General features: G+C 41.2%; 2 protein-coding genes across 2 annotated transcripts; both read left to right on the top strand.

Moving 5' to 3' along the window:
- The first annotated feature begins 60,140 nt into the window (after positions 1-60,140).
- Positions 60,141-107,869, top strand: Obi1 (ORC ubiquitin ligase 1). Its single transcript, XM_027393976.2, has 6 exons — positions 60,141-60,297; positions 74,654-74,789; positions 76,827-76,918; positions 80,301-80,549; positions 83,880-83,968; positions 105,008-107,869. The coding sequence occupies exons 1-6, from the start codon at positions 60,226-60,228 to the stop codon at positions 106,545-106,547; spliced, it is 2,178 nt and encodes a 725-aa protein (XP_027249777.1). The 5' UTR covers positions 60,141-60,225; the 3' UTR covers positions 106,548-107,869.
- A 9,543-nt stretch (positions 107,870-117,412) lies between these two features.
- Positions 117,413-119,429, top strand: LOC113833242 (POU domain, class 4, transcription factor 1-like). Its single transcript, XM_027393898.1, is given in 5 exon segments — positions 117,413-117,535; positions 118,287-118,624; positions 118,626-118,665; positions 118,667-118,882; positions 118,884-119,429. Coding segments are annotated over 5 exon segments (1,263 nt in total).
- Positions 119,430-144,179: the final 24,750 nt, after the last annotated feature.

The raw sequence follows: 144,179 nt of genomic DNA, 5'->3' as shown, positions 1-144,179 counted from the left end.
AGAAACTACAATATGTTTCTATCATATCCCCACATTTATTTCACGGTCTTCATTCACTCTTGTCATACGGTCATTTTCATCATTTTCCCCAAGATGAAATATCACTTCTTGGAGAGAAGCTCCTTAAGACACAGGATGTTCTAAAAGAAGGTATAATGTTCTATCCTGCAGGGAAGCTTCCCAAAACTTTGGAGATAACCAAGCCATTAACTTCAGGAAGTCCCTGAAACTGACTAGATTCGTTAGAGCCCCCTCCCTCTCCCAAAACATATAAGCTGTAATGACAAAGACTGCCTAGAGAGACTCTCAGACATATAGGGCTGCCTAGGAGAGGCTCAAACCAGCTGCCCAGAAGAGGCAGCAGAGACATACTAAGCTGACTGGAGGAGACACTCTCCAAACTGTTGAGTTGCCTGCAAGTCATGCAGTTCCAGGTTTGCAGCTTTCATTAGCTGTCACCCATTGATGGAGTGACATTTGGTGATACAGCTGTCTTTGAATTATCTCTGGTCCTTTAAGTTATTCATTGAATGTTGGTGGCTGATGGTATCCATACTTGGCCTGTGATTGATTATCTATCTTGGGTGTGTAGACATTTCTTCTTGTCTTCCTAAAACAGTGTCATTTAACAATACCATCCCAGAAGTCAAAAGTTCTATCCAGCTGGCTCTTCTATCTGAAACTCAGTTAGTTTTGCTCACAGTGAGTTCACAATGTGTGAAGCTCAGTCATTATATAGCATTTTTACCCTACACTTTATACTTTAATGAATATTTATCTTTCTAATGAAATCATATGCTCTTCTGAGGGTAGAAACTCGTATCTTCAATTTCACTGGAACCCTGATAATAGCTAGTCATGCACCCACAAGAAAATGAAAATAAAGCTATACATTCCAAATTTTATGATTCTCCTCTAACATACAATGTTGTTCTTGAAAACTACCATGCATTAAGTGGTGGCCCACATAGCTGTCATCCCTTTTGCTAACACCCAGAGCTACTGTGAATCTGTCCATTGCCATCTAGGTTCTGGATGCCATCTTAGCTCTATGGGACTTTCATCTTTGGTGTGACAGAAACCCAAACTTGGGCTTGGACATATTTTAATCAATATCCCTCTAAGTAATGGAGGAAATAGAAAAAAATCCCATAGCCATTGCTGGTCCTTGATTGCTACAGACTTTCTCCTAGTAGGTCCAGGATGGTAGTACCAATAAGCAAGCAGAAGATACATCTATTTTCAACAATGGAAAATAAACATCAAGAAAATGTTCAGTGTTACCAAAAATTCAAAGCTAGAATAAGGATTGATTATTTAACTCAGTAGTAATTAGTAAAATACACATTAGTTGTACAATTTCAGAATAAGTATATCCTAAGGAAACAGGGGAACAAGGCTTAGTCATTTCATGCCGTCACATACTTACATTCTCCATCTACTAGGATGGAGAATCTAATGTACTTACTACATTGTGATATTATGTGTAGAAAATTGAAGCATTTTAAAATAAACAGTTGGTTACCTAATAAGCTAAGCAAGTTTACTATAAAATTATTTTGTCAAACAAGTCTCTTATATGCCAAGAAAATAAAGGCAGAAATTTAAGAAGAGTGTCTATTTTATAAAATCGAATGTTGTCTTTTGTTAGGTCTGTCAGCCTTTCAAAGAAGTAAACTTGGCAAGAAAAAGAATTTAAAATATAATAATGTGGACCTATCCTATAACCATACAGTAAAGTCTTGAAACAGAAAAGTTTTCTGGAGACATCATTCAAGTTGAGCTTTTTTTTTTCTTTTTTTTTTTTCAAAACTAAACACTGAGACAATGTTTGAAACAAAGAGAAACAATGCTGAAAACAATAGCAAATTTCTGTATGTCTGCCATTTCACCACTTTTAAAAGATAGCTATAAGTCAGTAAAATATCTTGGAGGGTAGCATTTATACTGAACACCACTACTTACTAGGCTTTTATATACTAAGTTCCTCCTCAACGAATATCTAACTGAGGGGAGTAAATTGTCTGTGGATATTCTTATCAATATCAAGCTAAAATATATTGGCATGATATCAAATAAATAGAGTCAATAAATATATTAGCTTGTCACAAGATTGCTCATGGTGAGCTGTTTTATAGGTTTGTAGTACAAGAGTAGAAGTGTTACAAATAAATGTACTGTACTTAGATTATTGTCTTATGTGAGAAAGCTCAAGCTTGCTTAAAAAAAAAAAGAGGAAGAAGAAGAATTTCAGGAAAGTATTTGAGCCATACTCCTAAATTTAAAATCGAAATGTAGTTCCCTTCGTATGGGTTCAGGATGTCGTATGTCAGTGAAGAGTTTAATACTGGATAAAATAGTGAAAGCTGAATGCCAAAGAATGAGTTGTGGACTCTTGATTGAGAGAGACATGGAAGTGTTTGCTGATGAATAAATTTAAATTCATTATTGCAAACTAAAATAGCACAGCATTTGTTAAAATTCACCTACAGTTTTCAATTTGGGGAGAGAAAAATTATCAATTTGTGAATTATTGAGACATTAACTTCCTCTTATACCACATGTCCCCAAAATTCTCAGTAGAAATCTAACTCTTGTTTAGTTATTAATATTTTTAGAGGGAAGACCAGACAGAAGGACAAAATTTTTCCTCAATTAAGAAGGCTTTTAAGTCTTTTTGCCTGGGTTTCAGGGATGCCTCATTTGGCTAAATCAATCATGTTCTTCTACTATTGTATTAAAATGTATTTTAATGACAAATGTTTGAAATCAGAAGTGACATTTTTTTCTTAAGATGCATTACTAATAAAGTAACACGCATTTGCATCCCGTGTGAAACAGCTGGACCATGACGAGATCACATTAGCACTAATTAAAATGATATTTTTTGTGCAGTTTTTGCTAACCCAGCTTCATTGGACTCAAAAGGATTTTTGAAATCCATAATAAAGGCTATTATGTAATCTTACCATGATTCTCTTGAATCAGGCTACTGTCTAATTTCTCTGTAATGATATTTTCTTAAAATTCTCACTCAATAAAATCAATATTAAGTTTTTACTCTTATAGCTCTTTTTCAATATATGATCCTCATTTAATTTTTAAAAAATTAAAGCTTTAATTTATTTTGCTTGATGAACAAGAAAAATATAATATTAAAGGCAACATTTTGCAATGTTTCTCTTTTTCCTCACTTTACTGGGTCCCTGTTGTTCCCAACGTATAATTTGCAAAACATATTGCTTCAATACTTACAATGAGAGAGGCGGCCCAGCTGGGGGAGGGAGAGGACAACAGCCTCCAATATTACCATAATAATCTGCCGAGAGTCCCATGAGCCCCCTGGTATATACAATTCTCTGTACTGCAGGCCCCAGCTGGAGAACATTCTCTTGACATGTATGCCAACCTTTGCCTGCAGGCAAAAAAAAAAAATAAGGCAGAGAAGTAATCATGAAAATAAAAAATCTTGTCAACGGTATTAGGATGCAGTTCCCATGTTTTTGCTCACGTAGGCAGGCATTGTGCTAACAAAATGATATGAGACTTTGAAGACTGCAGCTGGTACGTACTCAGAGCTTTAAAAATCTTATATGCAAATTATAAAGTTTGGGGGAGGGAGGGGGCCTGTGGGTAGTGGTAGTTCACTTATTACTGTCAGTATATATGACAACTTTATTTACCAACTGCCACTTGGACGATGGCTTATTGTAGGAACTGAACTGTGAGAAGTGGTATCATTGCACTGAGTTTAACCAAGGATGAAACTTTCAGTCAAATATTGTTTGTATTCCTTGGCAAATGGACATAAGAAGAAAATGCACAATTGTTGTCCAACATGCAATTCCACACACATGAAAAATGTTTGCCCCATCCCTAAAACATTGAACCTTAACACTGAAAATACTTTTTGAGTAAAATGTGTGAACCCGAAACTAAATGTTCAGGTTAGGCTGTATTTTACTTCAAAATACAATAAAAATCAATAGGCTTAGATAATTCACATTGATGCAGAAAAATCTGATATATGTGTCATGGAATTAAAAGTTTCCAAACTTCATTTTTGTTGAAATAAACACCACCACACTGAAAACAAATTGGTTGAGTGTGTATCTGGAATTCCACACATTTTAACCACTCTAATCTGAATAGTGTCCCCACTGAATAAAAATTCTAAACAGCAAAAAAAATGGCATTATTAGCTTAGGACATTAACTTTTTACATCACAATTTCAGATGCTAGGCAGATTAGAAGAGGGCAGGGTATTGTTCTTTTATTCTTAAACATTAACAAGAAATGTTCAGGTTTACTGAATCATAAATCTAGTGATAATAAATCCCCTCTGTGCCAATTGAAAACAGATTTGGGCAATTTAAAGTTCACAATGTGATGAGTCATTGGTAGTTATTGACTATTTACAGAAACAAAATGTACAAATATTATTCATAGTCACATCTTATAGGAGTATTTAATTATCAATATCTTCCACAAAATATAAAGTACATGAGTGCAAGACTGTTCAATTTTATTTTGCTTATGAGGCCAAGAAATTTTATTAAGTCTTTTTTAACTAATGCAAGCCATAGATCAAGCATTCATTTAAAAGAATGAATTTATTTGTATGCTCAATTATTCATTCATTCACCAAATATTAACTAAAGTTCCTGGGGAAAAAGCCATTACCAAAGCTTAGCCTCATGGCATAGAAGATAGATAATAGGAAAGAAAAAATAGGCATAGATAAGAAAAACAAGGGCAGCACACACTGTATTAAATGATAATACTTAAGCTTGTTAGAGAAAGGGGAAAGATGCTGTGTATGAAAGGAGGCTTCAATTCTGGAAAGAGTGGCCAGCAGAAACTTTCAAGCAATGAAACTAGGAAATGAATTAGTCTTCTCTACTCAATAAACTTGAACAGGGTCCCAGAAACCATCCAACAAAGAGTCAAAGACTCAAGAATCTAACCCTGCCCCAGTTATGTAAATAACCATATGTCTATAAAATTGTAAGACTCTGTAGAACAGACAGCTACATTTTTAGATATAATCTCTGACATTTAACACAGGGCCTTATACACCCAGTGTATAGATAGATGCTCTACCCTTATGATGAATTGACTCAGATTCATATTAGAATAAAGGCACCAGGAGGGAAACCTCTGCAACTAGTAGCTGAAATTGAAAAACATAACCTAGTCCATTCTGCATGACCAAGGGGAAGTATGGTGAGGTTCAAAACTTGCCATAAGACAGTACTGGACTTGATACTACCAGGAGCTCTAAACAAAGCTGCCTCTCCTAGAGAGGTCCACCTTGGATCCCAAAAGGAAACAAGTCAAGCCTGTAGAAAGGACTCTCTCTCTCTGTGTGTGTGTGTGTGTGTGTGTGTGTGTGTGTGTGTGTGTGTGTGTATGTGTGTGTGTGTGTCTCCGTCTCTGTCTGTCTCTGTCTCTGTCTCTCTGTTTGTGTGTATGTGTCTGCCTGTGTGTGTGTCTCTCTGTCTCTGTCTGTCTCTGTCTGTCTCTGTCTGTCTCTGTCTCTGTCTCTCTGTGTGTGTGTGTGTGTCTGTGTCTCTCCGTCTCTGTCTGTCTCTGTCACTGTCTGTCTCTGTCTCTCTCTCTTTCTCTGTCTGTCTCTGTGTGTGTGTCCATCTCTGTCTGTCTCTGTCTCTGTCTCTGTCTCTCTCTCTCTCTCTCTCTCTCTCTGTGTGTGTGTGTGTGTGTGTGTGTGTGTGTGTGTGTGTGTGTGTGTATCATTACAAGGAGGGCCCTTGCTGAGCATCTTCAGTAGCGAGTGAATGACATGTGGCAGTTAGGTAAATGTTGACTGGAGAAGTTATGTGGCTTAATGTTACACAGAATGAGCTAAAGGAACATAGCCCTTTCCATGTAACTAGGAAATAGTACACTGGACATGGGCACAGAGCTCTATAAAAAATAAATAGCTCTATTCATCAGAGGAAAGAGACATTGGCATAAAAATGAGGGGCCCAAATATTGACCAAAGTTGTAGAAGAGCATACAGACAGTGACACAAGGGTGCAATGCAAAGACAATGTATGAGTTCTAGATGTGGCTTTGAGAATCATGAACACACAGATCTGTGACCACCCCATAGGATTTGGAGGATAAAAAGGAGAGATGAAAGTAAAAGTGGAAAGAGTTGAGACAGGGTCAACGGTGTGGGATGAGGACTAAGAGAAGGTAATGGGGTATGTGATCATGATAGACCACATACAAAGAAGAAACTGACAAAGAAAATGTAACAAACACAACCCAATGGAAGATAGTTACAGTCTCAAAACTCTCTGACTTCTAGCTTCTTTATCCTAGCTAGCTTTATCTGTTTTCACGGTCCCCTGTTCTGCTGAAGGACCTGACATTCTTATCACCACCTCCGTGACAAGAAGGTCTCCATCGCTGAATTCTTGGGTCTTGGAAAGCATCTTGCAAATATGCATTTCGTGCTGGGAGCAAAGTCATCAATTACATTGGGCATTAATTTAAATCTTTATTAATTTACAGCATTCACATTTTAACATTTTTATTAAATAGTCTAATATATACACTAGGCATGGAGGTACACGTCTTTAATCTCAGCATCCAGAAGACAGAGGTAGGCACATTTCTGTGAGTTAGCGGCTAGCCTGGTCTACATAGTGAGTTCCAGGCTAGCCAGAGATACACAGTGTGACCCTGTATCAGAAAAAAATATATATATTTATGGCACACAATATTTAGAGATATGCACTGTGTATATATTATGAAATGATCACTGTAATCATATTAGCTATACAGCTGTCATGTCACAGTTATCATCTCTCTCTCTCTCTCTCTCTCTCTCTGTGTGTGTGTGTGTGTGTGTGTGTGTGTGTGTGTGTAGCTACAATCACAATGTTAGACATAGAACTCCTAGAATTGATGGATCCTATGTCACTTCACTTAGTATTCTTTAAAATGTGATACCCATTTCCTCTCCCGTCAAACTTTGACAATCACCTTTCTACTCTCTAATTCTGTAAGTCTGTTTTAGACTCTACACATGAGTGAGAACATGAAGTATTTGCCTTTCTGTGTCTAACTTACTAAACTTAACGTAATGTTCTCCAGATTCATCATATTCTCCTTTGTTTTAAAGTCAGATAATTTTCTATTCTGTGTGTGTTGCATGCATGTATATTCATACACAATGTATATATCACATTTCTATGTATGTCACAATAAATATTTATAATTATGTACATAGACATGGGCAGAATGCTCACAATTTGTTTGTTTTGAGACAGCTTCTCACTCTCCCTGGCACCTGTTGTGTAGTTCACATTAGCTTTGAACCCATAGAAACTCCTATGCCTTGGTGTTCTGGGTGTTGGGATTACAGGCATGAGCTACTATGCCTTGCACGATGTTTACTTCTGTACGAGAATGCAATGTGTGTATATAGTATGTATATGAATGCACAATAAGTGTGCGCATATGTGGAGCCAGGAAATCAATGTCCAACATCTTGCCATTCTCCACCCTTTTTGGTTTTTTTTCCTTAGTTTATTTTATGTGTGTGGATATTTGAATATTTTGTCCACATGTATGTATGCACATCATGCTGGATCCTCTGTAACTAAGGTTATGGATGAAACTGGAGTTATGGATAGAGTTATTGGCATCAGCCACCATGTGGTATTGAATGTAGGTCCAACAGAGCAACAAGTGAGCATTACTGCCAACCCGTATCTTATATAAGTGATCCAGATTATTCTTTATTTCCTGAAACAGTCGCTTTTCTAGGTTCGCTTGCTGAACCTAGAGCCCACCAATTTGGCTAAGCTGGAAGACTATCAATGCCCAGGTGTCTCTTGTTTCTGCCTTCCTAGAGCTGAGATCACCATCATGTGCCCCCAGATCCAGCTTTGTACACAAGCATGGGAATCTAAATGCAGATCCATGTGATTGCTCCGTGTGCTCTTTCCCCACTGAGCCATCTCCCTTCCCTAATAGGTCAAATATGGACATGATAAACTACGTGATACTCACGAGCTAAAATTTTACTCTGTGTAGCTTCCTTTCACCTTCTCTGAACAGTGAACATTTGGGTTGATTTTGTTTGTTTCTCTTGTTTTGCCTTTTAAGTAGGAAAAAAAAAGGCTAGCATTTATTATCACTTTTCTTGTGACCACTTTACTAAGAAATCTTCAGGAAATTACTGCCTTAATTCACTAGGAATTTTTATGTTTATTTTCATTTGATTAAAAAATCTGAGACCCTTCCCCCAATATTTCTAGAAAGAAAACATCACCAGTAGAGTTGGCAACAAAAGAATAACCACTTAAACAAAGATGTGGGTGGAGTGACCTCTTATTTGAAAGTTTAATATTTGAGTTACTTTTGGGGTATTTGGTGGTTATCATCTCATGACTTCAGCCCAGCAACTTGGAAAGACACGTACAAACCCAATAAAGAGAAAGGAAGAGAAGATTATTTTATTTCCATAGAACAGTCTCAGGTTTCTACCTACATATTTTTAAAGATTTGTCACCTATAATTTTGTTGTGTTCTTTGGTGTGTACTTGTGGCTGGGAAAAGGGCTTATATTTAGTTTTGTTTCAATATTTATTTTATTAAATGAGTCATCTGCATTTCATCACCCATAAAATGGTGGATGAATTTGTGTGGGATTGACCAAAATGGACCCTTATCCTGCTGGGCCTGAATTACAATGGATTGAAGAGTGAACTTGACCTGAAATAGGCTAATGCATCCATGCTAGTCTTTTATGCAAGTGGACAGTTTATATTACTTTTGAGCTAGAATAAAATACTATATCAGTGTTTCCTACATTCGTTCAGTTTCTACAAAACAAAAGATTTGAAATGAAGGCAGGGAAAACATATAGGCTCTACAATCATGAGAAGCCTTAAGGGAAGCTCATGGCTGTGCTTGCATATGTGTGGTCTCCTTCCTTACCCCAACTCTTCAGTGTCCCTTAATCTCAAAATTCCTTCACAAAACATTTTGAAATATTTATCTTTTATATTCCAATAACATCATGTTTTTATAACATGACCATCTGGTTGAATATTGAGTGCAAAGTATCTGTAAATTACTGAAGCCAGCCCCATAATTAACAATCAATCATTCGTTCGTTCTACAAACAGATCACGAGTGTCAAGAGTGTGGGGATATGCTCAGTACAATTTTGAACAAGACAGAGAAGGCTTGCAGTCCGCTTGAGGACATCAGCAGTGAAACAAGCAACTTAAAACACAAGCTACCATGAGCATAAAATAGGCCCTCCCAAACAAGCAGGAAAGAGAATAAACAATATTATCATGAGAGAGAACACAAAACAAAAAACTCCTTCCTGACAGTTCCAAAATCTATTTCAAAAAGAAAGAGGGGATAAGAGCCTTGTAAGAAACCCTTCATTCAAACCTCCATCTGCTGTCAATATTCTTTTACAGGAAATGGTGATACAGCAAGTACATGTAAATCAGCTGAGAAAAATGGAGTACAGAGGCTGTGTCTGAAATTCTATGTGTAGAGTTGTTCTTATAGTGACCTCCCCAGGAAAAGCAAACATTTCTGTCTCCAAGAAGTAGCAACACACATACCAAAAGTAAGGCATGCTACTGTAGCTTTTTTTTTTCTTGATCAGGGAAAAACCTTTGAGTGGAATAGATTATACAGTAAATTTTGATGTCAGAAAGCCAAAATAGCAGTGTAATAGGTCCAACAAAGTGTTATACAGACTGTGTAAACCCTCCCACTCATTCTAAGTTAAACAAAATGCTTCATTCTATAATGAGGAAACTCCATGAAAGTGGGTGACTAGCCAATTTTGTGTTTTTTCAAAGATTGACTTTTCCAGGGACCCAAAGCTAGTTTTTTATTATAATGTTATGTCTCATATCACTTTTGTATCTTTAATTAAATTCTGATGCCTCTCTAATAGTTAAAGAAAACAAAGCCCTCTTTTCGTTCCTCTGATATAATGGCCAGCACATCTTACAAAGCCCTAGCCAATGTATAAATCAAGAAAAGCACTGAAAGAAAGGGATTTGTACTTTTATGTGGTTGGAAGTCAAGTTATCCTACTTACTGCTGTGTGGACTGTCATATGTTTACATGGTGCAGTAGAAAACGACTACCAATATACCAATAACCTGAATTAAATGAGATAATACAGCTCATAAACCAAGCACATACCAGGCATTCAGTGTGCAGTAGCAGCCATGCTCTTGCTGGTTCTCCCAGAATTCCTTCTTGAATCATTTTGATTCGTTCCCAGTTTTCTCCTTTTAAGGACACTCTTACTCGCCCTGTTATTACACTGGGTTTTTAAATGTCAGAACACAGACTGCCTTTCCTCTTAAAAAGGAGCTGAGAACTCCTAACATAATATCAAATTTACCACTTAAAATTCCAGGTTTGTTAGGAATAAGGATAAGACATTATCAACTGAAAGACTAAATTTAAATTTGGATTCCTTCCAACTATAATAAAATGCGAAAATAGCAGAGATTTTCTGGAGAATACACCACACACACACACACACACACACACACACACCACATGGCCATCTGGTCCAGGAATTAATCACTTATTCTCAGCTCAGAGCTTGTCTTTTCCATCAGTAACTGGTTTGTGAGCCCATGTTACAAATAGGTTTTATCAGGCCCCTTGGCTAAAGAACAAACTAAATGAGAGATGATCTGAGTTTGGCAGCAAAGAGATATTGTGAGGCTCTGGTTAATCCCACAATTTCCTGACAAGACATGAAGGAGGAATTCAGATAATATGATTGACATTTAACTAGGCAACCTAGAATATATTCCTACAAATGAATTTTGACCTTACCAAAAGCAAGGTCATGAATTATAAGCCAATGAGGCTTCCATTGTGTTAACTCCCCAGTAATGAAAGCCATTTCAAAATCCAAATAAAAAATCAATTTCAAGCAGGGCATGATACACATGCCTATAAGCACAGCACAGGCACAGTGTAGACGGAGGTATGAGGATCATCACTGGAGGCAATCCTGTTACATGGCCAGACCACCTCTCACAAAACCAGAGGAGGAGTACAAAAAGAAGAAAAGGGAGGGGAAGGCAAGGAGAGAAGGAGGAGGAAGAAGAGGAGAAGGAAGAGAGAGAAGAGCAGGACAAGAAGGAGGGAGAAGGGAAGGAGGGAGTAGGGAGGGTGAGAACTATGGCAGTTTTCTTTTGTAGCTTTATCTTTGGGGGAGGAGTGGTGTTGGTAAAGGGTTTCTCTGTGTAGCTCTGTCTGTCCTGGAACTCACTCTATAGACCAGCCTGGCCTCAAACTCAGACATCTGCCTGGCTCTACCTCCTGAGCACTGGGATTAAAGGTGTGTGCCACCATACCTGACTTCCATTTCTTTTTTAAGAAATTTAATTTTAACCAGTGGATTTTGCTTCAAACTTTCAGAAATAAAAGCTGCCTTAAAAGGAACAAGACTGGGCTCCACTGAAAATGTGTAAAGTCATGTATTGAAAGTAAGTCCTGAAAAATGAAGGGCTGGAGAGGTCATAGGGCCTAAGAGAAAACTCCCTATAGTTTGGGGAAACTGACAGTGTCAAACGGCCTTCTAAATGCTATGTTTAAACCCATAAATAAATGTTATTCTCATCCTTAGTTCTAGTTGATCTCTTTGCAGTAGGCTGCAGTGAATGCACAGAGACATGATTGTTCAAGGGAATAAGAATAACTTGAGTGCTTTGCCTAAAAAGGAGATTTATACTACAATGTAAGAGCCATGGAGCTGAATAGATGGTTCAGTGGTTAAGAGTTCCTATAGACAAGACACACACAGCGCAGCTCACAAAGACTGAACCTCCAGAGAGACCCAATGCCAATTGCCTCCAGGGGCATATCTACTCCTGTGCACATACAGTGTTCTCTCTCTCTCTCTCTCTCTCTCTCTCTCTCTCTCTCTCTTTCTCTCTCTCTCTCTCTCTCTCTCTCTCTCTCTCTCACACACACACACACACACACACACACACACACACACACATGCACCCCACAGAGAGAGAGGAAGAGGGAGAGAGAGAATGATTTGGGAATACAGGCTGGGAAATGCTGTTTTCAGGGCATGATATAGCCATTGAACAGCTGCAGTTGCCTGTACAGGGTTCTGCACAAGACTGAACCTGGATCAGGAAAGGCTCATGGGGCCCCTCCTCTCCCTGAACTATCAGGGAACTGTTGAATTCTACTGGTGGATTCTGGGGGAAGGTCAGACATTTTCTTCAGGTGTGTAACCACTGGTGAGCCTGCCAAGCTCCAGCCATTATTTTCTAACCTGCAGTTACACAGACAGCCCTGGTTAAATCTCAGTGGATCACAAAACAAAAAGACGTAAATGTAGGAAGGGACTTGGTAGGGATGAGAAGGAGCAGGATGACATTGGTGAAAGGAGACAGGAGAGGTGGGGTTGAGAACATATATATATATATATATATATATATATATATATATATATATATATATATATCATTGTCAAGGGATGAATTTAGTCAATAAAATATCTGAAAACAAAAGTCAGAAAATCGTGTAGCTTCTGGACATGGCTGTAGATACTCACAAATAGACTCTTGGTGGCATATGTTGCAATGTGTGTATTTTTAAAGGTAATGAAGCTGCCATCTGAACTTTGCTTGTGACATTATCCTGCATTTCCCGCCTACACCTACAGATGGGAAGAAATTATGTCCTGTGATGAATGACTCCCTTTCTGTACCGCTTCAGGCTTGCTCTTCATCAGCATCCTGGTTAGACTGTTGTTTCCATGGCTGTGGAGCCAAGTCAGCTTTCTGAGGGAACAGCAGCCAGCTGAGGAGCAGAGGTAGCCATCTGCAAAAGCTTCCCTGTCTGGGGGAATGACTATTTATTGTCATTAAATTGGGAATGAATCACAACATACATCAGTGGTGGTAGCAACGTGATTCATATAATATTTAATAAGTTTATGTAATTGGACCAACTTTCATTAGTACTTGTTGCAATAAAATCACAGACATTTCTCAAAAAGCAGGGCATCCAGCTGGAGGATGTAGACGGTTTATTTAACTCAGTGAATACATAGCCACAGGCATCTAGAAGCCAGAATAAAAATAAGCAGGAGTGGTAAGAAGTGCGGCAGCCAAAAAAGAGGCTGGGTAGGCAACATCAGATGGGAAGCCTAGGGTAGCTCATCTTGCATTCAGTCCTATTCACTCCACAGAGGTCTGTGAGGAGCCATGACTGCAAAATAATTGAGCTGATTTTTTATTGTCTTTTAATTAATAGCATGTGTCTTAGAGTTGATTTTTTTTACTGGCTTTAAATGCGCCTTGAATGCAAAAATAATATTTTTATGGTATCTGATTCTGCATTCTAGCTTCCATTGGTACCTTTTAGACTCATAGGTGGGCTACAGAATGAAATATCACAATATATCTTCAGTATAAGGTGTTATTTCAGTATAAAAAATATATGGCTGTGGCCTGGGAGATGGCTCAGTCTATACAATAGCTTCACACAAATGTGAGAGCCTGAGTTAGGATCCCCAGCATCTCTGCAAAGATCCTGTCATGGTTGAGGCATATCTGTAACCCTATCACTGGATGAGAGAGGACAGGGAAGAGACGGGTGGTTCCCTAAGGCTTGCTGGACAGCTGCTCGAGCTAATCAATGAGTCCTGGGCTCAGTGAGAGAACCTATCTCAAAAGTTATGATGGGTTATATTTCAATTTCAAAACACAATGTTTTCAATTAGGATGGATAACGGATAACAGTGGAGGAAAAACCTGATGTTGAGTCATGGCCTCCATATCCATATGTACACATGTCCATGTACAGTCACATGTTCAAACACAAGCATGTATCACAGATACATAGGATGCACAATAAGTAAAGAAAATTACTGGGTGACATGTACTCATATTTCATCATTTAATTTAAACATAGTACCTAAACACTCCAGCATAAATCCAATGTAAAAAAGAACAAAAGGCAGCAGCAACAATCACTTTGATGCAATGAGAAAAAATAAGAATTTTAAATCATCATTAAATACCCTTATTATAATCCAACTCAAATTACTTAGGATATTTCTGGATTTAAAAAAAATGGAAAGACTATTGAGACATATAAAGAGGACCTAAGACAATGCATTCTAGTTGAAAACATCAATTCTTTGTAGATTATTCTATGATCCAACACAATTCAAAGAGCTTCTTCATTAATTTACGTAAGAAGTTAATAAAATGATTTTAAAGTTCATTTGAAAGACATATAAATAAGTGGATCTTTCAGAAAATGTTGTGACAGTTGTCCTATCATTAGCACAATAGTATAGAAAAAAATCACTAAAAATACTTTGTACCAATACACATATTTAAAAGTTAATAATTATTCATTCTACACAGTAGAAGAAAGGAGGACAGTTATATTATGTCTTCTTTATATTTATACCCATTTAGATATGTTAAGAGGACTAATAAAACTGAGTAGCCTCTTCTTAAAGAATAATATATATAGCCTATAAAAGTTATCCTGTGATTTATCGACTGAACATTTGTGTCCTCCCCAAATTTATATTCTGAGTCATCACCCACATATGAGGTAGTAAAAAGGTCCTAATGAATGGAATCCTTCTATACCCCTGTAAGGGCACAATGAGAAATCAGTAGTCTGCAGCCTGCAAGAGGTCTCCTCTATATCCCATTGTGGTACCTGAACTCTAAATTCCCAGCTTTATAATTGTGAAAAAGAAATCTGTGTTTTTTTGTTTTGTTTTTTTGCTTTGTTCATTATTTTTTCCTCTTTACATTTAAATTAGAAATAAGCTTGCTTTACATGTCAATCCCAGTTCCCTCTCCCTCCCCTCCTCCTCTGCACCCCACCAGTCCTGTATCCGATCCCCTTTCTGCTCCCCAGGGGTGAGACCTTCCATGGGGAGTCTTCAAAGTCTGTTATATCATTTGGAGCAGGGCCTGGACCCTCCCCATTGTGTCTAGGCTGAGAGAGTATCCCCCTATGTGGAGTGGGCTCCCAAAGGGATCAGTATTTATCTCTAGAAGTCTGGTTTTTAAGCCAGAACACCTATGGCTATAGCAGCCCAAACTGACTTAAGACATACCTGAAGGCAAACAACATCAAATAATGAGGAAGGAATGAAATATTCAAATTCTTCACTGAGAGAAAAAAAGCTACATATTAGGAATAAGTCTTTCATACTATATGTTGAAATATGTTTCTGATTTCACTTGAAATTAATATCGGAAATAAAACAATGCTGGGGCTAGAGAGACAGCTTGGTGCTTAGGAGTACATACATCTCTTGCAGGAGACCCGATTTCAATTACCAGCACCCACACTGTGCAGTTAACAATCACCTGTAACTCCATTTCCATGGATCTGATACCTTTTCTAGCCTCTGTAGGAACACACACACACACACACACACACACACACACACACACACACACACACAGCACAAGTGCATGCACATATGCACACATGTGCTCATAGATACAATTTTTAAAGAAGCTAGCTATGGTGGCTTCCTTCCTATAATTCCAACACTTGGAGGACTTAACCAAGAAGGTTAACATTCACCTTAATCCAGCCTTGGCTGCAAGTGAGACCGTTTCAAAAACAAAATAAACAATAAGAAAAACAAAAACTTAGAAGCTTTGCTCTGTGAAGGGACACTTTTATTATAAAAGAATGAAAAGATAAGCATCCAGCAATGAGGATAACTTTGCAAAATACCAACTCTTTAACATAACTAGTACCTAGAATACATGAGGAACTCTCATGACTCAACATCAACATTAAATATGGTCAAAATTTATAAACAAACGTTTTAAGGAAAATACTACATGGTTTGCAAACAAACACAAAAAGTTCAATAGTGATGGATTTTTAGTTAAATCCAGAGGGATTACAACTGCTGGGATAGAGAAGTAAAGTTGATGACACCAAACGCTGATGAAGATGTGGACAGTCTGCAGGATTCTTATGAATGGGAAACCATAGAAGCAGTCAGGGGGACAGCTGAGTAGTTTCTTATGAAACTGAACAGCAATGCAATTACCACATGACGTGGAAATTTTCCTCTTGAGTATCTGACCCCAATTAATGAAAACCTGTGCTCACACTAAACCTATGCATATTGTTCAGATAATCCTTATTGATTGTGGCCTACATTGGAATCAACCCAGATGTCTTATGACTAGTGAATGGCTAAACAAATTACAGCACATCCATACCATAAAACACTACTCAACAAGTAAAAGCATGATGGTGGATATATACAAAAACTTTGATAAATATCCTGAAATCCATGGTAAGTGAAAATGAACTATCCCAGCAAATTATGGAAACTATGATTCCACCTAAATAACATTCCCACTGTGAACAAAACAGAGATGAAAATAAAATAGTAGTCCCAGGGGTTGGGGAGCAAGAATGTTGCTTATGTTTATAGCAGCTTCACTCATAATATCTGAAATCTAAAAACAAACACGCAAACAAAAACCCCTCAAGTATTCATTAACAGAAGAACATATTTAGTTTTGTTTTTGTCGACTTAGCACATGCTAGGATCATCTGGGAGGATTGTCTCAAATTGAGACAATGCCTTCATAAGATTGGCCTGTAAGCATGTCTGTGGGTCTTGCAGATTAATGATTGATGCGGGAGGATCCAGCCCACTGTGAGCAGTACCACCATTGGGCAACCTGTCCTGGGTTAAATAAAAGAGCAAGCCAGTAAGCAGTGCTCCTCCCTGACCTGTGTTTCAGTTCCTGCTTCCAGCACTTTTATAGGCTCATAGCTCTCTCCCTTGATATTTCAAAAGCAGTGAAACCTAGAGAAGGAAGTAGCTGAGGCACACGGCCCTCATGTGCTTTCTAACGCTGGGATGAACACTGTGACTGAAAAGCCACTCAGGAAAGGGGGCTTATGTGGCTTACACTTCCAGATCACAGCCCGTCATTGAGGGAGGCCAAGGCAGAAACGCAAAGCAGAAACTTGGAGGCAGGGACTGAAGTGGAGACCATGGAGAAGTGCTGCTTTCTGCCTTGTTACTCTTGCCTTCCCTTTTCCTTCACAACCCAGGACCTCCTGCCTTCCCATGTCCATCGTTAATCAAGAAAATGGCCCACAAGCCAATCTTACAGGGACATTTTCTTTCACTGAAGTTCCTCTCCTCAGGTAACTCTAGTTTGTGTCAAGTTGACAAAAAAAACCTACAAAACTAACCAACCACATAGTGTCCCTCCTGTCCTGACCACAGCATCCTCCCAGACAAAGAAAGGAAGAATACAGTGTCAAAAGGATAGAAATAGAACCTGGTAAGCACTAGGTACATTCCTCTTTGACCCAAGTTGTTAAGTATTTGCCACTGTCTGTAACATACAATAGCTTTCGGAGTGTTACAGTGCCTCAGCTAAGGTGCAGCCTGTTTCACCTGACCTGCAGAAGAATTTTGAAAACGCCAGCCAAACCACGGAAAGGCATGGCGAAGGTTGTGAAAGCCTTTTCTTCCCTTCCCTTGTTTTCTTTCTATCATTTTCATTTGATTTCTTTTATCCTTTCTGAAGCAAATGTGCTCCAAACTTCTCATTTCCTGACTCATACCCAACATATTTTAAATAAGATAAAATGAAATTTATTTGGGGTATAAAGCCCTTTGTAGGGCAAAGAGGAATAGGACAACTAATGACATTGCCAACAGTGAGTCACACTAAAACTGACACATCCCCAGTGTGGCAAAAGCTTGAAAAGTAGCAGTATTAGTTAACAACAACAACAAAAACTGCCAATGAAAATTATAGGGTAATATTATCCCTGTGTGAAGGGTACATGTGAAATCTGTTTTAATTAAAGTTTCAGGAAATGAACCCTGCCAGGACATCTCTAAAAGCAGTCATTTCTTACTACTTGGCTTACATATCTGGTAAGCATTCCCATAGTGGCTCCATGCCTTGGGGCCATAATAATGAGTTTTGATGATCTCGTAGTAACTGGTTTATGAATGAAATCTAGATTTTCCAGTTCCTAGATTAGTGGTCTGGCTCTAGATCAAAGAAATACACCTTGTCTTTAAAAAACACATTTGCATTTAAGAGTTCTCTAAACTACTTCCTAGGCCATCTTTTACTAACAGCAGCTTAGATAATGAACATTATTGTACCACATCTACCTAGCAGCCTTTCTAAGCAATAGACGCTGGATCTTTGTTGCTTGTTTCTCATTTCACTCAAAGATGATAATTTAGTGTTGAATTTTTAATATAATTTTGTGTTATGAATAGAGAGATAAATCCATGTCAAAGAAAAGCAATCAGAAGCTTAGCTTACAATATGTAAAATACAATAAAGTCATTCTCTTACCATAATATCAGCATTGATTTATGGATTAGTTGTTGTAGATAATCAGCCAAAGAGCTTAGAGACCCCAAAATCATTCTACAGGAGGCAAACTGTCAGTTTCTTTAGAATCAACTCATTCTCAACCAGCAGGAGACCATGCCCTAAATAGGGACAGAAAGCTTGCCTTAATAAACTCAATATTTCATATGAGCAGGACACAGCTATCACATGAAGGTGAAGCATCTTCTATGCTGCTGATTCTCACACCACTAAGAGAAGCCTGGTCTATAGTAAGCAGGACCAGCCTGAAACAGCAGCAGCAACATTCTGAAACTAACAACATAGGAGATCTTATCCAAGTGAACTTCAGCATTCACTAAAGGGGCTAATATTCTTTGTCTGTATTTTAAAAGTATCATCCAAATGTCAGTCTGTGAAAACACTTTGTGAAATCTACACAAAACAACAAAGTATATAAACCCATTAAATTTGCTGATTGAGGTAATCCAGGAAGAGACAAACTATAGTAATACAAAGTAAACTTATATCAATGGTATTAGATACAAGTTAGTATAATGCTAAACCATTTCCCCTTTGGAGTGGAAAATCTATTTTTCATTAATGGTTTTCTGCTTTAATGACCTGCATTTTTACGCTGTAATCAGAATGGGAAATTGTGGCTACATGGCAACTGCCAGAAACACCAGCTGCTTTTTCACAGATCTCTGTCATTTCAGGGAATGGCCAGGCTTGGGCTTTGTTAATAAATTAGCATGAAGATCTGCCTTGGTTACTCCTATTGCTGTAAGGATACACTACAACCAAGGCAACTTATAGAATAAAGAGATTGTAGGGTGCTTGCTTACAGCTTCAAGCATTTGAGTTCATGACCATGATGGAGAAGTCATGGCAGCAGGCAGGCATGGTGCTGATGCATTAGCTGAGATCTTACATGTTGAGATAGCAATCATGAAGCAGAGAGATAAGTGAGAATGGCCTGGAATTTGAAACTTCAAATAGATGACTCAGTGGTTCAGAGAACTTGGAGCTCTTTCAGAGGACCCAGGTTCAATACTCAGTACCCACATGACAGCTCACAACCATATCATTATAGTTATGTTAGTCAGGCTCTCCAGATGCATAAAGATATATTCTATACAGACAGGTAATCTTCAGATACTTCAAAGATTTATAGAATATGGCATTTAAATGTTTTAATGATTTAGAATTCTGTTGATGTGAGGTACAACTGCTCCTGGCAGCATTGATCTACTCTCTACCCCTGAGAGAATGATGGGCACCAAAGACACTGCATATGAAGCTTGTTTTCTTCTTGGCCTATTGGGCAATAACCGACCTTGCCTCAACTGCTGACATTAAGTACACTCTCCAATCCAGACAAGCAGGATACAAGTAAAAGTGACTGTTGAACCTTGCCTAGACAAAGTAGGACAGTCTTCCAAATTTTCCTGCTTCTGAAAATGGTCTGTCAGACATTCTAGTCCTATAGACAAAGCTGGTTGCCCCAGTGCTATAGAGAAACATTGAGTGACTGTCCAGGGAGCCAGCTGATTCTGTCATTTCTTGAATCTTTTGGAAGTCATTTGCTTGTTCTTCCTGCTTACTCAGGTAATATTATTTTCCTTCTCAGGTCTTTGATGGGGTTGAAGATTAGATAATTACATTACAATCCTCTCCTATCTTAGCAAAGGCATATTAGGTACAAGACTTAGATTTTTCAGGATTGGACAGCCATTGGAATAATCTCTGTCATTTGCCAATTACCTATGGCCTGACCATTTAGTATGTGTTTCGTGCTTGATGTTGTACTTGTTGGCTGTAGTTTCACTTTTGTTTAAATTATTACCCTTTCTTTATTCTGCACAATACTTGATAGTTGTTCTTATTGTGAATAGTTTCATGTTAGGATTAGAGTTGCCTTATTTAGGGAAAAAGGGAAGTATTGTAAGGTTTTGATCAATTTAGCCAATTACTTCTGGGGCAAGCACTAGACAGGGTCTTGTCTGACAACTTAAAAGCTGAGGGATAGGGTCTCTTGCTCTTGCTCTTGCTCTTCCTCCTGCTCTCTTTTCTGTGGAGCCACCATGTGATTCCTGGAAGTGGATACCAGTGGAAGGCATCCTTGATAAGATAAGTCTTATAAAATATAAATTTATAATAATTAAGACTGAGCTAGAATATAAGAAATCTTAGTCAATTGGCCAGCAGCATTGGAAACTAATATAAGTCTCTGTGTGTTATTTTGGGTGGTCACATGGCAGCGGGGCTCTGGAGGCTGTCGTAAAGATTTATTGTTACACAATTGCACTAAGTAAACCACAATTTCATAGGTCTATTCAAATTTCCTATCAGTTGATTAGCTTATTGATTAATGTAGAGCCTTCATCATCCAACCACCTCTCCCAAAGCCCCAATTCTAACATTGCTTGTATTGGAAAACCAAGTCTTCTCTATATGAACCTTTTGAAGGAAAATTTAATATCCAAACCATAACAGGCTGGAATTACATAGAACATCTAAATAATTGCTTTGGTTCTAATTGAAAGAGCAAGATATAAGGGAATCCTGAACTGGTTTTTAATAAACAGCATGATATTGAATGTCTGACATTTTTGAAGTTCAGTTTTCCTAATAGTAAACAAAATAGTGATATCTATTTCTAGGCTTGTTGTACACCTTGTTTGGGTTAAAATGAAAGTTACTAAGAGCTTATTGCAGTGCAGCTATCCTGCAGGTTTGGGATCAAGAGTTCTACACCTTTATGATCTCACCACAACTTAAGAATTTACAGACAATACTCAAGACTGAAAGACTACATTAAAATATCTTGATTAGATATAGAATATGTGGAGCTCACTGGGCTATTCCGGCCCCCACAGAGTACAGAGAGGACAGAGGTGAGCTGCTCCGGCCCCTGCCTTGGTCCCAACTTCCTCCTGCCCACTCTGGGAACTCCTACCCAAGGGTCTGCAGACAGGACGACTCAAACCCTGAGGACCAAGCAATGCAGAGTCTGCTGGCATCTCTGTGCCAGTCCTGCTCTCACCCTCCTGGAGAGTGAGTGCCTCAGATCTACCTGCACCCAACTTGAGACCCATCAGGGTATCAGAGCCAATTGCACCCACCTGAAGAGAACAACGGACCCATACACACCAGGAAAGGAAGTGACACCACTGGAAGAAGAGATGGGAAGACAACACTATAAGAACACATACAACAACAGGAAAACCAATATGACACCACCAGAGTCTAGGGACTCTACACCAGCAAGACATGAACATCCCAACACAGAAGAAGCAGAAGTGAGCCACCTTAAAAACAACTTCATGCAGATGCTAGATACCTAAGAGAGTAAATCAGAAAATCCTTCAGAGAAATGGAAGAAAAGACAAACCAAAAGATGCAAGAAATCAAGGAAAGCCAAGAAAATACAATTAAACAGCTGAATGAAACAGTTCAGGACCTAAAAACTGAATTAGAGACAATAAAGAAAACACAAACTGAGGGAATGCTGGAAATGGAAAAGCTGAGTAAACAATCAGGAACCACAGATGCAAGCATAACCAACAGAATACAAGAGATGGAAGATAAAATCTCAGATGCTGAAGATAAACTAGAGGAAATAAACTCATCAAGCAAAGAAAATCTGAAGTCCAACTAATCCATAACACAAAATATCCAGGAAATATGGGACACTGTGAACATACTGAACCTAAGGATAATAGGTATAGAAGAAGGTAAAGAAACCTAACTCAAAGGTGCAGAAAACATATTCAACAAAATCATAGAAGAAAACTTTCCCAACCTAAAGAAAGACATGCCAATGAAAGTACAAGATACCTACAGAACACCAAATAGAGTGGACCACAAAAGAAAGTCTCCTCGTCACATAATAATTAAAACACCAAACGTACAGAATAAAGAAAAAATATTAAGAGCAGCAAGGGAAAAAGGCCAAGTAACATATAAAGGCAAACCTAAGAGAATTACACCAGACTTATCCATGGAAACTCTGAAAGCCAGAAGGACCTGGATAGATATTCTACCAACTCTGAGAGAACACAGCTGTGTTCTACTATACCCAGCAAAGCTTTCAATCACTATAAATGTAGAAAACAAGATATTCCACGACAAAACCAGATTTAAACAATAAGTAACCACTAATCCAGCCCTACAGAAAGTACTGGAAGGAAAAGTCCAACCTAAGGAAATTAACTACACTCACATAAACATAAGCAATAGATAGTCCCACTCTACAAAAACACAAAATAAAAGTCAGGGTAAATCCACATACAATAGCAGTACTAACAATAAATCAAAAACAAACAAGAATAAGCACTCAATGGATTTTCATTTCCCTCAATATTAATGGACTTAACTCGCCTATAAAAATACACAGGCTAACAGATTGGATATGAAGACAGAAACCATCCTTCTGCTGCATACTAGAAACACACATCAAATTCAAAGACAGACATTACCTCAGAGTAAAGGGTTAGGATGAGATATTCCAATCAAATGGACCAAAGAAAGGAGCTGGGGTAGTTATCCTAGTATCTAATAAGTTAGACTTCAAACTAAAATCAATCAAAAGAGATGAAGAAGGTCATTTCATATTCATCAGAAGAAAAAATCCATCAGAAAGAAGTCTCAATATTAAACATCTATGCCCCAATACAAAGGCACCAACATTCGTAAAAGAAACATTATTAAAACTCAAATCACAAATAAGACCTCACACAGTTATAGTGGGAGACTTCAACACCCCACTCTCAACACTGGACCGGACCACCAGACAGAAAATTAACAAAGAGACAAAGGAACTAACAGAAATTACAACCCAATTGGGATTAACAGACATCTACAGAACTTTCTATTCAAACACAAAAGAATATAACTTCTTTTCAGCATCACATGGAACCTTCTCAAAAACCAACCACATACTCGGCAACATAACAAACCACAACAGATACAAAAAAAAAAAGAAAGAAAAATTGGAATAATCCCCTGTGTCTTATCAGATCACCATGCTTTAAAGTTAGAAATCAAAAACAAAACAAAGTGCAGAAAACCTACCAACTCATGGAAATTGAACAACATGCAATTGCTGGGTCAAGGAAGAAATAAAGAAAGAAATTAAAGATTTCCTAGAATTCAATGAAAATATAGACACACATACCCAAACTTATGGGACACTCTGAAAGCAGTATTAAGAGGAAAGTTCATAGCTGCAAGTGCTCACATGAAGAAACAAAAGAATAGCCCCACCAGAGAGTTGACATCACAGCTGAAAGCTCTAGAACAATTAGAAGCAAATTCACCCTGGAGGAGCAGACACCAGGAAATAATCAAACTGAGGGCAGAAATCAATAAAGTCAAAACAAAACATTTCGAAGAATCAATGTAACAAAGAGTTGGTTCTTCGAGAAAATCAACAAGATAGACATACCGTTGTAGGGAGACATCATAGCCCCGCCCCAGGCAACCCGGACAGGTGCCAGGTGTACTGGGACACACCCAGGAAGGCAGGGTGAAGGGTGACATAAGGGAAGGTTCTTAAGGGCTGCATGTGGAGACCCCTTCCCCTTCTCTCTGGCCGAGCTAGCTTGCTTCCTGTGAGCTTGCTCTGGCTTGCATTTTGAACTGGTGTTTACCTGAATAAAGAAGTCTTACCATCACGGACTACAGTTCATCTTTGAGTGCATGCAGCAACCCTTAACATACCATTATCCAAACTAACCAAAAGGGAGAGAGAGAACATGCAAATTAACAAAATCAGAAATGAAAAGGAAGATATAACAACAGACACTGAGGAAATCCAGAGAATCTTCAGGTCATACTTTGAAAACCTGTACTCCACAAAATCTGAAAATTTAAATGAAATGGACAATTTTCTGGACAGATATCACTTACCAAAATTGAATCAAGAACAGATAAGCAACTTAAACAGACCTATAACCTCTAAGGAAATAGAAACAGTCATCAAAAGTCTCCCAACCAAAAAAAAAAAAAAAAAAAAAAAAAAAAAAAAAAAAAAAAAAAACCCGGGGCCAAATGGATTCACTACAGAATTCTACCAGAAATTCAAAGAAGAGCTAATACCAATACTCCTCAAATTTTTCCACACAATAGAAGCAGAAGGGACATTTCCAAACTCTTTTTACGAGCCTACAAAGGTATAACCTTGATACCTAAGCCACACAAAGACACAACTAAGCAAGAGAACTACAGACCAATATCCCTCATGAACATTGATGCAAAAATTCTCAATAAAATACTGGCAAATCGAATCCAAGAGCACATCAGAGAAATCATCCACCATGATCAAGTAGGCTTCATCCCAGGGATACAAAGATGGTTCAACATATGAAAATCCATCAATGTAATCCACCATATAAACAGACTGAGGGAAAAAAAACACATGATCATCTCACTAGATGCTGAAAAGCCTTTGACAAAATCCAACACCCCTTCATGATAAAGGTCCTGGAGAAATCAGGGATAACAGAAACATACATCAACATAAGAAAAGCAATAAACAGCAAGGCAACAGCCAACATCAAATTAAATGGAGAGAAATTCAGTCCAATTCCTCTAAAATCAGGGACAAGACAAAGCTGTCCACTCTCTTCAATATTGTCCTTGAAGTTCTAGCTAGAGCAATAAGACAACAAAAGGAGATCAATGGAATACAAATCGGAAAGGAAGAAGTAAAACTCTCACTATTTACAGATGATAGGATAGCCTACATTAGTGACCCGAAAAACTCTACCAGGGAACTCCTACAACTGATAAACACCTTCAGCAAAGTGGCAGGATACAAGATTAATTAAAAAAAATCTGTAGCCCTACTATATACCGATGACATATTGGTGGAAAAAGAAGTTAGAGAAACATCACCCTTTACAATTGCCACAAACAACATAAAATACCTTGTGGTAACACTAACCAAAAATGTAAAAGACCTGTACCATGAGAATTTTGAGTCTCTGAAGAAAGAAATTACAGAAGATATCAGAAAATGCAAAGATCTTCCATGCTCTTGGATAGGATCAACATAGTAAAACTGGCAATCTTGCCAAAAGCAATCTACAGATTCAATGCAATCCCCATCAAAATCCCAACACAATTCTTCACAGACCATGAAAGAACAATTCTCAACTTTATATGGAGAAACAAAAGACCCAGGATAGCCAAAACAACCCTGTACAATAAAGGAACTTCTGGAAGCATCACCATCCCTGACTTCAAGCTCTATTACAGAGCTATAGTCCTGAAAACAGCTTGGTATTGGCACAAAAATAGACAGGGAGACCAATGTAATAGAGTTGAAAACCCTGATATTAAGACACACACCTATAAACACTAGATTTTTGATAAACAATCCAAATTTATATGACGGAACAAAGAACATCTTCAAAAATGGTGCTGGCATAACTGGTTGTGGACATGTAGAAGACTGCAGTTAGACCCAAGCCTATCGCCTTGCACAAAACTTAAGTCAAAATGTATCAAAGACTTCAACATAAATCCAGCTACACTGAACCTATTGGAAGACAAAGAGGGAAATAACCTTGAATTAATTGGTACAGGAGACTGTTTCCTGAACATTACACCAATAGCACACATACTTAGGTCAACAATTGATAAATGGGACCTCCTGAAATTGAGAAGCTTCTGTAAGGCAAAGGACTCAGTGAGCAAGAGAAAACAGCAGCCCACAGACCTGGGAAAAGATATTCACCAACCCCACATGTGACAGAGGGTTGATCTCCAAAATATACAAAGAACTCAAGAAGCTAGTCTCCAAAACACCTAGTAATCCAATTAAAAAGTGGGGTACAGAACTAAATAGAGAATTCTCAACAGAGGAATCTAAAATGTCTGAAAGACACATAAGAAAGTGCTCAACATCCTTAGCCATCAGGGAAATGAAAATCAAAACAACTCTGCGATACCATCTTACTCCTGTCAGAATGGCTAAAATCAAAAACACCAATGGCAGTTCATGTTGGAGAGGATGGGGAGAAAGGGGAACACCCCTCCACTGCTGGTGGGAGTGCAAATTTGTACAGTCACTTTGGAAAGCAGTATGGCGATTCCTCAGGAAAATGGGAATCCACAAGATCCAGTAATTCCACATTCATACATCAAGGACATTTGTTCAACGATGTTCATAGCAGCACTGTTTGTAATAGCCAGAAACAGCCTAGATCCCCTTAACCGAAGAATGGATAGAGAAATGTGGTACATTTACACAATGGAGTACTACTCAGCGGAAAAAACAAAAACAAAAACAAAAACAAAAAAAAATGAAATCTTGAAATTTTCAGGAAAACAAATGGAACTAGAAGAAACCATTCTGAGCGAGGTAACCCAATCGCAAAAAGACAAACATGGTATGTCTTTACTCATATGTGGATTTTAGACATAGAGTAAAGGATTACCAGCCTACAATCCAGACTGCCAAAGAAGCTAATAAACAAGGAGGACACTAAGAGAGACATACATGGTCCCCTGAAGAAGGGGAAAGGGTCAAGATCTCCTGAGCAAATTTTGAGCACGGGAAGAGGGGGGAGGGAGCTAGGAGAATGAGAAGGGGAGAAGAGGAGGGATGCAGAGGACATGCGAGAGAAGAAAGGTTGAGTCATGGGAAGAATAGATGATAACAAGAATGGAGATACCATAATAGAGGGAGACATTTTAGGTTTACAGAGAAATCAGGCACTAGGGAAATGTCTGGAGATCTACAAAGATGACACCAGCTAACTATCTCAGCAACGGAGGAAAGGCTACCTTAACTGCCCTCCCCTGATTATGAGATTGATGACTAACTTATATGCCATCCTATAGGCTTCATCCAGCAGCTGGTGGAAGTAGAAGCAGACACCCACAACTAATCACCGAACTGAACAGGAACCCAGATGAAGAGAATGATGAGTGAAGAGCACAGGGGTCCAGACCAGGCTGGTGAAACCCAAAGGAACAGCTGACCTGAACATCGAGGAACTCTTGCTCCCCAGACTGATAGCTGGAACACCAGCATGGGGCTGATCCTGACCCCAGGAACATGGGTTTCTGTGAGGAAACCTCTGATATCTACGGGACCTCCTGTAGTAGTTCAGTACTTATCCCTAGCATAGGTGTGGACTTTGGGAGCCCCTTCCATATAGAGGAATAATCCCTGAGCCATAATACAGGAGGGTGGGCCTAAGCCCTATCCCAAAGGATACAATAGACACTGATGACACCCTATGGGAGGCCTCACCATCTTTGGAGGAGCAGAAAGGATATGTGATATAGATAGGGTTTTAGTTGGGGGTGGGTGGGTAGGGGTGGACAGGAGGGAGAAGGGAACTGGGATTGTCATGTAAAACAATCCTGTTTCTAATTTAAATAAAAAAGCTGTAAAAGATATCGAATATGTGAGTTTTGATCACTATTTCTAAGTAAACTACATTTTCTGATATAGCTATAGATACACAAAAAGGATTAATAAAGGCAAGAAGTAATACATATTTATGACAGGCTGAAATAAAGTTTAATAGTTCTAGAAGAAAATATCTTTTAATGGGCCAGATGTAAGATCAAAACCTCTTCTTATGTTGAACTTAAGTAATGCCCCAATTCACAAGCATTTTGTTAGTACAACAATGTAATTTAGTATTGATTTGCTTCTCTAGAGGACTTTATAAAAAGCAAATTTTATATAGAACTTTATGATTTTAACACCTTTCTAATCACAACATATTCAGTTTTAAAACAAGTGTAAGAAAATCAATATTCTCTTGCTGCCTCTTTGTCTGATGCCACTACGTTATGCTCTCACAGTCTTCTACCATAACTCCCAACCAACAGAACATCAAGCTAGATGTGGTGGTGTATGCTTTGTTCCAGCACTTGGGAAGCAGAGGCAGGAGGACCTCTGTGAATTCAAGACTGGCCAGATGTAGAAAAAGGAGAGGAGGAGGAGGAGCAGGAGGAGGAGGAGGAGGAGGAGGAGATGAAGGAGGAGGAGGAGGAGGAGGAGGAGAGAGAAGAATATGAAGAAGGAGGAGGAGGAGGAGGGGAAGGAGGGGAGGGGGAGGGGGAGGGGGACCAAAGTGCCACCCATACTGGCATCATTTGAACCTTCCATAATAGTATTGTTAAAGAACAAACTAAATGTGCATATGAAACATAACAAGAAAAGTAATCTCATCTATGTTAAATAGTTGTTTTTCCTAAACTCAAGCTCCCATTTATTCCATAGACTTTGAAGGGTATTTTTCTGTAGTGAGAACTACCTGTACCCAGGCAATTACATGAAAAAAAACAAAAACCAACAAAAAACCTCGAATTAACAGTAGCATTGCTTGTCTGTGATATTGTCTCTATTCTCTCTCTCTCTCATTTTCCTGCATGTTTCCATACTGCAAGGCTGCTATAAAAGCTGAATCTTTGCAAGTTCATATTCTTCTGCCTTTTCCCTTTCACCTTGTCAGCCTCCCGCATTGCAAAGAGCAGGTGCTAATGATCCAAGTCACCATGAACATACAAAAGAACAACTGAAAAGGCTACCATCCCATTAAGGAAATGAACATAGAAGGCTTATCAACAGAAAGTCTACAAAGCCTGAGCAGGGGCCCTGTTAGCACAGGCACCACCCCGCCTGCCTCCTAAACTGGTTGATCCAGGTACACTGATTCTTGTGCTGCTAGCATGAAATACCACAAAATCCCATAGGTAAAAATTGTTATGCATCCAAATACACAGTTCTATTTTAATCCACACCTCTGACTGTAGGTTGGGTTTGCCTGAAGGTAGGTCATTGAGAGTCAATGCAAATAGGGAAGTTCTTCAGCAGTTAAAAACAAAATTAACTTGGGAAACTTTGGGAGAGTAGGTCTTTCTCAAAACAGCACCTCTGGTGCCCTTTGGGATGTAGCCCCATCATCCAGGTGCTAAGTGGAAGGCTCCAGATTGATTACAGGACCGGGTCTACTTATTTTATATCAGCCCCTCTTGGCTGCCATCACTGTAAGTGGAAATGCCAAGGGTTACAGTGAGAACCACAGAGCACACTGTACAATATGGTCATTGCACTGCTAATCTTCCTTCTATGTAAGTATCAGTCATTGGGTCCTGCCTGTAACTCAGGATGCTCTCACACCTGAGATCCTCCCGTCTTAGCCTCCCAAGGTCTAAGGTTATTAGCAGGTTGCACCTAGCCCACCCAGCTCAGGTGGACTCCTCTAATCCAAATTGTGACTAGAAGCTGATTTTAAAATGGTAATTGCCCATCAGACTGTGACAGCCACATCTATCTTAATCCTAAAACACATGTACAGTTTTAAGTGTATTAAAATACATTAAGTATTTAAATGGAAAATTCATATAAGTACTAAAGTCAAAAGTGGGAACTTATGCTGGTAACTGAGGCGATTTCTCAGCTAACTAAATGGTCAAAAAAGCTCAATTAAAAACAATGAAGATAAGGTTACCTTAATAATGATAGCTAGTCCTGTGCCATGAACTCGTTTAAATATTATACACATGGGTATAATATATACTAGTACATGGTTTCTAAATGTGTACGTGTAATTGTAGCATTTATTTGCCTACTTAAGGCACTACATAACCCTATTAGAAAGGCATCTAATACTACTCCCCCATTTAAATCTGAAAAATTGTGATACAAAAGGGTAAGTAATTTACCTTGGGTCAAAGAATTAAAAAGTGGTGGAACAAGGATTTAAACTCTTTTTTTTTCAGGATCCAGAACTTTGCATTGGCTCACTTAGTCGTGATGGCTTTTGAGAAAGATCAAGCCCATTCGTCTGAAAGCAGATTGCAAGGGGCATGTGGTCCACACCTCCACTCTCTGTTCCTTTCTCAGCAAAGCAGTTCTGTGTTTTATGAATCCCCAGAACTTGCCCTCTCCACACAAGCGGTGCTTTCTAAGATAACCAAGCTGCCTCACTCACTTCTCCATCTCCAGCCATCTAATTCCTTGGAACATCTTCAATTCCAAGTGATAAGGAATCAGAAAGATGTATGTGGCCAGAAGGTTTACCAGACAATTGGTACCAGCATTTCAGGTGGACAAGGGGTGGGTGATGTGAAGACCCAATGTGAGGACCCTAAATAACAGGAGAACGGAATGTGTTCTGAGGTACTGCTAATCCCAGGAGAGATCTGCACTTGAAACAATAGACACATCTGATCTTGGGGAGAAGTTGTTTGCTCTGTAACTGCTGATGAGTACAGAGACTTTCAGCAAAACCTAGAGCCCTCCACCACTGGTCTGGATTGGTTTTTGTGGTCTGAGTGTCCTGCTTAGAGTTCCTGCTACTCAAAATAATCCTAAGCCATACTTGGCAAAGGCAGATACATGGCTTCATTCCACCCTGGAGTCTAGGTGATAGACAAAAAATATCAGGAGTCTTCTCACTGAAATCAGAAACCAGCCATTCAGAAAACTCATCTGAAAGCAATAGGACAACTGTTGAGCCAATGAAAGTTCTTCAGTAAAGTAGTATGTAGCTGAAGGGAAATTTGTGATTTATATATGTCCAACTACATAATTAAATTTTCCAAACAAAAGTTACATTAAAAAAGTACAACCCATTACCATAAACAGAAGATTTTGGGGACATGGACAATTTAAAGAAATATCTACAACACAATGGTGGACATTAGACTTTTCTAGATGAGCACAGAATCATTCTTCTGTAAACAGTACTCCACATGTTAAGACAATAAGAGGTTCAAGGTTGAGGCTCCCCAGTATAGGCATCTTGTCTGTGGACCTGAAATAGTGGCCACACCTCTTTGGGTATGGCTTCAGGCGGATGGAATCGGAAAGAGTGGAGATTGAGGCAGTGGCTTTCCTTTGCGCACTCTTTCTGTTGGGTCAGTGGATCCGGTAGGAAGGCAGTAAAACACTCTGGCGGTTCTTTGTATTTTTCTGTATACTTGTTCCCAATAAACACCCATTTATCATCTTGGGTCTAGTGATATAATTACATCCTTCCCTTCAATTGGCTCTCAATGTGGGGTGCCATTTTGTTATAGGAACTCCTGTCAGCCTGGTCTCACAGCCGAGTCACCCCAAATGAACACTCGCATGCTATATTAATTATAATAGTATTGGCTATTGGCTTGGTCTTTCTTATTGGCCAGCTCTCTCTTAATTATTAACCCATTTCTATTAATCTAAGTATTTCTACATGGTCTTATCTTGCCAGAGAACGTCTAACTCGAGACCTCTCCTTCCAGGATCACATGATGACTCTCACTCTGCCTACACTTCCCAGAATTCTCCTCTCCTAGTCCCACCTATCATTCTGCCTCACTAGCCAAACAGTGCTTTATTCATTAACTGATAAGAAACATACATACAGAATTAAATCTCAGATGACCCCTGGGCTACATAACAACACCTTGTCTCAGAGGAGGAGGAACAGAAGTTGTTGGTTTCCTAAACAGAAATGAAAATATGAATTTTAAAATATAAGATATCTGAGTTGATAAAATATTTTACAACAGGCAAAGAGGAACATTTATTCAGTGCTAGTGGGAGTGAAAATCAATACAGCCATTAAGGACATTAGTTTAGGGGTGCCTCAAACATTAAAAATTTAACCAGCATGTGCCTCAGCTATAGCATTCTTGGTTATATACCTAAAGAACTCCATATCTTAGCGCAGATACATTTGCATATCCATTCCTATTGCTGCTTATTCCCAACAGCAAGGAAATACAACCAGGATAGGTGTTGCCAATAGACTAATGGGTAATGAAAATGTGGAACATATGCAAAATGGGAGATTACTCATCTGTAAAGAAAAATGAAATTGTGAAGTTTGTAGGAGAATGGATGGACCTGGAAAATAAATTATTAAATGAGGTGACCCAAACTCAGAAGTAAACACACACACGCACGCACGCACGCACGCACGCACGCACACTGTTCTTCCCTCATACGGGGATCTTAACCTATAATGTATAAATATAAACAGGTTTAAGTGTTATCCCTTTTTCTTCTGTTTTAAACTATATCAAATCATTCTATTATGTAAATATGTAAAATTTATTGCTATGCATAAAGTAAGTGCAGTTTTAAAGCACATATTCTAGAAGATAAGGCTTGTCAAAATTCATAGCCTATGTAAGAACGAGCCCTAATAAGTACTATGGACTATCAGTGACTCATCAATGCAAGTTCACAGTTAGAGCAAATACCCCATGGTGTGGGATGTCATTGGGGAAGAGGGTTATAGAGACAGTGGGGTTACGGGAACCGTCTCTACTTTCCATTCAATTTTGCTCTAAACCTACAAGGCTCTAAAAATGATGTTAATTTAAAATATGTCAAAAAATGAGGCCTTTGAGGTGCTCAAAGGGTAAGGACGCTTGTCACATATGAACTTGACCACTGGAGCTTGGTCCCCAGAGCCCACTGTGGATAATGGCTGAGGAGTGCTAACTCCCTGAGGTTGTCCTCTGACCTCCATGTGGACTCCACGGCTTGTGTGTGCCACATCACCAAAAGAGTAAACCTATAAAAGAACCTTACTAAAATACTGACAAAAAACAAACATATGCTGCTATTCCAATGTACTTTGACATCAGGAATACTAAAATTTGAGCTGGAAGGATGGTCCAGTGGGTAAAGGAGTTTGCACACAGGCCTGATGACCTGAGCAGTCTCTGGGTCCCACAAGATGGCAGGAGAGAACCAGCTTCTAAGACTTGCCCTCTGACCTTCCCAGAATTCCAGAATGCGTGTGTGTTGCAATGTATATCTGAAGATACTCACTAATGGTAAATACAAACAACAAATACACAAAGGAAAGGAAAGCTTGTCAGTAGACATTCTAGAGGAACTGCAATACTGCATAAAATGCTATGTGCCTGGTTCCTGTAATATTTAGTAGTTTTAAATGCTCACAGAAAAAAATCACACAAAAAGATGTGTATTATACATGTGCATTATTTATATCTTAACCCTTTATAATGCTCATAATAGCCTTTTGAAAACTGAATGGATATTCATCAACATATTAACAATATCACTGAGCAACGAGAATTTGGCTATTTTTATTTACATTTTCCTTTTTTAATCTTATGAATGTTTTACAAAAATCTACTTTTTATCACATCTAGAACTGAAAGACAAAATAGTAATATTTTCAGTGACTATTACTCAAGGTTAATTCACTGTCTGATTATATCAGGCAATTTTATATCAATTCAGGAAGAAAAATACTTAAAATCCAACCTCTCATGATGATACAAATTGTTATGGAGTCATAAGTAGATGGAGATACATCCAACTGATAAAAGGAGTTTTCAAAAGCACACTTGGTAGCCCCATAGTTTAAGAAGAAAACAGCTTAAGATCTTACTAAATTTTCCAACAAGAGAAGGAATGTTTGTGGCTGGGGAACTGAGGACAACAGCAGACCTGGAAACATGGCAAAGTGGACACTCTACTCCGCAGCCCAAGAACCCCAGGTCCCGATACACATTCTGCTTTTAGAAGTTCGTGTGCAAAACAAACAAGACTTGGAACTAGATGACTCTAGGTTGGTTGCAGGCTCCTCTCCTGACACTGTGGCTTTAGACAGGTCATCCAATCTCTTTGAGTCTCAGATCCCTCATGTATAAACTGCAGAACATTTCACCTCTCCTGTCAGCTGCCATCAGGTAAAGTACCTGGTAAGATCATGTTCTAAAATGTGTTGATGTTAGTGCTGCTTTTCCAACAAGTGTAAGATAGACTTTAATACACCATCTTTAATACAGCATCATTTGCTAGTGTATACAAGGAAGCTGCATATTTACAGTGAAAAAGCTAACATGCCTTTAAGTAGTTTGAGAAAAAGTGAAAACAAGGGCTTATATATCCTAAATATCAATTAGATTCTCATACTCTGTGTTTGCCTTGGGGGATCTGATCACTAAGTTCATATTTATCTCCTACCATCAGCCATTTCCTACTCTGCTGAGTTAAACACTTCTTGATATATGTAACAGTCATTAGCAGATCAGTATTAGTCTGTACATGTAGTATTACTACCATTTCTAAAAGCCAGATTGAGAATTAGGTAGGATACCCCCTTCTCCGATACCCTATATTTGTCATTTCAAACTTTTAGAGAAGAAAGTTGGGTATTTTATTCTTGTAGATTGATTTGAGAAAGAAATTCTAAAAAGTAGTTATCAGAGTGAAAAATGCAAAGTAGCCAGAAGAGGAGACCTGACCTAGCACTTGGCTTCTGCTCTAAATAGCAATGACAGAGTTGGAAAAATGAATTCCATCACTCATATTGGTCAACAGCAAAGAATTAATGAAGGTAAGGCGACAAAATGGGGCTTCTTACTCTTAGTTCCAATATTTCAAAACTCTATTGTCACCGTGTGCTCTTTCTTCTGATTGATTGCCTTCCTGCTGCTATTTTAGCCACTGGCCCCTTTTGTCTTTAATGAGGATGTAGAACATTTGGCTACAAGTCATGTTCTCTCCCCTGTTCTTATTCTATCATCTCTCACCTTTTTTCCCTCATTGGTTTTGCTAATTCTTGTGTTATGAACAAACCATAACTCTCAAACAGGAGTGAAAATCCATCTCTTTCTCTTCGTAATTTCCCTGAACTTTTCCATTCCCTTGTTGAGACTCTCTTGGGTCATCTGAAAATTATTTGTCTAGAAATAGCAGTATATCTCTCATTGGCATCACAAACCTCATGTCTTACTTCACAACACCGAGAGATAGGTTCCCATATTCTAAGCTGTTATTGGTTGTCAGGGTCCTCCCTGCATCAGCACAAAGTACTGCTGTACTGCCTAGCCCAACACTTAAACTCACTCTTGCCAGAGACCATCTTCAGTGAAAAGTAAAACATAAGGGCACTATAATGGATTTGAAACTGTATATGTTTCCATGGAAACAATATGTATGTTTTCTAACATATCTTCCTTAGTTTTTCTGCTTTCAAATATTTTTCTGTTGTTGGGAAAGTATATACTGTCTTTCCCTGAAATTGTCTTTCTTTGCAGTGCTAGCAACCATGAGGAAGTCCCTTTATCTATTCTTTCTTTCTTTCTTTCTTTCTTTCTTTCTTTCTTTCTATTCCTTTGTGAAATCTCAAAGTCTAGGTTGTGAGTGTTTAAAGAAAACAGGCTGCCCTCTATTGCCAGGACTGAATTTAAATCCCTCTGCAGCTGGGTTTTGGTGAATTAACCAGTCAAGTTGCTAAACTTTTGCAAGCTTTTGTTTATTCTTACATCCATGGAGATGGCAGCGCCTGCACTGTCAAGCAGTATATACTGAGTATGTAACACAGTGCCTGACAAAGAGCAATGAATGGATTACTGTTACCTTTGACCAAACTTTTAAAATAAGGACCCATCTGTTAACCAATGTTCTACTTCTGAAGGAAACACCAATGTCCACTCAATGTCAACATTTTAACCTCTACAATTTAACCCTACTATTTGAAACTATGAAGATGAGTCCTATGGGACATGGTTTTCTTTTTCTTCCTTCCTTCCTTCCTTCCTTCCTTCCTTCCTTCCTTCCTTCCTTCCTTCCTTCCTTTCTTTCGTTCTTTCTTCTTATTTCATGATGCTTTCTCATCTTAATAACCTTGAAAGTAAGCAAAGAGACTGGCCCTCCCATATTTAGTTGATATCCACAGATAGGAAACAGTTTACTTATTAGATACCTTTTATTGTCAACTAGTCCAAATGGTAAATCCTGAACCACTTCCTCTGGATGACTCTCACACTAAACCAATATGCCCCTGTTTCTAATTACCTCAAGGTCAGAGACTGAACAGGTAGAGATCAGCTTACACTATGACCCACTCAAAGTACCCACAGCAGGAATCCTCAACTATTTGCCCTACCCTGCCCTTCCCTGCCCTACCTACCCCAGCATACACAACAGAAACCACAATTGGAGTGTGGGGTCCTGTACTTTTTCCTTCTGCTGCCTCCTAACATGCCCCAGATGCTTGCCAAGAGGGCCCTGTGTGTACCCTCCTGATTCTGAGGAATTATGAGTTGAAAACTTCTTCATGGTGTCACCAAATCCGATAAAGTCCAGATAGTCCTTAATCCTGTCATCAAAATGGACCCATCACAGACATTTGGTTTGGGCTGATCACATCCTTAAATTTGCACATAACAAGATATTATCATTAGTGTGCTTGGATGTTAACAATGCCTTCAGCCCTTCCTTCTGTGTAGACTATATCCTAAAGCCCATTGTAATGGCTTGAAACTATGCATAGTAGCAATTATATTCTTTTTATATGCACATACATACCTGTTGTGGAATATCTGCACTGTGTGAAGACGTATTGCTGTGTTTGGTTTATAATAAAAAAAATGGCCAATAACTAGGCAGGATTTCCAGGCACAGAGAGAACTCTGGGAAGAAGAAAGGTGGAGTTGTCAGCCAGACATGGAGAGGAAACAAGAGGTGCAAGATGGAAGAGGTTAATTTAAGTTATAAGAGCTAGTTGAGACAGGCCTAAGCTAAGGCCAGGCTTTCATAATTAATAATAAGTCTCTGAGCAATTATTTGTAGACTGGAGGTCCAAAGATAGTCCAACAAAAAAGCTTACTAAACATACCCTTGATAAAGTTCAACTTACAAATTAGATTCAGCAAGAGATTTAAAAACAATAATAAATAATAATATACTGTAATGAAAGTGGCATGGATGTGGTCTCTCTTGAGTCAAGATAAATACTAATGTTTTCAGATTGAGGTTGACAATGGGTAAATGAAACTACAGAAAGCAAAATATGAATAAAGGGGTGTTTATCACAGCCAGGATAATGGGAAAGTGGATTGGCTTCCCAGGATAACTTCTGGAGTTACGCTCATTGTCCTGAAGAGCTGGCATGGATGCAGATCCCTCCCCAAGCCCCGTACCTGCTCATCCTGACTGCAGACTTTGCTATTGTATTGATTTTGTCCTTACAACATCCCTTCACTTTCTTGCTGTCAACAGCATGCTCCCTAATTACTATACAAAGAATTAGTAAGCAGCCAACCCACAAAGTTGCATTTTCTTGAAAAAAAAAAACAAAAAACACACTAATTTCTTGTTAATTTACTCTCCATGCATGGATAAAGGTGAAGAACTTTTGCATTCCTAATTATGTGGATTTTGCCACTGTTACCATCATTTCATCCACTCCCTACCATTAAAATTTTAAATACATTTATTTATTTCATATGTATGGGTATTTTGCCTGCATGTGTGTCTCTGTACCACAGAGGTCAGAAGAGGGTGTCATATGCCCTGGACCTGGACTTGCAGACAGGTATGAGCTTCCATGTGAGTGTGGAGAACTGACCCTGAGTTCGCTGGAAGAGTAGCCAATACCCTTAACTGCTGAGCTGTCTCTCCTGCCAATCCTCCCCTGTTTGTTTTGTTTTGAATTAGTTCAGGGCTCTTTAACGTTTTGTGCACATTTGCAGTTACATACCAGCATCACCCTCCTCCCTCACATTCCCACCAAGCTCCTCCTCTCTTTGGGTCCCTCTCCTAGATTCATAACATTTGCTTTTAGGGGTTTTAGAATAATTTGTTGTGATATCATTCAGAAGTATGACTTCTGAATAGATGAGACTGATTTATTCCATATAATAAATAAATCTCTAGTGGACAAAAAAAGACTTTTCTTTTTTTCTATCTTACTGACTCCCCTAACAAAACCTAGCCAAAACAAAAGTTCCTTGCCATCAGCTAAGAAATTTTTGTACCTCTGTGTACATGTGACTTTGCCCACCTCTCTCTCTCTCTCTCTCTCTCTCTCTCTCTCTCTCTCTCTCTCTCTCTCTCTCTCTCTCTCCCCAGACATCATTCGTATCCCTCAGCTTCTTTCTACTGAGAATGATAAAATAGAGTACAGAATTTTCATGGCCTGAATTCCTCCCTTTCTTGATTCATTCTGGACATTGACCAGAGTAACCTGCTGGGAGACCCCAATAAAAAGACACTGTGACAAACACTTTGCCTTTCCCTTCATTTATAATTGAGGTGGAGCTTGTCAATAAAGCTGTCCAAAGGCCATTCTCCACAATACTCTTAGACAAGTATTTACATTCTTTCTCCGCCTCTATCAAAAGCAAGACTGTTTTGTTACTTTAAAAAGAAGAAGAAGAAGAATAGTAGTAGAGGCATTTGGAAGCAGACCTTAGCCTCTCTATCCTGATAAGATTTTAAAAGCTACACCGTAACAAAATCCATGGAGGACAATGAAAAGTTGTCTCACTCTGCCTCCTGCTTTAGCTCTTGCGATTTAGTTTAAAGCAGTTTCTAAAATGGAGCCCTGAAGTGATTTTTTTTTCTCTGCTTCTCCTGCTGTGGCTGTTCTGTTGTGGATTCTGTGGATTCTTTTTCCCTTTTCTTTCTCCTTTACTTCCTTCTTTCCTATTCTTTCCGTTTGTTTGTTTTTTTAATAACAAATGACACGAGAAATTGCTTGAAGTGGATCCAGTTGTTTTCTCTTTGTCCTCCAACATTCATTGTTCTTATTTGGTTCTTATAATTGTCTTCACATTTATAAAAATGAGCCTTTGTGGGTGCCTATAAAGAAATTCAAAGTCCAGTACCAACACTAATAAGCTTGTTGCCTTTCTTCCTCCTGTCGATTGTAATTACCAGGTGTATGTGCTTCCAACAAAGACTGAAAGTGGCGCTTCTCCTTCTTTGTAATGTTTACTTCATTTTACTTGGAAGCATATGCAAATAAAGATTAATTTTACCTAGACTGTGTAGATCATTTTTTAATTAACAGAGTTCACTGTGCTTAGAGAACATAATGATTAAACAGACCAGCAAAACAGCTAATCCATCATAAAATTTATAAGTACCTCACCTTAAAAATTTTCAACTTAAGATGCCTTTATTCATCTTAACAATTGAGACTTGCAATAAAAGACAAGAAGGCAACAGATATGAGCTAGAGTCTTGTCTTTGCATTCGCATCACTCAGAGAGGGGAAAACAACCTAACTTATTTTTAATTACATTCAAGGTGCTCGTCCTATTAATGTGGAAATTAACATGCAAAATGAATTCCACTGGTGAAATACTATGTTCTGTGTGTTAGAAAAAAGGAAATAAAATCTCCACAGATATAAAGCAATATATGATGAACCTTCTTACAAATCCTTGCATGGTGGTTTCCCAGGAAACCAAAACTACAGATGTACAAACTAAAATACAGATGTGGGTATTTCAAATAACTAAATCCAGTTTCATTCCTAATGAGGCCATTCATTTTCAGACTTTTATGCAGACTACTGTGTTCCTCTAAATTGAACTGAAAATCTTGATCTCCCAAGCATAAACTAGTGCTGTTCGAAGATTCACGTTTATTTAATCAAATTAGATATTTAAATCTGTATAATATGTGATCTCCGTAGACTGGCAACTAGCAAACCACCAGGTAACCTTGTTCTCTGGTATCTCTCCAGGGGTTCTGCTGAATCACTGCCGCACAAGATGTGTGCCAGCTCTGGAACAAACACAAACATATATTTCCTCTCCAAATGCATCCCTTCTGCCAGGAAACTAACAGATGCACCCACAAATGTTGCAAGTCTGCCTATGAAACCTGGAACTCATTGACTTTCTATTGCATTTCTCTAGCACAAGTGCATTCAGAGCAAAGAAAGAAATTAAAATGAAGTCAGGTGTCATTCAAGAAAATTACAGTCCCACCGAGGATAGTTTTGAGTTGCAGCTTTGAGTTGCCATGCTGTGCCTTTCACAGCTGCCTACAGTTTTTGTCATTAATAATCAGTAAATAAGATCTGCAGGTGGGCTTGGAAGGCACCCTGAGCCAAGGAGATGGTAGTTAGGGCTTCTGTCCCTAAGATGGGTGGCCAGGCTCATTTGCACAACCCAGCTTATGTTTCCACACAAAAGTGCAACCCTACTTAGCATAGCTTCGGGGAAGCTGCTTCAATACAGGGAATGCTAATTACTGTAACCAACTGGCAACGATGCATCCAAAATTAAATGGCCTGTGACTGAGCAGATGAACAATTTTTATGGCCCAAAGATCAGGGAACCGGCATAGTTTGTTAAATTAACTGACAGCCTCTTTGGTCTAAGTAGGTGAGTTGAAGTCATTTGAAAGCTGTGTTTCTGTGCAGTTACATACCAGCATCTCTCCTGCGTAAGTACAGTTCCCCCTGCAGTTTTATGTGGGAGTATGGCTACATTTAGTACATAAAATTCACAAAGTTCCCTGGTTCAGTTTATAAATGACCAGGAGAAGCCATTCTAAATCCCTGTGGGATTGGTCTTCGATATATAAAGGTCTGCTCTTTTGAAATTCACCTAAAACTAATTCACAGAGTTATATAGTGGAGTTTAGAGTAAACCTACAGAAGAACTCTGTAGGAACAAAAGCTTTTAACTTCTAATTCCCAACATTGATCACACTTAGAAACCAAACTGTTTCACCTGTACATCAGAATTCGCTGTTACTACAAGTTCATTCTCAATTTTAACACATATATATATATATATATATAATATATATATATATATGTTTCTCTGAGAAACAATATAGAGACAGGAGCATGGCTTGTAAGGTGTTCAAAGTGTCTACAGCAAATATTTTGTCATATCACAACTTAAGCTAAGATTTCTCAGCTTTAACATTGTGCAATCTTGGATGATATAATTACTTGTTCCTTTCTTTCAAGGGACAGTAAAAGGACTGTCCTATGCTTCCTATGATATGCAGTAACGTCTCTGAGCTCTACTCACAAGATCCCAATAGCAGCACCTACCCCTCTGGCTTATAACCCCCTCCCCCAAAGTGTCTCTAGGCACTTCCAATTCAATGCTGAGAAACAAAACCACTGCCCAATTGAGAGTCACATTGATTGAATGCCTATGATGTAATACTGGACTCTGTGCAAGATTCAGAGATTCATAGAACAAATGTTTAGACTGTGCTTGGCATTGTAAAGTTAGGAGGCAACCCCAAACATGGACAAAGCAATGTTTCCAAAGAAAACGAGAGCAGAAAGCAGTGGAGTGAAGAGTGGGAGCAGTTCAGCACCTCTTGGTATTTAAGACCATCTTTGAAAGGACAATAGAATAGTTATAGGAGTCGAAAGGGAACCAGGATAGTGGTGAGAAGGTGGGGGATGGTAATGCATGTCTGCTGTTCCTGGAAAGTTCTGTTCACCTCGGATGGTCTTACACTTAAGTGGTAGGTGAAGATGTCTCCCTTCCCTGCCTTTTCTTGTTTCATGAGTAATGGTAGTCCCTCTTTGAACATTGTGCTTATGTTCTGGTTATCAGAAACAATTATTGCAATGTATTAATTTTGTTAGAAAATAATATAAAGTCATTCTTTATCATGTTTTGTAGCTATGCAACCATTTCAGACTTCTAGGAAATGACTTCTGCCCCTCTGCTTCTGCTGTTAACTTCAGTAAAATGACATTCACTTTTCTCAGCCCCACAGAACAGGCAACAAATAATGCCTCTGACCACAGATGCCTGTGCCCCACACCCCTTAGGGACTCCATTGCCTGCAGCCAACAGGCTTAGGTGCATTCCTGCCTGGAGCAGGTAATAATCCAGCCCAGCTAGTTAGCATCCTGCAAGTTAACCCCATCTTTCCCAAAGGTAGGAGTTTGTGTTTCCCTGATATTTTTTCATACAAACGTATAAAGTTGATTATAAAAGCATGAGAGGTTGAATACAAACTTTGCCTTCCTGTGACCCCTTAGCTCCAAACTAGAAGCCAGCATCCTTATTACAAAACTAGAAAAAGATTCAAGAAGGGCATTTCTACCCATGGTTCTCAAATGTGAGTTTCCATAAGGATAAGATGGAGCTCCACAACCTAGAAATTCCATAAGTGTACAGTGGGAATGTCTATTTTGTGTAGGTGGTTCTGACATAGGAGCCAATTTAGAGCTACAGTTTTTGAAATTACATAAAATGTTATTTTTAAAGAATATTTCAAACATATTTCTGAAAATTCAGTTAACCTTGACTTTCTGTTTCAATGAAAGTTGCTTCTGAGGCTTGGAGCATGGAGTGAACAGATCTAGAACATTCAACACTTGAGAACAACCTGAAGTCTTACCAGGCCCATGTGGCTCAGATTCAATTCTCCCTTGGATTCTCCTATAAGTCCCATTTTTGTAAGGGCTATATGGACTTTATGAAGATCCTTCTTGGGGTTGGAGAGATGGCTCAGTCAGTAAAGTGCTTGAGTAAGCACAAGGAATTAAGTTCAGATCCCATCCTGGCTCCTGTGTGATATACCACTCAGGATACCACTTTTGAAGATTCTTAAAACCCAAACTTACAAACTAAAGGTTGTCACTTGAGGGAGAGCTGCTGTGTGGATAACAGTAAGATTTAAAATCCAAGAAACTGAAAATGGAGCCTCTTAATCCTTTCTCTTAGGATTTATTTTATTTTTAATTATATATATGTAAGTATGTTTCTGTATGTGTTCATACTAGTGAAGTGTCGAGGGCCACAAGAAGAGACCATTAGAAATGGAGCTCCTAGCAGTTGAGGGATGCTTAAATTGGTGCTGGGAGCCAAACTCAAGACCTTTGTAAGAGCAGTATGGGATCTTAACCACTAAGTCTGGGCCTCCTCACCTTTTGTAACTGAGGGGAATCTGCTTGGTTTTTGTTTTTTGTTGTTTTTTGTTTGTTTGTTTGTTTGTTTGTTTGTTTGTTTTTGCCCTTGCTGGGAAAGTCATTTACAATTAGTTTGCAAATGGAGAAAAAAGCCTGTCTATATAAGTCCATCTTAGGCCCAGCTTGCAAGGCCTAATACCCCTGTGCTTAGCCTTGAACATTGAACATCACTTTCCAGGTATTGAGCGTGTCTGTGACTGACAGAAGCATGCCAGTGGGGGAGTGCCAGCTACAGCTGTTGCCCAGCTGTTTACAAGGGCTCTGCATTGCTCCAGGCTGAGCTTATGTGGTCTGTCCAACCACACAGTCCGCTTTCTTTTATTTATCCTCTGCTACTCTAATGATGATTGCTCAAGCCTCAGTGCTACAGAAATATGCTAAAAGCCTGGTATTCTCTGGAGAGTTGAGTCACCGTTTTGTGGATCCTGCAGTGGTGGGTGGTATTCCCCTAACACAGACCTTACCCTGAAATTAAGTTACACAGTCCAGGAGGTATATTCGCCCAATATCTTGTCATCCTGGATTGCTTTTAGAGATTTCTGATGCTTGAAGTTCATACAGGGCACATTCCTGTTTATGCATTTGGCAATCCAAAAAGCGTCTCTCTTTTTATTTCTAAAATGATGAGGGATCTCATGGGAATGAGTGCCGTAAATCCACTTATCTTCCACCTCATTCCCCGCTAAGACCTCCCTCTGACTATTCTTCTAAGCCTTGCCCGGGTCATCCTTATGCCAGGAAATCTTTTACTGCTCTTGCCTGTGGAGGTCTACCTCTATTATGCTCACACATCAGCACACTTGGTGCTTAGTATGTTCCGTGAGCTCACTACATGATGACTACATAACAACCTGCTTTTCCATGTCACAGCTTTATTTCACAGACGGTCTATAAGGCATGTCTTTGGATACTGATATTTGCTTGCTCAGAAATTTTCATTGGTTCCAGAAAGTTTGTAAAGCAAAGTGCAGAGTGAAGAACCTTCATGGCTGGCCTTGGCCTATCTCCCCAGCTTCTCTACTTCTGACCTTCACCCAGTATGTGCTCCAATTAAAGTGAACCATAGAGTGTTTCTTAACACTTTATTATTTCCATAATTTAGATTAAGCTATCACCTCCACCTAGAAGAGCATGCCCCCTCCTGTATGTGTCTATATATGACCAGTTCAAATGATGTTTTTTTCATGAAGTTTATTTTACTCACACTTAAAATAACCTTCCTATTTCCCATTGCCACATATTTTAATGTCTCTGAAGACTCTTAGCCAATGTTGTTTCTTTTTAGGAGCTAGCTGTGTATAGCATTCCTTGTCCCTGCTGTACTATAAATATCAGAAGAGTAAGATTGGGTCCATATTCAATGAATCTTTCTTCATACTGTCTAGAATATAATAAAAAACTTAATAAAGTTCTTTCAAGGTCAATGTTTTCTTCTAAATGGGCGTAGCTGGACCAGAATTTGAATGAAGGAAAAGTTTTGAGTCTTTGTACTCATGTTTATTAGTTCTGTGTTAGAGGGCAAGCCACTCAGCCTTAGTTTCCTTAAATGTAAAAGTGAAAGTGCACTTTCCCCATCTTTCCAATCTGCTAACTGGGCCATGATGTTGAGCTAATCAGATGATGTGTTTAAAGTGTTCTGATAACTACAGCCTGCTTCAAAGCAATTAGCACCCTTACATATCTGTAGATACACTTGTTTCTACACAATTCATCAATTACAGTTAAAACTTTCCAGTCCATAGAACCATCATAGAGTTAGTCTAGCTCAATGTGCTCACTCCATACCTGCACAGCAACACTGGTCCCAAGTATTATTGTCCATCCCAGCATCTGACTTCAGTCTTGTGCCCTGTCCACTAAACCATTTGTAGCAGACCCAAGAAGTTCTAAACATAGTGTTTTAATGTCATAAATACATATTTGCTGAGACAGATCATGTGACATTTTGAATGAAGGTCCCAAAGAATTTAGATTTTCTTGGCTGATTGAAGAAATATTTTTGAAGCATGCTACTTAGGAGCTCACTGTGTGTGCCATCACAGACCCACGGAACTTATACTGCAGGAGCCTCCCCGAGCTATCACCAAAATGCAGTCTAGAAAGTTGGCAATTTTGTGTCTGTTTTGATCATTGTCATATTCTAAGCCTATATTAGTGGTTGGCACACAATGTATTTTAAATGCATTTCTTGAACAAGTAAGTCCCCCTTTTCAAACATACATGCAGTGATAAACTCTACTAATCACAGGAAAGTTGCTGTGGAGATAACCATAAGATATAAAACCCAAGAAACTGAAAATGAAGCCTCCTTCTTAGTTAAGTTCTCTGTAATGACCAGCATGCAAAAAATGGAATTCAGTAAAAGTGCCACTGTTGCTACTGAAGACAAATGTAGAATAATTTTTCCAATTTAGGAGGAAGAGAGGCCTACAGGATGGGCTCTCCAACCTCAACACAAGTCTTGGTTGAAATGGATTATGACTTCAGAGAGAATTGAATTGAACAGCAACCTGGGAAACCTCCATTTCCCACACATGTTCCTACAAAACAAGCATTATTGGTGAATTTTAGAACATTGCTGATGCCATATATCAATATCTTATGCAGATTTCTTTTGTAAACCAAATAAATATTTTTCTAGCAGGATGCCTCAAATTTTTCATATAGAAACAAGCATACTAATAAGGCAAAATGTAATATCTAGATGGTAGACATTTGATTTTGAAGAGGCATTTTGTTAAATATAGCATTTATATACACAACAGGAATACAGGTAAGGGATCAAATGTGCCAGATAAGCGCCTTCTCAGACGCCTTTTCATATACAGCAAATTAAAACACAGATAATGTTTAGGTCAAGTGAAAACAACAAAAATTAATACAGGGAAAACTGATACTTAAAAATATATTATACTATAATTAATAGTAATGTTGACCTTGACATACTTTAATGCATGCTTAGGTATCCCAGAAAGCATCTAAAGATGATACTTCAGAGTCAAGGATTATAAGTCATTCCAACTGTAGCATTGGCAATCTGAGTTTTCTACTTGCTTAAATTGTGGATCACAGATATTTGCTATGTAGATGTATGAAGACAGGACTTAGGAAGTACACGTCTACAAATATAGGATTTTATGGTATAAATACAGAATGCACACATTTCACTCTTCTCTTGCTTTTCTTTTCCAAACATGACTTCCATTATTTCCCTAAAAATCATAACATATTCTAAATATATACTTTCAACATTTTAAGAATGATTGTAGGCAGTCGAAACTTTATTTTTTCAGTTAGTATACTTGTTTTTAATGGGTAAGCATGCTTTTCCCATATATATATATATATATATATATATATATATATATATATATATCCTACATACAATGTCCACAGAGGCTGGAAGAGGGTATCAGATCCCCAGAACTGTAGTTACAGATGGCTGGGAGCAACCATGTGGGTACTGGAAACCAAGCTCAGGTCTTCTGCAAGAGCAGCAAATGTACTTAACTCCTGAGCCATCTCTCCAGCCCCAGCAAGGCTTAGAATCTTAGAGACTTTCACTTTTGTACCTTTAGAAATTTATATTACCCCCAAGAACGTGTTATCCTTTAAGGTTTAACCATCCTGCATTGACACGTACTGTGATGTATTTTGATTTTTCCAAAATAAATGAGCAAAGCAGAAGAAGTTATTAACTTATTCAGCTCTTACCACAGTTTAGTTACTCAAGGCAACTGTTAACCTTACAGGCTGGGAAATGTTCATTTTTCAGGAAATAAGGATTCACACTAAAGCTACAAATACTGAATCTTCATCACCAACATTATTATTGTTTAAGTTGACCAAAATTGATCATATTCCTGTGGGGAACAGTGGTATATTTTCATATAAATATTCTAGAATGACAAATCTAGAAAATTTAATATGTATAATCTATAATATACTTTGCTGTATGAACATTTTAAATCCAGTCTTAGTAATTTTGAAACACATATGACATTATTATTAATCATAGTCATCATGCCATATAAGACATTGTCAGTCAAAAACTCATCCTTCCTAGGTGCCTGGAAATTTGCACCCTTTGCCTATGGTCTTTCCTCATGTCTCCCCACCTCCACTCCTTGTCATCACCTTCCCATTCAGTATGTGTGACATGTTTAGGTTTCCCAAGAAAGTGACATAAGGAGACACAATACTGACTATTCAGTGAACTTACAAGTTAGTGTTTGCCTATGTTCTTGCCTCATTCCCATTATTCAAATTAAAATTCCTAAAATAATCCCAGTTCTCTTTCTCTTATGTGCATTCTTGTGTCAGAAGTCCCCCTCTTGCCAAGTGGGTTTCTCTGTCATGCAGTCCTGTTGACTCTGAGAGCCTGTTCCTTGTTTGCTACAGTACATTCTGACTATCATTTCCTAGAGATGGGGAAATTTACACAATCCCTAGCCTGAAAGGGATCTTCTCGGGATCCTATAGTATTATGTAAGCCAAATGAGTATTCCCTAGGTCATGGCTATACTATCTTGTTATCATACTCCATGATAAATTTGTTATTTATTATTTATTTTTTCCTGGGGATTGAACTTGGGGTTTTATGAATGCCATCCAAATATTCTGCCATTGAGCTATGCCCCTGGATCTTGACCAACTGATTTAAGATCTCTGAAGACAAATACCATGCCATCTTGACAATTGACCATTGAATAAACAGTTGTTGGTACACAAATCAGAGTTCACTAACAGCATTTAATATCTTTGTAGTATTGCTACCCCCCCCAGCCCAGTTTTCTGAACTATAAAACAGGGACTTGGGCAGTTAATTTTCCAGAGTTGCTGAAAGAAATTCACATTGCATACTCCAGGACTCACTATTCTTGAAGGTTTACCTTTGCAGCTCTGTGAGAGTTATGTTTCTAAGAGAAGAGTTACAACCAAATTCAGACTCTTTTGTTCCCCATATGTTGATTCAAACTCATGTTTTCACTTTCTTTCACTTCAACGTAATGGTTACCTAAGAGTTGTGGTTTGGATAACAAAAGCTCTGTGTGTTAAAGATGCAGTTCCAATGCAATACTCATGTGTGGGGCTTTAAGTCAGTCACCGCATCATGAGGGCTCTTCGATAGTCAGATTAATCCATCCCATTGATGGCTTTAACATTTGATGGCTGTGCTTCTTAGTTTCTTGTCAATGTGACACAAACTAGGTGTGGTGGTTTGAATGAGAATGGCCCCCAAAGTCTCATAGGGTTGAATGCTTCGTCTCCATTAATGGAACTATTTGGGAAGTGTTAGGGGTGTGGCCTTGTTGGAGTAGGTATGACGTTATTAAAGGGGGTACGTCACTGGGAGTGGGCTTTGAGATTTAAAAAGCCTATGCCAGGCCCAGTGTCTCAGTTTCTCTCTGTGTCTGCAACTTGTGCATCATGGGAGATTTCAACTACTATTCCAGCACCATGCCAGCCTGCCCACTGCCATGCTCCCTGACATGATGGTCATGGACTAACCTTCTAAAACTGTAATCCAGCCTCCAATTAAATGTTTTATTTAAAAATGCCTTGACACAGGGGGAAGGGCCTCAGTTCTGCCCCAAATGATGTGACAGACTCTGATGATCTCCCCTGGGAGGCCTCACCCCCTCGGAGGAGTAGATGGGCCTTTGGATGGGGAGACGGTGGGGGGATGGGAGGACAGGAGGGAGAGGGAACTGAGATTGATATGTAAAATGAGATTGTTTTTAATTTTATTTAAAAATTAAGTGAATAAAAAAGAAAAAAATTCTGAGACGAGCACTGTAAGAGCAAATAACTCCATCCTCAGAAAAAGCCACCCTGAAAAATTCCCTGTGTGGTACAAGGCTGATTCAGCTCCAGCCAAGGAACCATAAACAGTTCCAAGGAGCACCCAAACTGTGCCCGCCCCGGACAAAATGACCCCATCCCGGTGGTGAGGCAATGACTAATTTTGGTAAATACCATCCACAACTGTCCTTATGGGCAACTGTTAATAAGAATTTTGAAATTCTCCTAGCCCCCACGTCAATGAATCCAAAGGTCACCTACTCTTACCCAACCCTGAACAGCCAAGGTGCATACCACCTTGCTTTCCATTTTCTTCCTTTATAAACCCCTTACTATTGAGGCCAGGAACCCTTTACCTGCAGCTGTTGTTCCAGTTTGCTGGACAGGGTCCCTGCCAAGTCTTGTAACTTAACATTAAACCTTATGCATTTGCACCAGTGTGTCAGCTCCTTGGTGGTCCTTTTTGGGGTCTCATGAACTTGGGATAACAAACAACTTGGTGTGGGAGCCTATGGGGACAGATGCTCATACGGTTGGGAGACTAGCATAAAGATCCCTGGGGGGGGGGGTTGCCTCACTCTTGGGCAGAAAGCAGCAGCTGGCCCATAGCTTCCTTTTGGGCTCCATGAACTCTATCATGTGCTCTATGGGAAACAAAATCTTTTTTTAAAAAAATGCCTTGATCATATTGTCTCCTTGCAGTAATAGAACAGTAACTAAGACATGAGTTAGCTTAGGGTTTGTATTGCTGTGATAAAATACCACAACCAAGGCAGCTTATAGAAGGAAGAGTTTACTTTGCATTTATACTCCCAGGGGATTAAGTTCCTTAATGGGTCGGGGCGGGGGGGGGGGGGGGGGGAAGCAGGTGGCAGACATGGAAGCTGAGAGCTGAGCGTCTCTAACTGCCAGCAGGAAACACAGTGGAACCTAAAATGGCCCAGATCTTTTGAAACCTCAGCACACTCAGGTCATTCCTCGCTGAGAGATTTCTGAGAGAGAGTACAAGGGGATGAGAAAATAAAGAAGATAGAAATACTGAGGTCAGGAGGTCTCTCACAAGCTAAGTCTTATGCCAAGTAAGTTTATTAACAAGTGTGGCATTTTATGTAGTTTGTACGGGGCAGGAGTGGGACAGAGTCAGCAGAGAGCTATCGTACAATGGGACAAGAAAACTAACCAAGCAATGCTGCACAAAGGGACACGGGGGTCTCAAGTGAACCACAGGCTGAGCATACAGCAGCCCTGGGACTGACAAGTCTCTTCGGGAAGAGAGGTCAGATTCTCATGAACTGAACCCTTAACTTCTTCAAGACCCTGGGACCAGCCCAAGACTAGACCTTGCCAAGTCTTCTCCTGGGCAAGCTCACAAAGCTAGCTCCCTTTTGCCCTTTCATCAGGGACTTGGAGAAAGCCATGGCTTGTCCTGGCTTCCAACAAGAACCAACTATCTAAATACCAGAACTATGAGGGACATCTCGCTGAAACTGCAACACTAGGGTTATCTTGGAAGAGGGAACTCAATTGAGGAAATGTCACCATTAGCCTCTGCCCACTGAGTGCTAGGATTAAAGGCATGGGACACCACACCTGGCTTCATTTCTTGGCTTTCAAACATGAAGTAAGTGATCAGAATAACGCCACTTGTGCTCCAAGTGGCATTTTCCATAGCACTTCCCTGGTGCTTCTGACTTTTTTTTAAATTTTTTAATTTAAATTAGAAACAAGATTGTTTTACATGTCAAACCCAGGTCTCTCACACTCCCCTCCTCTCCTGCCCCCCACTAACACCCTACCTACCCAATACCATTTCTGCTCCCCAGGGAGAGTGAGGTCTTCCATAGGGAGTCTTCAGAGTCTGTCATATCCTTTGGGATAGGGCCTAAGCCCTTCCCTGTGTGTCTAGGCTGAGGGAGTATCCTTCTATGTGAAATGGGATCCCAAAGAACATTCCTACACTAGGGATAAGTACAAGAGGCCCCATATATTTCCGAAGCCTCCTCACTGACAACCACGTTCATGGGGTCTGGATCAGTTCCATGCGGGTTTCCCAGTGATCAGTTTGGGGGCCAAGGACTGCCTCTTGTTCAGGTCAGCTGTTTCTGTGGGTTTCATTAGTGTGGTCTTGACCCCTTTGCTCATCACTCCTCCTTCTCTGCAACTGGATTTCAGTTCAGTTTTTAACTGGAGTATCTGCTTCTACTTCCATCAGCTGCTGGATGAAGGCTCTGGGATGGTATATAAGTTAGTCTTCAATCATGTTGTCATGGGAGGGTATTTAAGGTATTTAAGGCAGCCTCTCTGCTGTTGCTTAGATTGTTAGTTGGTGTCATCCTTGTAGATCTCTGGGCATTTCCCTAGTGCCTGATTTCACTTTAAACCTATACTGGCACCCTCTTTGATGATATCTGTTATTTTGCTCTCCTCTATTCTTCCCCCTACACAGCCTTCCAGCTCCCTTATGTCCTCCTCACCCCTTCTCTTCTCCCCTTCTCATTCTCCTAGTTCCCTTTCCCCTCCCGCCATGCTCCCAATTTGCTCAGGAGATCTTGTCCCTTTCCCCTTTTCTGGGGGGATCATATATGTCACTTTTAGATTCCTCTTTGTTGCCTGGATTCTCTGGTGGTGTGGATCATAGGCTGGTTGGCAATCCTTTGCTCTATGTGTAAAATCCATATATGAGTGAGTACGTACCATGTTTGCTTTTTGTGACTGGGTTACCTGGCTCAGAATGGTTTCTTCTAGTTCCATCCATTTGCCTGTGAATTTCAAGTTCCCCTTACCTTTCTTTCCCCGCTGAGTAGTACTCCACTGTGTAAATGCACATTTTTTCTATCCATGCTTCAGTTGAGGGGCATCTAGGTTGCTTTCATTTCTGGCTATTACAAATAGTGCTGCTATGGACATAGTTGGACAGATGTCTTTGTTGTATGAATGTGCTTCTTTGGGGTATATGCCTAAGAGTGGAATTACTCTATCTTGTGGTAGACTGATTCCCATTTTCCGGAGGAATCACCATACTGATTTCCACAGTGGCTGTACAAGTTGGCACTCCCACCAGCAGTGGAGGAGTGTTCCCCTTTCTCCACATCCTCTCCAATATGAACTGTCATTGATATTTTTGATTTTGGCCATTCTGACAGGAGTAAGATGGTTTGTCAGAGTTGTTTTGATTTTCATTTCCCTGATGGCTAAGGATGTTGAGGACTTTCTAATGTGTCTTTCAACCATTTTAGATTCCTCTGTTGAGAATTGTCTATTTAGTTCTGTACCCCACTTTTTAATTGGATTATTAGGTGTTTTGGAGACTAGCTTCTTGAGTTCTTTGCAAATTTTGGAGGTCAGCCCTCTGTCAGATATGGGGTTGGAGAATATGTTTTTCCAATCTGTGGGTTGCCATTTTGTCTTATTGACTGTGTCCTTTGCCTTATAGAAGATTCTCAGTTTCAGGAGTTCCTATTTATTAATTGTTGATCTCAGTGTCTGTGCTACAGGTGTTATGTTCAGGAAGCTGTCTCCTGTACCAATTTCTTCAAGGATATTTCATACTTTCTCTTCTAAGAGGTTCAGTGTGGCTGGATTTATGTTGAGGTCTTTCATCCATTTGGACTTAAGTTTTGTGCATAGCAATAGACATGGATCTACCTGCAGTCTTCTACATGCCAGCACCATTTGTTGAAGATGCTTTTTTTATTCCATTGTATATCTTTAGCTTCTTTGTCAAAAACCAAACTCATTTTATGAGGCTACATTGCCTTGGTACCCAAGCCACACAAAGACACAACTAAGAAAGAGAACTACAGACCAATATCACTCAAGAACATTGATGCAAAAATACTCAATAAAATACTAGCAAACAGAATCCAAGAACATATCAGAAAAATCATCCATCATGGTCAAGTAGTCTTCATCTCAGGGATGCAGGGTTGGTTCAACATATGAAAATCCATCAATGTAATCCACCATATAAACAAACTGAAAAAGAATAAAACATATGATCATCTTGCTAGATGCTGAAAAAGCCCTTGACAAAATCCAACACCCCTTCATGACAAAGGTCCTGGGGAGATCAGGGATAACTGGAACATATCTGAACATAATAAAATCAATATACATCAAACCAACACCCAACATCAAACTAAATGGAGAGAAACTCTACATGATACCTCTAAAATCGGGAACAAGACAAGGCTGTCCACTCTCTTCATATCTCTTTAATATCGTACTTGAACTGATAGCTAGAGCAATAAGACAAGAAAAGGAGAGCCAGGGGATACAAATTGGAAAGGAAGAAGTCAAACTTTCACTATTTGCAGATGATATGATAGTCTACATAAGTGACCCGAAAAACTCTACCAGGGAACTCCTACAACTGATAAACACCTTCAGCAAAGTTGCAGGATACAAGATTAACTCAAAAAAAATCAGTAGCCCTACAGATGATAAGAGGGCTGAGAAAGAAATCAGAGAAACATCACCCTTTACAATAGCCACAAACAACATAAAATATCTAGTGAAAGACTATACAAACGAGTTCTGTATAGCAAGAACTTTGAGTCTTTAAAGAAAGAAATTAAAGAAGATACCAGAAAATGGAAAGATCTCCCATGCTCTTGGATAGGTAGGATCAACATAGTAAAAATGGCAATCTTGCCAAAAGCAATCTACAGATTCAATGCAATCCCCATCAAAATCCCAACACAATTCTTCACAGACCTTGAAAGAACAATACTCAAATTTATACAGAGAAACAAAAGACCCAGGATAGCCAAAACAACCCTGTACAATAAAGGAACTTCCAGAGGCATCACCATCCCTGACTTTAAGCTCTATTACAGAGCTATAGTCCTGAAAACAGCTTGGTATTGACACAAAAATTGACAGATAGACCAATGGAATCGAATTGAAAACCCTGATTTTAACCCACACACCTATGAGCATATGACTTTGTTTTTTTACGGTCTCCTGGGTGACCTCCAAGTCCTTAAGAATGCCTCAGCCACTCATACACTTTCTTAGACCTATATGATGAATTTCTGTGTTTGATAGTTGTTTTGTGCCATGTTTAGATTAAACAACGAGGTCTAGTTATGGCCTATTTTAAAGCTAAGAGATTACTCCAAGGTTATTTTGTCCAGACATACAGTCTAGAGAACTGATGCCCACAGAGATGTAGTGACCATTGGCACATAGGCAGGCAGACAGCACGGCTGCAGTTGTCTGCTACCTCGTCAGCTCATGTATCAAATGTTTACACAAGTATAACCATTGGTGTAGAAGCGAGAACGTAAGTTACCAATCAAGCAGTTGAGGACCTGAACTGGTGATAGGAGTTCCACCTTAGATGACAGTTCTACTAGTTGGTTGATGAATCAGTGACTGGGCATACTGTTCATTTAAAAAAAAAAAAAAAAAAAAGCATGGAGCTCTGTTTCTAGGAAAAGCAATTTTACAAGACTCCAGCCAGCTTCTGAGGATCCCATAGTCAAGTGCACCATGCTGTTTTTGGGAGAGCCGTTATCAATTAGAAGGCAAGTCTTTGTGAACCCTCAGGAAATAGTATAAAAATATTAACATTGTTTATAGTAGCCTGGCTTTGGGGTTCCTACTGGGAGCATCACGTTGGCACTTCTGTTCACACACAAAATGAAGACAAGAAGAAAATGAGTGTGGTTGCACGGTCAACTTAATGTTGAAAGCAGTTATTCAGAGGTTGCTTTCCTATTCCTCATAGTATTCTGGAAAATTCTGCGACTTCCCCCACTTTGGCGATCCTTGTTACAATACTACAATAAGTGATATTTCCTTCATTTATCTCCTACCATTCAACAAACATTTGTGAAGCAACATTTAGCCTTAGGTGGAAATAAAATATTCTCTTAAAATGACATAATTTAAAACAATCACCCAATTTGCCACATTGTAAAATATTTAATATTATAACCTGCTATGTCACAATGGCCAGCGGCAAACCAACAATAAGAGTATCCAGGAGAGAAATGACTGAAGATGTAGCTACTTTAGAATGGAATACACATGCTAGACTTGGTTGTTAGATTCATAAAATGCCTCATTTCTGGTACAGTGACTGGCACATTATTGTTAATCAATAAATATTTGTTCAGTGGCTCAATGGAGCCAGGGATCTTGTTTGCTTGATTCACAGTTTTACACCCAGACCTTAGATAAGTGCCTGGCTATAGAAATATATAAATATTGGTGGAGTGAACAAATGAATAACTACTTTCATTTATTTGTCCTGCAACCATTATTCTGTGTCTACATCTGAACTCGATGTACACTTTATGCTGCTACAAAAAAAAAAGCCAGATTTTGCTTCCAGCCAATGCAGATACCTTTTGCAACAGAATGTAAGGTCCATGAGAGAATTTTATCTGAATGAGCTTTCCTTCATGCTTGTAATAACCATTCACCGAATGAACAAACGCATGAATGAAGCTTTGCAATGAAAGTGAACCACATATATCAATGTATTCATAAGTAAAACACAAAGATACTGTACAATACACACTCCAATTCCTCTGCAGCAGTAAGAAACATTTTTTTCTGCCTTCTTTTTGGGATAGTTTAGCTCACAATCCCCAGGCTTTGAGAGGACATTACCTCATATGAGGCCCATACAACTGGGCCAGTACCTCTGATTAATTTTTAATATAATTTTTATGAGTTTCCTTAGTTTTAACCACAATCCAGGTGGGGTGTATAAATTTAAAACAAACAAAAAAAGGGTCTTTCAGGAAAGGAAACTAAATTTAATCTGAAATCAATATTTACGAAGTTGTGATTAATTGATTGAGGAGCCAATGATTACAAACTGTCTATCTAAAATGTCTCCTCAAATTTATTAGCTTTAACAGGAAAAAATTTAAAAAACAATCTAAACTGGGTCAATGAGAGAATAATGCATTCCTAATCAATTTTTAATAGCACTTAAGATTTTATTTTTTTAAACTTGCTTTTAAATTATTTATCATTAAAATGAGTCTGATTTAAACAAGGGGTAAAAGGTGTTCCAGGGCTATTTGATGGTTTTTGTAGCAAAGAAATTCAATTATGACTGACTTTTTATTACTGAGCTACTTTATTAATAATAATACATCTTGCACTTGCACAAAGGCATTGAGCCAACAACCTCGGAGAGTCCTCAAGTGTGAGCTAAAAGTTAGCTAGAGTTCTGCCATTGTCTGCTGTGCTATCACAGCCAAGCCTCAATTTCTTCATCTGTGAAAGACTAGGCCTTCATAACATCCTCCCAGGGCCTTTTGGCTGCTGCAGGCTTGTAATTCTAAGGATTCGGGGGGGCCTTAATTTAACATTCTAAATTGCAGCTGAACTCCTCAGTTCACAGGGTCACTGTAAGGCCACTGAGAATGTATTGTGTAGGGTTATCGAGATAGCTCACAGCAAAGGCGCTCTTCATCAAAACTCATGACTCGGTTTCCATCCCTAGAACCCATGTGGTCGAAAGAGAGAAAGGAAAAGATTTCTGAAAGTTGCTCTCTGACCTTCACACACACTTGAGCACATGAAAATAAATATTTTTTTTAAAAAAGAATATGCTGAACAACAGCAACAAAAACTATTTCAATTAGAAAGAAGGTGAAAGTGAAAATAAGTATTCAGTGAGCCACGGAATCTTGACTTTTAAGAGTAATGTGGCAACCTGTGCCAACAATGTCTGTTTAAAACACAGTTTATCCAAAATGGGAAATGCCCTTCACAGAGTACAGAGAAGAGGGTTTTTACTCTGAAGCTGCTGCTGTATCTAAAGAAAAGCCCAGGAACTGACCTGGAATACTTTCGGACCTAGAGTCCCAATCAACCCATGTTTACAATGACAGAGCGCTATTACATGGATGTGTGCATGCATGTGTGTCAGTACAAAGCGTTAAGTGAACAAAGCAGGCCTGCTTTGTGATGACATGTCCTAGAGTGTTAAGAGTGACAGAGAGGCGTATTGAAAAGTGTACATGAGTTTTCTATATTGTGCATCTTTAATAGTTTAATATTAAATTAAAATGAATTAAATGCTGTCCTTAAACTCAAAAAACATTGTTTGAGACTGGACATGGTTGTATGTAACAATAAGTCTTTACTCCGAGTCGCCTGAGTCCTGCTGTCACATGGGCACTTTCTGCCAGGCTGCCCGAATTCTGCCCACCGCCACATTAAGGTCCCAAGTAACACACAGAGATTATATTAGGTACAATGCTGTTGGCCAATGACTAGGATTTCTTATCTGCTAGCTCAGTCTTAATTATCATCCATAATCATATGACTTATCTTATGGAGGATGCCTTCTGCTGGCATCCTCATCCCAGGATCACATGGCGGCTCAGAAGAGGAAGAGAAAGAGCAAGAAAAAAGGGACGATTTCCTTCTTATCCTTGCTTATATATGAGTCTGCCTGCTATGTCACTTCCTGCCTGGATCACAAGAGTTCTTTACTACATTTCCCAGACTCCTCCTCGACTCCTAGTCCCACCTATCTTGCTTCCTCATTGGTCAAGCCGTACTTTATTTATCAAGTAATAAGACAATCATATACACAGAAGGCCCTCACCCATCAGTTGCACATGCCTTTAATCTCAGCACTTAGGAAGTGGAAGCAGGGGGTCTCTATGAGTTTCAGGCTAGGCAGGTATACAGAGTGAAATGCATGCACTCAAGGCTATGTAGTGAGATTCTCTCTAAAACAAACAAAACAAAGGAAAAAACAATACCCCCATAACTTGTTAAGGTAATAAGCATATAATTTACTATAACAGAATTAAGCCAGTACAGACATAGCTATATGGAGAGAGCACTCTAAAGCCATGTCAATAATAGCAATAGTAGGGAGAGATGTCGGAAATAGCCAGATCATATTATTCTAATTATAACAGGCTTTATTTGTAAAATTTGTGTTTGAGACTAGGTACTGTGTATGTTTATCTTATTGATTGTTGAATAAAACACTGTTTGGCCAATGGCAGCAAGTTAGGCAGGACTAGGAGTCAAAGAGGATTCTGGGAATTGTAGTAGAGAAGTGGTGATCCAGGCAGGAAGTGACATAGCAAGGAGACTCCTATTTAAAGAAGGAGAAACAGGAAGCGTGCTCTTTTTTCCCCTTCCTCCACCAGCGGCCAAATGTAAGCCACCTGCAAGGAGGGATGCCAAAAAGGCGTCCGATAAGATATGTCTTATAAAATATATAGATTTATGATAATTAAGACTGAGCTAACAGATGAGAATCCTAGTCATTGGCCAAGCAGCTTTGTACCTAATATGTCTCTGTATTATTTTGTCCATCCATACGGCAAGCAAAACTTGGGTGGCTGGCAGAGACCGCCCACATGGCCATAGGGCTCGGGTGGCTTTTGGCGGAAAGATTTATTGTAACAACTAGGCATTGGCATGAATCATCAAAATCAGTGGTTTTCAATGTATGGGTCGATTGACACATTTGGGATCAAATGACCCTTTCACACCCAACACCATCAGAAAACACAGATATTTACATTGCAATTCATAACAGTAGCAAACTTAGTTATAAAGTAGCAATGAAAACCTGGTAGTTGGGGATCGCCATAACATGAGGAACTGTATTAAAGGATCACAAAAGTAGGAGGTTGAGAACACTGATCAAATGACTTATAAGATGTGCACTTGCCAGGTTACAAGTGGAACTCTTTTGGAACAGAAGTATCTTCTACATATCTGTCCCCTGCTGTAGTCTTCTCAGGGATAGATGTCCCTGGCAGGTCATCCTTACTCCTCTGTCCCACTCAGTGGCTGTAGAAGGAAGCCCTAAAACATCACGGAATTTCTCATTCTAATCCTGGCTTCAGCGGGGAATGTGAAAGATACATTTTCTAGGCTTGTGCATTCTGGACCTGGAATAAATATGACTTTGCTTTCAAATAACCACAAGGTTTTAGAAGCAGATTATTCTCGTGCTAGGCATTCTGAAGAAGTGTCCATTACACAGGGAGTCAGTACAGATGTTTTGCCTAGTTCTCCAATTCCAACTTGACCATACCCTCTAGTTCTTAGGAAACAAAGATACTGAGCTACAGGGATATTCTGACTGCCACTAGTGAGATTTAAACTGGCTTCTCCAGACCAGTTGCTAACCTCTCCAGTTGCATTATTCCGTGGTTATTTTAGAGCCAGGATGATTGGCCTCCACCTTATTTCACACACACACACACACACACACACACACACACACACACACACACACACACACACACACACACAGAAAGGCCATGACCTAGGAAGTTGTCCAAGGCAGGAATGTCTCCTCCATCAGTCTCTTTAACAAAGACATCAGCAAAAGACATGTCCCTTGTTTCTAAATTTCCCATCTCACACACTACATTTGTTTGCATTATTTCTCCTATTAGCTCTTTCTCGTTTACACCACTTTGTAGTTAAATCCCAAATCTTATACATAAGATTCATTTGGGGGAACATTTACATTTTCTTTTCTTTGTCATTGTTGGGAAATGCTAATTTGTAACGTCACAAGTTATCTCGGGGAGTTCAACAGCACAAGTGGTACTTTTCATATTCTCCGTGTACCTAAAATGAAGTCGTTAAGATGCATTGTACAAGTGTATGCTTTGCCCTGTTGGCAGTTTCCTGGCTTGGGGTGAATCAGCGCCCCGGCTAGAATCCTTAAACCTTCTGATTAGGAAAGCCCAGGCTGGCAAGTCAGAGTCTGTGCTCAAAGAGAGCTGAGAGTGAGTTTACCCAGGTTCTTCTGGGTAGTCTGGATGCAGAACAGCGTTGCTTTGAAGCGCAGCATCGCGCCTTCTGGAAAGCACGCTGTAGGAATGGGGAAGAAACTCAGAGAGAACAGTTTCGAAAATACCAGACGAGTAGGTATGGTCTTTTCTCGTTATGTCTTGAGGGCTCAAAGGTGTGGCCACTCCCCACCCCCATTGGCCTCTTTGACAGCCTTCTCTCCTTGCTGCACTGATGGATTACACTCTCCGCAAATGCTCCAGAGCCTCGAAGCCTCCAGGAAACCAACTTCCTTCCCGTCCCCAGCAATTTTTAAGTCACCTGACCCAGGGGCCCATTTTAAATCCGTTATCAAAAACAGCTACGATTCCATAACGAAAGGGGGAAGAAAAAAAAAAAAAAATGACGGGGCGACCGCGCATCCCAGAAGCGCGTTTTTCCGTCCCCTCGCCCGGCTCGCTGTGGCCCCGCCGGGCCGCCGTAGCCGGCCTCGCGCGTTCCCAGCGTGGCGAGGAGCCGCTGTCGGCGGGACTTCCGTGTTGGCGGGATTCTGAACGCTGCCATGGCTCAGACGGTGCAGAACGTTACATTGTCCCTCACTCTGCCCATCACGTGCCACATCTGCTTGGGGAAGGTAATGGGTGCGGCTAGGAGACGGGCGGGCGGCCCGAGCGGCGGCGGGAGGCCGGTCCGGGGCCCGCGGGCGGGGCGGCCCGGGGCGGGGCGGGGGGCCTGCGGGGAGCAGCGGTCCGAGCCTCCGCGGCGAGCGAGCGAGCGGGCGAGCGGCCGGGCGAGCCACGCAGCCTCCATCCTCCGTGCGGCGAGCGGCGCCGAGGAGAGCAGGCTCCCCGCCAGCCCCGGCGCCCGGCCGGCCGCCCGCAGCGATGGCTCGGGGGCCGCGGCCCCGTTCCCAGCCCTTCCTTCCCCCGTCTCACTCCCGGCTGGACGGCGGCTCTCGCCACGCGTTGAGGGTTAGAAAAGTCCTCGGTGGTAGCTGCTCCCCCTCTCCCCCCGCTCCCCTCTGTGCCGTGGAGAAGGGGAAGGAAGCCAGCGGGGTCCCGGCTCCCGCTTCAGTCCCCAGAGGCGACATGAGGTGCTCGTGGGTTCGTGAAACTCCGCGGAGAAAGTAGTTTGGTGTTAGAAACCGAGCTTTCCCTTTCATTTCCGTTTGTGCCCCCCGATTCGGTTCTTTTTTTTTAAAGAGCGTGCCTTTACCGCGTGGTCCAAGAACGGAAAAGAACTGGAACGCTCGTTCTTCTTTTTTTTCTTTTCTTTCACCTTGGGTTGTACGTAGTGTGCCCCAGAATGTAGGCTGCACTTTACAGCCCCAGGCTTAGCAGGGAAAAAAGAATTGGGTGCCAGCCAATAAGATGGCCTGCTTTTTAGGTGTTGGAAGTTCAGCGTAGATTTGCTGATTCAATAAATAAAAGCAAGTTGGGTCTGGAAGCAACTGCTAGCTAGCATCTAGACAGAGTAAAAGGCCACAAATATGGTCCATCTGCTGTGAGAAAGAATGGCCTGCTTGGTCTCTCTGAGGAGCTGAAGGATGACGTTTACAAAGGTGGCTTTTGAGCTGGCCAACTGGTAAATCTGAACTATGTTTTCTTCACACCCAAAGATGCCATCACAGTTCCATCCCTTCAAACATACATCTTTTTTTTCTTCTAAATTATTATCTCTTATCCTTGCCCCATGGTGGGAAAGCCTTTAAAAATTTTTTTAAGAACTATTCAGGCTTTGTCAATTGTGATCTATATTGTTGTTTCCTTATATCTCAGTTTCCACCGCTCAAAATGTGTTTAATTTTATCAACCCCAGTTAACTTGTTGGAAGAATTTCTGTTTGACCCTGAGGAACATTTGTGATTGTGTAGTTTCTTTTGATTGCCTCCAGGGGCAAGCCAATGGCATCTGACTGGTGGATTCCAGAGCTGCTGCTAGCTAAATTTCCTATGATATACAACACAAAAATACTTCAGTTAAGAAAAATGTTGATAGTGCCCCAAATGGGAAGCCCCTACCTGAACCAATACATAACTCCTAGTCAGCGAGCCCTCCATAGTAGGGCTATTAATGAAGAACTTTTAACACTACTCCTTCCAAATACATTTGCTATGTTAAGAAAGGGATTTCATTGGAAAGGAGATAACATGACATGATAAAAAAGGAAAAACAAGCTGTGTGTGGTGGCACATGCCTTCATCTTTAACTCGGGAGGCAGACACAGGTAGATCCCTGAGTTCAGTGCCAGCCTGGTCTACAGAGCAAGGACAACCAGGGCTAAGGAAGGAGACAGATTGTAGAGTTAATCTTTGCACCAAAGACCACCCCTTCCTGTCCATTAGTGTACAGAGCACAGTATTGTAGTTTGCTCTCTCTTCCTCTTCCTCTTCTTCACCATCTTGGAAACATTATCCTCCGATCCTCATCCTTGAACATGCATGCCCCTGAAAAGTTAGGGATTTCACGTGCCACTTATACCGTTGCCATGGTGATCAACTGTTTTTGATTGTGAAGACTGATGACCTGGGAAATTATGATCATATCCATATCTTAGAACTTTTAGACCTATGTCTGTTTTGGCTATTTTGTATAGTGGGGTTTGCGTAGAGGAACATGGGTAGACAAGAACTGAAAGAGTACTAAATGCTTCATATTTTACTACTTGGAGAAAGAATCCATTTTTAAGTTAGTGTTTGTATTAGTTACTTTTTGTTGCTGTGATAACACCAGGAACAAAAGTGACTGACTATTAGAGGAGAGAATTTATTTTGGCTTATGGCTCCAGGGGCAGAGTCTATAATGGCGGGGAGGTGTGGCACTGGGCAGCTGGAGCAGAGGGCAGGGAGACAGTGAGCCTGCTGTGAGGGTAAGCTATAAATTCTCAAGGCCTCAGCTGATGGTGCGCTTCCTCCAGCAAGGCCTCCCTGCTTAAAGGGTTCCTCCTTAATCTGCCACCAGCCTGAGTCCAAGTATTCAGTTAGCCATTCGAACCACCACATTCTACTCTCTGCTCCCCATAGGCTCCTCGCCATGTCACGACAGATGCATCTACTGCATTTTGAAGTCCTCATGGTCTTTTGCTGTCTCAACAGTGTTTAAAAGTCTAAAGTTGCTTCTAAGACTCATCAGTCTCTTAACTGTGATCCCCCCAATAAAATAAAAAAGTACGTATTTCCAACACCAGGTGGTACAGACTATACATTCCCATCCCAAAAGGGAGGAATGGGGCACAGTGAGGACATACTAGACCAAAGTCCAGGGCACAGAATCTTGTAGCTCTGTGTCCAGTGTCTGAGAGTTTACTATCAAAGGGCTTAGTTGGATCACCTCCTATCTTTGCTGCTTACAACATAAATCTGTTGCTTGGTGTGCCACTCCCTATATGCAGTTCTTGGCAGATGCCTTATAGCTTGGACATCTGCAGTATCTTGGGTTCTTCACCCACAATGGGCTCTTAGGGCTTCTAGCCCTCTCAGCTTCCTTACTGTGTGTTGCCTGGCCTCAGTGGCTCCCGGAAACCATAGAGGAAGAATTCATAACTCCCTTGAGCCTATATCATTTGTGCCTCCAAAGACAGCACCACAGAGAAGACACCACCAAGTCTGGCTGCCATCTTTGGATGGGTGACCACATAGCAACAACTTCAGTATGCGGAAGCAATTGTTTTTAGAGAAAGCCACCCCCTAGGCTTTCTCCCTTGATATGCTGGGAGCTTGGCCATATAGAGTCCTGTCTTAGAGCTTCCTTCCATTGTTTTAAGGCTTTCCCTAATTCTAATCTCTTTACCCTCACTTTCAGCACAAGCCTTGGTCAGCTGTGACTGTTTCTCTCCAAACTGTACATTTTTAGAATTTCTTTCTGTTCCACTAGTTCCTTTTCTCTTTTTTTTATGATTTTTAATTACTAGTATTATTTTTTTCACATCCTGACCACAGTTTCCCCTCTCTCAGTCACCACCCCCATCCACTCCTCCTCTGTTCCTATTCAGAAAAGGGCAGGCCTCCCATGGATAGCAACCAATCATGGCATATCAAGTTGCAGAAAGACTAGGCACCTCTCCTCATTTTAAGGCTGGACAAGGCAACTCCAGTATGAGGAATAGGGTCCTAAAAGCTGGCAAAACAAGTCAGAGACAGGCCCCATTCCCACTGTTAGGAGTCCCACAAGAAGACAAAGCTTGCTTATAAGTGGATATAAACAGTGACTCACCAATACGTAACCAGATAGGTTTAGGGTATATTTATTAGGGAATATGCCTTACTTACAGAACTGCGTAACCAGCCAGCTGGCAGGGAATAAAGTAAATAGGGCAAGCCTATAAGGCAGGGAAAAGAGAGAGCTTACCATGTGTGTTCCCTAACCTCTAAACCTCTCACACATCACCTTGACCCTAGGAGGCTTGGTTACTGTGTCCTCCTACACTTGTTCCTTTTCATTGTAGAATTACATGAAGTATTAGTAATAACCATACCACAGATTCAATATTATGCTATCTTGGAATTTCCTCTGCCAAGGAAATTCCTTTTTAATTTAGCCGTGGGCAAGTTCTTAGGGCATGAGAAGAAGGCAGCTTTAGTTTTGCCAAACTATCACAGGAGTGCTCTTAGCCTAGCTGCTAACAGTGGCCTCATTCTCTGAAATCTCTTGAGCCAGCCCTCTACTGTCAACATTACTCTCATCACTAACATCTTCCAGGCTTATCTTAGGAAGACCTTTTAATCTCTGCTTACAGCATTCTACTACTTTTCTAGAAGTCCAAAGTTCCAAAGTCATCTACATTTTTTTCCGAAAGAGAAAAAGTCAGGTTCCTCACAGTAATATCCTGTGTCTTCTGGTACCAACTTCTGTATTACTTTTTGTTGCTGTGCTAAAACACCATGAACAAAAGTGACCTGTGCAAGAAAGAGTTTATTTGGGCTCATAGTTGCAGAAGGAGAGGCCATAATGGCAGAAGGGGCATAGCAGCAAGTGGTCCAGTCAGGAAGCTGAGTAATCACAAACTCAACAACAAGCAGGAAGCAACGAGTGAACTGTAAGTGGAGCAACACAGACTCCAGGGATGGATTTCCCTACTTCTTAAAAGTTCCACGACTCCCTAAACACAATGCCAGGGACCAGGGACAGGAGTCCAATTATATGAACCTATGGGAGACGTGTCTTTTTCAAACTGCCACGGCATCCCAAGTACAGTGTGTGTGTGTGTGTACATACATACATGTGTGGACATACATACATACATACATACATACAAACAATAGTTTTTCATTTTCCCGTTGACTTTTCTTCCCAAGTAGTCCCTCGTGCTTTCATTCCACTTGAAACCTCCCTTCCCTATTAAGACCTTCCCCCACTTTTCCTGCTACCTTTTCTGTTTTCATGACCTACACAAACATAAATTTAAATTTAGATTTCACATACAAATGAAACATTTGATATTTGAGACTTGCTTCTCCTAGCATAATAGTGTCCAGTTCCATCCATTTTCTTGCAAGAAATGACTGCATTTTTGTATATGTACCCTATTATCCATTCATCTATTGATGGACATCTGAATTGGTTCCGTATCTTAACTATTATTAATATTCCAGCAAGTATCTGTGTAAATGTTGACTTAGAATGTACTCAAAAGTGGTATATCTGTATTTTAAGTAGTCCTAATTGTAGTGTTTTTAGGAACCTACACAGGGACTTCTTTAGTGTCTTCAGTTTCCATTTGCACGAGCAGTGTATAAGTGTTATCACTAACATGCTGCATTGTTCTCTTAGTGTATGCCATTCTGATAAAGAGGGATTCCCAGAGTTGTTTTAATGTTCATTGCCTTGAAGGCTTAAGATGTAGAACACTTTCAAATATATATTGGTCATTTTTTATTTAAGAACTGTTATGTTAGTTCATTAGCCCATTCACTGGTTGGATGATTTGGCTTTTGGTGTTTAGTTCTTCCAGGCCTTTGTGATTGCTGGATGTTAATGCCTGTCTATGTATAGCTGGCAAAGACACTCCCCCCTTCTCGACTGTCTCTTCATTCTGCTGATTATTGCCTTTTTATTCAGAAGCTTCTTATTTCTATTTGTCACTTCTTTGGATTTTTCCTGTGCTATAGATCTTTCAGAAAGTCTTTCTTTATGCCTCTATTTTAAATATGTTTTATTTTTCTCTAGCATTTTAGAATTTTCAGGTCTTTGATCCACTCTGAATAGTTGCTGTATCCAAGAGTAGAGTTACGGATCTAGTATGATTTGTTTCCATGTGGATATACAGTTTTTCCACACCAGTGTATGTTTTGACACCTTTGTTGAAAGTAGGTGGCTGATGAGGAGGTATGGTCTTGTCACTGGGTGGGCCTGGAGGTTTCAAAAGTCCTTGTCATACTCCTTTCAATTAAACACTTTCTTTGAGAAGTTACCTTTGTTGTAGTGTTTCATCTTAGCAATAGAACAGTAACTAAGTTAGCAAAGATCTAAGATCATATGTTTCTACTCATTGAAATTATGTTAGATACAGAAAAATTATAAATAGGGCTATTTCACATATTAAAAAGAAAAAAGAAAGGTGGCTCTGTGTGTGTGGGTCCTCTATCCCAGGGGTTTCCATGCATGGTTTTGTGCCAATACAATATAGCTAGTGTTGCTGCTGCGGTTCTTCAGTGTAATTGAGGTCGGATAAGTGACACCCCCATTGCTCTTTCTGTTTAGGGTTGCTTTAGGTACCTTAGGTGCTTTCATAGGGAAATGAGGTGCATCTGTGCATACTGGTGCCCACCGAGTCCAGAAGTGGGTGTTGAATCCCCTGCAGCTGGAGTTATGGCTGTGAGCTACTTGATGTGGGTACTGACAGCTGAACGCTGACCCTTTGCAAGAGCACTGTGTTTGCTTAACTGCTGAGCCTTCTGTAGCCCCAGACTGTTAAGATTTAGTTCTGTGGAGAATATTGATATTTGATAGAGATTGCATTGAGTCTTTAGGTTCCTTTCAGCAACTAGCCATTTTCAGCTTTCCATCCAACCATGAGCATGGGAGAACTCTCCATCTTCTAGTGTTGTCTTCAGTTTAGTTCACCAGTGTCTTTGTTTTTATTGTGATCCTTCGCCTGCATAGTTAGGTTTATTCCCAGTATTTTATTTTATTTTTGAAGCTACTTGTGAAAAGTTTCTATACCCCATAAGTCTTTCCGCCAGTGCAGCAATCCAAATCAGACCAAATCAAACTGAATTAGAAAAAGCTCACATTTAATGGATACAGTGCTCCAGGATGGCCTTCCAGCACCCCTAGAGAGGAGACTTGGAAAGGAGACCAGAAAAACCATGAGTCTTTTGTCTGGGGACAGTTTAAATACCCTGTGGGAGTGGTCTTGGGTATCTCTGGGGGAGGGGCCATCATTTGGTGGGCAGGGTTTGGAGGGAGATGGGCAAGGAGGACTTGGGTGGAACCTCACCATAACATTCCAGACTCTTTGGGTATGTGGATGCCAGGGGCTGGGGCAAAGTTTCCACCATAACACTATGAATAGGAGTTGTTTTTTATTTCCTGATTTATTTCCTGTAAATTTCATGATTGGTGTATGGAAGTGCTACTGATTAGGCTATGTTGATTTTGTGTCCTGTAATAGATGACAGTGTTTATCCTATCTAAGTATCTTCTAATGGAGTCTGGAAGGTCTTTTAAATATGGGACCACAGCCAGGTAGTGGTGGCACACGCCTTTAATCTCAGCACTCAGGAGACAGAGGCAGGTGGTTCTCTGTGAGTTCAAGGCCAGCCTGGTCTACATAGCGAGTTCCAGGACAGGCTCCAAAGCTACAGAGAAACCCTGTCTTAAAAAACAAAACAATATCTGCAAATAGGGAAGCTTTGAGCTTTTCTTTGCCTAGTTATAACCCTCCTCTCTCTGTCTTTGTCCTCGTCCTGCGCTAGCTGAGACTTGCAAAGAGTACATTAAGAGTGGGAAGAGTGAGCACTTCAGCTTCCGTCATGACTTAGGAGGGAGTGTTCTCAAGCTTTCCTCACATAATCATGTTGCCTATAAGTTTGTTGTATGTGGGCTTATGATCTTGAATTTTGTTCCTTTTATTCCTAGTTCATTTATGGCTTTTATTGTGAAGGGCAGAATAGTTAATTTTGTCAAGATTTTTTTTTCCTGTCTGTTGATGTGATCATGTGATTTATGTCCTTAACTCGATTTCTTATATTTATTGTATATATAGATCCAGCTTTACCTCCCTAGGCTGAAATCAACTTGGTCATAATGTATAATCTTCACGTTTTTTTCTAAATTTTTATGTGTATGAATGTTTTGCTTGTATGTGTACTGTGTGCGTATTTTGTGCTTCCAGAAGTCTGGTTCCCTAGAACTAGAATTACTGACAACTGTGGTCCATTATGTAGAGCAACAATTCTCAACCTTCCTAATGCTGCAGCCCTTTTATACAGTTCGTCATGTTGTGGTGACCCCATTCATATAATTACTTCCTTAATATTTCATAACTGTTATGAATTGTAATGTTAATATCTGTTTGATATGTGATTCCCCCAAAGGTGTCACAACCCACAGGTTGAGAAACACTGATGTAGATGCCGTGACCCAGACTGGGGTCTTCTGCAAGAGTAGTGAGTGCTCTTAACCATGGAGTCATTGCTTCAGCTCCCTACTGTGGTCTTGAGTAAGATTTACAGAAACTTTGCTGAAAAGTTCTCTGGGCTCCTCTGTGAAATTGTCCTACAGTCTATCTTTCTTTTCGTTTTTCTGCGTATTTTTCTGATTTTGGTATCATGGTAATACTAGCCTCACAGAATGAGTTTGGTGATGCTCCTTCCCTTCCTGTCTTGTGTAATTTGAACAGTATTGTTGTTTCACAGTTTGAGGGTTGTTGCTGTTCTACAGCTTGAGAGAGTATTAGGCTGGGCAGTAGTGGAGAATACCTTTAATCCCAGCAGAGGTGGATCCAGGCCAGCCTGGTCTACAGAGCTACACAGAAAAGCCATGTCTCAAAAAAACCAAAAAGAAAAAGAAAAAAAAAAAAAAACTGTTTGAAAACTGTTGCTGTTAGCTTTCTCACAGGTTTGGTAGAACCTAAGAGTGAATCCATTGGTTGTGGGCTTTTTTACTCTGTGAAAAGCTTTTGATGAGTGCTTCAGTCTCATTATTTGATACGGATTGTTCAAGTTGTTTATATCATCCTGACTCAATAGAAGTTGTGTGTCTACAAATTTGTACAGCTCTTCCAGATTATGCAGGCTCAGGGTGTAAGTTTCAAATACTTTCCACTGAGCCTCTGGATTCCATTGCAATCTGCTACAATGCTTTGTCTTCTTCTCTGGTTCTTAGGTGTGTCTTTCTCAACTGGTTAATTTGACTAGGGGCTTGTCAATCTTGTTTGTCATCTCAAAGAACCACTTTTTTATTTGATTCCATGTGTTGCTCTTTAATCTCCATTTCATTATTTTTTTTGCCCTAATCTTTATTATTTCTAGCTGCCTTGTCTTGTTCTTACTTTTATGACCTCAGTGTGCATCAGCATGTTACTTGGATAGCCTTTTCTAGTTTAGGCACTCATAGTTGTAAATTTTGGTGTTAGGAATGCCTTAGCTGTATCACAAACACTCTAGGAAGTTTTTAATTTTCATTTCTTTTAAAAATTATTTTTTAATTTTTAATAATTTTTTATTCTCCAGTGACTTACTGCTCATCAAGAATGTATTGTTAAATCTTCAAGTATTTGTGTAGTTACTGTGGCTTTTTTTGTCTTTTATGTCTAGTTTTAGTTCACTGTTGCCTGACAATCCAAGAGATTGTTTCTTATGCTTTTGGTTGTAAGCCTAGCTTTTAACGGCTGAGCCATCTCTTCAGCCCCCAAGATATTGTTTTTGTCCTTTCACATTTAAGATTTGTTCTGTGACCTAGAATGTCGTCTGCTTTAGTGATGGATACATGAACTGTGGAGAAGAATGTATTCTGTTTCCATTGATGGAATATTTTCTAGATGTTTATTAATTCTATTTGATTGATAACGTAGTTTAACTCTGAAGTATCTTCAATAACAATTAGTGCATTTCTATTTAAAACTGTTACATCCTCTTGGCCAATTATTCCCTTTTGTTGTATAGCAGTTTCTTCCGACTGAGAATAATTCTGGAGTTTAATACCTCCGAGCCTGGATCTACCTGTTTGCCTTTCACTTCTGTAGATTCAGAAGGCTTTGATTGTCCAGCCCAAAACTCCAGACATCCACATCCTTCCAGCAGCAAGATCAGTACTTGGGAGCTTGGAAAGTACAAATCCTTTGTCTGAAGTGTTGTGGTTGCTTCCTGACTCCCATTGCATTTGGGAGACAGATTGAATATCCAGAGAAGGGTATATAATCTGGGGAGTTTGGGGAAGATGGGAAGTTGGACTATGAAGCTAAGGTATCTGCTGGCCATACTTAGTTTTACAGAGTGTCTGGCAGTCTCTTGCCTCCAGGGCTCTAGCTTATCTTTTAGAGAAGACCTCTGCTTCCTCTGCTTGCTGGGGATGCCATGGGTGAAGCTGTATTGTTTGCCTTGCTTCTTTCCTGTGCATTGCCCATTCTTTGCTTCGCACTCTGTACCCTTGTATCATCACTCTCGTACATTTCTGAAGCTCTTTTTGCTTTTGGAATAGAGTCTATTTTGGAATAGAGTCTATTCTTTCTTAGCATGTCGTGTAGGCAGTTTCTAGTCCACCATCTAACTGGAGGATCTTAAGCTAAAGTTACACTGTTTTCGGGAAATCATCTGATAAGTAGCCTGTTCAGAGAAATGGATAGTCAACCTCTAAAACCTAACACAGTGACAATAATAGGAGGTTCCAACAGTACAAATGATTCTGCTGTGGGGCATTGTTGATGGCCCTAAGCAGCCAGAGCAGAGTAATCTGCCTGGAGTTGTTCTTTTTTTAATTGTCTTGGTACACTGAATGGAGGGGTAAAACTTTCCTTACTGTTTGAACATAAACCTTTTGCTTTAGAAGACAATTTGGGCAACATTATCTCACCTTTTGGTTTTCTGCATCAGAATTTATTTTTATTATCCCAACCATCTTCAAAGCAATATACCAAGTGCTGTAAGTATATACAAAGGGGACATTGCACCATCACCCACTGAGACTAAACCTGATGGTGAAAGTGGGATATAACTAGTTTTCTAAGCAGGGCATAAAGCAGAAAGGGGGGGGGCGTGCTATTAATAAAGATGTAACTACGCACAAGTGTGAGAAAGTCACCAGCATACATAAGCAGGAAGTAGTTATTGTAGCTCTTAATTTTTACAGGAAACACAACATCATAACCGGAGTTCATGGTGAGAATCTGCTCTTGGAAGCTAGGAAGCAAAGAGTAGAAATGAAGAGATTGGGTCCCAGTAGCCTTCAGGGATGTCACAAATGACTTCCTTTGGGTTTTGCTATCTCCCAGTAGGCCACAGGCTGAGGATAAACCTTTTAGCACATGGGCCTCTGGAGAATGTACAGGATCCAGACTATAGCACTGTATCCTTGGCCTCCACAGTCACACGTCCATCTCAAATTATGACCTGCCTTTAGCCCATCCCCAGGAGTCCCAAAGTTTAACTATTCTGTTATTGTTCCATATCTTGTGAGACACTGGAGAAAAGAACTGAAAAAAAAGTTACAGAATTCCAAACTGCAATGGTGTGGGGTAAATGTTTCTTTTTCAAAGGGGAGGAATAGGAATAGAAAAAAACAAAAAAAAGATTTCAGGAAAGACTGAAACCCAAGAAAGCAAATGTTAGAGCCTGGTACTCCACACTTGGCATCCTGGACAACTGTGGCACATGATAACCCAGGGATTGGGAAGCCGTTTCTGTGTAGCCTGCTGCCGACAGTCTACATAGTCATGGAGCTGGGGCTGGCTCTCCTCACTGTACTTTCCCTACATGTTTTCCTTCCCATGTTTCTGGTTTCTCTAACTGCTTTTTATGCATTTGATTCCAGGGTTATGCAATAATGGTGTGTGTGTGCGTGTGTGCACGTGTACACACATGCACATTCATGTGAGTACAGTCAAGTTATGTGAATTTGCTAGCAAATATTATTTCATTTAAGGTAGCACATAAGTGAAAGGGTATTAGGTTTAGCCATAATTTTCAGAGATAAAAACTAAGCCTACAGTAACCAAAAGTTTACTTGAGGTTAAAATTCGGGATACTGGGAGTTGACCCCAGGTTTATCTCAGAAGCCTAAACACTTAACTGTTACTGAGGTCAGAGAGAGACTTGGGAGTTGTAAGCATAGAACAGATATTAACCACAAGCAACACGACACATGAAATTAAGAGAGAAAATTGGGCATATCAGATAATATGGCCCCAGACAAGTATTAGAAACTATGGTGCCACCCCTGGTATCTTGACCAGATGTGTTTACTCTCTGACTCCATTTTTGCTGGGCTCACCCTCCACCTTCCTGAAACCCATCATTGATGCTGTGCAACTTTCTCATTGTCATTACCATTTAAGTGATCCTTTCCTTATGACCATTTGTGACCACTTCCCTTTTTCTCTTTGGCAAAATAAGCCTGAGCAACTCAATAGTTGAAAATTCACACCTATGTGAATTGGTCTTACATTGCATTCAAAACCACAGACCTCAAATGGGAACAAAACAAAATTAATTAGTCCTGCTAAATACTCCGAATAAACTTGCCTTTTGCTTTTCACAATAACTGCTCTATGTTCCTTCTCTCAGATCTAGATACTATGCCCTTCTTCACCGTTTGCTGATCCCTCACTTCAGATTTAAAGTGTAAGTTCCAACTGAGAAAGCTGGAATGTGAATCCCCTCCTTCCCATCCTCGCATCAACCAGCCCTTGTGTTTGTTTTCACATGGAAGCTGGCTCTTCCCTCCTGTGTAAGACAAAATCTGCCTGGTGCTCCAATTCTGTTCCCCTTTTGGCTTCTTGGGAATTTTAGCTTAGGGATAGCTCTAGCTATGCTATCCCTACCCTCTCCATCACTGTGACATTACTAACTGTAGTCTAATTTGTATGTTTTCTCCTTTACATCTGAGACTTGCCTGTAGTTTCTATTTTCATCTTCATCGCCTACCAGCCTCCTTGTGTTTCTGTCCCCATCATTTGCTGAGAAACTCTTTTTAGTAGCAGATCATTTCATACAGTGTCATCTCTACCTCATCATTGTCTTACCTTCTGGGGACTGACTTCCTAATGAGAAGTTTCTTTGTTTTGATTTCTGTGGTAACTACCATGTTTTCCTTCCTGACATCACAGGCCTTATTCTCAGTTTTTCTAGATGTGCCTCTTGTACTTGCCTCTAACCATTTTGCACCAGGAATCTGCACCAGGCTTGTGGTTTTAGATGCTGTAATCTTTTACGCCAGTGACCTCAAAGCCTCTTTTGCCATGCTTAACCCCTTAAAAGTGAGTTTGGCCAGGAGTTGGTGGTGCACACCTTCATTTAATCCCAGCAGAGGCAGTTGGATCTCTGAGTTTGAAGCCAGCCTGGTACTACAGAGCAAGTGCCAGGATAGGCTCCAAAGCTACACAGAGAAATCCTGTCTCAACAACAACAAAAAAAAGTGAGTTTGATGTAAGACACTTGACATGATCAAAATGTGACTTTTACTATATATAAAAAACTCAATGGGCGTTGGTGGCGCACGCCTTTAATCCCAACACTCGGGAGGCAGAGGCAGAGGCACTATCTCTGTGAGTTCGAGGCCAGCCTGGTCTCCAGAGCGAGTGCCAGGATAGGCTCCAAAGCTACACAGAGAAACCCTGCTCGGAAAAAAAAACAAAATAAATAAATAAATAAATAAATAAATAAATAACTCTTCCTCCTGCCATTGGCATGTCAGTAAATAATATGCCAATAATATGCCAACTAGTGTGTTTGATCAAAACTGTCTTTATAGATTGGGGGATCTCTTTAACCTTTATTGTATGAGCAAATACATAGAATATTATGGTTGCTTTTAAATTGTTCCACCAGTTGCTTTTCCCTTATTGCCCTGATACACTGTGTGGAGTTGTGTTCAGAGTTGGCTTCCGTAGGCTTTAGAGGTGTGGTCCACACGGTGCTGTGGAAGTGACTGAGAGCTCCATCCTGATCTGCAGGCAGGGATGGATGCAGCAGTGGGAGGTGGATTGGTGGGCCTGGCTTGGACTTTTGCAACCTCAAAGCCCAATAACATCCCTGCTCCAACAAGGCCACACCTCCTAATCCTTAGTAACTAAGCATTAAAATATATGAGCCTATGGGAGCCATTTTTATTCAAAGTTACTGGGCTTCTTAATCTTGGGGTATAATGTAGTTTTAAAAATACTGCAGTAGTATGTGGGTGGGAAGAAAGGACTATGGTATAAATACAGCTCTGTCTTCCTAGAAATTTTATGAACAAAAGGATAAAACTAGAACACAATATTCATAATAGGAATTTCCAGTCCTGTGAGGAGAGGAGGCAAGAGAAAGAAAGGGAGTTGTTGGTGAGAGAGGAAACAGGAGACGTGGTTCTGTCCACCCCTCCTAGATCCTGTTCCTCAGGCCCATTGTACCAGGGATTGAGTGCTGACAAAGCACAGTCAGTCACCAGGGATCTTGTCATGCATAGCTGGTGGTTGTTGGTACTTCCTGGTGTTGTGGGATTCGCTGCAGGATTTAAGCATCAGACTGATGGTTCCAACAGAAAATAGACTGCGGAAAAAGGTCCCAAAGTTAGCAGTGAGTAGAAAGCCTTGCCGTTTTGACCATGAATGTTAACTCCTCAGTAAGCTTCTCAGTTGCAGTCTCCATGACCACCTCCGTCAGCTAGCAGCTCTCTCATAGGAGAAACAGTGTGCTTAAGAGAAGCCTCATTTTCTATATTCCTAAGTGTTCTCTCCTTACCTCCCCTCGGCTATACTTGAAAGGAACAATTTGTTTGCTCTAAACTCCATTGTATTGGGAACCCAGTTAGGCCAGCTGCTAGGTACTAAAGTAATGTTTCTTTTTTTCACAGGTCCGTCAACCTGTTGTATGCACCAACAACCATGTGTTTTGTTCCATCTGTATCGACTTGTGGTTGAAGAATAACAGCCAGTGTCCAGCTTGCAGAGTTCCTATCACTGCAGAAAATCCTTGCAAAGAGATTATTGGTAAGGGTCTATTTTATATGTACTTAAGACAGTGTATAAACAGTGTTTGTTTGGGGAAGACTAATCTAAAGTTTTCATTGTTACAGATCAATATCATATTGATTTATTAGTAATTATATATAGTATATGTAGTGCAAAGAACCATGAAAGATCTGAAATAACACTAAGGCCTCATGCCTCTTACATTAGAGACTTCATGTGAACAGACATATTTATGGTTTAAGGTTACAAGTGCTAAGAAGGGGAAAGAAAAGGCAGAGAGTATTAGAAAGAAGGCAAGAAACTCTGAGAAAGGCTTGATGAAGTTGGTGATCTTTAGGTTTTGAGCAAGGGACTGGTGTGTCCCAAAATATGCCTTAGATATGTTGCTTGGGTGGTGCTGTGGGGCCTGCACTTTAGAGAGGCAGATTGGCGACTCTGGTCCAGTCAAGGATAATGTGAAACTAATTGTAGCATGAATTATAAAAACCCAGAGACAGATCCTGGGGTTCAAGCTAAAGATCAGAAAAGCAAAGCAGACAACCACTAGAGAGTTCTTACGGCGATCCTGTCCTTAGCGTGGCTGGAGACTGAGTGCCACATGAATACTGAATAGCCCAATGAGACACTGAGTTCCTGTCTTATATACCTCTCTGGTGCTGGGATTAAAGGTGTGCACAGCCTCTATGGCTGTAGCTTTGTGTTCTGATCTTCAATCAGGGTTTATTAGATCGTAAACAATATATCACCACAGCTAATTAAGGTTTAAAAGAAGAAAATTAGTGCCACATTAGGAGAGGCAAGAGGAGTTTCAAGCCAGAGCTAGGAAAATAACACATTCTGAGAGACTCTTGGTGTTTTATTTTGGTTTTTCTTTAGTAAACATTACAAGGGAGCCTATAATTAGCCACAGGTGGACAGACCTTACAGAAACTTGAGTAGTTGTAGTGGTGTAAAATTAGGGGAAATTGTCTTAAACACTGTTTGTGGTGGAAATGAAAAGTAAGTTGTGTGGTAGCAAAAGACAGAGTGGGACTTTGGGATCCAAAGCTTCTCTTATGGTCACAGGGTGAAGTCTCTACTTAGACTTATTTAACTTCAGCAAGGAGTCAGGTCTTTGTGTAAGATGAGAACATTGATAATTAAAGTAGTTTAATGCTTTTCCTCACCTCTCTGACTGCCTTGTTTATTCCTGTCTAAGTAGTATGAATGAACTCTCTGGAATAAAATAGTTTGTTCGTCCTTTCGTTTGGATAGACTGTCCTGAAAAAGAACATCTATAAAATGTTTTGGCTATCATATTGCTAACTGCAAAGGCAGTAAACCCAGTATTAGTTCAGAGCACTCTGAAAGAATTCATATTGGGTGTATTTCTCACAAATTGGGGTACACAGCTAATGCTGGCACTCAGTCCTTTGTAACTGGGTCATTAGAATCAGTGAGATTGTGTTACTGGTACCCAGACTTGTTTTAATTAATTAACAGTTGTTTTAAATTCTCGGTATTCAGAATTGATAAATTAATCCTAAGTAGCCCCTTCTTCCATTGACTTTGCTGTGATAAGATGTTTAGGTAAGTAAACACAGTACCAAAGGAATTTCTTTTGATGTTGGTTGGTATTGTTTCCTCAGAGTTAAAGTAGAGGAGGTCTACTTTATGGTAACCCCCAAATGATCCCAAAGTCCCACTCAGTCTTTTGCTCTCTATCTCGTGTCTTCCTTTCCATTTCCATCTCAAACAGTGTTTAAGACAACTTTAGTCCACTACAACTACTCCAGTTTCTGAAAGGTCTGTCCACCTGTGGCTAATTATAGGCTCCCTTGTAATGTTTACTAAAGAAAAACCAAAATAAAACACCAAGAGTCTCCCAGACTGTGTTATTTTCCTAGCTCTGGTTTGAAACTCCTCTTGCCTCTCCTAATGTGACACTAATTTTCTTTTTTAAACCGTAATTGGCTTCCCATTATTCTCAACTAGGGAATTATGTAATACAGTATGGAAAAGATTCATTTTCATTTTGCCCAAACCAACACTGAGGATTTTTTTTTCCCCCTCCAGGAGGAACAGGTGAAAGTGAACCTATGCTAAGCCCTACAGTCAGGAAGCACCTTCGGAGGACGAGACTGGAGCTGCTCCACAAAGAGTATGAGGTAACTGTTACTGCTTTAAGGTGATGTCAGCAGTGAACTTCCTGGAGAAGCCAGCTAAGCCCCACACATCTTAGACCCAGACCCTGCCATGTGGTCTCTTTGTTTGTTGCAGATCTTTTCTTGGGAGGAGGGGTGGTTTGCTTTTTGAGAGTCTCCTGACCCTTGAGATTACACACACTCACCCCATGCCTACCCTGAAGCCAGTCTAAACACATTCCATAAGTTCTTCCTTTTCTATTTCACATAGAAAAATGGTTTTATTTAAGTAAAGGACACATGACTAGAATTTCATAGAAAGGGAAGAAACGGCAACATTTTCCTTTTTTCTTTAAAATTATTTCCCAATGTGTGATTTTGTTTTGTTTGCATGGATGCCTATGCACCACCTGAGTGCCTGGTATCTGAGGCCGGGAGAAGGTGGCAGATCACCTGGGACTGCCATGTGGGTGCTGGGAACCAAACCCAGGTTCTCTAGAAGAGCAGCCCATGCTCTTAATCACTGAGCCATCTCTCCAGGCCCCTCCCTTTAAAGTGTGTGTGTGTGTGTGTGTGTGTGTGTGTGTGTGTGTGTGTGTGTGTGTGTGTATGTGTGTTCTTTAATAATTTGTACCTCTGCCAGTCATTTTGTATTTGTTTCTTTAAATAAATGAACAATTATATTAAAGATGCCCACTTAGGGAACTCAATTAATTTGTTACTACCTATAGATGGACTGATGATTATAAACATGACCAATTCTGATACACTAAATAAACATTGTGTCATCTGTTAGCCTAGGGATTTCAGTGTGAAATATGTTATTTCTAATTTTTGTCTAAAGATGACTAAGCAGATTGATCTATAATGAACGTGGAATTTTTACAAATGAATTCATGCTTCTGGAATAAATACACTTTTGGATGTTGTCATTGTGTCTTCATTAAAGAGGGGTAGAGATTTTATAATATATACATATATATGTGTACATGTATATATTGTATTTTCTCTAGTGTTATAGAAAATACTCCCCCCCCCCCCTTTGGCAGTTGAAGAAAGGCTTTTTGTGGGATGTAGCAGATACACAAAGAAAAAGATCCTCTGCAAAGCAAAGGGGGACTTGTGAAACTGAAAAGTTTAGTCTTTTCTCGAGGACTTCGGCTTTAAGACACTGAATGGTCTTCACCACCTAATTTAGGGTTGGTCAATTTGAAGAAAGACAGAATGGCTGATTGGCCCACAACAGATATTTATACTGCTGTATAAATATAGTATGATAGAAAGTACCTTTAAATTAAACTCTGTACATGGAAACTACCCCAGCTTCCTCAAACATTTTAATACGTTGGGGCATAAGTGATGGAATAAATGTTCATTCCTGCATCATACGTTTTCTACATTTATGGATACATAAATATGTCCTAGCTACATTGATTTAAAGAATGTAACTTCTTATGCTGGGTATGATGGCACAGCCCTTTAATTCCAGCATTTGGGAAACAGAGGCAGGCAGATGTCCTTGAATTGGAGATCTGCTTGGTCTACATACATAGTGAGTTCCAGGACAGCCAGGACTATGGAGAGCAGTGGTTCTCAACCTTCCTAATTCTGGGACCCTTAAATACAGTTCCTCATGTTGTGATGACCCCTAACCATAAAATTATTTTGTTGTGACTTCACAACTGCAATTTTGCTACTGTTATGAATTGTAATGTAAATATCATGCAGGATATCTGATATGTGACACCTATGAAAGTGTTATTGGACCCCAGGTTGAGAACACTGACACAGAGACCTTGTCTCAGAACCAACAAACAACAAGAAAGTGAGGGAGGGAAGAACACAACTTCTTTTAGAATGCTATAACATATATGATAATTTACTAGTAAATAGTACTGTGGCAAATCTAAAATTCACCTTCCATAATAAATGTCATAGATAGTAATCAGAGGTCATTGACTTCAGTCTGTTTCTCTTGCTTTAAAATCAGAGCACCTTAAACCGGCTTAATGCTTCTACAGGCTAATGTTAAGGCATTATCAACATGGTGGTGGAGAAAAAAGAACAAGAGAAGAAAGAGTCCCAGAGCTCTTTTTGTTTGATAAGTCAGGGACCCGTTCATTGATAACCTAGATGTCAGCATTAACCCATTCATGAGGGCCTTGGCTGGTTGATGTTACCCCCTTGTGATGTTATCACAATGGCAGTTACATTTCAGCAGGAGATTGGGAGGGACATTCAGACAAGCACTGACATTTAGAGTTTATTTTCTGTAGAATGTTTAACAGCCTCAGATTAAGATATGTGTCCATGATAGAAGAGTGTATGCTATTACACTGTGGCTCTGCCTCTTGCTCAGGACCCTTGCTACTGCATTGATCTATGAGGGGGGAGGGAACACAAGTGAGGAACAGGGTCCAGTGGGTACAACAGAGACAGCCTCCAGGAGACACACTTAGGTGAATCAGCTCAACTTTATTCCATAGTATAGGAATATATAGGACTGGGGAGACTGAGGACAAACCCTAATATTCATTAGGTGGCAGGCTCCTATCATTAGGCTTTGTGTGTGACTGTAGGGTCCTGTCAAAATGGCTGGAGCACTTGCCTAATTACCATGTGGGTCATCAGGAGAAGAGCATTTGCTGGGAACTGTGTCAAGCGTCACCCTAGGGATAAATCAGGCATCCTGGGCCTAGAGACATGCTCCAGGTAAGGCTAGGTAGAGAGCAGGAAGATTTTCTGGGGCAGCTAGTCCCTCCATGTTGCAGAGCATAGAGAAAGCTGCCAGGGTATGGTACACTACAGCCTCTGATCAGCAAAGCGTCCCAGTATTAAACGGAAGAATCTACCGTAAACGTTTGCAGTCACACGCAAGAGCAACAGCAGTCCCAGAGTAGAGAAGCAGATATTTGCATGGCCCTGACTAATGGTTCAAGACCCCACTACTGCTATTACTCTGGGATGAAAAGTGGAAAGATTTCATTCCTACTTTGTTCAAGCAAAAATATAAACAAAATTCTGGTTGCTATTTTGAACAACAGTTTTAAATTTTTTTATAAAGCAATTAACATGCCTCAAGTTTTCCTTCTGAATTGGAATCTCCTTTTTTGTTGAAATTCATGTTTTTTCTTAATTTCTTGATTATATCTTAAGCAAAATCAAAATGTTGACATTTATAAAATCAGAGCTGTCTTTGAATTAAAATGTTAGTGTGGTACCAATTTTTATGAGAGTCAGAAAACGTTTTGAGAATTTAAACTGACTTTTTCCTTACAAAACTGTTATGTTAGATAAAGGGTCCATGTATGTATAAAAATTTGAATGTAATATTCAAGAACACATTGACTCTGGCTCAGCATATAGCGTTAGTCCATATCTAATTATTGAATTCCATACTCTTTAGGATGAAATAGATTGTTTGCAGAAAGAAGTAGAAGAACTTAAAAGTAAGAATCTCAGCTTGGAATCACAGATCAAGACTATTCTGGACCCTTTAGCCTTGATGCAGGGCAGCCAGAACGAAGACAAGCACCCAGTGGCAGATAATCCAAGTAAAGTTGACCCAGAGTCGGTAGCAGAGTGGAAGAAAAAACTCAGAACGGCTAATGAAATCTATGAAAAAGTAAAAGATGATGTGGATAAGTTAAAAGAGGTAAGTTGCAGTCTTGGGGGAAAATCTAGGATGGTTCTTTTCAAAGTTCTACAATATTTTAAGTACTTTCACAAGTATAAATAGCCATGTACCTTGACTCACCATTAGCTAATTTGTGAGAGCAGGACGAAACCCTGGATGAGCATTTACATGCGATAGGAAAACGTCGTCTCATTAGCTGTCATTAGCTGCCAAGAAATATCAGGTGGCTCCGTTTGTGACTATAATTGGAGACAATGTACTGCTTGTATATGAGTGCTTCTGGAAGAGTTGCCCCTGTTAAAAGGATGAGTTTCGTTCCCCCACCCTCACCCCCCTCTGTGGTTTGTTAATTTTTTTAAGCTTACAGCACTGGCTGCTTTGTAGTCATTAAAGCAAACACATCCCATTCCCTGCTTAGCAAAGAATCGTTTATTTGCTTGTTTTTTTTTTTTTTTGAGGCAAGATCACACTACATTGTCTGGAACTTGCTATGTATCGCAAGCTGGCCTGAAACTAACCACACTCCTGCTTCAGACTCTTGGTCGTGTTAGGATTAACAGTGTATATCACTGTACCCAGCTGAACAAAAGATTTTAACTGTACCTTTCCTAGCACTATCATTGTGTGATTTTGAAAGCTGAATATAAGTACATGTTGAAAGTTTGCTGACTAATTCAGAGAAATCTGTGAGCACCTACTTCAGACCACTTACGCAGAAGAGTAATGTGGCGTATGAGGCTGAATCATTTTCCTATTTGTCTATCCATCCAGCAAGATACAGAGAACATTAGTCCAGGGTGGGGAAGCAAACCTTTAGGATTGGTTTAAACCTAGAAGGGAGATAAAGATGCATGCCATTAACAGTAGCAGTGACAGGTGTTGTATTGCTTTCTGGAACAAAGGCCAGCCTCAAGCTTGACTTCGGGATACCTGTCCTGGAGTACAGTGGTGCTAAATGGGTATGGTTTTACAGCACTCACTTCTGCTACCGCCCTTTAACCTATCTGTATTCCCTTAAATGCTGTTCTTTTCGGAATTGGTGCGTCTTCAGCCATGAAATCATTAATGGCTCCTTATGACATTTTATAGAAGAACCACTGCATATTAGCGCTTATGTCTTCAGTGAGGTTAAGTAGCAGAGAAATATCTTCAACTCAGGGCAAACCATTTTCCATATACAAAACAAATGCTATGTGGTTCATCAAGCCAGTGTGAAAGACAGAGAGAAGCTGCTTTCAGAAGAAATGAAACTTTGTACATACCTGCCTGTATTTTTTGAAGGAAGTATATAGTTCGTTTTTGTTTGTAAGGCAGCCAGCCTTAGTGTAAATGTGTCACCTTTGTTAAAAGGTAAGGAAAACTAAAGCAGAAGTTTCTCCTTTGACTTATATGTTTTTCTCTGAGTCACCAGCATGCTGTATATGGTCTCCTCTAGTTACTAGATTCTTGGCAGAAATACTTCTTAGAGCATGAAGCTCTATGCAGAATTCACTCTGGGCTAATAATGTCACTATGAGGAACATATGAAAAGAAGGCTATGCAAAGCACGGTTATGTTTAAATTCAGTGGTCACAAATATCCTAAGACATCACAGTTATTTGGGATATTTAATAAGCCTATTTGGGGTACCCAGTGATAGTATTAGGTAATAAATTATGAATGAGTAAGAAACATAAACTACAGAGACAAGCTGCAAATATGAAGTACAAATAATGGTCTAAGTCCAATGCATTTCCTAAAGTACAACTTGGTATGCACAAACGGACTTGTGATGCTCCCTGGATTCAGTGAGTTGGGAAACATTATGAGACATCATTCCCAGTCAGGATTGAGAATGGACAATAATTAAAGTCTTTGATATTCCCGGGTACTATAAGTAGGCAGAACTCTACTGTTTATAACCTTTATTTCCTTTTAATAGTTAGGAGCTATCCAGCCTATAATGAGAAGTATTAAAAAGCCACAGGACTGGTGAGGGACCTTCAAACATAGAGTGATAGCAGGGTTATGGGTGGGTGTAGGGAAGGAAGTCAGGTGAGTTCTAATTTAAGCTTCTTGTCATCATCAAAAAAATTCACTAAGTGCCTCCCTTTATGGGGCTATGCTTGAAAGCATAATTCACTGTTGATATGTATGAGGAAGTAAATGGCTTTCCTTGTATCTTCAGGAGGGTAATAATGGTGTCTTATCAGTCACTTAAAGAATTAACCCTCCATCATCCTGGTTTATGTGCATCCATGAAGGTGAGCAAGTACTCAGAGTGAAACAAACCCAAATAAGTTTGAGTAAATGTATAGGCTCCAAATGAATATTGTCTACCCCCCTTTGTTGTTATTGTTGAGGTACAATTGTATGTAAGTAGGTAAATAATGCATTCTGGAAGTTAGTAAAAAACTATGTTTTAAAATCTTAGGTTACTCTTTCCTTTTCCCTGACAATAATTCTGTGATTTGTTAACTACGAACATTAATGTTCTAGCCATAGCATTTTCTTTGCTGGGTGAGTAAGTTTGGTGGCTAATCTATAGAGTTTAATTTTGTTAGTACTATACAAAAGCAGTAACAGAAATTTAAATAAAAGAGCTTTTAAGAAAATTCTAAAGGCTAAGAACATTGATCCCCCTTTAAGCTGTCTGATTCTGAGCGTATAGCTTCTTTTCCTCCTTTTTGTGACAGTCTGTGTATTCCAGATGAGCCACTGAATGTTTTTAGTAATTTTTAGGCATTGAACAAATCCAGGAAAAAAACAGTTCTGCTTGAAGGACTCTTTTCTTACATATGTATGTCAAAGGACAATTGGAAGCTTACTAGAAAATACTGCCCAAATTTTAAGGACATTAGAAGTTGGAAGACAGAGTAAGGAAGACTTATTAAAGAAAGAAAACGAGTAGCTTACTCATGCTAGATTTATCACTGGGAAGGTGTTTGAATAGAACCAAGAAATGACTCTTTTGTGATTTAAGAATTAACTCTTTAGCATCAGTTTGTAAATATTTGTGTATGATACAATCTTATCTTGTTTAGAGCATTCAATTATGGACAAATGAAAAGAAAAGTAATACATATATTTACCATTAGTGTGGTCCTTTAGTGGCTTTGAGCTATCTAACTAACACAGCTTCATTTCCCTGAGCAGAGGATTGGGGGGGTGCTTGGGGAGTGTAGATTTTAAATGCCTAGTTGTATTTGCAGTTTCAAGTTATTCCCACTGGTGATTTGATGTTTTTGAGGGTATGTGTCTGGTATTCAGTTTTCCGAAATTGCTGTAAGAATACAGATGGCTCATGTCATAATTTTTACAAGGTACTTCTATGCTAGGTTGTGTTTAATTATTTTTAACTTCTTTTAGGCAAATAAAAAATTGAAGTTGGAAAATGGTGGCCTTCTGAGGGAGAATTTACGCCTGAAGGCTGAAGTTGACAACAGATCTCCCCAGAAGTATGTATCTCACAGAGCAAGGTCTCTGCTTGCCTTTTAAATGACTCTGATGGCTTGTGGTTTCCATTTGCTGTTATTTAGGAAAGCTGACTGTTTCTGAAAGTCAAGTGCAAGTCTTGGCTTCAGTTGAGGCTAACGTAGAAGAAAGGATTTCATTCTAAATGCTTTTCATTTTTTGATGTACAAGAATATTGTTTCATGTTACCTAAGACAAACGAGCCTTTGCTTGGTTTTCCGTACAACTCTTTAATAGTGCTAATGAATACTGAGATTGAAACAGTACCTTTTAGCTGTTTTCTCCCATCATCTTGATAATGGCTAATTGTCCATATAATGCATTCTCTGCTGCATAAAATAAGATGTGATGTTAATTACTACTCCAAGGGAGAGGGGGAGGCACAGAGATGAAACCCACGTATTTAAATCTGCTCGGTAGGAATCATTTGAACTCAGGTAGTACCACCTCAGACTCGGTGCACTTAGCAGCTACAGGAGAAAGAGTTGTCTGAAATAAAATAAGGTGTTGTCTACTAAATCTTGGACTACAATTTTGAAACTATAATGAAGTGAATTGACTTTTATGATGGTGGATCTTCACTATGTGAGAAGTTGCTAAGTTTGGACCTGCTTAGCGTTTAATTTGATTTGTCTATCTAAAGTGGTAAGAAAGAATTAGGAGTTAAGGGGTGAAGAAGGAAAAGAGATGAGAGCACTTTTGGACTCTTCCCCTCCCCTCCCCAGCAGGAAACAGGCGAATGAGGAGGCAGTACAGATCCAAGGTTTGCAGTCTCTCTGAAGGACATGCATTGGAATGCCACCATTTCTTCGCTTCTGCATTTTTTTTGTTGTTGTTGTAAGAAGACAAAGCAGTAATAAGTAAATAATGGGCATGTATCCTGCCAGAGAAGAAACAGCTGTGTTGAATGCAGTGTGGTTTAGGTAATGGTAAAAGAAAATCTCAGTTACACAGAAGGGAGATTACAAACCAGTGGTGGAAAAGGTAGAACTTTTACTCTGAAATGTTCCCTTCTCCCATGCTCTCTAGCCCTGTTTTTCTTTCCCGTCAGATAATGTCCTACTTTGACAAATTAGTGAAATAAGCCGAGAAAGTGTTGCTTTTATGTGGGCTTGAATCCCTGTTATTGGCAGCTCGCCCTGCCAGTCACAGTAATGCTTATCCATTAGTCGTTTCCCACAGCGTACTGAATGGAATGAAAGCTATTTTGTTTGTAGCTTTTATTTCTTGAAAAGTTGCCCACCAGATTTCAAGTTTAATGCCAGCCACAAAGATGTGTGCTTTTAAATATCCATGACTTCTACCAAATAAATAAGTGGGGGATCTCACCTGAGGAAGTGTAGCCGCTGTCCTTGCAAACAAGCAGCCACATGTCTGAATCCAGCATCACTGTAGCATTGCCCATCTTTAATATAATGCCATTTTCCCTTCATGGGAAGGCAGCAGTCGCACTGGAACAGTGATTTGAGCACATCAGTTTGCAAAGTACTGAGGTATTAAATGCATTTCGAGTGATTGATAACCTTGTATGCTCTGCATCACAACCCTGGTGGGATTCTGAGATAAGCTGATCACAGCTGAAAAGACCCAGATGTGGATCACTGCAGAGCACTTATGCTTTTGTACAAAAGAATAGGAGATTTCAAGAATTTAAAAGTAAATGCAGCCAGAGAAAAATCACCCATTCATTTCCCTCTCTGCATAGGAAGTGTCTTGGTGAACTATTTCTTTCCTGTCTAGTTGTTCCAAGTGCAAAGGAGTACTTCTCACACTGTAACATGGTGTTATTCTCTGATACATCCCCCAACTTGAGCATCTGAGTCACACAGTGAAGGGCACTTTAGACACCAGAGGAGAAAAGAATGAGGAAGGTGTATTAGTCATCTCAGTCTTCCAGAACAAAATTCATACACAGTTTGACTTAAATAATAGATTTACTTTTTCACAGGGGCTGAAGGCTGAGAACAAGGTTTGGCAGGTTCGTTTCTCATATGAGCTCTCCTTCTGACTTACTGACAGCAACCTTTTTATTATGTCTCCCAATAGTAAAGAGGGGAGAATGAAAGAATGAAAGGATTTTTATGTCTCTTCTAAGAACTCTATTCTATAGGCTTAGGCCTCACCCTTGTGACCTAATTTAACTTTAATTACCTCTTGACGACCTTACTTCTAAATATAAGCACACTGAGACAGGGGGCCTCACATAGTCTGTGGCTGACTCCCCCACTGAAAACAAGAGAACTTGAGCATTTATATTGGTGTTAAATGAAAGAGTTTATCCTTTAGATGGAAAGTCTGAGTTATCGTTTATCCTGGTTGCTCTGTCTTTCTGTTCTGTCCTTGATCTTTTGTTATGTCTGATTGTAAAGTATTCTGGAGATTTTGCCATTCTTAGCTGGAACGTAAAGTCCTCTTGAACATGTAGAGGCTTTAGTAAGCACATTCTCCAAGGGTTCAGTCATCCACTCTGCTTTTTGTAAGAAATTCATTGTATCGAAGTAGATCTTCAGAAAATGGAGTCTTCATTTCCTGTTAGCATTTCTTTTTATTCTCAAATCATTATGCTAGGAAGAGAGCAGCTATTTGCATTCTCAGTTTGTCCTGATGTGGCTTCCCAAAATAAATGTTCAGGGAACGGTAGTGGTGCTCTCATTTCAACCCAGCACTCGGGAGGCAGAGGCAGGTGGATCTCTGTGAGTTGCAGGTCAGCCTTGTCTACAGAGTGAGTTGCAGGACATCTAAGACTGTTACACAGAGAAACCCAGTCTGAAAACCCAAAATAAAAAAAAAAAAGTTCAAAATTTAATGGGTGGTAGCATGCCTTTGAGTTCACCAGTCTAATATCTGAAGAAAACTTAACTTTATAGCTAAACCAGAAATATTTCATGTTTTCTTTTTATTTAATATTGTAGGAGAGACTTTAAACTATAGAGAGTATATGTCCTTCTAACTCTGCCATAGAGTAGGCTCTTCTGCTGAGATGTCTGTTAAGTCTTGAATTTTTCCTTCGTGTCTCATAGCACAATTAAATTTGTATTTTGTATAATGGTTTCATGACTTTCTTCTGTTCGAATGAAAACTACAGTATATTCAAAATTATATCTACTACATTTCATAGAATTTTAACTGGTGTCCTGGTTTTAGTACAAGTTGGTTGAGTAAATAAAAGCAGCACAAAGCCCTGAGACTCTTAAGTATCATGGTTATTTAAGAAAATGTTTATCTTGGACTTTTTGGACTGTTATAACACAATACCAATATATTAAATTGTTTACAAATCATAAACATTTATTCCTTACAGTTCTGGAGGCTGGGAAGTCCAATACCAATGTGCTGGAGAACTCAGGCTTTGATGGGGGTCCACTTCTTGATTCGTAGATAGTTGTCTTTTTGTTGTGTCTTATGGGCAAGGAGGAGAAAGAACATCCCTCTCTTTTTGCTGTCACTGTAGGAGAACTGAAGGCCTACAGTGGCCCTTTCACCAAATGTCATTACAGTCTCCATCCCTTTCTCCACTTGTAGACGTACATCACGTTAGTGCTCAAGAAATAGTGGCTTCCTTCTCGAAATCATCAGAAAAGTTGGCTGTGTAGTTTTTATACCACTATATTATAATCACCGTTGCCTTACTTCCTGGCTAGCAAGACTTCTCCACATGTACAGTCTGCCTCTCCAAGGTCAAAGACTTATTTTCTTGTTTGTTTCTTTTGGGGGAAGGTGTTTGTTTTGATTTTTTGAGACAGGGTTTCTCTGGATAGCCCTGGCTGTCCTGGAACTCACTCTGTAGACCACACTGGCCTCAAACTCAGAGATCTACCTACCTCTGCCTTCTGAGTGATAGGGGTAAAGGCACGTGCCACCACCATCCGGCTCAAAGCCTTGTTCTTAGTCTGAGTATATAGTGAGAAATATCAAGAGCATTATACCCCCACATAGTATAGAATGGGCATAACCCAAAAGAGAAGAGTTTTATGTAATAATAAGTCTTTCCACCAAGCCGCCCAAGCCCTGCTGCCCCATGGGCGCTTAGCGCTAGGCTGCCCAAGTTCTACCCGCCAGCACATTATGTAACACACAGAGACGTATATTAGGTACAAATGCTGCTTGGCCAATGACTAGGATTTCTTATACACTAGCTCAGTCTTAATTATCATAAATCTATATATTTTATAAGACTTATCGTGGACGCCTTCTACTGGTGCCCTCTCTTGCTGGCGGATCACATGGCAACTCCACAGCAGAGACCAGGAGGAAGAGCAAGAGAAAAGGGAAAGACTTCCTTCTTGTCCTTGCTTATATATGAGTCTGCCTGCTATGCCACTTCTTGCCTGGATCTCTACTACATTTCCCAGAATCCTCCTTGACTCCTAGTCCCACCTACTTGCTGCTTCATTGGCCAAACAATATTTTATTCAACAACCAATAAGATAAACATACACAGAAAGAAAGACCTCCCCCATCAGTTTTATTTATTTATTTATTTAAATTAGAAACAATCTTCTTTTGCATGCCAATCCCAGTTCCCTCTCCCTCCCCTCCTCTCCTGCCCCCCACCAACCCCCTATCCCATTCCCTTTCTGCTCCCCAGAGAGGGTGAGACCTTCCATGGGGGATCTTTAAAGGGTGTCATATCATTGGAACAAGGCCTAGGCACTCCCCCATGTGTCGCCTGAATGGCTAAACCTGGGAAAGCATTTTACTGGGTGGCCCTGTTCTAGCAGGGTGAATACCAAATGCTTTTGCAGTTTTCCACCCTGGGACTTTCAGTGGGAAGGCTAACACTTCCAGTTCTTTCAGTTTAATGATAGGAACACATTAACATGTACACTGAGCCATTTTACAGCTTGAATTCTGTACTGTCTAGAAACTTTCTCAGACAAATAAATTAGACTCAGCCTCACTCAAAGTTTCAGGACATAGGCGAAATACAGCTAGCTTCTTTGTCAGAATATTATATGAATGGCCCCTGGCTTAATTGCATCTGATCTTTGTTCTCATCTGAAGCTTCATGTGCAGTCTTTATTGTCAGTATTTCTGTTAGCTTTCTGGGCTTCAGAATTTCCACTGGAGTCACCCGTTTGGAGACTATACGTCTCCAAACTCTTCCATGTTTTTCCACAAACCATTTCCAAGGGCCTAACAACTTTATGATCAGGCTTACTTTATTGTGGCAATAACCCCATTCTTGATAATAATTTTCCCTAATCTTTTCACATTGTCAGGATCAAAATACACAACAGAATCATTGAAAAGAGGAAAGGCTTGGTTTCTTTTAGCTTACTGTTTCAGAGAACTTTCAGCACATCCAAGGTAGAAGACATGGGTGTGTTGTCAGAATTTTTTTGTTTGTTTGTTTTTTCCAGACAGGATTTCTCTGTGGCTTTGGAGGCTGTCCTGGAACTAGGTCTTGTAGACCAGGCTGGTCTCAAACTCACAGAGATCCACCTGCCTCTGCCTCTGCCTCTGCCTCTGCCTCTGCCTCCCGAGTGCTGGGATTAAGGCGTGCACCACCAACGCCCAGCTGTGGTGTCAGAATCTTGAGATAGCCACTGTTCCCGTGGCATGGACCAGGAAACATCTATACCAGAATAGAACCAGGGATGGTTGTTACCTCAGAGTCCTACCCTAGTGACCTGCTTCCACCCAAATGCGCCACGGCCTTCCAGAAGTCCCACGGGATGATGTGGTTAATGCATGAGCCAACATTCAGATTCAATCCATAATAGGCAGAAGTTTTGCCTTGTTGCCAGTTATGGCAAAGCAGCTTGTCCTTGGCTACTAAGTCACCTCAATTGTGTAGACATAGACTATAAAGCCAGATATATAAAGTCTTGGAAATTGAGGCTAAAGAGAGGGCTCAGCTAAGAGTGCATATTGCTCTTATAGAGGACCCAAGTTTTGTTCCTAGCACCCACATCAGGTGACTCACAACTGCTCCTAACTCAAGCACCAGGAAATCTAACACCCTTTATAGCTTCTACAAGCAGTATACTCAGGCACATGCACACACACAAATATTTAAAAAATTAAAATGTAATTATTTTTAATTTCTGAAAGTCATTATATAAAACTTTGTTATACATTTTGGATTTAAAGCTTTTCTTTCTGTGAATATGTATCTTGGTATTATGTATTATCATTGTGTCTTTGTTATGGTCTGTCCATTTGATGTCTTCCTGCATGTAGCTTACTCTTCTGAACAACAACCTCAAGGCTTGTCAATTAGACCTGTGTTCATCCATGCCCACCTTCCTTTTAGGAGTAGTTAAAGTTCTCAGGGCAATAAGAACCATGTCATATTGGTAGATATGAAATCAAGGAAGCAATACATGTCCTGGATTATGGCCTGCGATTTCTTACCTTCTTAATATATTTGTGTTTCTTGAACCGTCTTGTCTGCTGTGGTTTTGATAGTCAGCTACCAGTGTGTCAGACTGTCTCAAACAAAGGGAAAACCTTGGCCTCACTTCCTGTCCTGAACTGCACATTCATGTTTGCATCTTCTCTTCTTGTCAGCACAAAGCGTGCTGGTTAAGGGCTTAGTTCCAGACTTCTGTGCTTCTACTTCGAGCCTGTGTTCTCTGCATAATTCATTTTCTGCCACAGAAAATTGTCTATAGTACAGTATAAGCCAAATTGCATAAATCTCCTACTTGAAACTGCCCAGTGTTTTCCAAAAGTGAAATCCAGACTCTGCATAAGCTCTTCCGTACCTGTCTGTCTACTTCGCCGTGCTCCCCAGCCCTCCTCCTCAGCTTCCCTGGCCTTCTGTCTCTAGTGAATGCAAGGCTGCCGTCCTCTGCTTCCCAGTCATTGTGTAGCTGCTTCTGACCATCAGCAGTCACTTTTCCTGACTCTTGTTGGAACCAGCCCCTGCCTTCATTGCTTCCTGTTTCCTTACCATCTCTCGTCATAGGCCAGACTAGGAGAATCAGAGAAGTATTTGAGTATGTTGATTATGAACGTGGGCTCTAGTGCCAGACTCTCTGGGACTGAACACTGGCTGTTCTGACAACTTCTGAGATTTTCTCCATCTCATTTTTGGGCTTCTGAAATGGGACCAGAGGAACTTATCTACCATAAAGGTTAAACTCAAGGTTAAGTAAATTAAAAGTTCTAAATATACTTGTAGCAGAGTTAATAATTAACACTCAGCCAGTCTTACAGTATGGTGAATTTAGTCTTTCATTTCCCAAAATTATCATGGTCATTTAATTGCTTATCTCTTTGTTGTGTATCTCTTCCATTCTGAACTCTGAATTCAGAAGACTGAGAATTTTGCAGCCTATCTTTTTTACTTTGAAAACTCTCAAGCCTAGAAAGCACCTGATAAGCATTGGTTAAATAAACAAATTAACACGTAGATAACATTAAGCACATATAAACTGATACTCTCAATTTATATAGATAATGCATTGAGAGGGTTAAAGGAACTGTTTTTATATCTTTGTATAACATGTGTTCCTGTTCTTTTGCTATGAAGAGACACTGTGACCAAGGTAGATTATAAAAGAAAGCATTGACTAGGGGATTGCTTACAGATTCAGGGATTTAGTTCTTGGCCATCATGATGGGGAACATGGTGGCAGGCAGGCATGGCACTGGAGCAGTAACTGAGGGCTCACATCCTGATCTACAGACAGGAGACAGAGACAGAGAAAGACTGTGTTGTAATAAAATAATAATAAAAAAAAAAGCCCAATAGAGAATGGCAGCATGCAACAGAGTTCAAGGAGGGTTTTTTTTTTTTCTATTAAGGGGAAAGAATTATCAAAAGGGGAAGGTGGAGACTGGCCTCCGGAGACAGGAGAAGCAGCAGAGAGGCAGAGAGAGAGGGGGTTGGGAGTGGGCAGGGCCCTTTTAAAAGGGAACATATTGAATAGGCACAGGTGGTGTTAGTGGCTGCAGTTGAGGGCGTATCTTGTCAGAACTCCAAAGGCAAGCCAGTGCAGATGTCTAAATACTAACAGACTAGGCTTGAAATGGGCTTTTAAAACTCACATCCCACCCCTGGTGACCCACCTCATCCATCAAGTACACATCTCCTAATCCTTCCCAAACAGTTCTACCAACTGTGGACCAAACATTCAGTTTCTGAACGTCTGGGGGCCACTTGCATGCAGACCACCACAACATGTAACAGAGGATGAAGAAGAGGGTTGTTTCTTTGTCTGTGTCTACATAATTATATCCACTATACTCCACAATGTCCAGAAAACAGTTTATACTCTTGGTTTCTTTGTGTCCTTCTCAAAGACTTCACTACTCATCAAGTTGCCAAATATAAAACTGTTAATCTTAGTTTACTATTTCTCCTCCTGCTGCACACCTGGCTGTTAGATAGTCTTCTGAACATACTTCTAGGACCTACATTTGTAAGCTGTCATCTCATTCCCAGTCACCTGGCTAGACATAATTTCTTGTTCAACTTCACCATTTGCTTCTTTTTCCTTGAGTCTCCCCTGAACCTTGAGTGTCTACTTTCTTGTTGCCTGAAATCTAGAGCATAAGCCTGATCTTCTTGCTCTTTTATTTGATGACATTTGGTGGCTCCCAGTCACTTTCATAGTAAAGCTCAAATTTCTAACTCCAGCCTACAGGCTTTGAGTGCTTGACCTTGAAGCTTCCTTGTATTTTCTATTGTCTCCTCCTTGTTTTCTGCTCTGGTCATGTGCAGTTTCTCCCTGGGCTCACATTTCTTTTTATCCCCAAGTACTTGTATACCTTGGTTCATACCTTTTCCTTTATCTTCCCAGTAGTCGTCGTTGTTGTTATTATTATTATTATTATTATTATTATTATTATTAGTGAATGGCTACCCATTCTTTGAACCTAGCCCAGCCCGTGTCACTGTCTGTGAGGACCTCCACAATTTCCCTAGGCAGAAGGATGCCTTCCTTTTGTTCTTCTGATTATTCTGATACCTGTTACAGCAGTAGTCATGCTGATACAGATCAGCACGGTGACTGTCATGACAACTTATTCTGCCAGCCTGGGGGCACTTACATATCTTTCTAAATGCATGTATGTATATTTACAGTATATAAATACATGTCTGTATATGCGTGTGTAACTAACTGTCTTTTCTGGGACTGACAGAGGAAGCTGTCCTTTTGGTCTCCTACACTACTACTCCGAGCAACTAACCAGAAGTTTCTTTCTGTACTTAAAGGGTAACAGGACATCAGAGATGAGCATTTTCTCCAATGAGCAGCAGATTTTCGAAGGGTCTCTAAAGTATGGCAGAAATTGGAAGCTTGAGAGGGAACCAGGAGGTGTGGTAGAGATGACTTCCTTTCTCCGCTGCTGGGTCTGTTGTTTGAGTGTCTGTAAACTGGATTATCTGTCTCTGTGCTGGCTCTGAGCCGGGGCTCACTTCTGATTCACGAGTCTGCTCTTCCTGAAGGGCCCACACACCCGCCTGCTCGCCCGCCTGTCCACTCTGCTTTCTTACCCACTGCTGGGCTGACTGGCTTGGGCTGCCCTTCCCTCTTGACCTCTTCCAGCATCTTTTCTTCTCCAGACTCTGCTATGACAAACACCGTGAGTGATTCCTGGTATTTGACCCCAGCCTGATCTGGTGACTGATTCTGTTCTGCCCTTTGGTTTTCCCAGAAGGAGAACATGTAGACTGTCAAGGGAAGCATGATGATCCCCTGGGGCCAGACTGTGACAGCAGCTTGTGCTCCAGCCCTTGGGCTGGGTGCCTGAGGGGCCCTTCTCCGGATAGACAGCTAATTGGTGATAGACAGTTACTGCAGTTTTTCCATTGTCTTGTCTTTATTGTCTTGATAGGATATTTTAGTTGCTTGCAATGCATGTTGATAACTAAGCAGTGTGGTTGTCAGGGAGATTATGAATGAATGCTTGAAAACAGGAACTGGAATGATGGCTTCTACTTACCTTGTGTCCTCCCTCATAGCCCCCTGAGCACACACTAGTCCTCAGTAACTCATCTGAGTAATAATTACAGAGTAGGTAGATCACAGTTCTTTGTTTTATTCTGACTGTTCCTCATGCAGAGAGAGAAGGGACAGAGAAAGAATGAGAGGATTTAGCTAAAGTTAAAAAATATATATATATATACAAATACTTGTCTGGGGAGTTTTCAGAATGGCATATCACTCATCAGGAGTATTTTCTGAGATTTTGTTGAGATTACTGTGCTTTGGAGATATGCCTGCTTTTTACTTTGTAAATGTAAAAAGGTATAAAATGGTATTTTTTCCCAAGAATTATTAGGATTACCATGCAGACTTCAAGGGCAATACCTTACTAATTTTCCCAAAATGAGATTTATCTCACATTAACATGAATCTGCCTCACTAATAGCATAGAGACAGTAGTGCTTGCTCAGGGGGCGGGGGTGATTCAGTAGTTAGCATTTCCAAGCAGAGGACCAGAGACCAAATCTCTTCCAGTGATACAAGAGAGGAAAAAAGCTAGCAAAAACCAGAGTCTATATTTCCCCTTGTGAGCCTGAGAGACCTTGTGTGGGCTCTTACTTTATTAGAGACTTGTCCCTCGTCACATATGTGGCCCAACACACAGGTTGTTTCTGTTGAGAATGTCAGGCTCCAGCAGTGTACTCCTTTAACCATAAGTGCATGGTTAGTTAGCTTCATAGACACTGAGGAACTTTCTTTACAATGATGTCATGTTGCTGCTGCTGTTTTTAAACCCTGCTCTCCACTTGAAAACTTGCCAAATAGATTCTGCCTTGATTTGTTTTGAGCCAGGGTCTCCCTGTGTCTCCCAGATGGCCTCAGACCTGGAGCCCGCTTGTGTTAGCTTCTGTATAGCTGATGTTACAGGCAGAGCCACCATGCCCAGCTTCTACCTTGTTTTTGAAAAACTACTTGGGGAAAGTGCAGGATGAGGAATTTTCCAGTGTTCCCGGGGGTCTCATTCCCGTCAATAAATACCCAGTAAACTGTGCTGTGCCCTTAGTGTCAGTGCCAGTGTGGAGAGTAGTCATTGTGTTCAGTAGATACTTGTTCTTACTGCTCTGGATGAGGCCGAGACAAAAATGTGCTTTCCCTTTTCATAGTTTGTTCTCTGAATGGTGGGTCAAGGCACAGGAACTGTTTGCTTTGGGTTTTTAGAAGGTATGTTTCCTGTGTCCCCTCAATATACCTCACTTTATGACATTTTTACAGAAGTATAATGTGACTGAGATTGTCAGACAGAACTTTTTGATTGGAAATTTTCTAGGAGTTTATGTAAGTAAGTGCTTAATTTTAAAAAGATAAAAAGTTTTGTGAAAGCATTCTCAGGAATGACTCAGCAACATGTGGCCAGCTGGGAACATGGCTCTGTGGTATAGAGTTTGCCTCTCATGTATGAGATGCTCAGTTTCTAAGTCCAAGACTTTGGAGTGTCTAAATAGAATATTTCTACTGCACCCTGCCAAAACATAAACAGTGATGAACTAGACAAGGGAAATGTGCAGTCAAAGCGTAGGAAGGTAGGGGAGATCATGCTGAGGCATTTGAGTCTTCTTTCCCACCACCAATAATGGTGGCGTTTCCTCATTAGAGAATTCCTAATTCATAGATTGCATACACTGAAGTAGAATACCATGAAGAAAAGGCAAGAAAAATACAGCAAAGAAAATGCTTCTGCCAGCATGCTTGTAACAGCAGCATTGAAAGACTAAACGGAGTAGAAGGATCCCCCCCGTCTCTCTCTCTCTCTCTCTCTCTCTCTCTCTCTCTCTCTCTCTCTCTCTCTCTTTCTCTCCCTCCCTTCCCCCACCCTCCTTCTCTCCTCTCTCCTCTCTCCTCTCTCCTCTCTTCTTTGGTTTTGGTTTTTGGAGACAGGGTTTCCTGTTCTCTGTGTAGCCCTGGCTGTTCTGGAGCTTGCTCTGTGGATCAAGCTGACCTCAAAATCACAGCGATCCACCTGCCTCTGTCTCCCAAGTAAGTGCTGGTATTAAAGGTGTGCACCACCACTGCCCAGGAACTCTTTTTGTTTTGGAATAATCAAGTTATTTTATGAATGTTGATGTTGCATGCATGCATGTTAGTGCACCGCATCACATGCAGAGCCGTCAGCGGCCAGGAGAGAGAGTAGGGTCTTCTGGACTAGAGTTACCGGGGGTCGGGAGCCACCAAATGTGAGTGTTGGAAACCAAACTGTAGTCGTCTTCCAGAGCAGCAAGTGCTCATAACTTCGGAGTCATCTTTTCAGTGCCTAGGTCATTCTTTATTAGAGTAATTGTGCTTGCTAAATACAAATTTTTGACAGTCATGTCGACTATATATTTTCCTTTAGGTAGTTCATAAAGTATGTATGCAAGCTGTGTTAACAACCACTGGGAAAATTCAGACTTTAATTTTTGTCAAAAAATCATGTCTTTCTATCGGCATAAATGTATATGGGCATGAAAATGGTATGATTAATATTTAGTACACTCATCTTTATATAGCATAATTTGGGACACTTGACACTTTGAGATGTTAAAGTATTATTTCTTTGTTGAAAACACAAATCCTACAGATGGTTTTGAATGATGCTTGCCTTCTCTTCATTTCTTTGAGTGTGCTGGTAAGTTTTTTGTTAACTTGACACAAACTGGGGTCATCTGGGAAGGTGACAACTTACTGAGAAAAGCCTCTATGAGATTTGCCTTTTGGTTAATGATTGCTATGGGTGGACCCAGCCCACTGTAGGTAGTGCTAGCTATCCTTGGGTAGTTGGCCCTCCATTATATAAGAGAGTAGGCTAAACAGACCAGAGTGGACAGTTCCTTAAGTAGTGTTCCTCCTTTGTCTCTGCTTCAGTTCCTGCCCTGACTTCCCTCAAGTGTTTCAAATTATGCTAAGTAAATATTGGTATACTAAATATTAGTGTAACCATTTTCTTGTCCATATACGTTTATGCTGATAGTAAGATTTGGGAAAAAATTAAAATCCATATGGATTATTGTATATTTCCCCCAATGATATGACAGCTTGCCTAACCATTTTTTGAATTACTATGCAGTATAAGCCAAATAAATCCTTTCCATATTGCTTTTGGTCATGTTTATTGCAGCAATGGGAAGAAAACTAGGACAGTGAGCTAACCTCTTTTTGATACATTGATAAGTTATCACACTCCTATGTCTGCATAAACTTCCACCATTTTATTCTCTCTGCTCAAAGTGTGGTGACATCCACATGCTCTAATGGGAAAGGTTGTTTTTTGTTTTTTCTCCCTGCCTGTCATTTCTTTTAGATGTCTTCATCTCCTTCATCTTGGTAACTGTCCTCATCTCTCTGATAAGTTTTCTTCTATTAAGCTCTTCTGGCATACCTGGAGTCTCTTGAACAGACAAGCATTGTGGCATTCTAACAGTCAGCTATTTCTTTCTTAACCATATTCTCACCAGATTCTGATTTGTTTCTTGCATTAATTCTGCTCAGTGCTGTGCTGTACCTTCATTTATGTTGAACAGTTCTGTCTTCTGTTTGTGTGCTTCTCTGGAATGTCAGGTGAGACATTTCACGAGGAGGAAAGGAGGCAGCATAACTAGTTTGCTGTCTGTGTGCACACTGCGTAGCAGGTACACACCACCTGGTCACCAGTGGGCTCTGAAGGAGGCAGCATGGTTGGGTACTGTGATCCCATCTATTGGGTACTAACTGTGATCCCATCTATTGGGTACTAACTGTGATCCCATCTATTGGGTACTAACTGTGATCCCATCTATTGGGTACTAACTGTGATCCCATCTCTTGGGTACTAACTGTGATCCCATCTCTTGGGTACTAACTGTGATCCTATCTATTGTGTGTATGTTTTTTGTGAACTGGAAAGCTAGAAGTGAGAGGCTTTATGTAAAAGTTACTCACAGTTAATACAATGTGATAACTGAAATTTGAGCTGTCTTGTTAGACTAGTTTTATTGAGCTGGACTAGGATAATGTATCCATATTGGAATCATGTTAAACAAGGATATCAGTACTGAAAACTTTTTGTTTGTTTTTTGAAACAGTATTGGCTATCCTGGAGCTCACTCTAGACCAGACTGGCCTTGAACTCAGAGATCTGCCTGCCTTGCCTCCTTAGTGTTGGCATTAAAGGCGTGTGCCACCACCACTGCTTGGCCAAAACTTTTTTAAAATACCGATTTTCCTAGGATACATTTCTAGCAGTAGGAAAGCAATGATTTGTGTAATTTTGTAGCATCCTCTTTCAATGGCTCCTGTAGTGGTCTTTTTAGGTGTGGCCCCCATAGATTCACGTGTTTGAATGCTTGGCCCATAGGGAGTGGCACTATTGGGAGGTGTGGCCTTGTTGAGGGAAGTGTGTGCTGTGGAGACAGACTTTGTCTCATATGCTCAAGCTATGCCCAGTAAGGAACACAGTTGCTTCTGCTGGAGAACTCTCAGCTCCTTCTCCAGCACCATGTCTGCCTAAACACCACATGAAGACAATGGACAAAACCACTGAAACTCTAAGCCAGCCCCCAATTAAATGTTTTCCTTTATAAGATTTGCCATGGTTATGGTGTCTCTTCCCAGCAATAGAAACCCTAAGACACTCACAGATTTTGAAATGTTAAAAAGTAAAACATTATGTATTTGTCCCATTTATACTGTGTAAGATAGCACTCAGTCATACAGAAATCTTAATGGGGAAATCTATGAACAGTTACATGCTACTTAAGAACAGGGTTCCATGCTAGCATAATGATCTCTCGTGATAAACAGCCATGATGCACTGCCAGCAATATAGTACATGCTGGAATGATAAAGGAAATATTAAAATTGGAAAAACTATAGCAGACAAAGATGAAAGTTGCAATGGACGCATGGTCACAAACCCTAGAGAGAAGTAGCTCTCTACAGAGGCCTAGCTACTGCTTCAGAGCCTCCCTTATCCCAGGGCAGTTTGATTCCTTTTTTCTTGTCTGGCTTTTCCATGTTTGCTTGTGTCTTTTTTGGGAGGGTATTCGAATGGAATGAGGGCTTGGTGCCTGCATACCATGTGCTGTGTGTTTTACAACTCTCTCCTTTCACCATGGGAGTTTCTAAGATTGAACTCAGGCCATCCTCAGGTGTTTCGGCAAGTACCTTCACCTGCTGAACTCTCCTGCCAGCCCAGAAAACCCTCCTCTCTAGCCACATTTGAAAACCAAGGCACAGAGGAAAAGTCCTGAACACACCAGGAAATCCTCCTCTCTAGCCACATTTGAAAATGAAGGTACAGAGGAAAAGTCCTGAACACACCAAGTCTTAAAGTCTTTGCCTCTGCAGGTTGCCATAAGGAGGTGCACTCGGGGACAGGTTTTCAGCAATCGTGCAGCTCTAACCTGAAGACACCGTTCGTTCTCTTTGCTTTGCCTTTGTGTTTTGACTTCAGTGCTTCAGCATAAACCTGGTATTTGGCTCAACTCCCAAGACAATGAAAGGGAAAGGCCCCTTGTTTTGCCAAGATTCGGGATCATAGAAATTTAGGATTCCTCTCGTGCTTATTGTTAACTAAATGGTGAGACAGCAGTTTTACCAGAGTTAGAAAGGCATCTCAGAGCTCTACAAAGACATTTAATAGCACAGTAGAGCCTGAAGAAGAGCGGGCATGCTGTAGTCAGTTATAATGAACTTTTTCAAGGGAGGATCATCGAATCTTGCCCTCCACTGGCAGGACAAGCTGCACCCTCTTCTCCAGGTGTTTGCAGCTAGTTGGGCACGGACTCTGGGCTCTCCGTTATTTGGCCCCCTTTTCAGAGTCTCGTGGATTTTAGAACAAACATTTTCAAATAAACTTTGATACCTGACTTAGTAGTTAACAGCGCTGAAATGTGTTAGATAAGCCAGAGCACAAAATCCAGCCCAGACTCAAGTGCTTTCTCTTTGTTTCCGCTGCCTCAGTTAGCAGGTAAGAAAAACAGAGGACGTCAAAGACTCTGTCAGCTCCTGCAAGCAAGGTGATGCCTGGTGTGGGCCTAGCCTCATGACTGATTCTGCTTTACATTTGCAAGAGGTTTTTCATGAATGCCATGCTCAGGGGTGGCTCAGCAGATGAAGACATCTGCCGCCAAGCCTTACAACCTGAGTCTGAGGCACCTGAACCACATGGAAAGAGAGAACTGACTCCCACATTCAGACTGGTAGGAGCTCATGTACCTACATGCACACATGGCTACATACATGCACACATGGCGATGAACACACACAAAGTAAGAAAATGATAAAAAAAAAAAAACCTTTGAGGAAAAACGTCTTTCTGAAGTTGCAAATTCCCCATGGTTATTGTATTTAGTCCTTTAATTGAGGATGAGAATGAGAAAGGCCAAAGTTCCACAACTATAATTACATAGATGCTGAAATGTAGTTAGTTCTTAGATACTAGGTTCTAATAAATGTTCTTGTTTGTTTTCTTTTGGCCTCTTTGAAACACATTTTGTTCTTTCTTTATGAAAGCTATGGAGAAAAAGTGGTCCTATGAACTCTGTTATTAGAGGTGTTCTTATTGTAGTTATGTCTGCTCTAAGATAGTGTCTTTTATATGGAACAAGGAAGATACACCCCAAATATCTCAACAATATGGTTGCCTAAACAAGACTTAAAAAAAAATGGACAGTACAATTGAAATGCCCACATGGAAGGAGGAATTCTCACAGGACTTGGTCTCTAGAAATATAAGAACTACAAGCAGTTGAGGGCTGCCGGGAGAGGGAGAACAAGCCCCTGTAGATTAGCTAATTCAAAGGGTCAGTCCTAAACACTCAAGAACACTGAATGATTGCAGAAGGCTGTGCTTATAAATTTACAAACACATATAACTGATAATTAAAGGCTAAGAAGCCATGGATTTGGGGAATCGGGGGTACATGGAGGGATTGGAGGGGAAGAATGCTGTAAATACTCATATAGGAAATTCTCAATACATAGTTTTTAAAAGGAAAAATAAATGTTCAAAAGAAGTCAGATTAATAAGACTTTGATTTCTCTGTATTCTAGCTGGGACAGGAGCAGGCTTTTGCTTCTGTGTCCTTTTCTCTCACCCAGAACATATACTTCAGTTAACATTGGCAGCCTCAGAACCCCATAAGCAACTCCGATTCTGGCAAAACGCATTTCCAGTATCAGTTCCCAAGCTGTCCACAGCGTTTCTCTGGCATAATGAAGCCTTTGGCCACCACTGCTACTTTGAAAATCAAAGCTTTTTGGTCTCTAATGGGATGTTTATAGAAATGCATCATTTTGAAATTTTGCTCAGGAAAAGGAAGTAATGTTAAATGATACTTAGAAATCCCTCTGGCTTGCCTTGGCGTTGCTTCATTTAATGTTATGTACTCTGGAAATATCTGGAATTAGTAGGAACAAAAGAGTGTTAAAACCAAAAGATAAATAAGCCCTTGGGTTCATTGTCTTATTTTGTGGAAGTATGTCATTATATGTATCTGCTTAGTTATTTCTGTGTGATAACATGTCTTTTGCCAAATTTAATAAAAGTGTCTTGGAATCAAAAAAACTTTGCTCACCCCTGTGTCAAAAATTCATCTATTCAGTCTTTTACTCAGGTGCAAAGGAAAGGTTTCTGGATGAGGCTGTAAGAATGCTAAGCCTGTAATTAAAAGGCTGTGCTATATAACGTCTGCAATAAAAGACTACATGCATTCCATTGCCTCCCTTGTTTAAAAAAAAGGAAGTCACGTTTATGTATCAAGTATATTTAGTGTAATGATTTGATGAATATCATACTATTTACATGTAAACGGACAGAGGATTTAGCTTATTCATCCTCTGGTGTTGGCTCTTCCTTAATGAGCTAATGTACCTTAAAGTAGGAGACTGATGCTGATAGAAGATGTTTAGCAAGGGATTCTTCTAAGAGTCTAGCAGTGAATGTAGACCTAGAGGCCTCCTGTGTCCCACCCCCGGCTCATCAACTGTAATAGAGGAGCCAGAGGACAAGTCACTTCCCAGGCTTTGACTATACATTCTGTCAGTTTGCACATTAGCATGCTATGAAAAATTCCCATCACTCAGTATTATGTTTATAAAGTGTTAAAATAAAACTTTGGGGTTCTGAAATTATTGACCTTTTAGAAAACAGCCTGACTTTTTCAATGAGCTGTGCTTTGCCTGTCCTTTTTTTTGGGGGGGGGGAGTAGAAACCTTCTTGTGAGTCTTTTATTTTTTACTTTATTTATTCTTTTCATCCTGACCCCACCCACTTCCCATCCCTTCCACCCCCTGCCCATACAACCCTCAGAATAATAAAACAAAATAAAATTTAATAGAAAGGGGGGGGGGAGAAATGGGAAATTTGTCATGGAAACTGCAGTGTGGCATAGTGAGTCACACAGTAAACCCCTTTATCCATACACCTTTACATGTAGGCGCTCATCAAAACGAATCATTGATCTTGAGGCCCCTGGTGTCTGTTACACCTTCAAAACTGGGCCCACTCAGGGGCTCTTTCTGGACATCAACATATAACCCTGGTTCTGGGCCTGGGAAGTTGCAGCGTTGATCAGCCCAACACTCTCTGTCTTCAGCACTAGGGTGAGCTCTCCAGCATTGCCCTGGCTCGTTCACCCCTTGCAGCAGTGAGCAAGGGAAGGGGCCAGTTCTCCTATATCCAAACGCCTGTCCTTCTCAGTATACTGAGACATTCAGATGCTGATGTCTGTTAGTTCCCATGGCACTTCAGCTTTTCTCTCCAAAATATAATACAAAAAATTATGACTAGGAATATCACTGACTTCATCTCGGAACCTTTATATGTCTTTAAAAAACATAATTGAATGGGCTTGGGAGATGGCTCAGTGAGTAAAAGCTCTCAGTGGGCAAGAGGGGATCTGAGTATGGGTTCCCAGCACTCATAACAAGCTTTGCCTGGGCACATATGCTGCTGGTGGAAGCAGAGACAGGGGGACCACTGGAGCTTGTTGGCCAGTCTAGCCAGAATACAGCATGCTCTAGGTTTTGTGAGAGCTCCTATCTCAGCCAATAAGGCAGAAAAGGAGAGGATATCCAATGTTCTTTGGCCTCCACACATACACACATACATGTCTATACCACACACACACATTTGGAAGCATCCCTTATTTGCTTCTAGTTCGCATTGACATCCTTTGGTAGCATCTGATGTACTATCTAGTAGCATTACTTGATTTTAAATCATTTACTCTTTTTTATGTGAAGATATCCGTGTTATGAAGTCTGAACTTTAAAACAAACCTCTGAGTAAATGTAAGGCTGTCAGTTTTGCTCTTTGCATTAAAGAAACATGCTCCACAGTTTTTCCATTTAAAAACATGCAGGTTGATTATGGCAGAATAGTTTCAATCAGGAACTCACAAACATGTTTGCAGAATGCACTCCAAAGTCTCTGGCCACCTTTCTGATGTTCTCTTGCAGATCTACAGCTCTGCCATAGATTATATTTAGAAGCCAAATTTTTTAACAAAGAAAAACTTGTGTTATTGCTTAACCAGATGATCATAGTAGAAAACTTTGTCTTCAGACAAAGGTTTGCTCCTTTAGTTTTTGTTTTTATTATGTCTGTTGCTTTTGTCTTGCGTTTTAGAAGTTGAAGGCAGTGTGCTCTGGGAGTTGAGTTAATTGCAGTGAGCAGATCAATAGTCAGCAATCAGGTCTTTTAAAGCCCTTTCTATCCTGAGATGTGATGATTCTATATTTACCTTTGCTCTTGCTTTTTTTCTGTCAGTAGCAAGAGAGCAGAGAACCTGTCAGCACTATGCTGGAGAGAAATTGGGCCAGGGGGTTAGGAGATGACAGGCATTGGATGGCTGTCTAGAACATGTGGTTGACTACAAGGTACAATTTCTCTTGGTTCCTTGTGCTCATACAATATAATGTGGATACTTTTCTTTAGTTGCAATTATTTTTGTAACTAGGAAGAAAGGGATGAAAAAGACAGCAGTTTTTAGAAGATACCGTCTCAAATACCTTTCTGCAAACAGACAGCTCCCAAATTCTTAGAGATGGATTAGATGGAAGTTATCAGGAAACTGGCTAAAGCTCTGAAGAAGTTTAAGAAGTTAAGGGATTTCTCGTGATCTCCTATGCAAGCAGATTCCTGTAAGAGTTCTCCACTTTCATCAGATAGATTAACTTAGGCATTTAGTGTGTTTTTGAGCTGCAATAATCTTACTCAGTCCATACCTCCAGCCCCAGATGTACCCTAAACCTGTACTAGCTGCTGAAATTGTTTTCCCAACTGAACTGTACCCATTCTGGACAGAATAATGGAAAATAGATAGTACCGGGCAAAGAGTGAATTTTTGATGTTCTTTCTAGTTACTCTCAAATATTCCATTTGAGAAAGTATAAAAATATTTTTATGCATAGTATACTGGAACTTCGTATTTCAAAGTTGGAAGAAATGAGATTGATGTCCTATACAGTTGTAAAATGCCTAAAATAAGGAGAGCTGAAATGAATTAAAGCCTAGTGTTGAGAAAGGCCAAGAAAAAGCTTCATATCAACAGTGACTGTAATTGAAAGGGCCCAAATAAGTATTTAAAACCTCCCCTCCTGAGACGTCTAGGATTTCTGAATTTCAAATTGACATTTTATGTTTGACAAGGTGACATTGTATAAGAAATGTATTGTAAAACACTGCTGTACGATAGGAAAATGATTGAATGTAAATATTTCAAGATGTGGACCACTGTTCAAATGTTATCATAAATCTTTGCCATTGTTTTAGGGGATAACTCTTCATGCATATGTGAGCTGGATTGATAGCTAGCCCTTGGAAAGGAAGTCATCAGTGGATTTCTGCCTTTGTCTCAAATATTAGTCTGACTTTACACTAAAATGTCTAATTAGATTTTTTTCTGTTTCGTGCTTAATATTACTCATTATGTAAGTGCTATCAATTTTTCAAGACGCTAAACTAGCATCGCTTTTGTCCTTTTTAGTAAAGGTTTTGAAATGTCACTATTACATGATTTGAACTGTCACTGATAGATACATGGACTAGGTCAGCTTGTGTTTGTTTTACAAAGAAAACAACCTGAGCTATATCATTAACCATTCGTCTATTCTTTTCAGGTTTGGAAGGTTTACAGTTGCTGCTCTTCAGTCCAAAGTAGAACAGTACGAACGTGAAACCAATCGCCTCAAGAAAGCTCTAGAACGAAGCGATAAGTATATAGAGGAACTGGAGTCTCAAGTAGCACAGCTGAAACGTTCAGACGAGGCAAAGGAAGACATGGGTGCCCTTTGCCAGGGGGCACCCTCTGAGGATGGCAAGGGACCCAAAGGCAGTGATGAGGTCGTGGCACCAAAGAATCAGGGTGGCAGCGCCAGGAAGCAGGCTGGCTCAGCCACCTCTCCTTCAGCTACTCACCTCACAGCGCCCAGTGGCAGACTCACTGCCAGCAGTTCTGTCAGGCAGGACAGCACCAGCAAGACTGAACCAAACTGCCCCAAGAACAAAGACAGATGCCCCAAGCCCACAGAGATGCTGCTGGGCATGCAGGAGACGCCAATGGAGGCTTATTTGGAAGGAGAGTGGGGCAGTAAGCCAAGTGACTGTGCACCCTACAAAGAGGAAGAGGGGTATGACCTCCCCGCTCCCTGCACTCCTTTGTCCCTCAGCTGCCTTCAGCTAAGCACTCCAGAAAACAGAGAGAGCTCTGGAATCAAAGCAGGGAGTTCCAAAAAGCATGCAAACCATCTCAGAAAACTGGTGTTTGATGATTTTTGTGATTCTCCAAATGCCTGTAATAACAATTCAGAGGATGGTGGAAGTAGAAGTGAAAATGAAAAGAAATCAGACCGTTTTGCTTCCCCAAAGACAGGATTTTGGGATTGTTGCTCCACAAGCTATGCCCAAAGCCTGGAGTTTGACAGTTCAGAGGGGAACACTATAGCAAATTCTCTTGGAGAAATACCTTCAAAACTGAGTGAGAGGTCAGGATCGTGCTTGTCCAAGAGACTAAATTGTATTCGCTCTCTTGAAATGAACCGGACAAGAACATCCAGCGAAGCATCCATGGATGCTGCTTATCTTGACAAAATCTCCGAGCTGGATTCCATGATGTCGGAATCGGACAACAGCAAGAGCCCTTGTAGTAACGGTTTTAAGTCAGTAGAGTTGGAGGGGTCCTCAAAGTCCCCTCGAGGCAGTGAGTTCCTTGAGGAACCTGGCAAGTTGGAAGAAGGAACTAAACTGAATCTTTCCAAACATGCTCTTGCTACTGATCAGTTAGAAAATGGAAGTGAGTGGAAACACACTTCTTTTTTTCTCCTCTCTCCATCTGACCAGGAAATGAGTGAAGAGTTTTCTCTCCATACCACTTCTAATTCAGGAGCTAGTGAAATCAAACCCCAGGGCTGTCTGTTTCAGACAGAGTTTTCCCAGGGTGTTCTGTTAAGCGGTTCCCATGGACTATTTGAAGATCAGAGGTTTGGGTCTTCTTTATTTAAGATGTCTTCAGAGATGCAGAGCCTTCACAGCCACCTTCAGTCTCCGTGGTCCACCTCCTTTGTACCTGAAAAGAGGAGTAAGAATGTGAGTCAGTCAACAAAAAGGAAGATACAGAGCAGCCTGTCCAACGCCAGCCCGTCCAAAGCAACTAAAAGCTGACTCACCAGAGCCATCCTTGTGGCTTTGTCCTGAAAGGGGTGTGGATGCTTTTAATGTTACTGTAGTCACTTCATGAAGATTCTGTACAGTCCTGAACTGATAATCTTCAGGAAAGTGTCAAGTCAAAGAGGTGTGTACCCTGAGTCCAGGGTACTTCATCTGGAAGAAACTGTGGGCTTTTCATTGGTGATCTTTCTTACCAGAGAGGTTAGAGGAGGGTTGCATCTGTCTCTGTATTGTTTATTATTTTGTTGTAAATGAATGTTGTATGTATCTGAATTGGCTGTATGTTGTTTTCTCATATCTTATTTAACTGCTAGGTATGGTGGCCTGTTAACTGTCTTCAGAACTTGTTTCTTGGAGCTTTCGGTATTGTCTGGACCATTCTTTAAAGCTATTCCTAGAGTGGAAATGATTTTATATGTCCTTTTTTATTTATGTTTAGTGGTGGCCTAATTTTTATGCAAGGCCATGCTGGAGAAATGGCACTCACTCTGACCTTGGAGTATTCACTGACTTTTTCTTAGGTTTTGCATAGTTGTTTACAGCCTGTTTCATTGTGTTCTGTCTCTCTCTCTCTCTCTCTCTCTCTCTCTCTCTCTCTCTCTCTCTCTCTCTCTCTCCCTGTGTGTGTGTCTGTGTGTCTGTGTGTCTGTGTGTGTGTGTCTGTGTGTGAAAATGCTCTGCTAGTATGAAAAAACATTTTTTGTATGAAAATACTTTTTCAGGTAGTTTATATGTGTTCATCTTTGAGAGAGAGAGAGAGAGAGAGAGAGAGAGAGAGAGAGAGAGAGAGAGAAGTTAGAAATCATTATGTATTGGAAAGCAAGCACAGATCAGTTGGGTTGGGAGGAACTTGAACATCCCAGCTTCATTTTCCAGATATATAGATAGAGAAGCAGTCTGTTCAGTGTTTGATCCATTGTGTCACAGGAAGCCTTTTATGGGATAAAGTTCTTGTTTGCATGTTACTGCTCATTGTGGGAACTTAAGCATGGGAGCCCTTTTGCTTGCTCCATTCTCCATCCGGAGGAAAAAGAAGCTCCTACTGGCTAGTGAAATATCAATTATGTAGGACCTTTTTTTGGGGGGTGGGTGAAAAGTAACAGTGGGAATGGGAATATGTAAGAGCTAAGCACAACTTTTAGTTTAGCCTTTAAAAACTATTTTAAACATGTTTGTTATACCCATATAGGCTGTAAAAATGAATCTGTATGCTAATAACTTACCTAATGTGCACTGAACATTTTACATGTATTGTCGTACCTTAACACTGCATGGTTTTCTATGTGAATTGAATAAAGAATGCCATACGCCCTACATGTCTTTGATGTCATCTCAGCTAATGAACTAGCCTCTCAAGACCTCAAATACTATTTTCAATTCATTTTAAAGTATAGCAATTGACCAACTATGGACTTAGGTGCCTCTGTGTATTTGTGGTGCAGAGGCTGGAGCCCAGGACCAGGTGGACACAAGGTCACTGCTGGACTTTTGAGAAGCAGCCTTACCTGCACCTGTTTGTGAAAGGTCTATGAGCAAAGCAAAAAAAAAAAAGTTTTATAATGTTCCCACATTTTTAAATAAAATTGTCCCATGCCACAAGAAAATTTTCTGAAATTGTGTTTCAGAATAAAGACTTACTCAAATGAAGTGTCTGCCGGCGCCTGATAGAAGCAGGAGAGTGGGATACTTGCAACAGTGACTGACTCGAAAGGCCTAAAATATGTACTGTCTGCCCTTTTCCTTAAGAATTTGCTGACCCTTGTTATAATAGACTCTGAGGATTCAATGAACCATAAAAAATACAACAAATCACTTTTATGATCTAGAGAATCATGTTCTCCACTTTTAGATGTAACAATAACCAAGGGGGAGAAAAGCTAACAGGGTAGTATTTGTTTTATCATACATATTTTCCAGTAATTCATTTCTTTGCCATGGTAAAACTAATGGGTAGTTTCAGAGCTAGTGGCAGTTTAATCATGTTTGATGATACAGTTATCTATACATTTAGAATTCATGTAGAAATTAAGGGGATTTTTTGTCATTTTAAATATAAGAGTGTAGTAGTCTAGATAACCCCTCAAATTACATATATTGAAATCTAATCCCAAGGTAATATTAAGAGCTGGGACCATCAGAAGTGATTATGTCATAAAGGAGTGGTATTAGTGACTTTGCAAGCAATGTGGAGGGCACTTGCTTGCCTCTTCTAGACATAGCTAATAGCCGCCATCTTTGCAGTCGAGAACAGGCCCATATCAAACACTATCTTCTGATGCCTCGGTTCTAAACTTTCTAGCCTACAAGACTCCAAGACAAAGAAATTAACCCTACAAATTCCATAATCAAGAATGTGTCTTTTTAATCAATTTGCATACCATCATTATGCCCTGGAAGTTGAAATTTGTTGGGCCAGAATATTTCTTAGATGCTTACCTTCAAAAGCATCTTTCATCCCCTCTAAAACAACATGTATTTGTGTATAATTAAAACCATTCTATTCCTCAGCTAAAGGGGATAATTGTAAAAGATTTGACTTTAATCGCCTTCTTACCTCCCTTACTCTCAGTATCTGATTTCATAACAGACAGGTAGTATCACAGATTTTCAAATATGCATGCTGTGTCCACTCCAAACAAAACACACTGAAGGGTTGGGGATGTAGCTTGTGGGTCCTTTCCTGGCGTGCCCAGTGGCCTGACCTATGTTCATCCCTGGACCTGTATAAATCCTATGTGTTGGAGCACGCTGTTGACCCCAGCAGTTGGAAGGTAAGAACTAGATGCTCACAGTTCAAAGGCCGCAGGAGAGATGGCTCAGTGCTCAAGAACAGTAGTTGACCTTCTAGAAAATCTCTAATCCATTCCCAGCACCCAGGCAACTGGGGGTGGGGGTGGGGATCAGATGGCCCCTTCTGGCCTCTGGGAGCACCAGGTTTGCATGTGGTCCACAAACACTGGCAAAGCAACCATACACATAAAAGTGATTTTTTTTTAAGTCCAAAGCCATCCTTAACTATGTATCAAGTTAAAGGTTGCCTGCAGATACAGGAGACTAACTAAAAAGCAAACAAAACCCAAAACACTTGAAGCCAAATTTTTTCTAGCCTTTATTTCATATAATCTGCTTTCAGAACTTGCAATTTGTGGAAAGCCAAGCAGAGTTAGTGAACACAAGGCTGGAATGGTAGGGAACCATAGCTTGGAGCTGGATGTCCAGATGCAGAGGCCATTATCTTCCTCATCCACATTGGTACCCCTCCACCCCCCCCCAAAAAAAAGAAAGAAAAATGTGTTAGAGATTTCTCAAGGGTTCTTTTTAAAGTGTGTTGGGAGTATTCGTGTGCCTGTTTCCCTGAGTCTAATCTACACTAAAGTAGCATGCAGCATGTGTATAGCACTGTTAAATTTGAAGGTTTTCATTAGTAGGCACACTGCTTAGCACACAGTGCTTCTAAGGGTTCACATTAACTGACATTTATGAACTGGACTTTTCCTGAAAAGGGTAACAGTTGTCCAGTTACAATTGACATGGATGGTTTGTGTTTTTATAGGAACAGCTTTAGATTGTTAATCTCTAAAAAGCTGTGTCTACATGCTGTCTAAACTAGGTGTTAGGGACTTCTTGTTATGATAGTATAGTCCTCTTAATTAAAATCTTCATCCCATTAACAAATTAAAAGGTTTATTGAATCAGCTAACACACACACACACACACACACACACACACACACACACACACCTGAAAGTAGAGGACTAAGCTTTACAGCCCCCTGGTTTCTAATCTGCATTGCTTTCCTCTCTTTGCTGTCATTGGCTTGAAACAAAGGCACAGACCTTGGTCTTGGGCTGTGCAATGTTTCAGGACCATATTGTTTCTGCAGACCTGATGATTTCTAGTTATTAAAAATGTAGCACATACTGCCTCATTCTGTACCTGTGGATGGTATGTGCAGAGAGTATCAAATCGAAATTAACAGTTCATGGTGTGCGGCCTGTTAGACGGGGAGAGTTTCCCAAGGCCTCACAGAAGGTCTTCCATTCCTGTCTGTGGGAGTCCTACAAAGCAGCCCTTGCCTATCGCTGTGTAACCCGATCCCCTTAATAATACTTGGCAGCGAGAAAACCTTTTAAGCAATGATCTCAGAGTGCAGAGTGAACATTTATTGCCTAATTCTCGGAACCCTACTCACGGCGAGGAAGCGCCTATTAAGGTTCAGAGTTAAGAATCCATCTGAAGCACAGTTAGGGCGAGCTCAGTCTGGCGAGGCTGAGTTGCAGTACCTCTTTTTCAGAGAAGCTCTTGGGTCCCGTGATAGAGAGCAGCAGGCTGTCTCTAATAAAGGTTGGTTGGATTAAACTTTTGTGTAGAGCTCAGGGCTTTCTGTGTTAGTTAGGGTACAAAGACCCATTCTCCAAAGGGTAAAGATTTGCCTCGGGCTTTTACCCAAACTCGTGTGCGGAGAGAGGGTGGAATTTGGTCCTATTTGATTCTTACAATGGTGGGCGATGGGGACGTGTGGAACTTTCACAGAGGTGCTTTCCCCTCAGAGTCTTGAAGAGGGCCTCTCTTGTGCTTGTCTGAAGGGGGAAATGTCTTTTAGCAGCCTTCTTGGAAGAGGTCCTGAAGGCAAGGCTCCTAACGACAAAGGGTTTCCGGTATTGCTCCAGCCACAGCTTTCAAGTGGAGCTTTGCTCCTCCTCTTCAGAGTCCCCCAGAGACTCTGGGTCTCGCTCTGGCTGCCTCAACCGGCGGCCTGGTGACGAGACAGCGGCTCCCTAGGCGCAGGAAGGCTTTGGAGATGGCGGGGCTCTATCTGCTGTCCATTAAGCCGAGGCTTGGCCCTCTGAGGGCTCGGAGGTCATCCGAGTGTTTAGGGTGAGGAGGTGTGGTCTGGCCCAGCCCGGCAGCAGCTAGCTCATCCCTAGGAACTCAGCCGTGTGGGATTTCTGCCAGCTTCCCCTCTGCCGAGCCCTCCCCTGCCCAGTCACTAGGGAGGACCACCATCCCACCATCCATCCCTCCAGCCCAAGTTTCCCGCGCTCTTGAGAGCGCTCTTAGCTCGTCCTTCCCAGGCCTTATTCCACCAGCCGCTGGTCCTGTGGTTTCCTTTCATTTTATTATCACTCGGAACCTGGCGATTAAGACGCGAAACCAACAAAGAGTTTTCTTTCCACCTTAACCTTGCACACAATCCTTTAACAAATTAATTAATCCTAATGAATTAACACTTCATTTATTTAAACGCGCTACAGTCCATGAATTAAATTTTCATGCAGTGATTAAAGGCTGTTAAAATATGCATGATTTCGTTAAAATTTTATAATAAATCAGGGCAATGTGTTACATGACAAGGCAACTATTTCCCAGTCCCTCGCAAGGGGCTTTGATTTGTGCGGGCGGCGGGAAGGAGGGGCGGCTGGCGGCAGGGCGAGCGGTAGAGCCGGGCGGCAGGACCCAGCTCTGCACTCCGGGCTTGGACTGGCTGCCTTGCGGTTTCCTCCACGGCTTCCAGACCCTCAAGGGATCCAGCTTCTGGAGGCCGAGGGGAGGCAGCGGAGGTCGAGCGCGCCCTTCTCCATCCTCCGAATGTCCCTTGGACGGAACTGCTGGTCCTCGCATGGCCGGTAGCGCCCCGAAACAGAGGGAGTGTGTGTCCCGGACCCAGCGGCTGGTCAGCCGGTGTCTGACACAGGAAGGCGGCAGAACTTGCATCGTGTCGCGTGGGGTCAGGGGCTAGCGTACCTGAGGACGAGTTTGTTTGTCGTTGTTATTTTAACCCGGGAACCTGGACGCTCCTTCCCTGAGCAGCGCTCTCCTCCAGCCTTGAGCCTGCAGGGCTCAGACAGAGCAGTGGGAGCCTCTATTCTTCAGGGTCCTAAATCACAGGGCCCGTTGGCCTTGTTTACTGGACAGCAGTGGTCATTTGGCCTGCAAAAGTAACAGTGTCGACTGACAGGCAGGGAGGCCCAGCACCTGTGAGGGGTGTTCCCTCACAGGGATCTCCGGGAGGGTTTCCTAAGGTAGGTGGGTTTGATTAGAGATTAGGGTGGAAATAGACGAAAATCTGTATATAATGTATCCAACGCTGAGCGCAGAGTGACCTGTAATGGCCTTACTTGGAATGCCCAATCCTGCTCTCAAGGTCATCTTTGGGTGGGGAAGAGAGAAGGGGGGGGTCATGGCCTTTTCCACTGTTTTACTTAAGAACTCCACCGTGGTCTTATCTACTGTCCATTCTGAGCGCGGGTTGAGGAGTCTTGGAAAAGGACCCAGATGGCCCCAATACCTCTCAGGCCTGGACCTAGCAGACCACAGGGAGCGGCAGCCGGGTGTGAGGAGCAGGGGTAGAGAACAAGGACAGTGGCTTCCTTCCGCATTTAATGCACGGGGCCCAGCACAGAGGTGCACTAGACCCAGTGGACCAGGCACTAGTCAGGGCGGGGACTGAGGGGCACTGCTGTGTTCAGAGTCCCAGGACACCAGAGAAGGTCCTGGGCCCTGGGCAGGACAGGCAAGAAGTGAACACCTTGGAGAGGGGTGTACATGGCTGAGATACTCAGGGAAGAAGTCCTTAGAGGTCAGGTACCTCCCTGGGCAGGCAGTCCTGAGACCGCACCGATGCTCCCCAGTTCAGTGTGAAGAGTGAGAGGCAGGGGACTTTCAAAGTGCACCCTTCACTACAGCACCTCAAGCTCTACCTCAGGCTCGCATCTTCTCTGTCTGGGAGAAGCTGTGCACTTTGCTGAATGGCCTTTGAAGCCAGTGCCCGGGGCCTTTGAGCTGCCCATGAATGCTGGGCTCTCCTTGAGCCTGGAAAGGTGTCTCATTTTAAACTAGACAGTTCCTGCAGATACATGGCCCCCAGCGTTTAGGGAGCACTGCCTGCATGACCTGTGCTTCCCTGTGTCCCTCCCACCACATCTGCCACACTTGTTACCACAAGTCCCCTCTTCCTGTGGCTTTGCCATGTCCATAGACTCTAACCTCCTGGAGAGCAGCCATGGAGTTGGAGACTATACTGGAAACTCAATTTCCAGCGTCCATTGGAAGGAAAAAAGCTAGCATGTAGATGGATAGCAGCGGCCAGGCACAATCTCCTGGGTGAAGGATGGAGCAAGAGGAGGAGAGGTCTTTCCCAGACTGAATAGCCTCTGGCTCGGGTTCTTCTTGTGTCCTTACTCCAACTAACCACTGTACTCTCTAGTTCTGAACAGGGGTATTGCCAAAGGAAATATAGAGCCAGGCTGCCAAAGGAGGAGGAGAAAATTAATTAATGAGAGAAAGAAATGTGTCTGATCCAGATGATAGACTCCCTGTCCCTGGGGACAGACATTCCTTGGAAATCAATAGCTGTGCATTCATTCCCCCTCTCTTGATAAAATGCAAAGCTACAAGCTGGGGAGGGGTGGTACTCTGTGTTGGTCATTAAACAAGAAGTCAGGGGAAATTGCCCTAGAATCCACGCCAATGTGCAGACCCCATGTGGATACCATGAACACAGGCAGGGGCCAACTAGTTACAGCAGTTGCCAAGTCAGGTACACAAAGCAGTGACTGACATATGGGAAAGCCCAGGCCCTCCCACTGTTTCCTTTTGCCCTTGACAAGGAAGAGTCCCAGGGTAGTGTGCAGGAGAGGTAGTGGAGAGGAGGTGTGCAGGCTTGGGCAGGATGGCTCTCCAAGCATCATTTTGTATTTCTGTGTGGCAATCTCTCGTCACAAATCCTACATCTCTAGCACATATACCCTCTTCCTATTGCTTCCCAATGCTCGAAAACTATAAACATTGAGATCAGACGCTCATAAATTACAGCTCCTTTTATCTCCAGTGTCTTGTACTGGCTCCAGATCAGGGCTGAGCAAATGGTTAAGGAAGAAAGACAAGAAGGTGGTTCAGGGTGGTTCAGAACAGTCAGGGTGTATCTGCCTAAGGCAACATACCCTGTTCTGGGCTCTACCTTCACAGATCTTGCAATGCCCAATCAGCCTTGGCTTGTTGAACACTTCTTCCTGCCTCTTTCTCTTGTCCCTGGACCCTTCTCTTTTTTAAGCACAAGTATCATTTGATAAATCTGTTTGTTACCAGTGTCATGTTGGAAACAAATGAGGCAAGGATGACCTTTTAATTGGACCCACAGTCCCTATATCTCTAGTTCCAGCAAAAAGGACAGGGTAGAAATCTGGCCTTACTCAGAGAAAGAAGAGTACCCCTGTTGCCAAACAGAGGTGAGTTAGGAAGGGAGTCTTGCAAGGGTTGGCCCCTGACTTCAGGACATTGCAGATCCCAGTTGGGTCAGAAGGTTGAGCTGAGTTTTGCTTAGGGTCTGTAAGGACACCAGGCCCTCCAGCCCCCCTCCCGATGAATCCATCTGGCCACAGACTCCTGTTTGCCTTGCAGTCTGTCCTGCATCATTTAAGGTCCCTGGAGGCGAGCATTTCCCCCTGGACCTGGGAGTCCAGACTGCTGGAGCTTGCTACTAATATGCAGAAGGGGGGAGGGGAGAGCCCTGTTGTATACCCCACAAGAGAGCGCAAAGGCCCACTGCAGTGGGGTGTCAGAAAGGATTAGGTTAAGCTCTGACACCCGGGTGGGACAGGGACGTAGGACTCACTCTTTCCTTCCAGCGATGTCCCGCTCATGGTCCATTCCCGCTGAGATAAAGTTGCATTTAGTGCTCCCAGGGGAATCCCATAATGGATGAAGAAGTGGCTCCTTCTTGCGCCAGCAAATGAGCATCCTTCTCACTTCCCTCTCAGGCTAGAAGAAAGGGAGGAGGCAGGAGGACAGAAAGGAAAGAAAAGAAAGAAAAAGCCAGTGACGCCTGTGGGCTCTTTTTGCGATCTGAATAACCGAGTGGGTATCCTGAAGACACACCGGCTTTAAAGCGAAGGAAAAATAAAATCTGCTGGACTGCAGATTTGGGTTTGCAGAAGCGAGATCTGCCCTTTGGTGAAAACGCAGACCTTCTTGGTGTGTGAGTGACCTGGAAGATTATTTATCTGATCTCTGCTTCCCAGAGAGCAGTTTCTTGCCTCTCTCAGGCTCTCTCACTACCAGATGTGATAACATCTGAACGGTTATTATCACCCTAGGCAAAAACTATGTCCTTAGGGACTTAGGCACCCGAGCTGAGGCTCCCCTGAGAGGCCCTCTATCTTCCTGCTACATGAGAGTAATATAACAGGTTGGTTAATTGATTTCTTCTTAGGTCTGATTTCACAGTCATTACTATTATTATTATTATTATTATTATTATTAAAGGCTGGACCAGACAGGTACCAGTTTCTTCAATGTGATTTGAATTAATATTTTGAATCACAATCTTAGCTTCATCCTGTATCCTGGGGAAGAAAAACAATATAAGCAAGCAGATATAAAACACCAGGGGCCAAAAGAAAGTTCTCTTTTCAGCACAATATTCTCTTTTATCCGAAGTGATTTCCTTTTCCTGGAGTTTCCAGTAAAAAACAAAAGCGTGTGTGTGTGTGTGTGTGTGTGTGTGTGTGTGTGTGTGTGTGTGTGTGTGAGAGAGAGAGAGAGAGAGAGAGAGAGAGAGAGAGAGAGAGAGAGAGAGAGAGAGAGCGCTAAGAGGAAAAGATCCCGGCTACACCCTGTTAACTATTTTTCCCTTTTGATGACTAGAAGCGTCAGATCACCTAGCACTTCTTTGAAAAGTGAGTTTGTACACGGTTAAAGAAGACAAACACTAAGAGCAATGCACAATTTCATTTCAACAGCCTTCCCCGAGTAGAAAGTACATGCTGCTTGTGGCTCCTAAGCGACTGTCACTGGTGGTGCCTGACACAGTTATATTCACAACAACAACAAAGTATGCAGAGAAATTAAATTACGTGGAAATCAATAGCGTCTGACTGCTTCAAACAACTGTCTGTCACGGCCATTATTCTCCAAGAGCCTATTTATAAACCATGAAAGAGACAGGTTCTTGCAGCAGAAAGACAGCATCTTCCACATCGCGTTTCTGTGTTGTTATTTTTCTCCATATACAGAGGAATGCGCGGGCATAATTTAACATACAGATGCTTCTCTGTATATGTTATATAACAGTTGTTAGGCACCCAGTAGTGGCGGTGTGCCTCAATAATGCGCATACACTGTGGGTATGCGGCAGGGCGGGAGGAAAACACACACAGAAGAGTGCCAGCATCCATCCCCTGTCTTCCTCCAAAAGATGCCTACCCTTAGACAATAGCTGGCCTTTCTGATCTTTGCAGACCCGCGGTGGAAAGGTGAGGCGTGCAGTGCGCATGCCTGGCCAGCCACAGGTGCATCACCTGCCTTGTCCTTGCTGGTGGTCACTATAAGAGCAGCTCCCACGCGCGGCCGGTCGCTGCTCGACGAGCGAGCGAGCGGGCGAGCCAGCGAGCGCGCGCGCGCTCGCCCAAGCACGGCGCCGCGGCCAGGGAGGGAGAACGCGCGCCAGACAGCCGGAGGAGACAGCTGATGCCTGTCAGCGCGGCGGGGCCGCGAGAGCTCTCGCGAGAGCTCCCCGGGCCGGCCGCGAGAAGTGGGGCTCAGGTGTAAGAGGAGTGCAGCCCGTCGGCGCGCTGGGCTAGAGCTCTTGGAGAAGCGGGATCGCGAGACCTGCGCGCGGGCGCTCTGCGCGGTCGGCTCGGAGGCTGCGAGCCGCGGGAGCAGCGGCAGCATCAGCACCAGCAGCATCAGCAGCATCAGCATCAGCACCAGCAGCAGCAGCAGCAGCAGCATCCCCGCGGCGAGGCCAGTGCGAGCCGCCCCGGGCCGCTGCGGCCAAGGGAGGCCGGGCGAGCCGGCGTGCGCACTTTGCGGCGGACTTTTGCGAGTGTTTGTGGATATTTCCATGCCAAGCCGTCAAGATGATGTCCATGAACAGCAAGCAGCCTCACTTTGCCATGCATCCCACCCTCCCTGAGCACAAGTACCCGTCGCTGCACTCCAGCTCCGAGGCCATCCGGCGGGCCTGCCTGCCCACGCCGCCGGTAAGCGCCCCCCACGCCACGCCCCCCCCGGCCCCGGCCCCCCCGGGCCCCGGCCCGGCCGCGCGCACGCCCCTCCCCCGCTCCGAGGGGCTGCATGTCGGGGGGCTGCCGTGTGCCGGCCCCGCTTGGGCGGGCAGGCGGGCGGGCGGGAGATTTTAGAGGGATCCCGCTGTGAGGCACGTGTGCCCAGGGGCGCTTGAGGTCGCCTTCCTGCTGCCGGCGCCTCTGTCCAGCGCCTGCCATCAGTGGGCAGCTCTGGGGCCATGACTCTCGACTTTGCTCCACTTTCTCTGTTAATTTCACGCCGGGACAAGGCGATCTCTATGCTCGCTCGGGTGTGTGACACGGGTCCTTAGCTTCGAGTTACATCTCCATTTCTTCTTTTTCTTCTTTTCGTTCCCCTTCCCCCCCCCCCCCCCCCCCCCCCCCCTCGTTCCCTTTCCCGGAATGTATTTCCGTGTCCCCTTCTACCCTTCTCCGCCCTTGGCTGCTGCCCGGTCCGTCCCTCCCCTTGTGTCCCCCTGCTCGTTCTCAACACGTCCCCATCTCCTGCGTTTATCCCGCTCTACCCACCCCACCCCCGTTGTTGTTGTTGTTGTTGTTGTTGTTGTTATTTTGGTCGCATTGTGTTTGCCTTTTGCCCGTGCTCTCCGGCTTCTGTGTTTGTTTTGTTTTGTTTTGTGTATGTGTGTGTGTGTGTTTGTGTGTTTCCCCTTTCTTTTCGTTTTGGTTTGGTTTGTGTCGCCTGCAGCTGCAGAGCAATCTCTTCGCCAGCCTGGACGAGACGCTGCTGGCGCGGGCCGAGGCGCTGGCGGCCGTGGACATCGCGGTGTCCCAGGGCAAGAGCCACCCTTTCAAGCCGGACGCCACGTACCACACGATGAATAGCGTGCCGTGCACGTCCACGTCCACCGTGCCCCTGGCGCACCACCACCACCACCACCATCACCACCAGGCGCTCGAGCCCGGCGATCTGCTGGACCACATCTCGTCGCCGTCGCTCGCGCTCATGGCCGGTGCGGGTGGCGCGGGCGCGGCGGCGGCGGCGGCGCCCACGACGGCGGCCGGCCCCCGGGGCGGAGGCGGCCCGGGGCGGCGGCGGCCCGGGCGGCGGCGGCCCCGGGGGTGGCGGGCGGCGGCGGCGGCCCGGGGGGCGGCGGTGGCCCGGGCGGCGGGCTCTTGGGCGGCTCGGCGCACCCGCACCCGCACATGCACGGCCTGGGCCACCTGTCGCACCCGGCGGCCGCGGCGGCGATGAACATGCCGTCCGGGCTGCCGCACCCGGGGCTGGTGGCCGCGGCCGCACCCACGGCGGCGGCGGCGGCGGCGGCGGCGGCGGCGGCGGCGGCGGGCAGGTGCGCGCGGCGGCGGCGGCGGCGTGTGGGGCGCGGCGGGCCTGGCGTCCATCTGCGACTCGGACACGGACCCGCGCGAGCTCGAGGCGTTCGCCGAGCGCTTCAAGCAGCGGCGCATCAAGCTGGGTGTGACGCAGGCCGACGTGGGCTCGGCGCTCGCCAACCTCAAGATCCCGGGCGTGGGCTCGCTCAGCCAGAGCACCATCTGCAGGTTCGAGTCGCTCACGCTCTCGCACAACAACATGATCGCGCTCAAGCCCATCCTGCAGGCGTGGCTGGAGGAGGCCGAGGGCGCGCAGCGTGAGAAAATGAACAAGCCCGAGCTCTTCAACGGCGGCGAGAAGAAGCGCAAGCGGACTTCCATCGCCGCGCCGGAGAAGCGCTCCCTCGAGGCCTACTTTGCCGTACAACCCCGGCCCTCGTCGGAGAAGATCGCCGCCATCGCCGAGAAACTGGACCTCAAAAAGAACGTGGTGCGGGTGTGGTTTTGCAACCAGAGACAGAAGCAGAAGCGGATGAAATTCTCTGCCACTTACTGAGGCGGGTGCGAGGTGCCGGGTGGGGCGGACTGGGGAGCTGAGGGGTGCGTTTCTTCTCTGGCCTACTCCCCCTCATTTAGAGTGTCCGTTATCTTGCCTGCTTTTGGGGAGTTCCCTTTCTCCCCCTCTCCTCAGCCCCACTCTGCACCCTGCCCTAACCATCCCCCAGCCTAGAGGACAGGGGTGTTGGATGTGGAGAAAGGATGGGGGGCATTTGGGTGAGCAGGGCGTGGGGGGGGGAGAAAAGCAAAGACTAGAGCCGGGGTGTGGAGGAGCAGGATGGTTCTGGGGACAGGGTGGGGGGTAGACGTGGGGGAAGAACTGGGGATGGACCGTTGTCTTGACCAGAGACACTTATCAAAATCATCTGGGGACCAAGGAACTATGTACAAAGACAAAACTACCAATCACCACCAAAAACAAAACATAAAACCCTAGACTAATAAAGAAGGGGGAAAAAGACAAAGAAAGATGCGTTAGCATTTAAGTCGGGGAGCACTATTCTCCAGCTTCATTTACCCCAAAGGAAGAGAGAAGAGCAATACCATTTCCACCACCGCCCCAACTCTGCACACAAGTGAGTCACAGATGAAAACCAAACTGGAGCATGAAATTTATCTCTAGATAGGAAGCTAGTTGTTCTGTGTTTAATTTTTCCCTTCAAAAAGGTTACACTCACCCACCCATACCCCATTGGATTTATTTCCTCTTCCAAAGAGATTCCAAGGCTTTGCTCCAGCTCAGGAAGGCGCTGCTGGGGCTCAGCTCAAAGGGCTTTGGGAGGCCAACTGGATGTTTAAACTGAACCTTCTTTTTCTAGGAGCCCGATGGCCCAAGTCCTGTGGCCTGGTCTTGGTCAGGTGAGGGTCTTTAGGCAATGAGAGTCAAAAAGACAGAAATTAAGGTGTCTGAAATAAATGTTTATTCTAGGATAATTACATGATAATAACAACCACAGTATAATTTCTCTTTTTCGTTTTCGTTCATGTATCCATGAACACATTATCTGAAAATATTATTTTTCTCTCAACCCCACTTACAGAACTTTCCCTTAGCTGGCCCTTTGCCTTTCAGTTGAGATTCAAGCTATATGCTGACCCTCTTTGCTATCAATTTAAATAGAAAGAGAAGCAGAACCTCTTAGGGCAGGAACTTTCCGAGTGCCTCCACTGAATAAGACTCATCTTGCTCTCCTGGTCCCCTTCCCTCTCTTGGAGAACATGAAGTTGTTGCAAAGCTGAGAAGTCTCTGCTGTCATTTGGGGGCAGATGTTGGCTGTAAGAAAAATCACCTAAAATCCCAGAAGAGAGGAAGATGTTGAAAGATTTCCAGGCCTCCCCTCCCTCACCTTATGTGTTTCAAATAGGCTTGCAGTTCCCTGGGGGAAAGCAGGACACTTGTTTCCTTGTTGTTCTTCTTGTTGTTAGTCAAGAATCGTTTATTACTGGGGATAATTGTTGAGGCGGAAAAACTTTAATTTGCACTATGAGTTTCCAAAATAGAAAATCATGTATGGTATTTCATACTAATAACCCAAGCTGCTGATGGATTTAAAAAAAAAAATGAGAATGACAGTTGAAGGTGCTTTGGTGAAATGCCTGCTTTGTGTACAAGATACTATTTGGATCTCACATGGAGAAGGTTTGTGAATATCATTTAACCTTGACTAAAGGTGAAAACAGAACAAATGAGGGGGGAAACACTACTGTTTAACAAGACTGAAATCATGCATGATTTGAAAGGTTCAGAAAGAAATACGATTAGGTCTCACTCTGGTTAGGTGTTGTTTTAATTATCTTGTGTATCATTGTTTGCAGCACAAACATTCTATGCATTTGAAACTGAGCACTAAACTGGGCTAGCTTTCTGGTAGGCCGTTTTGTGGATAGTGTGATTTCACAGTCTACTGCCTGTTTCCACTGAAAACACATTATTGTAAATATTTTCTTTCGTGCACAGGCTCACACAGTGGTTACAAACTGCCAGTGTTAATCCTGCAATGTCTCACTGACTGGTCCTCCTGTCCATGTGTGTCTGCAGAGCTTTCTCCTTGGTTGTGTCTTTGCTCTATTGCCCGCCCTCCCTTCTATCAGAACCATTTCTGTGCGCCAACATACAACAGGGAGATGTGTCCCAGTACACTTACAAATAAAACATAACTGAAAGAAGAGCAGTTTTATGATTCGGGTGCATTTTTGTGTTTACATTGAGCCAAGTCTTGGTAGAGCTGTTCAACAAATGAGACAAGACAACCAAAAACACCAAACCAACCAAACGAACTAAACCTTAAACCAAAACAAATTAGAAACAGGAAGGGGGAAGAAAAGGACATCAAACGAAGTGAAAGGGTGAGGTAGATTTTTGTTTTTGTTTTTTGTTTTTTTTTTTTTCCCCGAAGTAACTTTCAGAAAACTGGTGCTCTGAGTGAAATGAATTACTTGCCCATTTTTCTCAGTGCTTTGGTTATGATTACAGAAACTCTTAATCCACAGTACTCCATTTGGAGTGAAGGTGAAAAGCTATAAATAACCGGGCACCTGAAAAGCATTTAGGTTGAAGGTCAGGGACACGGGCTTCTGGGTGGTTGAATGTGCTGTTCTGCTCTACAAGCACTTCTGAAAATGTTGTAACTAAATGACTTTTCATTGACAGTAAATAAATTACAAAATTATCCTTTGATTTGTCCAGATAACTTGTCAGATGTTTCTCTTCACTTAGAACGTTTTGCATTCCACCCATTGCTCTAGATTGAGAAGAGATTCTCTCTTCTTGGTGACCTGGGACTCGATTGAATGCCAAATGTACAAACTTTCTTAGTAGCTGGGACTACATCTTCTGAAGTCATCCTATTTTAGCTAAGTCTTTTTAATTTCACCGGCATATCTGTGAAAGAAAAGTGATGTTCAGCAGAGAATAGTACATTTTAAAAAGGTGTGATTTTAAAACAGTTGTTAATATTTTAAAAAGCACTAGAGGTATTTTTAAAAATAGATCTCTTCCATCAAAATTGATTTGTTTCTGTTATTGACTTGAAGTATCATCAGAGTTTCTAATAAAATACATTTGTAAAAGAACACATTATTTTATAGAAAAGTATGACCAGATTTCATTGTTGGAGATCCAGGAATGAACAAATAAAAAGATTTACAAAGGTTGTTTTTCTAATAATCTGCTCAAACAGAAATGTTGCAGGCAAATACATTTGTATTATATAATAATGGATAATGTATGTATTAAGAATTTAAGCATTTGTTTTGTATTAAGTAAATCCTTGCCCAGTACAAAAAAGAAAGACTATTATGTTAATAAAACATCATGAAAACGCATTGCTTTGCAGGGTTTCCTATTTTATGTAGTAGGAAACTGTGCAAAACAAAACAAAGAAAGTTTTGCTTTCTGGTGAGTGGATGTGTATAAGGCAGGAAGGAATGATAAGATGGTATCTTTTGTGTCTCCTTTAACTCTCAGCTCAGTTTAAAACAAAACTCCTGAAGAGATGGCAAAGGCATGCTGATCTGTGGTAGTTTTGGTTTTCAAAGTTCGTTGGTTCCGAAAGTCGGGAATTCACACTAAGGGAATTTCCTCCTGCATCTGCTAGTGGGTCGAAATAAAATGTATGATGCTAACTCCTCTAAAGAACACAAGTTTCAGAGTGTAGGATTCTGTTTTAGAGTCTTAAGACACGCAGCAGCAGCAGAACGGGAAAGGAAAAGAGAAAAAAATAGGCATTAAATGTACCTGCCACAGTAAGGTTATCTTCCTCTTAAATTGCTATCCGAACTCTTCGCGGGGTTCTGCTTTTTCTGTAGGTCTAAGAAAGGATGCTTTCGGCATCCATCAACTAACTTCTGGATAGATTTGTGTCTAATGCGTGTTCTGAAATCACTCTCAATTATAAGCTTGTTAAATAAACCGTAGGCACCCACTGCCGTGATTGTATCAGTTTTTACTTTCTTGTGATAAGATTGCGTGGGTCCACTTCTTACACTTGGTCTTGCAGAAGGAGGATCACAGGAAGACTCTGATGCTAAGACCCAGCCCCAGGTTCAGATTCACCTTTGTTGTCCCCTGGCCTCTCCAATCGAGTGTCACCTGCCCACACACCCCTATTCCATCTTCCAAGTGGGTGGGCTTTCCTTATTTAGTGCTTCCAATATAAATAGGAGCCTCTGACTGGCTACAACCACTGTTCCCAACCTTATTCTAAGGGTCTTGATGGCCAGAGGGGAGGTGACGACCACAATTATACTGGATATGTTCTGCCATCACTATCACTGTGACATCAGTCTTAGCCACACCAGAAAAGCCACACAATCCTCGTGGGCTGTTTCAAAGGAGGCCACCAGCTTAATTGATTAAAAAAAAAAAAAAAGCAGCTGAAATCAAGTTCTCGCGGGGGCCTCCTTTTCACCGGCGAGATAAGCCTTGTCGCAATAATTACGTTATTTAATATTTGATCAAACCTTCGCGCCTCTGCGATTTCAGGCGCGCGCAACACAGTCGCAGTCCAGCCGGGCACGTGCGACGCGGACGCGCGGCCACCCCACTCGGGTTGGCTTGCCCTCTGAATAATTCATGGCCTGAGAGTTCTGGAAATTAATAAAATGAATGATAACAAGAAGCTAATTAAAAACTTTCTTAATTGTTGTCAAGTCAGCTTGATGGGAAACAGCCTTGGGTGACTCCATCCATGAAAACCTGCGGGTTGCTGAGGGTGGCGCTGGCTGTCCGAGCGCTCCTCCAACTCCATGTGACCAGGGAAACAGCTTTGGGGGGGGGGCCGACTGCCAGTACCTCTGCAGCGGCCTAGCGCAGCCCACCCGTCTAACTTTTCACTACAGGGTGGGGAGGCGCTGTTCCAAACCAGAGTAAGTGGGTCACATTTTTCAGCTAGGAGGGGACCCCGCTACCCGCCACCACCCGTGCGAGCTTCTTCCTTCCCCTTGCAACAGCCACCGACGCGGGGGTCCCAGAGCCACCAAATGCGCGACTCTTGCGTCTATGAGCGTAGTGGGCACTATGTGCTGGCCTCCACCCGCCAGTCCAGAGGGCCCTGGTCCCCAGGATTCTAGCTGCCCACAGTCAGCCCCGAAACGCCCCCGGAACAGCTAGCACTCCCCGGGTCCGAGTCTGCACTCAGCCCGACGCCGCAGGACGCGAGCGGGTTAAGAGCCCAAGGCCAAGGCAACCCGCGCGCGTGCGCACAGGTGGCCACCGAGTGTTGGCTGCGGCGGGGCGGGGGCGAGTCCGGGCGGACTCAGCGCGTGGAGCGCGGCGGGGGAGGGAACCGAGTCCGCACATGCGCACTGAACGCGCCCAGGACCCCTGGGGGAGTCAGCTGCGGTTCCGGTTTTCAAAATTAGGCGCTGTCAGAGGTCGGGTCGTTCTCCTAAGCGCCTTTGGGGATGGTCTGAGTGAAGGGGAAGACTCAAATCTCACATTGGTTAAAACTACTCTCCCGATATCCCAAGTTGCCCAAGTCAAAAGTCAAAGGATGTAGAAGTTTCAAAATTGGTTTTGCATGTTTTTGTTTGTTTGTTTGTATTGTTGTTGTTTTAAAAACTACGAACTGACCTAGGCTTTTGTTTTGTTGCCAAGACGCAACTGGACCAATGACCTGCTGTGGGGGCGAATTATTAGACTAGGGAAAATTTATACCTGGGCGAAAGGTCTGTTACTGTTTTCGACCCGCGGAATCCAGTGAAATCTTAAAACAAAGTAGACAATCTGAGGTCTGAGAGAAGCCTGGCGTTCTCCCTCGGACACGCGGGTGGAATGAGGAAGTGCGCCCCAGCCTGTCTCCCTAGGAGGTGGCTACCGGGAAATTTAGAGAAAGAGAGGGCTGAAGGAAGGGGTGAAGGAAAGTTGAGGGGACTGGCCGAGATGGCAAAAGGAGGGATGGAGAAGAAAGAGACTGCGCATTCACCGAGTAAAACGAATCCCATGCGAAAGTTTGTTTAATAACTCCGACGCCTAGCCTCAGCACAGCACAGTGTATACAAACTTCCATAGACGTGAATCAGAATAAAACAAAACGTTGACAATTTCCAGCCGCGGAAATTCACTTGCACAGGTCTCTTCTCCCCCTCCCGCCCCTGCCAAGTGTTGACAATAAACATTTAATGAAGGCAGAGACCTGGCCGTCTCCAGACAGTGGCGGAATACTTTAAGCAGACCATTAGCACGGCTTCTTCTACTTCAAACATCGCGCGGCACACCCTTACATTATTAAAAAAAAATTACAACGTGTGAGATAAATAATCCGTCCATAAGGCTATCTTAAGTGGGCTGCAGGAGTTCTGATGCCCCCGTACTTAGTAACAGAAACTAACTCATTGTAGATTACTCGCGCTTAAAAATGTTAAATACAGTTAATGCAATATTAATCGCCCTTTGGTGATATAAAATGCAATATTTTCAGGCAGCTATTGAGCTTTTCCAGTGGAAGAGCTGATGAAAAGAGTCACAGCTGAATAGTGGAGAGAAAAAGCCTGGTATTTATTGCTTTTGTTTGGCTTTTGGCTACAGAGACAGGAGCCTTCTAATGGGGTAAGGACATTTATTTTATCTGCAATCTATTGCTGAGAGAGCAGGGGCGGCAGATGGGGCTGGTGCGGTGTTCGCAGTGTAATTTAGAGCAAATCCTAATAACTAATAATGATTTATGTTAATTTTGATCATTTATGCGACTTTTCCAAATCGTTGTGATGAAAGGAAGAAAAAGGAAGAGAAGCTAAATGCGAAGAGGGCTCTGAGGCTGGTTGCTTTGGGAGTGGGCATCCTGGGCGGCAGAATCTTAGTCTGCATTCTGCTTTAGCAATGGAAACGTAGCTATTCGGAAAGGCAGGTAGGGTACAGAGGTGATTCCGCCAGGCTGATCTTTCTTCTCAGATCTCCTTAGAATGCAAAGGCTTGAGCGGCAAGCGCTTTTCATCCCAGTTTTAAGCAAAACATATGTGTTTCAGTTGTTTGCTTGGCCTGTATTAACTAAAGAATCTCATATAGGGGTGCCGGGGAGGTCTTGGTACTGGAAAAAGCGGGTAACAACTGACTATACTCTAAGCTAGAGCCTTTCCAAAGGGTATTTTTAGTGGCTAGGTTTGAAGTGACTTTGAGCGCGGCCACGCTTCATGCAGAAGTTCTATTACTGGGTCTTTACATCCCCTGCCAGTTCCTGATCTTTACCTTGTGTCTGACACTTGTTTGCCAACATCAGCTTAGGGGAAGCATTTCGGCCTTTACCACCCTTCTCTACACTTCCTCCGAGAAATTCGCAGGCTTTTAAACGAAATCCCCAGGCTTTTACTCGTGTCTCTTCTCTCCTGACTCCCTTGGCAGAGTGGCACCGGAACAAAACCCCGGGGGCTGTCAGTAGAATCCAGGTTCCGCACTGAAACGGGACAATTTTAGGCTACCATCCCAGCAATTTTGAAAGGGAGGGTGCGCCTTGCTCCTGGCAATTTACTTTCTCGGTTACCTTTTGTGGGTTTTAACGCCTCGGGGCTATAGTTTGAAAGTAAAACAGCATCAAAGCATTGCCTTATTAGCTCTGTGTTTGAGAAATCCAGAGATGAAAACTACCTAAAAGGTTTAATAGGGCGGAACAGTATTTATTTGCCAAGCAAACAGCAAGAATGTAGTTCAAAAGGGGTGCAGTGGCTTCCCAGCAGGAGGCTGGGAGGGCAGGAGCGTGGGCAAAGCGAATTCCGAGTATCAGTTCTGAGGTTAAAGTGAATCAAATAAGCTCGGAATGAGATGATTCCTTTGATTTCTACTATTATCTCCCTTACCCAAAATTTATATATTCGAACGTATACTCTCAGGGCTTGTTGCACCTTCTGGAGTTGTTGTGGAGACTTCCAGTTAGTAAACTTTGATTTTTTTTTTTCAGCAAGATGGGTCACCTTTCTAAAGATTTGATTTGCAATATATTTAAGATAGGAACATACCCTTTGAAGTATTATTTTCATTATCTTTCTTCCTGTTTTTCTTTTTAAGGGCTGCAGTTGTAAAGCTACATTCGATTTCTTCTACTAGGAAAAAAATATCAAGCCACAAGATTTAGAATAAAGTCTCCCTTTAAAATGATGTGTTTTTGTTTTTGCTTTTGAAGGACACCTATTAGTAACTGTACTGGCACTTTGCTGCCAGTATTCTGGGTATAAAGAAGACTTTAAGCAAGATAAATCCTTAAACAAAATAAATGCAGGCAGCTGACGTTGGCTGTTTGCTGATGTGATACTCAGGAGCCTGCCTGTTTGTAAGCTTGAAGCTGAGACTCCACGTGCATATCCATATCCAAACAGATGTAACCACACTTGTTTTTTTTTTTTTTTCAGTTGTTGCTGAATGTAACTGAATCTTATTTCTAAATTTCATTCAATCCGGTCTCAGTATTTCAGCTGCAGCAGCTACTCCCCTAAAGTGGGAGAGTGGTACATTATTGAAACTCTCTATCACACAGCTCTGGGGTGCAGCCTTTCTGCAAATGCTGGCTCTCAATGAGGTCTGACTGCACATAAGCCCCTAATATGTTAATGGCCGTAGGGGATGCCTAAGGTACTATCTCAAGCTGCTTCGCACACCATATGTCAGGCCGTTAGCCACATGGATCTATTAATCAAAAGGAGCTGGAGAAGGAGGGGAAGCTCTTGGAAAGGGGGAGGATGGGAGAGATGGGGGTGGGGGAGAGGGAAAGAAAAAGCATTTAAAATCCCTTCCAGTTACTTCTTTTATTTACAAAAGGAATAAAAAATATTTTAGAAAATCAATGCAGCTTTCCTTTGTATGAAGTGGATCACTGTTCACAAATATCTACCAAGTAATTAGCATTGTGTCTGCGTGGGCTGAATAGAGGGAATTTTACCTCAAGAGTCCTGTCTAGGGTTCCTTTATTTAACAACTTTTATTGGCAAGACTCTCTAGGCACAAAAAACTTTTTGTGATATGTGTTGTTTTATAGATGAATTTTATTAAAACAGTGGGAGGAGAAGGGACAATGTTTATTATGGGGACACAGAAAGGCATGGAAGGGAGTGTCTGGGGATTTATAATGAATATGTAATACATTAATATATATCTGCATGGGCAATAGTTTTTTTTAACCACCCTTAGTTACTCTGACAGGAAGTGTAATACATTTACATTTTTGCCCCTTTCTCTAAGCTGACTTTATAATAAATTAAATTGCAGAATATCCAGGTGGGGAAAGCATTAAATAACAAAACACTTAAAAAACTCACCTCTTTCATTTCTGTCTTGAAATATCTCTTACTTTCCAATGTTTGAGGTAAGTTTCAATTAGATATTTAGTTTAGAAAGTTTGTGCAACCTTAGAGATAACTCTGCTCAACACAGAGAAGTTGTAAAGGCTATGCATACTAAGCTCTATAAGAAACAAAATTAAAATTTTGCTAAGTGATGCTTAATGCTTAAGTAAATCAAACGGTTGTATTAATTTAAAAAAAGGTTAGAAACTATACCAGAAACAGAGCAATGGAAGAAAAAAATAATTCAGATAAATTTAAAACTTAACTTTTCCCCATGTTCAGTACTACCTGAGACTACAGTAAATATAAAATCAAAAGTCAATTTGGGTGCATTTGTTGTTTGCATTGATAGTGATGAGAAATAACATGCAAAGTTACCAATTTTCTATTTCAAAATCTAGGTGATATAATCAGGGATAAATACCATTGAAAATGCTTTCTTTTTAAATATTGGCATGATTAATAAGCTTATATCCCAGAAGTTAATTTGAAATATAAGGAGTGACTAAAAGTTTATTGATGTTATATTTTAAGTGTGTATGTGTGAGTAAATACTCAATTCCTTACACATACTCTAGAGCAGATCTTTCACATACATCAGAAGACCTTATCACACACACACACACACACACACACACACACACACACACACACTCACTCACAACATTCTGTTATTTTGGGTGTGTAAAGGAGAAAGATAGAAGAATGTTCTTACTCAAAATGTAAAAGTACATTAAAGGCAAGAGTGAAATTGTGTTTAATTATAAGAAATAAGTACTATTACAGTATATGCAAAAGACAGGTGTCATACTTTGTTCTATGGTTAGATTGGAGATATTGTTTGACAGTTTTCATAAAGGCATCTATCTATCTTAGATACAGGGAAATGTTAACATTGGTGTCTGCCTTTAATAAAGATTCCACTACTATAGGTTGTTTGGTTTGGCTGGGAAATCATGAGTGACACAGAAAAAAAAAAGAAAAAGAAAAGGGGGTGGTGCAATTAAAAAACGAAGAAGTCTATTGTACAAAACTGAAGTCAGTCTGTAAATATGAATAATTTGAAATCATACTCCATCCAGGAGATGATGAATACATAAAGATGGTGCATCCTGGGTTTCAAGAGTAGCTTGGCAGCAAGAAAGACTTTTTATCTTTAAATTTTGGTGCAAGCCACCAGCCTTTATTTCTTTCCCTGTAGTTAAAAGGTAGCCCATATATCTGTCGCTTTTGGTTTCCAAAGACTCGTAACTTAATTCCTCCAGGCTATTCATCAGCACAGTAATTAAACTAGCAAATGGATGTAAATAAAGTGAAATTGGTTTCATGACAGATGAGGCAAAGAGGCCTCTGACATGAAACAAGGCAGGACAATAATGACTTCAGCAGCGTCAGGCCCGGGAAGGAACCCCAGCTGGATTTATTAGGTGCTGCGGTGATTTGCTGGAAGCGGGCAAGACATGAGCCCTCTTTAATTTGACAGGAATTTTGCATCCTAAAGAGCATATTGAAATATAAATCTAGAGATGAGTACAGGCAATTGTAAACAGAAGTATTTTGGCAACAGGATGGTATTTAGTTTAGTTTGTTTTTGAAAGAGCACATTCTCCTTCCTAACAGAAAGGTTTAATTTGCTACAAGTTACTATCCAATCCTGCCAGCAACAAGGGGCAACAATTTTATTGTGTATTTCTTTGGGGTGGCCTCCATTGCCAGTACAGGATGGTTTGTAAGTTGCTAGGTGTACTTTCCAGGGGGTCACCTTGCACTGTTGATTTTTAAAGTCTAGCATAATGAAAACACATGTGTAATTTGGGGGTGAAGGCTTGCATGGGAAGAGAATATGACAAAATGGGAGAGAAGCCCAGATGAGTGATTTATTTTCCAGAGTGGAATTATCATTGCATTTAAATAAAGATCTGGCTCAAGTTTATTGCCTCTAGTGGTCTGAGGCTGGTTACCCAGAGAACAAAGTTCTAGTTGCAAGAACAAGTTATCTCAAGCCCTTAATAAGACAAAGGCTTAAAATCAAATGTAGTTTTCTCTATACAATAAAAAGCTCCATAAACCAGAGGCAATAGTGAGAATCATGCCATAAGAGAGGGAGAAATCAGAAAAAAGGAGAAAGCACAGATTGTATACTTGATGGCACCATTAGGACACAAGGAGAAACTGAGTCACCCTCCCTCTACAATAAGCAGGTCATATATAAAATACAGATTTTTCTTCACACCAGGAACAGATTAGTGTCCTTATCCATGAAAATACCCGAAGGTAACTGCTTTATTTTTTAAATTTAGTGTCAATTTTTTAAAGGTTTCTTTCAGAAGAAACATACACAATAATTCCTCCAAATCTTCCTTGAAAGTTGCCTGAGCTTCCCATGCTGCAAGTAAAAATTCCAGCACCACGGCCAGCGCAAGCATGTGTGCGCAGCTGTTGACATTGGAGAAGTGAAATCTTACATACTCCCCAAACTGTAGGTAATTTAATTATTTACCAGTGGGTCCTAATCTTCAGGTGGGATGCTAACATGGTCCATGTCCTCAAACTACAGAGTGCTGGGTTTTATAATATTAGGGACAGAAGAGGGAGTATGTGACCAAAACTCTATGAAAAATGAAAGAAAGGAAGGAGCTAGGGAGGAAAGAGAGAGGAAGGGAGGGAGGGAAGGAAGGTAGGTAGGAAGGAAGGAAGGAAGGAAGGAAGGAAGGAAGGAAGGAAGGAAGGAAAACACTTCATACGTTCTTCCTCCAATATAATTGTGGGTGACTTTCAGCCCAGGAAGGAATTTATTATGAAACTCAATTTGCTTTCTCTCTGAGGCTGCTTTCTTTTTAAACAGAAAAATATGCCTAATTATTTTAAAGTTCCTTTCCAATCGTGAGACATAGGCAAGTCCTTTAATTATAATACAGTATGAACCAGAGAACACATGGAGGGGAATGTCAAGAAGAGGGTGCTCGGGGCAGCTCCTTGGAAATCTGTATTCATTTCTGGCTCTTATTTGTTCAGTAATCTCTACCATCATAACTAAATCTTGAAGCACTGATGTAGTTCGAGTTGTTGTTGACTTAACGTCAAAATTCAATCACTGGGGGTTTTGCATCAGCCAGGCTACTTATTTGTCTAATAAATCCGTCATTTTGTAAGAAAAATATTTGAGCAGCCGCACTTGACCTCTTGGTATCCACAAGTCACATTTATTTCTCCCAGTTTACAAATGCAAAATCGAGATGATCATCTAATGCCCGAGGAACTGTGTTGATTTCTGATTGGATTTTAGATGGAAATGTCTATTTTAAATACCTTGTGATTAAATTGTACACATAATAGAATCCATGCATTTTAAACTCATTCCTGCTTGGAAACTTAACAACCTAGACTGCTAGTCATACATACCGATGCCCCCCAACCAAAAACGAAAAGTCAGACCACCCTACCCACATTTTTTTCAGCAAATACTAAAATTGACCCTTAATTGGAAGACTTAACTAGTTCATTTTGGCTATCTCCTTGCACTCCACAATGGGCTTTAGTTCACCGTGGAGGGGAAAATACTGTAATTTATGCAGAAGAAGGGAGGGTTTTATTATCTCAGCCTCGGAGATATGGCACACAGGACCAGCCTGGCATTTCCAGTCCTAGGGTTACACTCTTGAGTCTCCTGATAAACTCTAACTTAAGTTTAAGAAAATTCATGTTGCCGTCTGTTAACATTAGTTAAGGGAAGTAATAGGTTATAATTGTTGAGCTAATTTTATTTTCTCCCTGCCACGTGCTTAGAAATTGCTGAGAACACCCAGCTGCCTCTCCCCATCTTCTTCTCTGCAGGGCATTTCAGTGCAAAGATTACTTTACAACTTAAGACTCTTCCCGAATTCTTTGGCTAAGTCATCAAGTTGTTTTTACAGAGTTCCAGTGAGGGCATTCCATCTGTCTGTGGTGGGAAGTGCCTTAGTAGAAAGAAAAAATGTCCTGAGCCAGACTAGACTAGTTTTGTCAGTTAGTATGAGACTCAGAGCACGGGACATGGAAAGTGGAGGAGGGAGCTGAGGCAGTTGCCATTAAAGCTTGTCTTAGGTTTTCAGTCCTGACATGTGTCGGGGAAGGGGTGTAGACCAAGCTGACTCTGGTGAAATTTGGGCCTCCCTTGTGTTTTCTTGCCCTGGGCATGTGTGAATGGCTTCCTACTTTCGTGAGTTGTTCAGTTACTAAAGCGTGATCTGAAACTATTGCAATAGTTGGCACTCACATAGAAAAGACTTTAGGTCAAAGGTGGCCGGCCAACAAAGGGGCCCCTGAACTTCCACTGTCTCCATCCTGAGCAGTCTGGGTCTCCTGCCCTGCTCTGATCCTCATGACCTCTAGCTGAGTTTGGAGACTTTTCTCCCTTGCTCACTGCACTCTGGAAAGCTCTGAGGCCATGGACTTCCAAAGTGGTGAGGATGGGACTCTTCCCTTGTTACTGTTCCTCCCTTTCCACAGTCTTGGTCACAAGGAGCTCAGTCCCAGAGGTTCTATCGTCCCCAGGGAGAGGCTCTGATGTGGCTTTGTGTGCTCCTGAATCTGCCTCCTTTACCTAGAGGGGTCGCTAGTGAGAAGCAAATGGGGCCCGCCGAGGTGGCCCAGGCAGCAGGTGGAATTCCTGTCTCAGCATGTTTGGAGCTTGCTCACCAAAGCTAGGAGGTGCTTGGTGACAAGCTGGCCTTCTGAGAGGCTATTGATATCTAGGACACTCTACCTCTAATAGGAGTCATTTCTGAGCTTACGTCTCTTCCATTTCCAAGCTGGCACTCCTGAATCCTATGACTTCATTTCCATTTTCCTCTCATAGGACCTTAAGGCATTTAACACATTCGGAGAAAACAATAAATAAATAAATAAATAAATAAATAAATAAATAAATAAATAAATAAAAAAACCTCAAGCCTTCACCCAAACCTCCCTCTGAGAGCAGTGGCCATCACAAGCAGCCCCCAGCTCCCAGGCACTGGAGATCTGAAAAGGCGGGCTGTGGGTCTAGATTCTTCCGCACGCGCATATGACGGAATGCATACATCAGTCTGTCATAAGGGAGTAATTCTTGACTAGTGACGAAACTAGACTGAAGCGACGAGCTTTTCCAATATTTGTTTCTGTCATAAGAGAACGTGACTCTTTCAGAGCCATCACCACTTCCTGACTCTCCCTGCTCTCTGAAGTTCTGGGGACACCAGGGGACATGCCCTGGTATCTTTGACTGGGCCTTAGGATCTGGGCACTTGTGAAGGAACTTTAGTCCTTTGCAGCAGTGCTGGGGAAGTAGGCATATGTCTGAGATGGACTGAGGCTGGAGGCGGGGCAGGTTGCTCTGTGGGGCAGAATTTGCTTGGGTTTCCAAAGTTCCCACTACTGTCATTAAAGTTGGGGCAAGGACTTTTGCAATTGCACTCCCCCCTTTTTTTGCTATTAGAGTCAATGGCACCGTCAGAAGAGTACTGAAAAGTTGCCGATATCTTCATGCGCAAGGCCTGAGCTACTGTTTGTGAGGGCAACCGAGGCAAGGCGAGTGGTTTGAAAGAGGAGGGCAGTATGCTTCCAATATGGATGTATTTTAAAACTCCGATGATTCTAAATTGGATGTAATTTGTTGGCAAATCCGTATTTAAATGCTCAAAAATTCTAGATACGGGATACTATTTTTAGTGGTGGCAAGGTTAATACCCAGGACCTCTGGGAGATGTGAGTTCCAATTCTTGAGCTCCGACTCCAGCCCCCATTCATAGGGCCAAAGTTAGTTCTCACACACAATAAAGTAACTTCAAGCTTATGAAGTTTTTCATGACAGGAGAGTCATGAAATACCAATGTTAGCTTGTGGAAATAGACGTTCTACACTGTAGTTATTAAAAACTTATAAAATCTTAAATCAATATAAATTAATTTAATTATGATTTGTAATTGCATTATGCATGATCAATTTGAAACTCTACTTTAAAGATAATTAGAGCTGGGTGCTGTCACTCCTGACTCCCCTAATAGCTTAATGAAAAGGAATATTGTATACTCACTACCTTTGGGTTAAACCTGTAAATTACGCTAAATGCTTATTTTCCAATAAAAATATGGTAAAATAATTGTACACTTTATAGACATATTTTACGACTCAATTGTAAATGTGTAATGGATTTTCTTGGTGGAACTGTATTCTGTGTTTTTTCCATGGACCTAGTTAAGTATTTATTAGGGTTGATTGAGCTGTCAGTGTTTTTTTTTTTTTTTTTTTTTTTTCAGGATCCGACCTCAAGGATTTGAATGAAGACTAACTTTTATGTAAAAATATCATGCTGTCCTCCAAGCTTGTGCCAAGAGGTCACTGCAGATGGAGGTCCTAACTTAGCATAATGGGTTTAACATTTCCATGACATCATCAGGGAATCTGAAAGAGTCTAAGGATAATCAGAGTGGTCATTCAGGAGAAGAGTAAATATTTTATGAGGATATATAGAAGACAGGAAAGATGGTCAGAAAGGTGACTCTCAGCCCCTTAGAGTTCAAGAAGGAAGCATTTCAGCTATGCACGGAGCTGAAAGAGCCCCCACAAGTGCTGGAATTAGCCAGATGAATTTCAGAAGTTCAGAAGGGACCCATGTCAGGGATTAGTGTGCACACAATTGCTTTTGTTTCCAAAATTTTTCATGGATTTCTCAGTATGAGGATTTATCCTTTTCATGCTAGCATGCAGGGGTGTATATACACAGTCAGACATAGTTCTCTGTGTTGATTTCTTAATGTCTTCTGGTACTGCACCACAGGCTCTTTACTTTTAAGACAATTATTGAAATTATCAAGAGCATGTTAGAAGTATTTGTGAATTAGATAAATGCATATTTATTGATTTTATTATATAAAATATTTGATTCTCTGTATTACTACAGGTCTTCGTACATTAGATGTTATCTACCATCAGATTTTTACTCCCAACTCCAGACAGATATTAAAAATGTGCACATTCAGAAAATGAATAATAAAGAGCACACAGAGCTAGATAATTCATAGTTTTAAGCATGTTCTCAAGATGATGATATGTATATGTATATTGTTTTTTCAAGACAGGGTTTCTCTGTGTACCCTTGGCTGCCCTGGAACTCGCTCTGCAGATCAGGCTGGCCTCAAACTCACAGAGATCTGCCTGCCTCTGCCTCCCAAGTGCTTGAATTAAAGGCGTGTGCCACCACGCTCTGTACACGGTGATCATTTTTATCAGACTTCACATGAGCAAAAATAACCATAGGTCGTTATTTGAAAAGTAGCCATATGCTTTCCAAATGGTTGGACACACTTGCACACGATCAATATTATTATGTTATTATTTTTGTTTTACTTCAGGTTGTGTGGATTAAATGTCTTACATGGACTGTTAAAAATGTTCTCTAGAATGAATACTGAGTCATCTTGAATTTATGTTTATTTTCATGAAAATTCTCTTGATACTTCTAACTCAAAAGAACTTTAACTTTTCTCTGCAGAAGACACAAATATATTAAGTGGTAGGAAGAGTAGGTAAAATATTTTAAACTGTAAAAATTAGTGTTTTCTCTGAAAATCTTTTCTTTAACACATTCCCCATCCTGCACAGCTCAGAGGTTGCCAGACCACGAAGGTGTCCCCAGTCTTGTGCGTGTGGCATCTTTTCCTTTCTGTAGCCTTTATCTCACATTGCCTTCTACTGTAAGGAATCGCCTGTGCCCCTGGCTTTTCAGCTATAATAATGCCTTCTCAAAAGAAAAGCTTATGTGTTTTATTTCTGTATTTCCCCAAATGACTAACATAGCATGTATATGTCTTATGATCTACTATATAAGTATATATGCACATAAATGTATATATGTGTCTATAAGTATCTACTATATAGTAGATCATAAAATATCATCAATACTCGAGCTAAAGACTACACAAGTTTTCCCCTTATAATCATACTGACACACATAGATGATACATTTCTTGTTTCTCTTTCCAACAGTGCCAGGTTACTCTGGTGCTCTCATCAAGGCTGGCAAAAAGGCAGCCTGGATCATTTTCAGTTGGAGTTCTTTTCATTATTGTATTTTATCTTAAAATTATGTTGTGTTGATTTGAATTTGGTTTTGCAAATACATTACCATTTTATTTGAAGCAATTTAAATAAGGCTAATATTTTAATGTCATAATTTTCTCTATGTAATTTGTGTCACTAATTTCTGTGCAATTATGTCATGTCATTTCAATTAGTTATAGACTGTTTTCATGGTCAAAAGCCCCAATCTCCTGACCTGAACTGCAAGTACACTCCATTATTTATGCTGTCATGGGCAGATCTTGTGTTAAAAATTTGGCATTATGTGGTCACAAGATATTAACTCGAGAGCGTCTCTGGATGATTTATTCTTACTTTCCCCTCTGCACAGTCACTGAATATAGCAATGTAATGATTGCTGCAAGTGGGCCAGTCAAATGCCAAATGAATCATTCCTTTATCAGATGCAAAGTTTAAAGTGCCATTTAGCAAGTTTTGATTCTTGGTAATGGGGCTCAGCAAATTTTATTTTCTGATATATTTTATAGTACTCCTGAGTAGGTACTATTACAGAAGACTAGCACCACGATTCAATAGGTGTTAGACCCTAACTCTTTTTATTGTGATTGAGTAACTTTTATGGTTGACACTATAACTAGATCAGGGCATCAAATAGAACAGTGCTGCTTTGTGAGACTCCGGCAACTAACTATTGGTTTCCAATGTGGGAAAGAACTATTAGTGCTTTTAAGATAGGAAATGATGCTTATTAAGTGTTCTTTTCTATTTTTAAATATAAAATCTACTTTTCATTTTAAAACATGGAAGAGATTTTATTTGTAAGACCATTGTACTTCTACTGCCTGACCTGGAAAATGCCTCTCATGCTCCAAGTTTTACTTTGTCTACATAAAACAAAAGATAACAAAGCTAAAAGAACCTGCAATATTTTTAGACCCAAACTCTTTTTTTTCCACAAGCAAAACCCCAATGGGGAAAATAACTGGTTTTGGACATGTGCATTAAATTTCATGACTCCAAGTCATAGTGACCAAACGTCTTGTTAATCAAAATCCATATTCTCTTCTTATTTCCAACTGTTTGCCAAACAAAGACCTCCACACTCGACCATTTCTGCATTAAACGTGGAAACATTAAAAAAATTAGATTAGGAAATAGAAGAATATAATGACCTTACTCTCCATGATATGCTGCCAGCAAAGCGTTTGAGACTGAAAAATTGCACTAATGAAGCTATTTGAAGGCTTTTGTGGACAACTGCTTCCTCTTTGAAGATTAAATGAATGATGTTGATGTGATTAATCTTAGTACAGGGAGTGATGCAGCAGCTAGGAAATACCTTGGTGATTTTCATAATTAAACTGAATCAACATTTCAAAGAAATGCCAGTGTTATCGCTTGTATATTAGAATTATGTTCATTAGACAGAAGAAACAAATAATTTGAGCAAACAAGATTTTCCTGTTGGTGTATTGAGACTTCTGTCGTGTCTCAAAGTATCTTATTATATAAATCATCATTACTGCGTAATTTTGCCCTTACTTTCTTGGCTGTTTTTTTTTTTTTTTTTTTTTTTTTTTTTTTTTTTGTCTCAATGTACACTGCATTGTTGCAGCCAATGACTAGAAACATCTCACTTCTTCTTTATTTTCATGTTTTTTTATTTTGTCTTCTCTTAACCTCATTTCTAACCTCCCATCTGCTGACCTGAAGTAAGATTTCAGAAATTTAAGTTCTGGTTAAGTGAAACCTTTTGGAATTGTTTGTCACCTTGCAAAGATTTAAGAAACCACAGCTTCGACATTTCCCTATGTCTTTGACATATTTAGAGCTCACAGCACATTTTTAAGCATATGTCTTCTTTGTTACTAATTTTACTTACTAAATTGTATATAATAAACTTACTAAATGATTGCTACGTTTATTTGCTAATTTCTAGCAAATAAATTTATTTTCCTTGTAGTAAGGACTTACACTTTTTCTAGTGTTTTGTGGATAATTTAAAGGAGAAAAATAGTCAGCGTCATTCTACATTAAGCCACGTGAATTTGGCTTTGTAGGTCAGTTCTGAGCACTTCTGGGTTGGTTCTTGGTGAATGTACAACTTCAGGCCAAGAGCTAAGTGTCACTGATTCAACAGTGTCTTACTTCTTCAGTCACCATTTGAATTATGTAAACATTTCTGGGTGACTCTCACAATCTCTCCTTTCTTGATTGTTTAAAAGAAATAAGAAATGATTTTTCTTTTTTTAAGTTTATGTGTATGAGTATTATACACTCATGAGTGTTTTGCCTGCATGAATGTCTGTGTACCATATGCATGACTGGTACCTGCAGAGGCCAGAAGAGGGTATTAGATCTCCTAGGACTGGAGTTACAGATCGTTGTTAGCACCATGTGAGTCCTGGGAAAAAAGCAAGCCAGTGCTCTTAACTGTGGAACCACCTCTCCAGCCCCAAGAAACGTTTCTTTTGACAGATGAAATACACAATTTGAATTCAATCTGTAGTCCTGAAATCAGATGAGTTTGGTGGATGTTACCAAGTGACAGAAGAGTGAAAAAAATCCCTCATCCTTAAACCTGTTTTTCTTTCACTGTTGTAGTGAAGAAAATACTAAAGTAATCAGGTACCCAAAGCAGTCAAGGGACAAGACTTCTGAAATAAACAATATACCCATACTGACTAAAAATTTTGTTTCATATTTCCCATTGTAGGGAGCTAAAATGTAGTTGGGATGGTCTGCAATCTGTTGACGTTCTTCACAAAGTGTGGTAGTTTGAAAGAAAATATTCCCCGTAGGCGCATAGGGACTGGCACTATTAGCAGGCATTTTTTTGTTTTGTTTTGTTTTGTTTTGTTTTGTTTGTTTGTTTTTGTTTTTGTTTTGTGAGACAGGGTTTCCCTGTGGCTTTGGAGGCTGTCCTGGAACTAGCTCTTGTAGACCAGACTGGTCTCAAACTCAGAGATATGCCTGCCTCTGCCTCCCGAGTGCTGGGATTAAAGGCGTGCACCACCACCGTCCAGCTAGGAGGTGTGTTTTTGTTGGAATATTTGTAGCCTTGTTGGAGGAAGTGTGTCACTGGGTGGGGTGATATATTATTGTGATTTATTAAAGCTTGACTGAGGATTCAGAAAGCAAAGTCAGTCACAAGCCATAGAAGTCAGGCATATACCTTTAATCCCAGGACTCAGGATTAAGAGGCAGACATATCTCTGTTAGTTCCATGCCACACAGAGCTACACGAAATTGATCTTGTCTAAAGAGAAACAGCTCACACAAAGATGATCCAAGCACTTGGGATCACACCCATTTAATCCCAGGACTCATGAGAGGTATTTAAGACAGGAACAGGGTCTCAGAGCTGTCATTGATTCTCCAGCCACATTGAGGATAGGAAGGCATTGAAGTCTAGGGATTCTCCAGCCATACTGAGGAGAGACAGCAATCGGAGGTTTGGTGGAGCAGGATAGATGGCCTTTCAGTCTGAGGTAGAATAAGAGCTAGAGGCCAGCTATTTTGCTTTTCTTATCTTCAACTTGAAATTAAAACCCCAATATCTGTCTCTGGGTCTGTTATTATTTATGTTACAACTTGGGGTGGGCTTTGAGATTTCAAATACTCAATCCAAGCAAGGTGTCACTCTCTCTTCCTGTTGCCTGCCGGTCCAAATGTAGAACTGTCAACTACTTCTCCAGCACCGTCTGCCTGCATGCCACCATGCTTCCTGCCATGACAACAATGGTCTAAACCTCTGAACCTGATAGCCATCCTCAATGAAATGTTTTCATTTATAAGAGTTGCCATGGTCATGGTATCATTCACAGCAATAAAACCCAAACTAAGACACAAAGATACCTTCCTGTATTGTCTTCCATTCCACATAGTCACCCATGGGCCAAAACTACCAGCTAGCCACAACAGCCAATGAAAACTGAGTTCCAGAGAACTGAGGGTGGGAGGAGATAATTCGTCAACAAATCATTCTTCATAGAACACTTCTTTTCTTGAACACTGTAAAGAATTGAAACCACTGAGAAAGAAGCCCTTGTTCATCTAATGTCCTGGCATTCGTCCTGAGCTTGTCTCCTTCATCCTCTTCCTAACTTTCCTGTGAAGCCCTGGACCCTTATTTTTGGACAGTTCATACTTGGTGTAGCCTTTTTAAAAACAGAGATTTGGGTGTACATTTATTTTCATTTTCCTTTCTTTTTTCTTGTGTGTGTGTGTGCACGCGGTGTGTTTAAAGCACGTGTCTTATGCCTTACAGCTGAGTTTCCTTTTAGTAAGGAACTTAAAGAAAAGATGACATTGGGGAAATTCCTCAGCCTGTTTCTCCTCTACGGAGCCCATATGGCTCTAACCACCTTTCAGATGGTGTTCGTGCTTTCTCTCTCTAGTGGACAGAAATCACAAAGACAGAGGGCACATCCAAATGGAATGACTATGGCCCTGGGTGTCATTCTCTGGGATTCCCTAAAAATAAACACGCATTGATCTTTGCATTATTGTCTCTTGCTATGTTTTGCCAACAGTGAAAAGTCATTTAATGATCCCTAAAACTCAAGAGAAGCTTTGTGTTGGTTGGAATGTAGCAAAACGGATTTTTAAGATTGCCTTTCCACCTAGTTACATATTCACTCTCTTAGAAATGCAATTTTCACTGCAGTATTTCTGATTGCTCATTTAATTTCTGCATACACCCAGCTTCTTTGCTATCTGGTGCATTGCATGCATGAAATCTTCCCTCTCCCTCTCCTCCCCCTTTGAGTGTGCATCTGTTTGTATGCATCAGGAATGCTGTTTGTGTATGGTTCATGCACATGAGTGTTCAGGTGCACTGGCCGTTTGTTTACACATGGAAGCCATCACGGTATTTTAGGAGTCTTCACCTAGCACTTCGTGACTTACTGCCTCAAGGTAGTGAGTCTCACTGCACCAGAAGCCAGCTGTTTCAGGTAGGATGCCTGGCTAGTGGGTTCTCAGGATCTGTCTGTCTCTGTTCCTTCTCACACCCACATCAGGCTTTCTACACGGGCGCTGGGCATTCAAACTCAGGCCTTCATGCTTGCAGGTTGAGCATTACCTCCTGAGCCATTTCCCTCAACCCAGTCCTGTTTTCTTTTTCTGAGACAAGTTTCACTTCAAAGAGCAAGCTGGTCTAGACCTCTAGCTCCTTCCCCAGCCTCCCAAGTGTTAGGATCACAGGAGTGCACCACTCTGGCCATCAGCTCTTCATGGCAGAATTCACTCTTTAGGTGAGCTCCAATTTTATAAACATTCCCGTCACAACAGAAATTAATAGGAAAATGAACAGTTGCATAAGTCTTTCAGAGATGGAGAGCCTTTGTTTTCAGTCTATATGACAGGCACTAGAGGATTGGTACAGTATGCACTTTCCCTAGTTTTTCTCTTTTGACTTAGTTCTTGCTATCACAGTAAAAGAGAAATGTAGGGAGACACTGTAGCCCCGCCCCCTAGTAGCCCGGACAGGTGTTCTGGGCCACGCTCGTGAGGGCGTGGTCAGGGGAGGTCTAAAGGTGAGGCGGGAATGATTCTTAAGGGACCGCTGACACCAAGCTAGCTTGCGAGCTCTGGGCACGCTTTGGCTTGCACTTGGCTGGTGTTTATCTGAATAAAGTAACCTTAGCCTTAAGGACTTCAGATCGATCTCCTCAGAGAAATATTTGAGGACTCTGTAGTCTTTAGCTTTAAACCAATAAGCCCAACTTCATACTTTAAGCCTGCTGGGTGTCTGCTGTATTTTTTGTGCTCACCAACTTAAAAAAATTTTCAAAGGGAAACCAAGTTAGAATCTCCAGACAACAGAATGTGAGCAGATGTGCTGACTGCCATTCACATCGTCATTTTCACATCTTATCATAGATGCAATTATGTTAATGATATTTCTAAGTTCATATTCACACTCGTCTTCACTAGTCTCATAACAGATCATTTTAGCCATGATTGCAGCCCCATGATATTCCATTGGGAAGAAATAACTCAGGAAAACTAGTCCAATGAAGGAAAAACTGTCCCCTTTATATATTTTATATGTTGCTAAGAAGCTCTGTGAGTCCTTCTTATGTGGCTAATGCCATTCTCTCGTTCTCTTTGCAGCAGGAGTGGAGAAGTTTGGGGAGTGAAGGTCAAGTAAACTATAGAAATACAACCATCTTCCAGTTTTTAGGGGATTGTTAGATGTGTGTAGCCCAAGACAGTAATTTATACTTGAATGAATAGTGTGTATGTGTGTAAGCTGTGATTGCAGAGTAAGTAATAGAGACAAAGGGCTGATTAAGATGCAGTAAGGGGAGGGTTGGAAGTTTGTTAAGATAGATACTCAAATAATTAAGCATTTTGGTTATCTGAGTGCATTATAATGTTACACTGTTTCTTTCTATATAAGTGTCAAAGTTATATCCATGATGTAAAGCACAATGATAGACTCTTCTCTTTTATCTCTGTTCTCACTAAAGAACCACATATAATTAGGAGAAATAAGGCAACATGGACTTTTGTTTTTGTTGCATACATCAACTTAAAACAGATTTTGGTGAGAGGAAGACTACGTAGAAAAATTAAAATTACTTTTAGGAGGTGAGGGAAGGCTGGATCAGTAAGTTACTTGCTGCACTAGCATGAGGACCTGAGTTCATTCACTTCCTATTTATCCACATAACAATGGTGAGATGTGTATATCCAGACCTCGGGAGACAAAGACCAGAGATCCCTGGTGCTCATTGACCTGCCAGTGTAGGCAATTGGCAAGGTCCAGAATCAGAGAAAGACACTCTGATTCAAAACCAACTGAGGAAGAGGCCAAATGTCAGCCTGTGTACACACACACACACACACACACACACACACACACACACACACACACACACACCTCCCTCTTTCTCAAAAAGTAAACTAAAATTGATTTTCTAAGAAAATTTAACTGAACTATGAATATAAAATAATTTTCACTTAAAAAAACCCACATTGCTCATTTGCGCCTTGATTTCTATTTTTTCTTGTTTTAAATTTAATTACCACTCATATTTACATATCCATCCCCCCATTCCCTCGTCCTCCCATCCTCCCAAGATCCCACCAACCCTCCCAACCCGTCCCCCAACTCCTCCTCAGGGATAGTGAGGCCCTCCACCAGGGGCCTTCAAAGTCTGTCATATTGTTTGGGGGAGGGCCCAGGCCCTCCTTGCTGTACTTGGGCTGCAACAGTATTTCTCCATAGGGAATGGGCTCCCAAAGTCCATTTGTGCTCTAGGGATAAACACTGGCTCCACTGTCAGAGATCCCATAGACTGCCTTGGCCTCCTAGCTGGCACCCACATTCAGAGAGCTTGGCTTGGTCCAGTGCTGTTTCCCCAGCTTTATGACAAGGGTCTCCATGCTCTCACTAGGTCAGGTCAACTGT

This window comes from Cricetulus griseus, assembly GCF_003668045.3.
Source record: "Cricetulus griseus strain 17A/GY chromosome 1 unlocalized genomic scaffold, alternate assembly CriGri-PICRH-1.0 chr1_1, whole genome shotgun sequence".
Classification (NCBI taxonomy): Eukaryota; Metazoa; Chordata; class Mammalia; order Rodentia; family Cricetidae; genus Cricetulus; species Cricetulus griseus.
This window is presented reverse-complemented; position numbering and strand designations above follow the sequence as displayed.

Bases quoted from the DNA above. Each gene is read 5' to 3' on its own strand.
- Obi1 (XM_027393976.2), top strand. From the start codon at position 60,226: ATGGCTCAGACGGTGCAGAACGTTACATTGTCCCTCACTCTGCCCATC. The intron at 60,298-74,653 runs GTAATGGGTGCG...TTTTTTTCACAG, and splicing joins GCCACATCTGCTTGGGGAAG to GTCCGTCAACCTGTTGTATG. The intron at 76,919-80,300 runs GTAACTGTTACT...CATACTCTTTAG, and splicing joins TGCTCCACAAAGAGTATGAG to GATGAAATAGATTGTTTGCA.